The 144179-nt window shown below is 36.4% G+C and overlaps 1 long non-coding RNA gene and 1 pseudogene across 1 annotated transcript; both read right to left on the bottom strand.

The window, feature by feature from the left end:
• Positions 1–471: 471 nt before the first annotated feature.
• LOC144300254 (uncharacterized) lies at positions 472–61116 on the bottom strand. Its single transcript, XR_013366838.1, has 5 exons — positions 60989–61116; positions 20677–20765; positions 11953–12029; positions 4348–4443; positions 472–538 (listed from the first exon to the last, which is right to left on the bottom strand). It is a non-coding gene; the product is annotated as an uncharacterized LOC144300254 (long non-coding RNA).
• Positions 61117–132065: 70949 nt separating this feature from the next.
• Positions 132066–138266, bottom strand: LOC144300273 (ferritin heavy chain pseudogene; annotated as a pseudogene).
• Between the last annotated feature and the right edge of the window lie 5913 nt (positions 138267–144179).

Consider the following 144179-nt stretch of genomic DNA (forward strand, 5'->3'; position numbering starts at 1 on the left):
AAAGTTTATAGAGGCTAAGAAAATTATGCAAAGACATGGGGTAGCAAGTGTAGCATCCAAAGCAAAACAGAAATCAGTACTGGATGCCACAGTGCTGTTGTTGCTATTTCTTTTATGCCAAGGAGCAGTACAATTCCTGCATGCTTCCTAGAGGCATGCTTCCTAGCTTTGCAGGCTAGATGTCTCAATCCGTGGATTCAGGGGCCCATGACAATCTGGAACAGATGTAGGAGACTCAAGTTTTGTGGTCCTGACATGCTTAAAACCCAAAAATATTACATTAAAAAGTGAAATATTGATTTTTTTTAATGGCCAGTGCAGGGACACATTTTTTTTTAAACTAATAACCTTTAAAAGAAAAAATAAAATTAATTATGACTGAAATTGAGTTTCTTGATATTCCTCAGAGCTAGGAAGTAATTACAGAGATTAACATGGAAAGATAACTGAGTTAAATAAGAGAATGCATTTATTTTACATGTCTACTTAATTATATACAGCATTCGTGTTAGATCCTTTACTTGCTTGAAGATCAAACCTATGTGAAATCATATAGACATAACAATATTAATATGGTGATTTGATCATTTTAACACTTGAAATATGTGTATATTTTGTCTTTTCAAAAGGATTTTAAGTTCCTTGTAGTTTAATACTTGTATGGATATGTGCACACGTGAGTGTGTATTGTAAATACTGCCCATTTGTACCTAATACAGCATTCAATCTGTAGCAGTTATATAAAGCATTTTTGTCTCATTAATTGAAAACACAAATTATAATTGATAACATAACAGACTGCCATGCCAAACCAAAATTTACTGTATCACTCATAACTATTTCAGACAGTTTAATGTGGTTTGTTTGCTATATCTTAATTTGAATTAAGGGGGTTCATTTTATTTATTTTTATTCACAGACACAATCTATATCTTGAGATAATCATGCCTGTGTTAATAGAGCCCTGCGTCTTCAGTGGCTATCAGACAATCAAAGATTCAGGGTCAGTGATGGTACACAGGAACCACAGGTCAGATAAAAATATTTGTGTGTGTCATTCAATTGGTTAAAAAGCCAGTTACAACTGTGCTTTATGTGAATGGCAATATGCCATTCCACTTTCAAACTGGGCACATTCAAATATTTTTATTTAATTTTGTAAAAGGTATAATATTGACTTTATGAGATTTTTCATCAAAGAAAATAATGACTTTTTTCCCCTACTTAACTGGTATACATAAATTATCTGCTGAAAAGTAATGACTCTGTCACTGCTAAACCGTCAAATATTATATCTGCCTTTAACTATTCACATTGGTTAAACGGTGAAAATTAGCATTATGGTCATTTATCATTATCATACATAGTTTACTTAATTTTCTTTCTTATGAGTTTAGGCTTGTAGACCTCGAATCATTAGACCAGAGGGTAAGTTAAGCAAATTTCTATTTCCTTTTTCCCACATAACCTACAAAACAGTCTCAAATTTTCTACAACACAGGAGCATATGAAATATAATTGGAAGTGTTTTCTGACAACAACATCTGCTCTCCTTACCACACACACGCTTTTCTTTGCAGAATACTGTTTTAAGGGTACAGAACATTTAGCAGCCTTCAAGAAATGGGAGTATTTCTCCTGTGGCAGTTTCCTTTTCTATCTTGAGAATGTATTCAGGTGTAATATCAACTCTGACCTGACCAGCTAGTGTCAGAATGCACATTCAAATTCACTTCTCATAAGCTCTAGCTCTTTGTGCTAGTTAGTTTTCTTAATTTTCCCAGTCGTTTTTCATTTATTCAAAACATATCATAGTTGTATTGTTTCCATTTGGTCCAAAATGCTCCCAATGCTTCTACTAATGGCCTTAGGTGAGAAGCTAGTCCCTTAGTTCCTTACATGTAGGAATTGGCCCTCAAGTCAATCTGTCTAATGCAAAATGTAAGAAGTCAATAAAATATACTTGAAATGTTTCATGATATTTTAAAGCTTCTTGATGAAAAGAGATTCACAAATAAATGTAACATATGAGATGAGAACACCACTATAATTTGTTTTCATTACTCATAAGTTTACTTATTTCCCTCTGACACTCAGATCATTGAAGTTTTCTGGATAGCAAGTTTCTTTGAAGAAATCGAGGACATCATGCTGGTTATCTTAAAACTGTATTCTATTCCACTTCTATAATAACACCACCAACCAGAAAACCTAGCACTGTCTACAAACACTTCTCAGTGTTTATATTTGGATCTGTGAGCAGACACTGCTATCTTTACTCTGCACAGATGTGGAAAAAAAGGCACACCACAGTGTGACAAATAGTGCCAGGAGGGGCAGGGACAGGAGCAAAGGAGGTGGGTCTCCAGGTCATTTACTCAGTGTTGCCATGCTAAACTTAATGTTAATTTTATTAAGTAACCATAATAAAGAAGGATATTGTGGTTAACTTTAAACCAGCACTCTGAGGGCATTGTATATGGATGCTTCCCCTCCTGAACTGTGGAATGAAAGACAAGGAGGGAAAGGTTGATGAATACGTAAACTGATAGAGTAGAGCATAATAATCAGCAGCACTTTGAATCTAGAGTCGTGCTTCCTATAATGGCTAACATATCGAAATAAGGTAAGAAAAAAAAAAAAAACAAAGAGGGTGTCTATTGCAAAATTGGTTATTGCCAACAGTGTACAATAAACATTTTCTTCAAGTTTTGGTAATTTTTAAGATATGAATGTTTTTTTAAGTTAAATTATTTTTTTGTATTTCAATTGTGATGTTTACATGAGAAATTGTATATATTTTATTATTCATCACAAACTTTCTTAATGGTTGGTCAAATATTACAGTGTCATTTACCAAAAGGACAAATATTACATAGGTGAGTTTATAAAGGGGTATTTTTACTAGTCTCTGCTTCACAGAATATACAGTATTGTTATGGATAATTTGTGAAGAGATAATTATTGGTGAGTTCAAAAAAATAAAAGGTTTAGTTCTTGAATAAAAACAGAGCTATGTTGGAAAGGAATCTCACTGGAAGCAGTGGCTATGGCCTGACCATTGTTACCTCTTCATTCATGGCTAAGGGAGCTAAGCTGTATTCATAAGAGTTAGGACCAAGATTTGAATAACAAGTACCTCAAACAGGGCAAAACATCCTACTCACAGCAACTAAGTTGCCTTTGAAAGAGCCAAAGCTTGAGTTAGAGACAGTTTTCAGAGATAAGGTGGAGAAACTTGGTGTGGTAGGTAATCAGAAGGGAGAATCAAGACTAAAAAGAGATAAATAAAAGACCCAAATGGAACATGAACAAAGGAGGAGGTTGTTGGAAGTGACTGTTGCTATTGATACATCTATGTCTACAGCTCACCTGTGTAGATGGGATGGACTGTTGTGGCACAGTTTATTTTCTGGATCAACTTAGAAAGTTCCTCTGGTTAAGTCAAGATTCTTGGCTAGGTCCTAAGGCTTTTTAGTTGTCTAGGACACCCTATTCTTAGAGCTCTGTGGTGACATAGCCAGCAATATTGCTCAATTTACTCATGCATGCAACTAACAGTGGAAAACCCAGTGACCAAAAGGAATTCACCAGCATCTATTATATAATGATGACTGTATTTTTTATTAGAATAATAAAATAAAATAACAGTAACAGCTAACATTTATGAAATGGTAATTTGTTGCAGACACTGCTAAGAATACATTATACATTATATCCTTTACTTTTCCTAACACTCTTACAAGATTGCTTTTACTGGTATCACTAACCAATACAGGAAATATTATTTAGGTTTGGGAATTTTAAATAAGCTACTCAAGGTCAAAGCGCTGACAGTGGGAGACCCAACTTTTGACACAAGTCTTACAACTCTAACACCTAACACTGTAAGTGGTACTAACAATTTCTTCCTTATAGATGTTGATAATGACCATCATTAGGCAGATTATTGCCACAGTGTTGACCCATAGGAGGCAGAATGAATAGAATGAATTGAATGAATGAAGAACCATTAAATTTGTTTTCCCTTTTCTGGATAGATAATTTCTGTTATCTCTGCTTCTTCCTTACCCTAGTACTTAGAAAAAGCCTTAAAAATACTTCTTTGTTGTCAGACGTGTGTTAATTGTGACATGAGGGGAGTATGCATAGACAGTTGAGGGCTCAGGATAAATTCTCAGCAGTGTGAAATGGAGAGCAAGTATGGAGAGAAAGACTTGATCAAAGAGAAGCCCAAGACCACCATGAAAATAGAGCAGCCTCTGTGGCAGGTCACATCTGACAGGAGAATACCCTTCCCTGGTCTGCTCTAGAGGAAAACTCAAAATTATTTCAGAATAAACTGACCTTGAGTTTGCTGACGTTGGATGCAGATAGGAAACGTGGGTCATCACATTTATAATGAAGGAAGACACTACCAATGACTGAGACATGTGGGGACATCTGTGGACAAAAATATTTACTACTTATCCAGTCTCTTCTCTCAAGGTACAGTGTGTTAAAGTTTTCACAGACTAAAACAAGTAAATCAGATCTTTTCTTGTGTGTAGTTTTAAAAATGTATTGTGTGGGCATATATTAAATTTTGCAGAATTGCATTGATGAGATAATGCTTGAATTTCCATTTATCATCTAAATCCAACTATTTAATTAGGCTTTGATAAATTTTAATTAAATGTTTAACACCAAGGAAAGCTTACAAAATGGCCCAGAATGCTTATTTCTAGTACACAGTGTATGCAATAGATCTGCATATAAACATCTATATAGCTTATTAATATTTAAGGCTACCGTTCTAGCTTCTAGCTACCTTTTAATCAAATGTGGTGTTTCAAATATATCAAATAAAATTAGAACTTTATTAAATGATACTGATATTTGTGTAAGCTATAAAACTCCCCCATTGGAACATAACAATTTATTCTTAGACTTTTTAAATTGAAGAAACAACATTTCTTGTTTTCTTAGAACTATATTAATAAACTATAAGGCACACCTCTGAAAAATTGTGGACTCAGTTCCAAACCACCACAAGAAAGCAAATATCACAACAAAGTCAATGAATTTTTTACTTTACCTGTGTATATAAAAGTTATGTTTATACTATACCGCAGTCTGGTGTGTGTGCAATACTATTATGTCTAAAAAACAATATATATTCCTTAATTTAAAAATACTTTATTGCTAAAAAATCCTAACTGTCTTCTGAGCTCAAGGAATTGTGACCTTTCCTCTGGTGGAGGGACTTGCCTCGATATCTAGGGCTGCTGACTGATCAGGATGGTAGTGGCTAAAGATTGAGGAGGCTATGATGATTTCTTTTTTTCACTTTTATTATTTATTTATTTGTTTGTTTATTTATTTTCTTTCATTAAGAGATAAGTGTTTTCTGGGAGAAGAGAGGACAACTGAGTTATGCAGTTGGTTAAGCACCTGACTCTTGGTTTTGGCTCAGGTTGTGATCCCACCATCATGAGATCAGGCCCTGCATAGGGCTCTGCACTCAGCACAGAGTCTGCTTTAGATTCTGTCTCTCCATCTCCCTCTACCCCTCCTACTCATGCTCTGTCTCTCTCTCTCTCTCTAAAATAAATTTTAAAAAAGAGAGAAAAACTCTTTTTGAAGTTTTAATTTTAATTCTAATTAGCTAACATACAGTGTTATATTAGTGCAGGTATACAATATAGTGATTCAGTACTTCTATATGTCAATGCTCAACCCAACCTTAGTCCCCAACACCTATTTTACCCATCCCCCTACCTCCTCTCCATTAGTAACCATTAGTTTGTTTTGTATAATTTAGAATCTGTTTCTTGGTTTCTCTCACACTTTTCCTTTTGCTCATTTGTTTAGTTTCTTAATTTGCACATATAAGTGAAATCATATGGCATTTGTTTATGACTAACTTATTTCACTTAGTAGTATAATCTTTACCTCCATCCATGTCAACACAAATGGAAAGATTTCATTCTTTTTACAGATGTGTGTGTGTGTGTGTGTATACACATACATATATATATATGTGTGTATGTATATATACTTCTTCTTTATTCATTTATCAATCAATTGCCATGGGCTGCTTCTCTGTCTTGGCTATTTTAAATAATGCTGTCATAAACATAGGGGTGCATGTATCTCTTTGAATTAATATTTTTGTATTCTTTGGGAAAATATGCAGTAGTATGATTAATAGATCTGCAGGGTAGTTCTATTTTTAACTTTTTGAGGAATCACCTGTTTTCCATAGTGGTTGCACCACTTTGCATTGCCACCAATGGCATGAGTGTTCCTTTTTCTCCCTATCTTGCAAGACTTGTTGGTTTTTGTGCTGTTGGTTTTAGACATTCTGACAGGTGTACTTTTGATCTGTACTTCCTTTGTTGGTAAGTGTTGAATATTTTTTCATGTGTCTGTTGGCCATCTGAATATCTTTGGAGAAATGTCTGTGCATGTCTTCTGCCTACTTTTCATTCTTATTTTTTATTTTTATTTTTGTTTCAAGTTTTTTTAAAGATTTTATTTATTTATTCATGAGAGACAGAAAGAGGCAGAGACACAGGCAGAGGGAGAAGCAGGCTTCCTGTAGTAACCTTATGTGGGACTTGATCTCAGGACTCAGGGATCATGACCTGAGCCAAAGGCAGACACTCAACCACTGAACCACCCATGTCTCATTGTTTCAAATTTTTATTTAAATTCTAGTTAGGTAACATACAGTGTAATATTGGTTTCAGGAGTAGAATTTAGTGATTCATCACTTACATATAGAACCCAGTACTCCTCACAAATGCTCTTGTTGATACCATCACTCATTTAGCCCATCATACACTCCTCCCCTCCAGTAAACCCTCAGTTTGTTCTCTATAGTTAATAGTCTCTTATAGTTAGCCTCCATCTCTCTCTCTTTTTCTTCCTTTCCCTATTCATCTGGTTTTAAATTCCACATATGAGTGAAATCATAAGGTATTTGTCCTTCTCTGACTAACTAATTTCCCTTAGCATAATACACTCTAACTCCATCCATGTCATTGCAAATGGCAAGATATTCTTTTTGATGGCTGTTTCATATTCCATTATATATGTGTGTGTGTGTGTGTGTGTGTGTGTGTGTGTGTGTATACATCACTTATTCTTTATCCATTCATCATTCAATTGACATTTGGACTCTTCCCATAATTTGACTATTGCTGAGAATGCTGCTACAAACATTGGGGTGCATGTGTCCTTTTGAATCAGCATATTTGTTTCCTTTGGATAAATTCCTAGTAGTGCACTTGTTGGATCATAGAATAGTTCTATTTTTAACTTTTTGAGGAACCTCCATTCTGTTCTCCAGGGTGGCTGCACCAGTTTGCATTCCCACCAACTGTGTAAGAAGATTCCCCTTCCTCTGCATCCTCATGAACAGCTGTTGCTTCCTGTGTTGATTTTAGCCATCCTGACTGAGGTGGTATCTCATCGTAGTTTTGATTTGAAAAACATTTCTTTAAAGATTTCATTTATTTAGTCATGACAGACACAGAAAGATAAAAGCAGAGACATAGGCAGAGGGAGAAGCAGGCTCCATGCAGGGAGCCTGATGTGGCACTCAATCCCAGGACCCTGGGATCACACCCTGAGCGAAAGGCAGACGCCCAACAGCCTAGCCACTTAGGCATCCTTTGATTTGTATTTTGCTGGTCATGAGTGATGTTGAGCATCTATTCATATGTCTGTAGCCTTTTGTACATCTTCCTTGGAAAAAAAGTCAGTTTTTGTCTTCTGCCCACATCTTAACTGTATTTTTTGTTTAGCGGGTGTTGTATTTGATAAGTTATTTACAGATTTTGGATACCAACCCTTTTTTCTGTAAAATATTTTATTTATTTATTCATGAGAGACACACACACACACAGAGGTAGATACACAGGCAGAGGGAGAAGCAGGCTTCATGCAGGGAGCCTGATGCAGCACTTATCCCAGGACTCTGGGATCATGCCCTCAGCCAAAGGCAGAAGTTCAACCACTGAGCCACTCAGGCATATCAGAATACCAACCCTTTATCAGATGTGTCATTTGCAAATATCTTCTCCCATTCCATAGGTTACCATTTAGGTTTGTTGATTATTTTCTTTGCTGTGCAGAAATTTTTAATATTGATTAAGTCCTAATAGTTCATTTTTGGTTTTATTTTTCTTGCCTCTGGTGACGTGTCTAGTAAAAAGTTACTATGGCCAATGTCAAAGAGGTTTCTGTCTGTGTTCTCCTCTAGGATTTCAATAGTTTCCTATTTCATATTTAGGTGTTGAAACACCCAAAATGGATGAATCCATTTTTAATTTATCTTACTTTTTTAAAGATTTTATTTATTGATTCATAAGAGATTCACACATAGGGAAGCAGAGATATAAGCAGAGGGAGAAGCAGTTTCCCTGCAGAGAGGCCAATGTGGGACTGGATCCAGGACCGTGGGGGTCATGCCCTGAGCCGAAGGCAGATGCTCAACCATTTAGCCACACAGGGTCCCCATTTTGAATTTATTTTAGTGTATGGTGTAAGAAAGTGGGCTAGTCTCATTCTTCTGCATGTGGCTGTCCAGTTTACCCAACAACATTTGTTGAAGAGACTTTTTTTTCCCCATCAGATATTCTTCCCTGCTTTGTCAAGGACCATATAGTTGTGGGGCCATTTCTGTGTTTTCTATTCTGTTTCATTGATTCATGTGTCTGTTTTCGTGCCAGTACCATACTGTGTCCTGATGACTACAGCTTTGTAATATAGCTTGAAGTCTGGAATTGTGATGTTGCCAGGTTTGCTTTTCTTTTTCAATATTACTTTGGCTATTCATCAGAATAAAGGTTGAGTAGTAATTCTTATATCAGACAAAACATATTTTAAACCAAACCATAACAAGAGATGATGAAGGGAACTATATCATAATGAAGGGGTTGGATAACGAAGTCTAACAATTGTAAATATTTATGTTCCCAACTCGGGAGCCCCCAGATATACAAATCAATTAAAAACAAACATAAAGGAACACACTGATAATAATACAATAACAGTAGGGGACTTTAACATCCCACCCACAGCAATGGACAGAATATCTAAGCAGAAAATCAACAAAGAAATAATGACTTTGAATGACACACTAGACCAGATGAACTTCACAGATATATTCAGAACATTCCATCCTAAGGCAGAGAATACACATTCTTTTCAAGAGCACACAGGACATTCTCCAAAATATATCATAAGCTGGGTAACAAATACTCAAAAGTACAAAAATTTTGAAAATACACCATGCATATTTTCAGCCCACAACACTATGTAACTTGAAGTCATCTACAAGAAAAAAATTTGGACAGACCACAAATACATGAGGGTTAAAGAATATCTTACTAAAGAATGAATGGATTAACTAGTAAATTAAAGAAGAAATAAAGAAATACATGGAAACAAATGGAAATGAAACCATGATGGCCCAAAATTTTGGGGAGGCAGCAAATTTTTGGGATTAAACAAAAGTGATCACCTCAAAAAGCAAGAGAAGTCTCAAATTTATACAACCTAACCTTACACCTAAAGGAGCTAGAAACGGAACAGCAAATAAAGCCTAAAGCCTGAAGCCTAAAGCCAGCAGAAGGGAAATTATAAAGATCAGAGCAGAAATAAATGATATAGAAGCAAGCAAAACAACAATAGAACAGATTCAGTGGAACTAGGAGCTGGTTCTTTGAAAGAAGAACATTGATAACCCGCCTTGCCAGACTCCCCAGAATGAAAAGAGAAAAGACTGTTGATGTCAGAGAAATTACTACCAGAGCTCTTTTCTAGGATTTTTATGGTTTCGGGTTTCATATTTTGGTCTTTCATCCATTTTGAATTTATTTTTGGGTATGGTATAAGAAAGTGGTTGAGTTTTCCTCTTTTGCATGTAGGTGTCTAGTTTTCCCAACACCATTTGTAGAAGAGACTGTCCTGTTTTTCCAATGGATATTCTTTCCTGCTTTGTTGAAGATTAGTTGACCATAGAGTTGTGGGTCCATTTTTGGGTTTTCTATTCTGTTTCACTGATCCATGTGTCTATTTTTGTTCCAGTACTATACTGTTTCGATGACTACAGCATTGTAATATACCCTCAAGTTTGGAATTGTGATGTTTCCATCTTTGATTTTCTTTTTCAAGATTGCTTTGGCTAGTGGTCTTTTGTGGTTCTATACTAATTTTAGGATTGTGTCCTCCAGGTCTGTAAAAAATGCTGCTGACATTTTGATAATGTAATATACATTAACTATGTATATTGCTTTAAATACTCTATCAAGCATGACTTATATCTGTTTTGCTTAGATATTGACTATATCCTAATCTTTCATCTGAGATAATTTTTTCTGTCTCTTCATTTTGTCTGCTTCTCTGTGTCTGTTTATCTCTGGTAAGAAAGTCAGCTTATCTTTTGCTCTTGAAAGTGGTGTCTTGATGAAGAAGAGATCCTAGGCCCTGCAATGCAGTATAACCCTGTTCTTCAGACCCTGACACTTCAGGAGAATATCCTACATTTGTTGCTTATTCCCTGCTATTGTGTCTGAGTCACTTTTCCTTTCAGTGCAGTTGTCTGCAGTGACTCTTTGCCTGTTATGGACTGTGCTGTGGTGTTAGTGGGATCCAGACAGGCTAGCTCTAAGGGAACATGCCCACCAGGGAACTTGGGAGCAGACTGGTGGTATTAGCAAAATTTGCATTGGGCCACTAGTCCTATGCCAGATTTCCTGAAATTGTGCAGCTCCTGGGGCTATGCACTGGAGTAACTAGGGGTGCAAGGCTGGGTGTGATGCAGCGGCAGGGTGCTTGCTGATTGGCAACTGCATAGGTTGCATGGAGGCAGCTGTAGACTGAGAGGGAGAGCATGCTGCAAGCACTAACAGATTTGCTATAGTTCAGGGCCAGTCTAACAGCAATTTTCGGAGTGGGTGAGTCCTCGGGAGAATCTGTAGGCTTTACTCATTGCTGGCATGTTAGGTAGCAAGTGTCTGCACAGCACTACTTCCTGCAGGTGGTTCTGTGTTTATGCTGGGAGCAAGGGAGGAAAGTCTCTCCTGCCCAAGATGCTGTGATGCTGTGAAATCTGTATGAAGAGATTTGTCTTCCATTTGTTCCTGGTGTGTAAATTACAGTCTTTATGTTGCCTCCCAGCACAGGCTTCTGTCTCTTTAATGGTAGATACCCAGCTACCACTCACCGTCTGGGCTCACCCAGTGCTGAGTCAACTGACTTTTAAAGTTCCAGGCTCCAAGTCCCACTGCTTTTACAAACTCACAGAATTCAGCCCCTCTGGTTTTTAAAGCTGAATATTAGGGGTATTAGGCTTCCCTGTGAGCATCCTGATGTGAGGGCCCATTTTTCTGCCACTATGTGCATGCAAGTCCCTCCCTTTTATGGGAAGCCTCCTTATGCCTTTCTGACCTTCCCTTTTAATAATTCAGATGAAATTTCTTCTCTGTATTTAGATGTGGAGATTGTTCTTCCAGTCTTTGGATTGCTCTTCAGTTTATTGACTTTGATATAGGTGATATCTAGTTGTAAACATGAGTCCAGGTAAGTTAGGGTACTCCTCCTCCACATTTTCCCAAGGTCCCATGAGATAAGCTGCAATTTATTTTAAGAAGAAGATAAAGAAGTTTGCCACACTAATTGACTCTTCCTTTCACAAATGATTTCTCTGTAGCATGTGATGCTGTTTGATAGCATTTTATCCACAGTAGAACTTCTTTCAAATTGGACTCAATCCTCTCAAACTCTGATGCTACTTCATCAATTAAGTTTATTACAAATTCTTTCTTGTCAATTAAACAATATTCACAGCATGTTCACCAGGAGTAGATTCCACCTCAAGAAACTTTGTTTGATCATCCATAAGAAGTAACTCCTCATCCATTAAAGTTTTATCATGAGATTGCATCAATTCAGTCACACCTTCAGATTCACTTCTAATGCTAGTTCTCTTGCTCTTTCCATCACATCTGCAATTACTGAAGTCTTGAAACTTAAGTCTGTAATAAAAAAAATCAGTATCAAAAAAAAAAACTAGTATCTGCAAAATACAATAAGGTGAAGCACAATAAAATGAGGTATGCTTATACTTCACCAGTGTGCATCCATTTCAACACTTCTATTTAATTCTAGTAATATTTGTTGTTTTTCTATTATTCTTCCAGGGTCATAGTATTGTGGTCATCATAAGTGCTCAGGCAATCACAGAATCAAAGACTTTAATAATGACACGAAGTGTTACCTAGATCAATGTTTGAAGCCCAGTTAATTTTGACCTAAATTGAACACTTAATAATGTGCCTCCTAACAAAGTAATATCTTATGAATTTATCCAACTTATCTTTACTAGGCACATTAAACTGTCAAACTACTTATTTTCTTTCTTGCTTTACAAGCGTAGAAGGATTAAAGAAAATTTAGTCTATTGTTGATAATAGCTGAAACAACAGCTTGAATTAACTGACAGTTATTTAAAATCTAGAAAATTCAGAAGGATAGGTCAAATTACTGAGAAAGTGTGCTAGTTTCTGAATGTTTGTGACTTGCCCCACCTCTCTTCATATCTTGAAGCTCTAATCCCCAATATGATAATGATATGGGAGAGCTTGGCTTTTATCTTATGGAGTTGAAGAATGAATCTTGCAGACAACAGAGAGTGAGCAAAGCAACAGAAGTTTATTAAACAAAGATACAGAGAAAGCTCTCAAAAGTGAGAGGGGTCCTGACAGAGTTGCCACTGAGGGCTTTTATGGTCTCTTTTATAGGAACCTGACCAGAGCACTTGGTAAATTTCTTGTCAATATCAGGGTGGATGTTTAGAACAAACATTGTGGACTTGTAACTATCATAATAACAAACAAGGTGTTTTTGTAAATATAATGGCCCATACAAGGTATTCCCTTCTCTCTGGTTAGTATCTCCTCCAGGGATCCCTGCGTGGCGCAGCGGTTTAGCGCCTGCCTTCTGCCCAGGGTGTGATCCTGGAGTCTGGGAATCAAGTCCCACATCGGGCTCCCTGTGAAGAGCCTGCTTCTCCCTCTGCCTGTGTCTCTGCCTCTCTCTCTCTCTCTCTCTCTCTCTCTCTTTATCTCTCATGAATAAATAAATAAAATCTTTAAAAAAAAAATTTCCCCCATAACATTTTACTGTATCTGGGATTTCTGTGAGACTAGTCAGGTAGGCCTTGAGATTCTTGTGCCATCTTGGTTTGAGTAGGGACTATTCATAATACCTTAATGACATATTTCTATGATCTCTTAGTAGCCATTAAAAGGGGGGATGATGCTACTTAATATTTTGGAGCTAGGGAGACCGGTTTATTCTGTTTGTTTTTACTTTCTGATCTGTGTTTTCTTGAGATGGGCAGAAACCTAACTCTGGGGCCTTTACTCTATCTTTCCCTGTCTAGCCCCATCTGCCCCTAACTCGGTCCTACATCAATAGTAGTTGGAAATTGAGCCATTGGGAAGTCATGAGATTGTAAGGTCCTGAAGGTAGAACTTCTTTGATGATGCTAGTATTCTTATAAGAAGACAAGAGTCAGAATTCACTCTCTCTCTCTCCCTAAACAAGCAGAAAAAAAAGAGGTCATATGAGCCCTCAGAGAGATGGTGGCCACTTACATTCCAGATAAAGAGGCATCTGAGTAAACTCTACCTTGTCGTCACCTTGATGTTGGTCTTCCCGCCTCCAGAACTATGAGAAATAAATGTTTGTTGTTTAAGCCACCCAGTCTATGGTACTCTGTTGTAGCAGGCCAAACTGACAAAGACACAACCTGAACTCAGACACAAAGATAAAAGTGAAAGCTCAGAGTGCTAACTTTGATTCAAAATAGAGAAACACTTGGATCATAAGTTGAACAGAAACTGAAAGTAAATGGAAATAAGATACAAAAAGAACAAGTATAATTCTGAGAAATAAATGAAACAACTTATTCAAATAGACCTTGAAGTGGCTGAGTAGTTAAAGTTAAGATAAAGTAAATAATTTGACTGGATTCAAAGATGTCTCAAGGGACACCTGGGTGGCTCAGCAGTTGAACGCTGCCTTTGGCTCAGGGCATGATCTCGGGGTCCTGGGAAGGAGTCCCGCATTGGGCTCCCCATAGGGAACCTGCTTCTCCCTCTGCCTATGTCTCTGCCTCTCTCTCTCTCTGTGTCTTTCATGAATAAATAAATAAATTCTTAAAAAAAAAGATGTCTCAAAAAACAACAAACAAACAACAACAAGCCAGAAAAATCATGTACTAAATCACTAAATGGAGTGGCCAAGTGAAAAATTTGACTTTTTTATATGGACCTGTAGTCAAATTTGAATTTGTTTTATTAAGTAGAAGATATGGTCATACATATTTTATGATATTTTGGTATTAAATTATTATTTAAAATAGTAAAGATGTATACTGTATATAGATATACATCCAAATGATTATTTTTAGGATTATGTATGGCTTTTACTTTCTGAAAAAATCCGGGGTGATTTAGTACAATAGAAGGATAAATATGAATCCTTTAGAAACAAGTAAAATATACTAATGCACAATCTCAGTTAATTTTTCTTAAATTACATTCACTGTGTTGGTAATAGCTAAAGAAATTTAATAGATTTTATTGGAAACATGTTCAGTACCTATCTTCCAATTCATTAATTTTCTCCCCTGCTGTATTCATTCTGCTATGAAATCCATCCTTTGAGTCCCTTATTATTACATTCTTCATGTTGTAATCTGTCTTTTATAACATGTAAATCACATCTCTTTATAAGTTTGTTCTCAATATCTTTGATAGCTAGGACATTTTTATTATTTACTTTGCATTTTATCTCATTTTTCTTATTCTTTTTTAGTGGGAGCATTTTGCATCAAGCTATTCCAACAGAGCAAGAGACACATGGCCTTCACTGACACTCTCCAGAACACATCCTGGTTTGGTGCTGGCTACTATGCAGGTATTAGTTGAAATTTTAATATTCTTTCAGCTTTAAAATTCAGAGTTTTAGATGAACAGCTATCTTTAGTTCCTTAAAACATTTTAATTCCTTTAAAATACTTCCAATACCAGAATAATTCCAGATCAACACACAGCTTATATATAACATTTTCATGTGATAAAGTCCAATATGAACTGTATGAAAGGTAATCTATGGCTCCACCTTCATGAATGGAATTAGTGCCTTATAAGAGACTCCAGAGAGCTCCCTTGTTTCTTCTGCCTTGTAAGGACACAGCCAAACTATAAATCAGGAAGTAAATTCTCACCAGACACCCAATCTGTGAGGTGGTTCATGCCTTGCCCTTCAACTTCCCAGACTCCAGAAACTGTGAGAAATAAATTTCTATTTTTTATTAGCTACTCAGTGTATAGTATTCTATTATAGCAGTCCAAGATGACAAAGACAGATGCTAACATTTTTTTTTATTTATTCATGAGATACAGGGAGAGAGAGAGAGAGAGAGAGAGAGAGAAGAGGCAGAGACACAGGCAGAGAGAGAAGCAGGATCCATGAAGGGAGCCTGATGTGGGACTAGATCCCGGGTCTCCAGGATCAGGCCGGGCTGAAGGTGGTGCTAAAGCGCTGAGCCACGTGGGCAGCCCAGATGCTAACATTTTTAACAACAATGGAAAACCATGCTTTCTCCCTGAATAGGGCTGGCCCTCCACTGCTTAGTGTTTCTGGTTTCTAGGATCACAAGACCCAAACTTTAGAGTCTGTGCTCAGACTAGACTGGTGAACCACTAGACGCAAGAGTGTTTCTGAGAGAGGAAACCCTCTTCTATGGAAGAAATGTCAGAACAGACTTTGGATTACTCTGTTCATGGCTTATAACAAGACTGAGAAATGGTAAAACTCTGTGGAAAACTTCAGTTGTTCTGTCATTAATTTGGCTAAGATACTGGCCCAATGACTGAATACTTTAAAATAGGCCCTGGGGACAATGAAAGCCCAAGTAACTGTGAGACAAGTTCCTAAGGCATCCACATCATGGAAACATTGCCTGATTCATACTGCACTGGCCCCATGACTAGGAATCAAAAGTGTGCGTCTGGTTGAAGACCATGATTGGTAGGCACATAATTCTCCATTCTAGGTCCAGTCAAGTTAGTCTTAGAAATGTTTTCATGACTTAGCTAATTTCAGTCTAGGCTGATTTACTCCTCCTGCCACTCACATCAGCCCCTTCCCTTGGAAGCCTTGAACCCTAACCCAAACCCACAAAGCTTTGACCTCTTTTCTTTTCTTTTTTTTTTTTTTAAGATTTTATTTATTTATTCATAAGGGACACACAGAGATAGAGGCAGAGACACAGGCAGAGGGAGCAGCAGGCTCCATGCAGGGAGCCCGATGTGGGACTTGATCCTGGGTCTCCAGGATCACACCCTGGGCTGAAGGCTGCGCTAAACCACTGAGCCACCAGGGCTGCCCTGACCTTTTTTCTAGAGAATAAAGAATTTGGCAAATGTCTCATAGGAAATGTCCAGGTCTTCATCTTTGTCTTTCTTCTTTGAGAGATGGTCAAAATCTTTTTTGATTTCTTGTTTCCAGCAGTGACTGTTCCTGGACAAATTAGTGAAAATCTGGATGCTCAACTGCTTAGTTGTGATCAATGTCAGCAAATGTCCTCAGGGAAAAGCAGGGAAGACTGTGATCTCACCTTTCCAGCTTGGTCTCCCTGTAGATTCTTGGCCCTTTAGCATTTATTGATTCAGCAAATCTTGTACATTTGCAAACATGTTTGTGTTTTATTCTACTTTTTGAGTTATCCTTGTTATAATGGTTGGTTTGCCAAAGACTTCTCCCTCCTATCAGTGAAAGTCTTCTGTGTATGTATATTTGTGATATTCTACATCATGAGTTCATAATGACACTTGTAGGTCAAATTTAGGACTAGAGTATTTTCACATAATCTCACTCACCTTCAGTTGACACCTTTCTCATCTCCTCTGCAGAAAATTATCATTCTCAATGATGATAGGATAATTACTAAATTTGCTTTATCCCAAAAAATCATAAATCAAAGAATGAAAACAAACATACCAAAGCTACCACTAACAATATGATTACTGTAAATATTTATTATTATTATTATTATTATTATTATTATTATTATTATTATTATTTTGCAGTTCTATTTGTTCTTAGCATTGATTCCACAAGGATTATGCAGTCAAATACTTCGTCTCATTTTGGATAAGCTGAATTCAAAGTTAAATAAAGACAGATAGGGTGAGTGATTTAATAATCCTATCTATTGCAGCAGGAATTTGAATCTATTTAAAGAAATAGAATGATATCCCCCAATAAATCATTTTGAAATAATTGAATGCCTTATTCATAAAACTATGTTGAAAAAGGTTAAATAGACTACACATACACACACTAAATATACTGAGTAAACTACACACACGAATACAGAAGACACACAGACTTATGCATTGGAGACAAATTAATAAAGCAAAACAAGAGCATAAATACTTCAAAATACTCATAAACTTGTCTTATAGCATTTCAAGTTAATTAGAAGCAATCAAATTAAAATAAGTTGAAAAGTGGGCAAATGTTATGATGAAGCAAGTCAGAACAAAATGGCTCTTAAATAGCTGATGCTATAATTAAAAGTTGCTTGATTTCATTTTTTTATTTTTTATTTTTATTTTTTGCTTGATTTCATTATACACAAGAATATTAGGCATTAAAATTGTAGGGATGCCTGGGTGGCTCAGCAGTTGAGTGTCTGCCTTTGGCTCAGGGCGTGATTCCAGTCTCGGGATCGAGTCCCACATCGTGCTCCTTGTGGGGAGCCTGCTTCTCCTTCTGCCTACGTCTCTTCCTCTCTCTCTGTGTCTCTCATGAATGAATAAATTTTTTAAAAGTCTTTAAAAATAAAATTGTAATGAGCTAACTTTTTCCTTCTATTGTCAACATAAATGAATGCTTTAACAATATTAAGTGCTGGTGATGAGAAAATGGGTACTTTTGCCTTTGATATAAATTGGTATATCACTTTGAAGGATAATTTAGAAGAATGTAGTAACACTGAAACTGGGCATACCCTGTATCTACATATTTATAATTCTTGTGTCTACCCTAGAGAAGCACTAAGGGCACATGAGATAAGGAGCATATATAGTAAAAAATTAGCGGGGATCCCTGGGTGGCGCAGCGGTTTGGCGCCTGCCTTTGGCCCAGGGCGCGATCCTGGAGACCCGGGATCGAATCCCACGTCGGGCTCCCGGTGCATGGAGCCTGCTTCTCCCTCTGCCTCTCTCTCTCTGTGTGTGACTATCATAAGTAAATAAAAAAAATAAAAAAAAAATTAGCTAGTAGGCAAAGAATAAATAAAATGTGGTATGTTGATATGGTAGGGCATTAAATGTACAGAAAAAAAGAAAAAATATGTGTATATTGTTTTTTAAGGTTTTTAAATAGGCAAAAATATAGAATAAAAATACCTAAGTTAATATAGGTACAATTGATTGGTTGATTATTATTGACTTATTTGGTTTGTTAGAGTCCATTTTTGCATCTTTCAATTAAACAGAAAGGTATTTGGCTGTATATACTTAGAAATACAATGCTACTTAAATATGTGATTTGGGTATTAAAAATATAAATAAAAAATATTGTCCTTTCATTAATTTCATCATCTATGCTCAATTTAAAGGAACACTTATATAAGATAACAATAATTCCCTAAAGAATAAAAATTTCTTGTTTGGATTTGTCTTTAAACTCATCCCCTTTTAATGATGAGACTATATCATATGTGAAGGTAACATATATTCTTTTATATGGTCAAGCTTCTCCTCCTATGCCTAATGCCTAGAAGCTTTGTTTAAAAAGGAGGAGGTGAAGGGGCACTTGACTGACCCAGGCAGTTGAGTGTCCAGCTTTTGGTTTTAGCTAGGTTGTAATTTCAGGGTCATGATCTCAGGGTTGTGAGACTGAGCCTTAGGTTGGATTCCATGCTCAACTCAGAGCCTGCTTGAGATTCCTTCTCCCTATCTCTGTGCCTCCTGCTCATGATCTCACGCTCTAAAATAAATAAATAAATAATGAAAAAAAAAGAGAGAAGGTAAAGAGGAAGAGGCAAGGTTTGAAGCAAATTTGGAGTTAAAATCTTGAAATGGTGTAGTTATTAATTACATGGTAAATTATAATAATCAAAACTGATTAAGAGCTGATGGATTCCAGCAACTAACTTTTCAGTGAGCTACTACTCAATAGGAGAAAGGCAATATTTTCCATACATCATTTTAGGGGTGTAGTTATTGAAAAATAGTTGGTATTCATGGTTAAATGCAATAAAATATGATATGCTAATATACCAGTTACATGAATATTATACATTCTTTTTATAGGAACAGCCTATTTGATTTTGGCCTTTTATATACTAATAGCTACTCAATAAATAGTACACTAGATATTTTGCATAGTTTATATTTTTTTTTAATATGCCTCCAAATTAGAAACACATATTTATTTCACAACCAACCCATCATATCCTGAATCAATCTTGCTCACACATCTTGCCACTGTTACATGTGTTCCACTCATTTGTAATCAACGTTTTCCATTTTGAAAATTATGTTTTTGCTTTTGGCCAAAAATAGCCTACTTTTCTGTCTGCCTTCTTTGCCAGGAATCATGGTTTCTTTGAAGAATAGTAGATATCAAATCTTTACTATAAGAGAATATATATTCGGATGAACCAAATGTGTGATGGTGGTAAGCAAACTGTCAACAGAAGAGACGTCAATCATATTGCGTTAGTGACTGGAAGAGAGGCCTTTAACAACAACCACCACAGCTGGTAATTCACACTGATGCTGGGGACTCTGCAATTGTTTAACATGTTCTCAGATCTTAGTGATTCGTTCCTTCCCTTTTTTCACTTTAGTTTTGTATTTCTTAAATAACTTCTATTTATTGGACTACATATTGCCATGACAAATCACATTTTTAATTACAATGAAATTGTATGAAATTCATGAAATTCATGAATTCTATGAAAGCCTCCACTTGTCTTTCTTCTGTGTAACTGTTGCAGGATTTCTTTTCCTTTGGTGCCCAAGGTTCTTGGTCCTGTGGCTTCAAAGAACAAAGAGGTAGACCAGAAGAAGACTGATGGCCAGCAAAGTTTATTGAGTGATAGTATAAAACTCCCAAAGAGGGAGGGGACCTGGAAGGGCTGTATGGGAGTTTCTAAGTCTAAGGGTTTTTATGGGCTTGTTGGTGGGCTATTTAATCTGATTAACCCTCCATAAGCCTGTCAGCCACTCAGGTTTTTGTCATCTACCTACATATGGGAAAGGGTGGAGGACTCCTTCCAAGATGGTGTAAAATCCTTTTAAGGGTGGTTTCCTCTCAGGACAGGGTTCTCCTGTCTCTGCCTGCCTTTCTTCCAAATCTCATCCCCTTACATCCAAATCTCCTGGAACTACCTCCAAAATATTGAATCTCATTTTACTGTCTCCACTGAGCACTATTGAGGAAAAATATTCCTAGAAGTATAAAATATAGCATGTGTGACATGATAAATAAAATCCCCAGACACTTTCTAAAAGATAATAATGAAAGGATGTAAATAGACAAACATTGATTCTCAAGATTTTAGTAAAAAATATTTTCTAGATTTGTCCTTACCTATTTGTGTCTTTTCCTTTTCATATCTAGAGAAGAATGTTCATTTGAAAAAACTGTAAGTAGGATTATTGCTTATTATTTTCTTCTTCCTGTTTCAGAATCATTGAAAACATCATTTTACAAACTTAATTTCAATTTTCCATTCTACAGCTGTATTTCTCAACATATGACTGCATCATACAAAATCTTATTGCATTGTTCCAGATATGAACCTAGTCACTATGAAAATCTAATGAATAAAGCAAATATTCTCCTATTTGTTTGTTTGTTTTGGGGGGGGGAAGAGGATGAAGGAGATGGAGGGAGCGAATCTTAAGCAGGCTCCACATTCGGTGTGGAGCGTGAGATGGTGCTTGATGTCACAACCTTGAGGTCATGATCTGAGCCAAAATCAGGGGTCACAGCCTTATCCTGTCAGCATGGAAAGCATAGATAGCCCTGTGATTTCAGACAAACAAGATACCCCAAAGATGTTCTTAGTAACTAGTTAGAACAGAATTTACACTCTCTAAACTTTTTTTTTTTTTTTTGACAATGGCATACTTCATATCTGGAACTTTGTTAATGAAGATTTTATAAGAACTCATGGGAAAATCGATGGCTTTAACTTATTTCTCTTATTTCTCAGAGTTAGCTGATAATGTCTTCCTTGAAACAGTAGTAGAGTATTGTTCAGAGTGTGCAATAACTCTCAGAATCCAGAAAATTAGGGCAAAAGACAAACATGTATAATCCTAATGGAATTTAATGGCTATAGCAGATATATATGTATTATAATAGAAGAGAACAAATTGTGGATGAAACACTGGAATCCAACAGAGCAAATCAAGGAATTAGTATGAAATTAAAGTGAAAGATCCGGAGTCATCTGGTGACTCCTGTGGCATGGGCCAGGAGTTCAGAAACTAAGTCAGAAGTTCAGGAATTCTGGAAGTCTTATAGAAGAAATTGTCTACTGATGGTTACCATTAAAGAGTTTATGAGTCTTTCCTGAAATAGCTGGTGTAAGCAATCAAATCATTTGCTTAAGCTACACTGAAAAGAAGTGCAATTGAAGACGTTTAATAGCAAGATCAAGTTAATGTAATCAGTAAGGTGTGGTTTTGGTATTTAGTGTCCAGACTGAGTGAGAGTGATAGTTTAGGTCCTCAAATTTATTCCATTATTGTTACTCCATATCAATGTTTCCTCATGTCGATATACCTTTTATTTCAGAGTATAGCAAACTCACTAGTCCTTAAGTTTGATTATTTCATTATACAGAGGATGTTAATTCACTCAGTAATTTTCTCTTTTATCTTGTGCCTGCAGACCTAGAATTTTTATGTGCTTTGCCACACAGGAAGAAGGCCCTAGACTAAGACACATATCAGGCTACATTTTTTTTTTCAAGCTACATTTTTGATGTGAGTCACCTAACGCACATGTAGATGATCTCCACACACTTGTTCCTTCACTGGTTCCTGAATACATTGATCACATGTGAGTTCCCTGTGGTGACTTAGTTTCTGAACTCCTGACTCTTGCAAGTTAGTAATTACAGTATAAATGCAGAATGTATTGTTAGCAATAAAACAATTCAAAAACTGTTCCTAGGGTGGTTTGTTTCTGATTATTTAAATTTGCATAATTTTGCTATTCTAATTCTACACTGACATTCAAAAGTCATTTTAATTTCAGCACATGTTGATTTTTCTCTTTTTCTCTTAACAGCACTGTGTAATGTATTTCTATACTTAAAAAATGCAGAGTATAGTTATTTGCAAATTGAATTGTGATCATGTGTTCATTATAGACAGAACAAGCTGCAGATCAATATCAACCTTACAGAAAGTCCTTGAATAGAATATACCATAAGCTTTTCCAGGTTGTAATGGTTTCATGTCTTTACTGATTCCCAAAGCAACAAACACTGATTTCATCAATATTTTTTTTTTAATATTTATTTATGATAGTCATACACACACACAGGGAGAGAGAGAGAGAGAGAGAGAGAGAGAGAGGCAGAGACACAGGCAGAGGGAGAAGCAGGCTCCCTGCACCGGGAGCCCGACGTGGGATTCGATCCCGGGTCTCCAGGATCGCGCCCTGGGCCAAAGGCAGGCGCCAAACCGCTGCGCCACCCAGGGATCCCTGATTTCATCAATATTTAATGAAAAGTTGGATATTAAGATGTATCAAAAAACAAATGAAACAAAAAGTTAACTCCTCTGTCTTCTGGCCCACATTCCACATACCTTCTAAAATACACCTGATAATAATTTTTTGCCCAAGTGAAGGACTCTCCTGATGGTTTTTTTTTATGGATTCCTATGGTTTCTGGGCAATAGAAGGTACCTAGTAAGGGAAAAGAAAATGAGAAATCACACCTAATTAATATTCTTAACTTTCTTACCACCCTTAGGTTATCAGAATGTAAAAAGGGTGGTAATTTTTTAATGTTAGATAGAAAATTTAATGTAAATTTTAAAGAAGATTGATTTAAAGAATTATAGCCTTTATTTTAGGGACTCAAAATACATCAAGTAGTTTCTACATGCAGTAGATGCCTCAAACCTAACTCACTTACATTTCTATATTTTTTTTAAAATTTCAATTAAAAGTTAAATTATCTCCAATATGCCCAGGTTTCAATATCTTATCTAAACCCCTGCAATGCTATCTATCATAATTAAAGTAGAAAATCATGAAAAATTTTCCTTCACTCATATGTCATGAAACATAACAATGTGCCTAATCGCTTGTCTCTCATGAAACTCAGAAAGGAAAAAGCACTATATTTATAAGATAGTAATTTTTACTGTAGAGTGAATTGTTGGATATATTTATTATTTTTTTAAATACCACTTCAGGTTTCTATGACAGCTAATATGTTATAGTTACCGAACACCAGTCTCTACTGAATTAGCACCAGCCCTTGGTGAACAATTATGATGAAAAATTTTGTCCTGGGGGCACTATGCTGAGTGAAATAAGTCAATCGGAGAAGGACAAACAGTGTATGTTCTCATTCATTTGGGGAATATAAATAATAGTGAAAGGGAATAGAAGGGAAGGGAGAAGAAATGTGTGGGAAATATCAGAAAGGGAGACAGAACATAAAGACTCCTGACTCTGGGAAACGATCTAGGGGTGGTGGAAGGGGAGGAGGCGGGGAGTGAGGGTGAATGGGTGACGGGCACCTAGGGGGGCACTTGACAGGATGAGCACTGGGTGTTATTCTGTATGTTGGCAAATTGAACACCAATAAAAAATAAATTTATTATTAAAAATAAAAAATTAAAATTAAAAAAAAAATTTTGTTCAGGCTATCCATTTTAAATTAATTCATTTGCTTTAAAATTTCCTATGGACTATAAAGCTCATTGTTTACTTTTGTCAGATATTAAATATTTTCAATTATTATGAAATGTCTAGTTTGGAAGAAAGTCTGTATAAATGTTAGAGAATATGTTATGTAGTCTCTAATTCTCATTTAGAATACTTCTGCATTATAGTGTGTGATATTATGAATTTATTATTTAATTGGCCTCAACCTAAGTCCATTTTACTAATAAAAAATTCATAGTATAGAGATGGTTAGCTAGTATTATATCAGAAAGCTCACATTATAGATTATACTGGCAGATAATTTACACTTGTCTATATTTCAATCACCACTAGATGCTTTGCTAGGTAGATTTTCATTGATAAATTCAGCAGTTCATTCACTAACATGATGAGTGTTAGTATGAACTTTCACTGCTGAAGTACATGGCAGGAACTCAAGGTACCACGGATTATCAAAAAGCACCCTCTACTTCTGCATGAAAAAGGATGAAAATCCAGCAGAGAAAATTATGGATACATAACACTGCCTTTTTCAGAAGCCATAGAAAGCACAAAGTAGGAACCTTAATGTCCACAATTTTTAAAAAGACATTTAAGATGTTGAGGAATTCCAGGATGGAATGCAGATGTGAAAATAATCTAACTATAATACAAATATATGAAACTACCTCACCCAAGGTAAGGGGAGTGGGGGATGGGGCTGACCTAAGTAGCATAGGAAATGAGTGTAGTCTATACAATTATAGGCAAGATAAACTACCTATAACCACTTTAGTATAGTTGATAAAGTTGCTTCTGATGAATTGTTATAGTGTTATAGTATAGTGTTATAGTGTTATCATGTAAAGTAATTAGGTAATTGGATGGCAGATGGTGGAAGTCAAGATTTTCATTATTGAAATGGGAAATCCTAGATATGCAAAAGGGAGTCTGGATTGGTCCATGTATCTAAGATTAGAGCTGTGTATGACATAATGAACACCTGTGTATCCAACATAAATATAGATGAATACACATTCAGAAAAGAAAGAAAGAAAGAAAGAAAGAAAGAAAGAAAGAAAGAAAGAAACACAAGTCTGGAAATACACATATATTTTCTTGCTCTTTCAGCTGGAAAGACTAGCAAGCAATGATACCACAGTAGATAAGTCCATCTACTTTATATATCTTGGTTTTTCATATCACTCACCAATAAAGGAAGCCAGGGCCCTTTGAAGAAATGGTTGACTTGAGGTCTGGGACAGAGAACAAGGTAATTGTGGAGTGTTGTAGTGCCAGAAGGTAAGGCAGTAAACAAACAAAGAAAAAAAGATGGATATGTCAAAGGAATATAAGAGCCAATGAAAGAGCTCCCAATGATGAAACTGGAACATCTGAAAAAGAAAGAAAGAAGAAAGAAAGAAAGAAAAAGAAAGAAAGAAAAGAAAGAAAGAAAGAAAGAAAGAAAGAAAGAAAGAAAGAAAGAAAGAAAAGAAAGAAGAAAGAAAGAAAGAAAGAAAGAAAGAAAGAAAGAAAGAAAGAAAGAAAGAAAGAAGAAGGAAGGAAGGAAGGAAGGAAGGAAGGAAGGAAGGAAGGAGAAAGAAGAAAGAAAGAAAGAAAGAAAGAGAAAGAAAAAGAAAAGAATTGAAAACTATGAATTATAACAAAATGTATAAAATAAATATTTGTTGGTTCCTACTGATGTAAATAAGTAATTGAATAAATAAATAGGGACAAAAAGACAAATCTCTTATACAGAAGATTGCCAAGTAATTTTCTCCTTGATCATTAAGGGGATCATAATTCTCCACTCCTGAAGGCGGGCTGCACATAGACACTCCTTTCAAAGAATACAGCATGGACAGAGAAAAGATAAGAGTAATTTACCAGTGGAGAAGCCTGACAAACACTGCCCCAGACAGCTGTTCAAGGTCAGTATCAACAGTGATAAGTCATGTCAATAGAGTGTGCCCTTGATATGATGTGATGAAAATGCCCTTATCTCTGTAATCATCTTAAAACATTATAGTTCCAGTATAATTAGGAGGAAATCATCAGACAAATCCCGTTTGGGGAACATTCTGCAAAATACTTGACCAGTAACCCTCAATACTGTTAAGCTCAACAAGAATATGGAAAGTCTGAGAAAGTGACAGCCTTGAGGAGCCTAAGGAGACATGATGACTAAATGTACTGTGAAATCCTGGATGGGATCCTGGAATATGCCAGTGACATTCCATACTTCATTCTCATTTCCTTAGCTGTTTGCTTATCTTTTTTCATTGATTGTGGCAACTGTGCCACAATGTATATTTTGATGGTAGAAACACAAGAAACCAGATTGGGGTGTGTGAAAACTCTCTGCACTATTTCCACAACTTCTTTGTAAACGCAAAACTATTTTCAAATAAAAAGCTCTTGGGGATCCCTGGATGGCTCAGCGGTTTGGCGCCTGCCTTTGGCCCAGGGCGCGATCCTGGAGTCCCGGGATCGAGTCCCTCATCCGGCTCCCGGCATGGGGCCTGCTTCTCCCTCCCTCCCCTCTGTGTGTGTGTGTGTCTATCATAAATAAAAAAATCTTTAAAAAAAAAAACAAATAAAAAGCTCTTTTAAATGCCTTTACAGTACATCCTTCAATATTGTGCCTGGAATTTGATCTCTGAACTTTCCCATGCTAAGTTTTACCATAGTTCTGACTTTTATTGTCCAATGTCAACTATTACAAGTCATAGAATCCTGCCTTATGGAATTCTGTCCTGTCCACCTCATGTGAATCTTTTTGCAAGTGATGATTGGAACTTGTAAAAGAAAAGAGAAGTTGGGCTTCAATAAACTTATACTGAAGGTTTTATGAATGTCTTGTGTGTGGGACTATTCACATAAACAACCAACAAACTGTTGCATTCAGTCACCGAAATTCTGAGGTTGTTTTTCTGCAGTATCATCTGATAGACCTCAACTGGTCCATTCATTGGATGCATGTTGTCTACAGTAGCAAGAATAACTTTGGGTGGGATGAGAAATCTTAACTCATGTCTATTTTGGAAATTTTATGTTTTTGTAGAACATGCAAGAATATATTTCCAGTAGATATGTAGCCATTCTGGTATGGAATTTAGAGAGAGGTTTATACTGAAGATAAAGGAATCAGGAGTCCTTGAATATATACATTGAAAGAAAAAAAAATCTTCAGGAAAGGCATTTTCTCATCAGAACAAACCAGAGTACAGGGAGCAGTCATATATACAGGAGAGAAAAGAGATATGTGACAATGCTATGTCCCCCTCCTAAAAAGTGACCTCAACATGGACAGCAGGTACTTGGCATCCACACATAGCTGCAGGCCTTTGAATGCATCAGCAGTGTTTATTTGCCAGAATTAGATTGAACTATGGATACAAAACTCTGGCTTTAATTTTCTACTCTATTTTTCAATTTATCCTACCAAAAGAGTCTTGTTTTTTTCATAAAATTTTTTTTCTAAAACAACATTATCACCACAGGTATAAAAAATTAAAGTGAAGAAATAGTGAATTTCTTAGTGAAAGAGAGTAAATCTCTGAAATTCTTCATGAAGCTTCTTGGTGGAGAAATTAACCAGCAACATGGAAGAAGTAGGATGTAGAGTTTTCCCAAAACCTGCTTAATGAGTGCTATTGGTACAGAGCCTGCTGGACTTGTGAGAAATGCATCTCTCAGTTTGAAGTACTTTGTCTTCTATGACAGAATTGACAATTGTTTGAATTTTTAGACAGGTGGCATCTGGGTGGCTCGGTCTGTTAAGTGTCTGCCTTCCACTCTGGTCTTGATCCCATGGTCTTGGGATCTAGCCTTATGGGCTCTCTGCTCCGTGGGGAGTCTGCTTCTCCCCCTCCCTCTCCCTCTGCCTGCTGCTCAGCCTGCTTGTGCTTTTCTCTCTCGGGCTCTGTCTGATGAATAAATTCTTTTTAAAAAAGATTTTTTAGCCAGAAATTTTGTAACTATAGATAAAAATCATAGTTCTGTACATTTTCAAAAATCTGAAATGGGATGAAATCTACATGTAAGTCCTTATATTATACATTTGTAGCACTGTTTTGCTAATAATAATATTCAGCACATTTTTATTTGCTATACCTTTAAAAGTCTAACATCATTTTTATTTATAGATATTTTCATAATTTAGTAAAAGTCAAATATCAGTTTATACTATAATTCACATAAAGTATTTTATATTGTTCCATAAGATCGAAAGGCATTTTTATTTTTCTTGTTTTCAGAATATTATTACTGGCTTTCCCTTAGAGCAGTAAGTGCTGGTGAAATGCTGACATGATACACAAAGTATCTGTATACATGGAAGGCAAACGAAAGGCTCATTTAGTTAAATATATTAACAACTGATTTAGGACATGCACAGAGTATGGGAAGAAAAATAATTTTTCCTCTACTCTAGAAAGTTCTCAGTTGAAATCTTCTGTAATAAAAGACACATTCACAGGAGAAAAAAATACGTATTTATAAAAGCCTCACAAAGTTATGAGACTCAAAATGCAGTGGATGATTGAGACTTATATACCATCCTGAGCTAAGGAAAGAGATAAGGGTCTGGATTTCAAAGTGCGGAAGGCAATTCACAAAGGTGAGAAGAGTGCTAAACAAAGGTTGCAGGTCTTACAGATGAATGAAAAAGTTATCTCTGTTAATAGCTCTCTCCCTTTTTTTTTTTTTTTTTTTGGAGTATCTTTTTTTTTACTTTTTTATTTCTTTAAGATTTATTTATTTATTTGTTCATAGACAGAGAGAGAGAGAGAGAGAGAGAGAGTGAGAGAGAGAGGCAGAGACACAGGCAGAGGGAGAAGCAGGCTCCATGCAGAGAGTCTGACATGAGATTCGATGCTGAGTCTCCAGGATCACGCCCTGGGCTGCAGGCGCTAAACCGCTGCACTACCAGGGCTGCCCGCTCTCTCCTTTTCGAATGCAAATTGTTTATAACTGTAGATTTCTCTTACAAAAAGGTACTTCTGTTTTCAGAGCTTCTCTTGAGTCTGTAGTTTCTTAGAAAAATAATCATCTCAAAATAATTCTTATGCCAAACAGACAAATTTTGGGGTGGCACATTCTGCTCCTCTTTGATGGTATATTCTTCTCTGTTTTTAGAATATCCTTTTCTTGAGTGTTGTAGTTGTATATGGTACAGTTTATCCTATGAAACTTTCATTATTTAATACAATTAAATATTTAAAAAATTTTATACTTTGGATTGCAATCCAATTGATTTCTATTAATTCTGTTTCTATTAATTTCTAGCTATAGGAGGAAATATTTTCTAGAATAATTAAACATATTAAAAATGATTATCAGAGAACAATTTTATGGAAAAATTAGGAAGGATATAAAGCCTAATGAAGAACAGATTTTATTAACATTTTCTTGGCCCCACTCAATGTTTAGGTTATAAGAAAACCACTGATACTTGTTTCTTAAAATAATGTAATTCTTCATGTAATGTAAACTGAATGAATAAAGATAAAACTTCTTTGTGTTTTAATGACTTCAGGCAGAAATCCTTAGAAGTTTTAAAGAATTGATCTCTTGTGATTCTGTTTTTAGAATAGGCTGTCCTTATGGAGAGGTGTCCTATTGATATTCTGCCTGAATATAGCCATCAGGAAAGATGGCCTTCATAGAAATGTACTTAAGTATATTATTAAAAAAAAATCCATAAGTCTCATTTAAATCATTTAACAGAATTAATTTCCTCTTTCTTTCCATAAATCTTTTTACAATTAATTAATTAATTATGTTTTAGACAACTGCTTTGTCAGAAGCACTGAGATTACTTATATCAAAGTCTATATTAGATAAGTAATCAAATATACATTAAATACGTCAGAGTAAATATGTAAATAGAAGAATAATCACTTTGTTGGGCCGGCAGGATCAAGGGGATCGGGAGGCACCAACAAAATGGTAGTGGACCCTCCGCCTTGTCACCCTCGCCTGGGGACTTTCCCGCCACTAGCGCACCGCCCAAGGACGCGTCGTCAAGGGAAAACAGGACCTATGCAGGAAACAGAAACCGAACCTTGCCTAAGCCCTACCCTATATAGACATACGCAGCTCTCACCTAGACTGGCACCACCCTACCCTTCCCTATAGGAGCTGCCAGTGTTATGCCGAGTGCAACTTCCCCAGCCTGTGACTTCCCCATCTCACTCCCTTGCAGGCCGTGGACCTCATCCGAGAGCGCTTTCATTAAAAGCTTGCTTCCACCCACCTATGCCTGGCCTCTCTATTTCATTTCACCACCAACCGGATCAAACCTGACACGCTTAACTATATTTTTGGATGACATAATGGAAGATATAATAGATACAACATTTTAGCTGAGAATTAAATAGTATTAGCATAATTATATATTGAATTTATTTTTTTTATTTTCTTACATATTTCAAAGATTCTAAAGAGTACATGACTATTTGTATAAATATGAAATTGATAAGTCTTTATAAGTCTATGTGGGTTTTTTTTTTTTGCAATTTAATAAGAAATAACTGTTTAGCTTCTACTAGGAGACTTGTTTGCAAAAAAAAGTGTGTATTCTACATTAGGTTATTAATGAGAAAAATAACAGAAGTCAATAGGTGGGAAGACAGGGAACTGGGGGACTTCTGCTTTTAGTGAGCTGTGAACACTGTAGTGGCTTGAGAGATTTTGCATATTTTGAGGTCAATATTGTTGTTAGAACATTTTTTTTTCTTATAACAATCCAAATGTTTTTGCAGTTTCCAAGATTTCATTTAAACATTTGAAATTGTGAAGCTTTTTACTCCCAGTACCTACCAGTAAAATACAATGTTCAAAGGGACACAGGGAGTGTGGGTTTTGTTAGCAGCATGATAGTACAAACACATTTGATCCTGTTTGAGCAGGGGGTACAACAGCATGATTCTGGGTTATCATTGATAGTATAATCCTCAGAATCAGTCAGTAACCAAGGACAGAGAGTTCAGACTATATCACTCCATACCACAACTGGGGAGGAACTATCTGGGCCTCCGAATCTAACTGGTTCAAGTTTAAGAAAAGAAGTCCAATCCCTATTGGGATAGGCATGATGAAAAATAATAATTTTAGAGGCTCATACTCTAAAGCTTCGGTGGGGTTGAGAATTTAGGACTTCATTCTACAAATGACAAGAAAACAGAAAAGTAGGCTAGCTGTTCCTGAGCCTCAAGCACAGACACTTGGATTCCCTAGGTTGCTCTCATGTGGCATAATTTTTTATTCTGATAGGTTAACTTCCATGCTATTAGATAGATAAAAGAATTTGGGCATAAGAGAAAAGAACAGGGAAAATAGTTTATTAATATCTTTGGGATTTCCTGCAAAATGTAGCCCTTTCCCACTGTGACTTGTAAGGAGGATGTGATGATCCAGGATAAAAGTCTAATAGAGTGTGTTTGCCAGTGATTTCTCTCCTCCCAGAATTCCTCCAGCAGCATAGAAGGCATAATAGAAGTCAGATATTCAGGATCCTCAGAGACAAGGCAAATTGCATTTCAATACTGCCTTCAGTATTAGCTAAAGTGCCTTATTAGAAAAATACTCTGTTCAAACCTAACTTAAGATTTAAAAAATATCATGAATCAAGTAAATTTTCTCTAGTATTTGACTTGAATGTTTTCTTAATCAATAGTAAAAAAAAAAAGTAATAGCCATTTCTTGTCATCTTAACATCTATTACCTGAAGTAGTAAGACAGTTTAAATAAGCATGTAAAATTCTTTTGAAACTGTTAGGTTAATCATGGTTGCCTGTGGCTTTATTACCCATAATCTAATCTTATTAACATATAAATTAAAGTTGGCTCTAAATTGCTTTAGCACCAAAACAACTGTTGGGGAGGAGAGAAGAAAGTAATCTCAAGAATCAGAAGTTCTCATCTACTTCCTCTGAACATTGATTGAACTTGACATATAACATAATGCAACCAATATTTTCTTTGTTTCCAGTAAAAGGAAAAGAAAAATAAATGAAACATAAAATCAAAATAGTTTTAGGCAGCCTTTTTCAAAGTTATTGCTTGGAACTCCTTTATGGTTAATGTGGGGAAGCAAGTAGGAAAGAACCAGATGCAGTGCAAATAGGAAAGAACAGTGCCGGCTCAGGCCACCACATTTTTTCCTTCTATTGAATAATCTGTTTTGGAATATTCCATTTGGAAAAAATCTACATCTATTTTTTTAATCTACATCTATCTTAAAATTTTTGCCAATCACTGGTGAAAACCATTATATTGTACCAAATAGAAAGATATTCAGTTTCCTTGGCCAAAAAAGTATAACTGGATCTTTTCTGCTCTCTTTCCAAAAGTGAGGGGATTCTTTTAATGTCTTCAAAATAAATAACTATGACTCACTTTTGAGTTTCAATCTCCCAAATAAACTTATTGAAATGAGCCTTGTAACCTTTTGCAAATTAAGGGGAATTAGTAGTACCTTCTTGTAATTCCTCTTCAGGGAGCAGAAAGGAAGAGTGCTGCAATCATGGGCAAAAAATACATTTCTACAAATTTTTCCCTCTAAATGCAGATGGTCATGAAAATGTCAGTATCAATGCTAATTTCAAATGAAATACATTCCAGATCAGGAATTTTTGCTTCTGGGTAAGAAGTAATAAGGGCAATGTTTCCATAAACACCAAAGAGAAAAGCCAGATAAATTTAAAATAATTTATTTGAAGGTTTGAAAAAGTTTAAAAGTTATGAAGACAAGATAGACTAGATTATAGAAAAACAGGAACAGTTCCAAGATAAGCTGAGGAGACAGCTAGAATCTTAGCTAATGTGCAAGGATCAAGAGTTGGCTCAGGGAAAGGACCATTACTATAGAGAAGACAAGCCATCCAACTTTTTGAGGTTATCTGGCTGGTTGTGAAATTTTGAGGGACCTCTACCAAGCAATGCATTTCACCATAAAACATTACGGCACTGTGAAACTATACAGAGATCTCCACTGCTGGCCTGAAAACTTCCAGGAATCAGAGAGAAGCCTCTTATATTCTCTTGTCAGAAAACAAAGACTTAACACAAGCATGATCCTGAAACAAAATAAGGCAAACCATTAAGGAGTGGTGAATTATACTGAGGACCTATAGTAACTTTTACCAAGAGGAACATAAGAATTCTGGGTATAGCTAGAAGAGGCAAGATGGCTTTCAGCTCTGAGTAAAAGGCATCCCTGTAGGACAGAAAAAGAACAACGATACTGATATCCATCTGGGCCAGAGTGGGAAGCTCAGACACTTAAGGAGGCACACATGAAGCCACTTTCCCACTCAGGACAATTGAAAAACTAAAGGATATGTGAAATAGAAGCTTAAAGAGCTAAATTGAATTTCTCTGAAAGGAAGAAGTTTCCTCTATAGACATTTAAGGCTCACTAGATGAAACTTGACAGACTCTCAACTAAAAGACCTGGAAAGCTGCATTATAGAATCCAGAATTATTGAAGACAGAGTTTTAGCAAAGCTACTAGCATCCCCATCCAACCAAATCAATAACTGGATTGAGGTGACTAGCCCCAAAGGAAGAAGAAGGAGACAGGCATTAGCCACCTGAAGCACCTACAGATACACAGTCTAGCATATAAGAAAAAACAAGTAATAGACGTTAAAAGAAGAAAGACCATGTGATCAATAGTAAGAGAATAAAACAGAAAATAGGAGGAGTCACCACCAATCTGGGTATCTAAGTTAACAAAAACTTTAACTATAATTATATAATTCATATGTTCATGAAAATAAAAGATACAGAATATAGATAAAAGAGTGGAGAACTTAACCATAGAATCTTAATCTGTAGAAAAATCTAGAAGTGAAATAATATATTTGAAATTGATTTTGCTAACAGATGGATTTAATTACATACAGAACCTACCAGAACTTTCTTTCTAAGAAGAATAAACCTACATAGTGGATCCTTTCATAATAACTAATAGAATGAACAGAAAAAATATAATTAAGGAATTAAAACAAAGAGTAACAATAAACACATAGAATGATTAAAAACAAAGAAAAAGATAAAATGTTAACATCAGTAGAGAAAAAAAAATACATTATACACAAAGAAATAATGATACATTTTAGTTGACTTGTCAATAGAAACTGTAAAGGCCAGACAATGGAGTAACATCTTCAAAGCACTGAAGGAAAGAAACTCTGAATTCCATATCCAGGGAAAGTGCACTTCAAAATGCAGGTTAGATAAATACACTTTCTGGTAACCAAATGGAGATATCTTCTCAATGAACCTACATTACAAAAACAAAACAAAAACTAAAAGATGTTTTTAGGGTTGAAGAAAGGAATTTATAGGAAGAAAAAAAAATGCTGGAAATGAGAAAAGATGTTCCCACTTTGTCTAGTTTTCCTAAAAGATACCTGATTACTGAAACCATAAAACAAGAGCATTGTGTGCTCTAGTTATAATATATGCAGAAGTACAGGCATACCTCATTTTATTGCATTTTACTTTCTAGCACTTCACAGATAACTGTGTTTTTTAGAAATTGAAGGTTTGTGGCAGACCTGCATTGAAAGTCTATCAGTACCATTTTTTTCTAACAATATTTGCTTACTTATATGTCTCTGTGTCATATTTAGGTGATTCTCACAATATTTCAAACTTTTTCATTATTATTATATTTGAATTTCTTCAATCTCATGGTAAACCTTTAGTGGAGATCAAGCTATTTATGGATGATGAAAGAAAGTAGTTTCTTGAAATAGAATCTACTTCTACTCTGACTTTTCCTGGTGAAGATTCTGTCAAGATTACTGAAATGACAACAAAGGATTTATAATATTACATAAACTTAGTTGATAAGGCAGCAGCAGAATTTGAAAGAATTGACTCCGGTGTTGAAATAAGTTCTACTATGGGTGAAATGCTGGCAAACAGCATCACATGCTACAGGAAATCATTCATGAAAAAAAGAGCTATTCAATGTGGAAAACTTCACTATTTTCATATTTTGAGAAATTGTTATAGTTACCTTAACCTTCAGCAACCACCACTGGATCAGTCAGCAGCTATCAACATGGAGGCAAGACCCTTCACCAGGAAAAAGATTACAACTGATGTTGATCAATTTGAAGATAGCCTCCCCAGGAACAGGCTGATCTGTGAGCATGCTCTTATGGATTCCACAAAGGGTATAAAACAACTAATTGCTGAGGTTAACAAAATGGACTCCATTGAATCACTCTATTCTTCAGGGATAAAGAAAACAAGTAAAGTGTTATGGAACTCAGAATATACCTTAAGAAAATTAGTGACAACCTTAATACAGTAGCATCTGTGCCAACTTCTGGCTAAAATGGTAAAAATACACCAATGTCAAAGCTAGCATCCTTTGGTTTAAGGAATGGGGAATCATTCATAAAGAGGACAATGCCAGTGGATACTCTGTGATAGCGCGCCACTGCTTGCTGCTACCATTTTGTCCAGCTGCCAGCCTCTTGATCAGCCTGTGTAGAAATTTGCTAAACTGATGGCATTAGACTGTTCCTATAGGCTACGTGGAACCAAACTTGTGCTTTTATGTGTCCAACACTGAAACTTCTCTATCATATGTGAGAATGAAAATGCACAAGTTACACATGTCTCTCTTTTTTTAAGATTTTATTTATTTATTTATTTATTTTTTTAAAGATTTTATTTATTTATTCATGAGAGATACACACAGAGAGAGAGAGAGACAGAGAGAGAATCAGAGACACAGGCAGAGGGAGAAGCAGACTCCATGTGGGGAACCTGATGTGGGACTGGATCCCAGGATCCTGGAATCATATTCTGAGCCAAAGGCAGATGCTCAACCACTGAGCCACTCAGGCATCCCTACACGTGTGTTCTTAAATGTTTTTCAAGTAGGGATAAGTCAACTAAATGTTCATAGTACCTAAATATAATGTCCTGAATCTAAACGTCTGTTTTAAAAGTTTTTAATTGAATTTTATCATTTAAAATTTGTAACATTTGTTAGTTAATATTACTCTTTCCCACTTTAAACAGGTACAGCACTTTTGAAAATCTTTAATGTAGAGATTTTAACTTTCACTGGTAACTAGTACTGTAAATATATTATAATTCTTAGCCATTCCAGGAGGAATATATTTCAGTCTACATTATTCCACTTAGTGATAGCACTGACATTATACAACACAAGATTAGGAATAAGGCATTTTTCTACTTTTACCAATTTTACTTTCAGGTTAAGAGTTTTGACTTTGGACTCAGAAGACTTGGCTTTATATTTCAATAGCTCCTTTTCAAATTTTGTGATTGGAAAATTATATAATCATTCAGAAATTTTGTTACTGATCTATAAAGTGGGAATTTGAATACTTACTACAAAATGTGACCAATAAATGAGCTGATACCTTAAGCGTCAGTGCCCCTGGCAGTAAAGTAAGAGAGAAGGGAATTCTAGAGGACATGCTTGAACGGGCCTGACTTTGTCTTTTACTGTGTGGCCTTAGGAATAACTTAATATCTCATTTTACTATCTGTGAAGCGCTTAAAAAGATAGGACTTACTGATATTTTTGTGAGAATGAACTGAAAAAAAAAATATATATATATATGTAAAATCTTTTTAGATTTCTTGCCAGGCAGCCAGTCTATAAATGCTAGCTATCATTGGACTGCTAGTTAAGTAAAGGCAAGTGTATTTTTGTTTTCTTTATCAGAACATTGTGCAAAGTATCTGTAACATACTATAAAGAATAATAAAAAAGGATAACACAGTAAAAGAAGGCACATTTTTCTTCATTTAACAATGAGAGATATTTTAAATATAAAGTTTAAAATGTGGTAATTAAGTTTCATACTCATCAATCTATAAAATTGCCTGCTATGGAGTTCATCAAGGAGTTGACTAAATATTTTACAATCTAATTTAAGAATATGTAGATAATTTTCTTATTAGTAATTGTGGGACAGGATAACTTGTCAAAAGCAAAAGATGTTACTCAATTGGCTGTTATTCTCATATAATTAGTCATACAGATCTATAGAAATTTCAATACTTTCCTTATTACAAAACTTAGTAAATAACATAAATTTATTTAAATATTTATCTTAATTTAATAATAACCTAGAGGAAGTGAAGCAAAGGTGGCTATCTTCAAAGGGAATTTAGAATGATAATACTCTATTTCTGAATAATTTGTAACTTTGTATGATTAGATTAAAAATAGACTATATAAAGCTATTATTTATTTTTTAAAAATATGTATTATCCTTTTGGAATATTTTTCTAAGCACAGAAACCATAAATATTAAATTGTAGCAGATAGTGATATTAACATTCTAACTAAGGTAATCAGTAAAGATTTGGTTGATGTTAGCAACTATTCATAAAAATCTCTCACATTTTAAAGATTACTTTAGGAAATTATGTTCTTATTTGGAAAAGAAAATATGTTTCAGTGTGAGCCCCTTTGACTTATCCTCATCAGAGCTAATTGAACTTTTTGAATTTGCATGTCCCTTTCCTTCCTTAAAGTTAGGAGGTTTTCAGCCATTATTTTCTCAATTAGGCTCTCTTCCCTTTCTCTTTCTTTTCTCCATCTGCAACTTCTATAATACATAAGTGATTTATTTGCTAATTACCTGTAAGTCCCTCAGGCTCTTCAATTTTCTTCATTCTTTTCCTTTGTAGTCTTCTTGATCAATAATTTCAAATGACTTGTTTTTAAGTTTGCCAATTCTTCTGCTTAATCAAGTCAGCTGTTAAATGCTTCTAGTAAATTTTTCAATTAAGTCACTGTATTTTTTTTAATTTTCATTTGACTCTTTTTATTTTATTTTTACTTTTTTAAAGATTTTATTTATTCATGAGAGATAGATAGAGATAGATAGATAGAGATAGAGATAGAGATAGATAGAGATAGAGATATATGGGGGGGGGGGGCAGAGACACAGGCAGAGGGAGAAGCAGGCTCCATGAAAGGAGCCTGACATGGCACTCGATCCTGGGACCCCAGGATCACACCCTGGGCTGAAGGCAGGTACTAAACCTGCCCAGGGATCCCCTTTTTGACACTTTTTAAAAATGGTTTCTCTATGTTGATATTCTGTTGTTGTTGTTGTTGTTGTTGTTGTTGAGATCTTATTGTTTGAACGATAGTTGCTCTTCTCAGTCTTTACGGATTGGCTTCACACGTAATTACTTTTGTCACTAAGACTAACTAGAGATTCTGAAGTCCTTTCAAACCTTTTCTATGGGCCTACATTCTCTGGGCTTATGCAGTTAACTTCCTACTTAGGGAGTTTTGCCTCTGTTTCCAAGTGCCCATAATTTCTTATTCCCTCTGGTGTCTCTCTGGAGTACTGCAGACTTTTTGGTGCTATACTAAGCTGTCACATTTATCTCTGTTCTCAGTGGGCCCCCACCCGGGTGACCAACTAATACCACTATTCCCTTAGTGCTTGAGTCAGGCAAGGCAGAAACAAGTCCTTCAGGCAGCCCCCTTAAAAGCCAGAAAGTTGGATGCACATTTCACTTTTCTGTTCCCTCGTGGGGTTGGTGGTTTTCTCTCAGTCATGCCATGCTGTTCCAGGGAAGAGGAATGGGCTGTAGCTGGCAAATGCAATAAACTTTCTTATCTGTTTTGATGTGGATTTTGGTTTTGTGTTTGCCTGAGGTGCTGCACATTCTAAACTTATTTTTGGAAATATCATAAAGATAATTCATTCCATATATTGATATTAAGTCGGCTTCTCCATGGAGGTACAAGGAACTGGGCTTCTATATTATCATCTTACTAATGTCACTTTCAGGGCTTGTTGTTGTTTCTGCTGCTGCTGCTTTGTTTTAGAGGAGGAGAAGAAGCAGAGGAAGAGGGGGAGAGAGAATTTTAAGCAGGTTCCACACTCACCATGAAGCCTGACATGGGATTCAATCTCATAACCCTAAGATCATGACCTGAGCCAAAATCAAGAGTCAGACACAACCTACTGAGCTGCCCAGGTGTCCCTAATTGTTTTGTGTTTTAAACATCAACACTTAACCATAAAACAGTGATAAAAGTAATTACAGAAGATAAACATAAACAAAAAGATATTTTGTGCCCATAGATCAGAAAAATTAATATTGTTAGAATACCCATAGTACCCAAAACAATCTAAAATTTTAATGCAATATCTATCAAAACCCCAATGGCATTTTTCACAGAAATAAAAAAGATAATAATTGTAAAATTTGTATGGAATGACAAAAGACCTCAAATGGCCAAAGTAATCTTGAGAAAGAACAAAGATGGAGGAATCATGCTCCCTGATTTCAAACTATACAACAAAACTGCAATAATCAAAACAGTATGGGATTGGCATTAAACACTGCCCAATAAAACATAATTAAGAGCCCCCGAATAAATCCACACATATAGAAACTATTAGCTTATGACAAAGGAGACAATGATATACAATGGAGAAAAAAACAGAGTCTTCAGTAAATGGTGCAGGAAAAAATGAAAAGCCAAATGAAAAAGAATGAAACCAGAGCACTTTCATTGAACATATGCAGAAATTAACTTGAAATAAATAACAGACTTGAATGTAAGACCTAAAACAATGAAACTCCTATAAGGAATTGTAGACAATTCCTATAAGGAATTTTGTAGACAAAATAAATTTATTTTTTATTGGTGTTCAATTTACGAACAAATAGAATAACACCCAGTGCTCACCCTGTCAAGAGCCCCCCTCAGTGCACGTCACACATTCACCCCCACCGCCCGCCCTCCTCCACTTCCATCACCCCTAGTTGGTTTCCCAGAGTTAGGAGTCTTCATGTTCTGTCCCCCTTTCTGATATTTCCCACACATTTCTTCTCCCTTCCCTTATATTCCCTTTCACTATTATTTATATTCCCCAAATGAATGAGAACATACAATGTTTGTCCTTCTCCAATTGACTTACTTCCCTCAGCATAATACCCTCCAGTTCCATCGACGTTGAAGCAAATGGTGGGTATTTGTCGTTTCTAATGGCTGAGGAATATTCCATTGTATACATAGACCACATCTTCTTTATCCATTCATCTGTCGATGGACACCGAGGCTCCTTCCACAGTTTGGCTATTGTGGACATTGCTGCTAGAAACATCGGGGTGCAGGTGTCCCGGTGTTTCATTGCATCTGAATCTTTGGGGTAAATCCCCAGCAGTGCAATTGCTGGGTCATAGGGCAGGTCTATTTTTAACTCTTTGAGGAACCTCCACATGGTTTTCCAGAGTGGCTGCACCAGTTCACATTCCCACCAACAGTGCAAGAGGGTTCCCTTTTCTCCGCATCCTCTCCAACATTTGTGGTTTCCTGCCTTGTTAATTTTCCCCATTCTCACTGGTGTGAGGTGGTATCTCATGGTGGTTTTGATTTGTATTTCCCTGATGGCCAGTGATGCAGAGCATTTTCTCATGTGCGTGTTGGCCATGTCTATGTCTTCCTCTGTGAGATTTCTCTTCCTGTCTTTTGCCCATTTCATGATTGGATTGTTTGTTTCTTTGGTGTTGAGTTTAATAAGTTCTTTATAGATCTTGGAAACTAGCCCTTTATCTGATATGCCATTGGCAAATCTCTTCTCCCATTCTGTAGGTTGTCTTTTAGTTTTGTTGACTGTATCCTTTGCTGTGCAAAAGCTTCTTATCTGGATGAAGTCCCAATAGTTCATTTTTGCTTTTGTTTCTTTTGCCTTCGTGGATGTATCTTGCAAGAAGTTACTGTGGCCGAGTTCAAAAAGGGTGTTGCCTGTGTTCCTCTCTAGGATTTTGATGGAATCTTGTCTCACATTTAGATCTTTCATCCATTTTGAGTTTATCTTTGTGTATGGTGAAAGAGAGTGGTCTAGTTTCATTCTTCTGCATGTGGATGTCCAATTTTCCCAGCACCATTTATTGAAGAGACTGTCTTTCTTCCAGTGGAGTGTCTTTCCTCCTTTATCGAATATTAGTTGACCATAAAGTTGAGGGTCCACTTCTGGGTTCTCTGTTCTGTTCCATTGATCTATGTGTCTGTTGTTGTGCCAGTACCACACTTGTCTTGATGACCACAGCTTTGTAGTACAACCTGAAATCTGGCATTGTGATGCCCCCAGTTATGGTTTTCTTTTTTAAAATGTGGGGTCTTTTCTGAATCCACACAAATCTTAAAATAATTTGTTCTAACTCTCTGAAGAAAGTCCATGGTATTTTGATAGGGATTGCATTAAACGTGTACATTGCCCTGGGTAACATTGACATTTTCACAATATTAATTCTGCCAATCCATGAGCATGGAATATTTTTCCATCTCTTTGTGTCTTCCTCAATTTCTTTCAGAAGTGTTCTATAGTTTTTAAGGTATAGATTCTTTACCTCTTTGGTTAGGTTTATTCCTAGGGATCTTATGCTTTTGGGTGCAATTGTAAATGGGATTGACTCCTTAATTTCTCTTTCTTCAGCCTCATTGTTAGTGTATAGAAATGCCACTGACTACTGGGCATTGATTTTGTATCCTGCCACACTACCAAATTGCTGTATGAGTTCTAGCAATCTTGGGGTGGAGGCTTTTGGGTTTTCTATGTAGAGTATCATGTCATCGGTGAAGAGGGAGAGTTTGACTTCTTCTTTGCCAATTTGAATGTCTTTAATGTCTTTTTGTTGTCTGATTGCTGAGGCTAGGACTTCCAGTACTATGTTGAACAGCAGTGGTGAGAGTGGACATCCCTGTCTTGTTCCTGATCTTAGGGGAAGGCTCCCAGTGCTTCCCCTTTGAGAATGATATTTGCTGTGGGCTTTTCATAGATGGCTTTTAAGATGCTGAGGAATGTTCCCTCTATCCCTACACTCTGAAGAGTTTTGATCAGGAATGGATGCTGTATTTTGTCAAATGCTTTCTCTGCATCTAATGAGAGGATCATATGGTTCTTGGTTTTTCTCTTGCTGATATGATGAATCACATTGATTGTTTTATAAGTGTTGAACCAGCCTTGTGTTCCAGGGCTAAATCCTACTTGGTCGTGGTGAATAATTTTCTTAATGGGCGGTTGGATCCTATTGGCTAGTATCTTGGTGAGAATTTTTGCATCCATGTTCATCAGGGATATTGGTCTGTAATTCTCCTTTTTGGTGGGGTCTTTGTCTGGTTTTGGAATTAAGGTGATGCTGGCATCATAGAACGAATTTGGAAGTACTCCATCTCTTTCTATCTTTCCAAACAGCTTTAGTAGAAAAGGTATGATTTATTCTTTAGACATTTGATAGAATTCCCCTGGGGAGCCATCTGGCCCTGGACTCTTGTGTCTTGGGAGGTTTTTGATGACTGTTTCAATTTCCTCCCTGGTTATTGGCCTGTTCAGGTTTTCTATTTCTTCCAGTTTTAGTTTTGGTAGTTTCTGGCTTTCCAGGAATGCGTCCATTTCTTCTAGATTGCCTAATTTATTGGCGTATAGCTGTTCATAATATGTTTTTAAAATCTTTTGTATTTCCTTGGTGTTGGTAGTGATCTCTCCTTTCTCATTCATGATTTTATTAATTTGAGTCTCCTCTCTCTTCTTTTTAATAAGGTTGGCTAATGGTTTATCTATCTTATTAATTCTTTCAAAGAAGCAACTCCTGGTTCTGTTGATCCGTTTTGCAGTTCTTCTGGTCTCGATTTCATTGAATTCTGCACGAATTTTAATTAATTCTTTTCTTCTGCTGGGCTTGGGGTCCATCTGCTGTTTTTTCTCTAGCTCCTTTATGTGTAAGGTTAGCTTTTGTATTTGAGTTCTTTCCAGTTTTTGAACGGATGCTTGTATTGCGATGTATTTCCCCCTCAGGACTGATTTTGCTGCATCCCAAAGATTTTGAACGGTTGTAACTTCATTCTCATTAGTTTCCATGAATCTTTTTAATTCTTCCTTAAGTTCCTGGTTGACCCTTTCATCATTTAGCAGGATGGTCCTTAACCTCCACGTGTTTGAGGTCCTTCCAAACTTCTTGTTGTGATTTAGTTCTAATGTCAAGGCATTATGGTCTGAGAATATGCAGGGGACGATCCCAATCTTTTGGTATCGGTTCAGACCCGATTTGTGACCCAGTATGTGGTCTATTCTGGAGAAAGTTCCATGCGCACTTGAGAAGAATGTGTATTCAGTTGAGTTTGGATGTAAAGTTCTGTAGATATCTGTGAAATCCATCTGGTCCAGTGTATCATTTAAACCTCTCGTTTCTTTGGAGATGTTGTGCTTAGAGACCTACCGAGGGTAGAAAGAGCTAGATTGAAGTCACCAAGTATAAGTGTATTATTATCTAAGTATTTCTTCACTTCGGTTATTAATTGATTTATATATTTGGCAGCTCCCACATTCGGGGCATATATATTGAGGATTATTAAGTCCTCTTGTTGGTAGATCCTTTAAGTATGAGAGAGTGTCCGTCTTCATCTCTCACTACAGTCTTCGGGGTAAATTTCAGTTTATCTTGTATAAGGATGGCTACCCCTGCTTTCTTTTGAGGACCATTTGAATGGTAAATGGTTCTCCAACCTTTTATTTTCAGGCTGTAGGTGTCCTTCTGTCTAAAATGAGTCTCTTGTAGACAGCAAATAGATGGGTCCTGCTTTTTTATCCAGTCTGACACCCTGTGCCTTTTGATGGGGTCATTAAGCCCGTTCACGTTCAGAGTTACTATTGACAGCTATGAGTTTAGTGTCATCATGATATCTATTCAGTCCTTGTTTTTGTGGATTGTCCCACTGAACTTCTTCTTAAAGGGGAATTTTAAGAGTCCCCCTTAAAATTTCTTGCAGAGCTGGCTTGGAGATCACATATTCTTTCAGTTCCTGCCTGTCTTGGAAGCTCTTTATCTCTCCTTGCATTCTGAATGAGAGCCTTGCTGGATAAAGTATTCTTGGTTGCATGTTCTTCTCATTTAGGACCCTGAATATATCCTGCCAGCCCTTTCTGGCCTGCCAGGTCTCTGTGGAGAGGTCTGCTGTTACCCTAATACTCCTCCCCATAAAAGTCAGGGATTTCTTGTCTCTTGCTGCTTTAAGGATCTTCTCTTTATCTTTGGAATTTGCAAGCTTAACTATTAGATGTCGAGGTGTTGAACGGTTTTTATTGATTTTAGGGGGGGATCTCTCTATTTCCTGGATCTGAATGCCTGTTTCCCTTCCCAGATTCCCTTCCCTTCCCTGCTCCCGCCCCGCAGCCCCCTCCACGGAGCCGCCCCCGAGCCCCCCGAGCTGCTCCGGGTCCCGCCGTGCGCGCTGCAGCCCTTAGGGAGCTCCGCGCATCTCCCGGGGCGCAGGTGTCTGTTACTGTCCCGGGAGCCCGAGGGCATCCCCGCCCTCCCGGGTCCTGCTCCACCTCCCCGCGAGCCCCTTTCCCCCGGGAAGGTCGGTGCAGCTCCTGCTCCTCCGGGACGGGGCTCTCCTGTCCTGGGGACACTCGCCCCGGCCTCAGCCCGGCTCCTCGCGGGGCCCCTCCCCTTGGAGGCCTTTTGTTCCTTTATTTCTTTTTCCCCGTCTTCCTACCTTGACAGAAGCGCAACTCTTCTCACTGTAGCATTCCAGCTGTTCTCTCTTTAAATCTCAGGCCGAATTTATAGATTTTCAGGATGATTTGAAGGTTATCTAGGCAATCTGGTGGGGACAGGTGACTTGGGGACCCTACTCTTCCACCATCTTGCCCCTCCCTCCCTCTGATGAAATATTTAAATGAAGTAGATAATTACTTTTTATTGTAGGATTTCTCATCACAATTATATTATTCCAAGAACTGTCTGATTTAGTGCAAAAGCAAAAAACATAAAACAAAGCAAAGAAAATGAAGATAAAATAAACCCAGTATAAATTTTTAGTGCATTTTCCCCTTGAGTTAATAATATTCCAACTATTTTTAGATACTCTTAACTATAACAGCACTGCTATTGCTCTTTACCTGTAGATATTTTATTGTTAAATTGATCTAGTAAAAGAAAACAAACAAAAAAAAACCTTACATAACTTCTCCATTGTTGTTTCTACATTCAAGGTAACTGAAATTTATTGTGTGTAATTGTATTTTTAGATACGGTGTTACTGTCCTCTGATTTTTAAAGAGATTGTTTTTCAACCCAATTTATTTTTAACATCACTAATTTATATAATGATAAAGAATAAAATCAGGGATTTAATTTGAACAGATTAGATATTACTTCTCCCATCATATCTCTAAGTTGAATGTTCCCTATTTTATTTTATCTTTTGTTTTCATGTGCAATAAACCATCCATACTCCTTCAGAAAAAGAATAATTCAATTATGTAACTTGGAAGGAATCGGCACTTTCAGATCATTGTTTCAATTGAGTTCACATATCTCATACTTTAAACTCAGCGTTAATTAAATAATTTATATATGATTTGAAATCAAATACACAATGGAAGCTTTTGTAATGATCAGAACCACCATATATCTGTCCCTGAGATTCTCTTCCCTGTATATCTTACCTTTCTTAAAGGCAAAAATAAGTAACTTTCTAAAGGAAAGCTCCAGTAACCATTCTCTAATTTAGAAGTTAGGCTGGAGTTAATGGTTTAACTAAAGATGTATGGTCTCCAAGAAAAAAAATTTCAAAAAATTTTATTCTTCTGGATTATTCATTTGTTTAATTTAAACACAAAGGATTGAACACACTTTATTTCAACAAGGTAATGGACACTTATGGATATCATTGTCTATAATTAATAAAAGAGTTTTAGCAAGACATTTCCCTCTTATTCTATAATTTGTCTTTTTACTATAACTTTTATAATATAAATGGGCTTTCCACAAAGTGTGTTTCACTGTTCCTTATTACTGGTGGAATGCAAAATGAAACTGTACCATCAGTGAAAGATAATTTGTCATATTTAATAAAGCTGTATATACATTATATAATATGTAATATATGTAACTTTCATAAAGTTTTAACTTTATATAAACTTTCATACCCATTGGCCCAGCATTCCCACTTCTAAGAAATTAACCAAGGATACTCTGCCCAAAAAAATGAATAAACAAATATATGCATAATACTATTCTAAACAGTACCTTTAAATGACAAAGACCAGAAATAATTCAAATGTCTATCAATATAATACTAGTTTAATAAATTATTATATAGCCATACAATGTAGTACACAATGCTGTAAAAAGTGTAAAAATATCTTTTGGACTATTATGGCAAAATCTCCATGAAGCATTATTAAATTAAAAAATGGATTAAAAATAACCACATAATATGAATATTATTATCTGGAATATCTAAGAAATGAGAAATTTAAACATAAGTATGTATTCATACACATCCACAGGTATATTTTTTCATATTTATTTCAGATGATTTTATTTTAACATTTGACTATGTTGAGCTTCCCATCCAAGTAACTAGGATAGTTTGGAAGGACACGCATGTTTGTGAAGATAAACTGATGATCCTGAATCACATGACTGGGAAGAGTATCAAGCTCTCTTGTAAATTATTTTCCTTTTTTTATTTTTAAATTTTAAATTATTTATTTGTGTATAGTTGACACAAAACATTACATTAGTTTCAAGTATACAACATAATGATTCGACAAGACTATTTGAGAGAAAGAGAGAGAGCGGGAGCAGGGAGAGGGTCAGAGGGAGAAGCAAACTCCCTTCTGAAAAGGGAGCCCAATTTGGGCTTGATCCCAAGACCCTGGGATCATGACCAGAGGTGAAGGCTGATGCTCAACCAACTGAGTGACCCAGGCGCTGCTTAACAAGTTTATTCTTCACAAGTGTAACTACCATCTGTCTTTTAAAATTGTTATTACAATGTCATTGACTATAAGCTGTGCATTTTAGTCCATGGCTTACTCACTCTATAATTAGGAGACTATATATCCCCTCCCCTTCATCCATTTTTCCTGGTCTCCACCCCTTTATCCTCTGACAACCATCAATTTGTTCTCTGCATTTATGGGACTGATTCTTCTTTTTATTTATTCATTTTTTAGACTTCACACATGAGTGAAATCATATGGTATTTGTCCTTCTCAGTCTGACTTATTTCACTTAGCATAATACCTTCTAGGTCCATTTATGTTGTCTCAAAAGGCATAATCACTTTTTATGGCTGCATAATATTCCACTGCATACAGCACATCTTCCTTATCTATTTGTCTATTAATGGTTTTTTAGTTTTTTTCCATATCTTGGTTATTGTAAATAATTCTGCAATAAACATAAGAGTTCCTATATCTTTCCAAATTAGTTTCATTTTCTTTGGATAAATATTCAGTTATATATTTTTTAAATGGTTACTTACACTTCTTTCCATGATAAAATAACTTAGAATTTCCTGGCAATTATAAATGAATTCACAAAATATACAAAACACCTATTTTTATTTATTTATTAATTTAAAAAATGTTTTATTTATTTGAGAGAGATTGAGAGAGAAAGCCTGAGCAGGGGGCCAGACAAAGGAAGAAACAGGCTCTCCACTGAGCATGGAGCCCAGTGCAGGACTCAATTTCAGGACCCTGTTATCATGACCTGAGCTGAGGGCAAATGCTTAACCAATTGAGTTACCCAGGTGCCCCAAAACATCTATTTTTAGGCCTTAAAAATTATAAGCACAGGACTATTTCTCAGAGAAGGGAAATTCATGAGGTAAGAGCTATATATTCTTTGGCTCTCTGCACAGATAACATTTCCTGGAATTGAAACAATGCGTAGACATGGAACACAAGAAGAATGTGATAATCCAACTGTACTGAGGAGAGAGAAAGCATAATAGAGGCTCTGAATTACTTGGATCTGATCCTTAGAGAAGAACTAGAACTGGGGAAAGGAAAGATAGAAACCTCTATGAGCATTCCTCAAGGATCCTTGGCTAAGTCATTTGGTTATATAGGTGCAGCTTCTTGGATTGATGGCAGAATGAAAATGCTAGAGGCACTGCACATGGAAAACATTGGAGTTTCAGACCAGCCAGAATGGGAAGATCTTACTACATATGTAAAGTATTCAAATAAGACAATAGAATGACCACACTTAAGAATAAGAAGCTATAGAGGGGAGGAGCAAGATGGCGGAAGAGTAGGGTCCCCAAATCACCTGTCTCCACCAAACTACCTAGAAAACCTTCAAATTATCCTGAAAATCTATGAATTCGGCCTGAGATTTAAAGAGAGACCAGCTGGAATGCTACAGTGAGAAGAGTTCGCGCTTCTATCAAGGTAGGAAGACGGGGAAAAAGAAATAAAGAAACAAAGGCCTCCAAGGGGGAGGGGCCCCGCGAGGAGCCGGGCTGAGGCCGGGGCGAGTGTCCCCAGGACAGGAGAGCCCCGTCCCGGAGGAGCAGGAGCTGCACCGACCTTCCCGGGGGAAAGGGGCTCGCGGGGAGGTGGAGCAGGACCCAGGAGGGCGGGGATGCCCTCGGGCTCCCGGGGACACTAACAGCACCTGCGCCCCGGGAGAGTGCGCCGAGCTCCCTAAGGGCTGCAGCGCGCACGGCGGGACCCGGAGCAGCTCGGGGGGGCTCGGGGGCGGCTCCGCGGAGGGGGCTGCGCGGCCCCGGGAGCAGCTAGGAGGGGCTCGGGCAGAGGAAGAGGCTCCGTGCGGAGGGGGCTGCGCGGTTCCAGGAGCAGCTCGGAGGGGCTCGGGCGGCGGCTCCACGGAGGGGGCTGCGGGGCGGGAGCGAATCCAACAGCGCAGGCCCGGGAGCACAGGGCGCCGGGACACAGCCCAGGATCCCGCCTCCCCCGGGACAGGCAGAGGCCGGGAGGGCCCAGGACAGCGAGGACGCTCCTGCCCCAGCTGAGCAGATCAGCGGCCCCACCCCGGAGCCTCCAGGCCCTGCAGACAGAGAGCTCCGTGGTGACTGTGGGAGCTGACTCCGGGGCTGCAGAGCTGGCCCCGTCACTGCGGTTGTTCCTCCTGGGGCCTCACGGGGTGAACAACCCCCACTGAGCCCTGCACCAGGCAGGGGCACAGCAGCTCCCCCAACTGCTAAAACCTGAGAATCAGCACAACAGGCCCCTCCCCCAGAACACCAGCTAGACGGACAAGTTCCAGGAGAAGCCAAGGGACTTAAAGAACACAGAATCAGAAGATACTCCCCGGTGGTTCTTTTTTTTTTTTTTTGTTTTTGTTTTTGTTTTGTTTTGCTTTTTGATTTGTTTCCTTCCCCCACCCCCTTTTTTTTCTCCTTTCTTTTTCTTTCTCTTTTTCTTTTTTTTTTTCGTTTTTTTTTCTTTTTCTTCCCTTTTTTTTTCTCTTTCTCTTTTCTTTCCTTCTTTCTCTCCTCTCTTTTTCTCTTTTTCCCAATACAACTTGCTTTTGGCCACTCTGCACTGAGCAAAATGACTAGAAGGAAAACCTCACCTCAAAAGAAAGAATCAGAAACAGTCCTCTCTCCCACAGAGTTACAAAATCTGGATTACAATTCAATGTCAGAAAGCCAATTCAGAAGCACTATTATACAGCTACTGGTGGCTCTAGAAAAAAGTATAAAGGACTCAAGAGACTTCATGACTGCAGAATTTAGAGCTAATCAGGCAGAAATTAAAAACCAATTGAATGAGATGCAATCCAAACTAGAAGTCCTAACGACGAGGGTTAACGAGGTGGAAGAACGAGTGAGTGACCTAGAAGACAAGTTGACAGCAAAGAGGGAAACTGAGGAAAAAAGAGACAAACAATTAAAAGACCATGAAGATAGATTAAGGGAAATAAACGACAGCCTGAGGAAGAAAAACCTACGTTTAATTGGGGTTCCCGAGGGCGCCGAAAGGGACAGAGGGCCAGAATATGTATTTGAACAAATTCTAGCTGAAAACTTTCCTAATCTGGGAAGGGAAACAGGCATTCAGATCCAGGAAATAGAGAGATCCCCCCCTAAAATCAATAAAAACCGTTCAACACCTCGACATTTAATTGTGAAGCTTGCAAATTCCAAAGATAAGGAGAAGATCCTTAAAGCAGCAAGAGACAAGAAATCCCTGACTTTTATGGGGAGGAGTATTAGGGTAACAGCAGACCTATCCACAGAGACCTGGCAGGCCAGAAAGGGCTGGCAGGATATATTCAGGGTCCTAAATGAAAAGAACATGCAACCAAGAATACTTTATCCAGCAAGGCTCTCATTCAAAATGGAAGGAGAGATAAAGAGCTTCCAAGACAGGCAGCAACTAAAAGAATATGTGACCTCCAAACCAGCTCTGCAAGAAATTTTAAGGGGGACTCTTAAAATTCCCCTTTAAGAAGAAGTTCAGTGGAACAGTCCACAAAAACAAAGACTGAATAGATATCATGATGACACTAAACTCATATCTCTCAATAGTAACTCTGAATGTGAACGGGCTTAATGACCCCATCAAAAGGCGCAGGGTTTCAGACTGGATAAAAAAGCAGGACCCATCTATTTGCTGTCTACAAGAGACTCATTTTAGACAGAAGGACACCTACAGCCTGAAAATAAAAGGTTGGAGAACCATTTACCATTCGAATGGTCCTCAAAAGAAAGCAGGGGTAGCCATCCTTATATCAGATAAACTAAAATTTACCCCAAAGACTGTAGTGAGAGATGAAGAGGGACACTATATCATACTTAAAGGATCTATTCAACAAGAGGACTTAACAATCCTCAATATATATGCTCCGAATGTGGGAGCTGCCAAATATATAAATCAATTATTAACCAAAGTGAAGAAATACTTAGATAATAATACACTTATACTTGGTGACTTCAATCTAGCTCTTTCTATACTCGATAGGTCTTCTAAGCAAAACATCTCCAAAGAAACGAGAGCTTTAAATGATACACTGGACCAGATGGATTTCACAGATATCTACAGAACTTTACATCCAAACTCAACTGAATACACATTCTTCTCAAGCGCACATGGAACTTTCTCCAGAATAGACCACATATTGGGTCACAAATCGGGTCTGAACCGATACCAAAAGATTGGGATTGTCCCCTGCATATTCTCGGACCATAATGCCTTGAAATTAGAACTAAATCACAACAAGAAGTTTGGAAGGACCTCAAACACATGGAGGTTAAGGACCATCCTGCTAAAAGATAAAAGGGTCAACCAGGAAATTAAGGAAGAATTAAAAAGATTCATGGAAACTAATGAGAATGAAGATACAACCGTTCAAAATCTTTGGGATGCAGCAAAAGCAGTCCTAAGGGGGAAATACATCGCAATACAAGCATCCATTCAAAAACTGGAAAGAACTCAAATACAAAAGCTAACCTTACACATAAAGGAGCTAGAGAAAAAACAGCAAATAGATCCTACACCCAGGAGAAGAAGGGAGTTAATAAAGATTAGAGCAGAACTCAACGAAATCGAGACCAGAAGAACTGTGGAACAGATCAACAGAACCAGGAGTTGGTTCTTTGAAAGAATTAATAAGATAGATAAACCATTAGCCAGCCTTATTAAAAAGAAGAGAGAGAAGACTCAAATTAATAAAATCATGAATGAGAAAGGAGAGATCACTACCAACACCAAGGAAATACAAACGATTTTAAAAAAATATTATGAACAGCTATACGCCAATAAATTAGGCAATCTAGAAGAAATGGACGCATTCCTGGAAAGCCACAAACTACCAAAACTGGAACAGGAAGAAATAGAAAACCTGAACAGGCCAATAACCAGGGAGGAAATTGAAGCAGTCATCAAAAACCTCCCAAGACACAAGAGTCCAGGGCCAGATGGCTTCCCAGGAGAATTTTATCAAACGTTTAAAGAAGAAATCATACCTATTCTCCTAAAGCTGTTTGGAAAGATAGAAAGAGATGGAGTACTTCCAAATTCGTTCTATGAAGCCAGCATCACCTTAATTCCAAAGCCAGACAAAGACCCCTCCAAAAAGGAGAATTACAGACCAATATCCCTGATGAACATGGATGCAAAAATTCTCAACAAGATACTGGCCAATAGGATCCAACAGTACATTAAGAAAATTATTCACCATGACCAAGTAGGATTTATCCCTGGGACACAAGGCTGGTTCAACACCCGTAAAACAATCAATGTGATTCATCATATCAGCAAGAGAAAAACCAAGAACCATATGATCCTCTCATTGGATGCAGAGAAAGCATTTGACAAAATACAGCATCCATTCCTGATCAAAACTCTTCAGAGTGTAGGGATAGAGGGAACATTCCTCGACATCTTAAAAGCCATCTATGAAAAGCCCACAGCAAATATCATTCTCAAAGGGGAAGCACTGGGAGCCTTTCCCCTAAGATCAGGAACAAGACAGGGATGTCCACTCTCACCACTGCTATTCAACATAGTACTGGAAGTCCTAGCCTCAGCAATCAGACAACAAAAAGACATTAAAGGCATTCAAATTGGCAAAGAAGAAGTCAAACTCTCTCTCTTCGCCGATGACATGATACTCTACATAGAAAACCCAAAAGTCTCCACCCCAAGATTGCTAGAACTCATACAGCAATTCGGTAGCGTGGCAGGATACAAAATCAATGCCCAGAAGTCAGTGGCATTTCTATACACTAACAATGAGACTGAAGAAAGAGAAATTAAGGAGTCAATCCCATTCACAATTGCACCCAAAAGCATAAGATACCTAGGAATAAACCTCACCAAAGATGTAAAGGATCTATACCCTCAAAACTATAGAACACTTCTGAAAGAAATTGAGGAAGACACAAAGAGATGGAAAAATATTCCATGCTCATGGATTGGCAGAATTAATATTGTGAAAATGTCAATGTTACCCAGGGCAATATACACGTTTAATGCAATCCCTATCAAAATACCATGGACTTTCTTCAGAGAGTTAGAACAAATTATTTTAAGATTTGTGTGGAATCAGAAAAGACCCCGAATAGCCAGGGGAATTTTAAAAAAGAAAACCATATCTGGGGGCATCACAATGCCAGATTTCAGGTTGTACTACAAAGCTGTGGTCATCAAGACAGTGTGGTACTGGCACAAAAACAGACACATAGATCAGTGAAACAGAATAGAGAATCCAGAAGTGGACCCTGAACTTTATGGGCAACTAATATTCGATAAAGGAGGAAAGACTATCCATTGGAAGAAAGACAGTCTCTTCAATAAATGGTGCTGGGAAAATTGGACATCCACATGCAGAAGAATGAAACTAGACCACTCTCTTGCACCATACACAAAGATAAACTCAAAATGGATGAAAGATCTAAATGTGAGACAAGATTCCATCAAAATCCTAGAGAAGAACACAGGCAACACCCTTTTTGAACTCGGCCATAGTAACTTCTTGCAAGATACATCCACAAAGGCAAAAGAAACAAAAGCAAAAATGAACTATTGGGACTTCATCAAGATAAGAAGCTTTTGCACAGCAAAGGATACAGTCAACAAAACTCAAAGACAACCTACAGAATGGGAGAAGATATTTGCAAATGACATATCAGATAAAGGGCTAGTTTCCAAGATTTATAAAGAACTTATTAAACTCAACACCAAAGAAACAAACAATCCAATCATGAAATGGGCAAAAGACATGAACAGAAATCTCACAGAGGAAGACATAGACATGGCCAACATGCATATGAGAAAATGCTCAGCATCACTTGCCATCAGGGAAATACAAATCAAAACTACAATGAGATACCACCTCACACCAGTGAGAATGGGGAAAATTAACAAGGCAGGAAACAACAAATGTTGGAGAGGATGCGGAGAAAAGGGAACCCTCTTACACTGTTGGTGGGAATGTGAACTGGTGCAGCCACTCTGGAAAACTGTGTGGAGGTTCCTCAAACAGTTAAAAATATACCTGCCCTACGACCCAGCAATTGCACTGTTGGGGATTTACCCCAAAGATACAAATGCAATGAAACGCCGGGACACCTGCACCCCGATGTTTCTAGCAGCAATGGCCACTATAGCCAAACTGTGGAAGGAGCCTCGGTGTCCAACGAAAGATGAATGGATAAAGAAGATGTGGTTTATGTATACAATGGAATATTACTCAGCTATTAGAAATGACAAATACCCACCATTTGCTTCAACGTGGATGGAACTGGAGGGTATTATGCTGAGTGAAGTAAGTCAGTCGGAGAAGGACAAACATTATATGTTCTCATTCATTTGGGGAATATAAATAATAGTGAAAGGGAAAATAAGGGAAGGGAGAAGAAATGTGTGGGAAATATCAGAAAGGGAGACAGAACGTAAAGACTGCTAACTCTGGGAAACGAACTAGGGGTGGTAGAAGGGGAGGAGGGCGGGGGGTGGGAGTGAATGGGTGACGGGCACTGGGTATTATTCTGTACGTTAGTAAACTGAACACCAATAAAAAAAAAAAAAAAAAAAAAAAAAAAAAAAAGAATAAGAAGCTATATTAAGATAACAGCTATTGAAGGCCCTAAGAAATTCTAAAACCAAGCTTCAATGAGATCATTTTAAACTGTGAGGAATCTTCATACTGTTTTCCAGAGTAGCTGCACCAGTTTGCTTTCCCACCAGCAGTGCACAAGGATTCCCCTTTCTTCAAAACCTCACCATCTGTGGTTTCCTGTAAAAGTTAAAATTGGAACTACCCTATGACCCAGCAATTACACTGCTAGGTATTGACCCAAAAGATTAAAAAATACAGATTCAAAGGGATACATGCACCCTGATGTTTATATTTATAGCAGCATTATCAACAATAGCCAAATTATGGAAAGAGCCCAAAAGTCTGACTGATGAATGGATGAGGAATATAATATAATTATAAAATAAAATAATATAATATAATATAATATAATATAATATAATATACACACATATATATGAAATATGTATATATATAAAAGGAGAATATATATAGTATATGTAACATATATATATATATATAGTATATAGCATATATATGGCTATTACTAAGCCATCAAAAAGAATGAAATCTTGCCACTTGCAATGACATCAGTAGAGCCAGATACTATTATGCTAAGCAAAATAAATCAGTCAGAGAAAGACAAAGACCATATGATTTCACCCACATGTGGAATTTAAGAAAAGCAGTTCAACATAAGGGGAGAAAAAGAGAGAGGCAAATCATAAAAGAAACTCCTAACTATAGTGAACAAATTGAGGGTTGATGGAGGAAAGGTTGATGGGGGGAATGGATTAAATGAGTGATAGGCATTAAGGAGGGCACTTGTGCTAAGCACTGGGTTTTATATGTAAGGGATGAATCACTAAATTCTATAGCTAAAACCAATATTACACTATCTGTTAACTTCCTAGAATTTAATAAAAACTTGAAAAAGAAATTGTGTGTAAATCAAAATTTGTGGGAGATATTCATATAAAAATATGTGACATACAATTTATATCCTAAATAAAAATGTTCAAAATATTTAGAAAACAAATTAAATTAGAATAGTAAAATAAAAATTCCCAATCAAAATGTGCAAAGATGTGAAGAGAAATCTCACAAAAGAAGATATATGAGCAACCAAATACACTTGAAAATATGCTCACCTTCCTCACAGATCAGATAAATGAAAAGTAAACCCCCAATTTAATATCACATCACTTTCACTAGAAAACTAACATTAAAGGTCTGGATAATGAAAAACTTTTTGAGGACTTTGAACTGACCTTATTGAAATAGTTGATTGGAATGCAAAATGTTACCTTTGGAAAAATGTGGCAGTTTTTTTTTGGGAATCATAAGCATACACTATCTTAGGAACTAGTAACTTAGGCATTCTGCTTCCTCAATGGATCTAAAAGCAATGAAAGCATGTGTCCTTAAAAAAGCTTTGGACAGGATTGTTCATAGTATTTTGTTCAGAATCACTCCAAACTAGAAACCACCTGTTGGTCAATATGTGTTACGGACTGGATTGAGTCCCCCAAGTTTTGTTGAATCCCTAATCCCCCATGTGCCTGTATCTGGAGGTAGGGCAAACAAGAAGATAATTAAGGAAATGAGGGTTTTATATGAGGGGGACCTTTTCCAATGTCCTTGATGTCCATTAAGAAGAGACACCAGAGATCTCATTCTCTCTCTGCTTTGTGAGCAAACAATGAGAGGAAGCAACCATCTGTAAGCCAGAAAGAAATCCTACCAGGAACTGACTATGCTAGCACTCTGATCTCAGACTTTGAGGCCCCAGAATTCTGAGAAAATAAACTTCTGCTGTGTAAGTTACCCAGTCTATGGTGTTTTGTTACAGCATCCTGAGCTAATACAAGATGTAAAAAGAAAAATAAACTGTCATAAATAGGCCAGAATATATTTCAATGCATCTATTGGTAATGCATGCATCAACATAGACTAATGTCACTAAAATAATGTTGAGTAAAATAAACCAAACATAAAAGAGTATGTAGAGCATGATTGAGAATGGTGAGGGCTGGTGATTGACAATAAAGGGGAAATTTCTGGGATGATGAAATGCCTATTTGGTTACATGGATAACTTTTTTTTAGCAATACTGGATTTCTATAAAGCTACATATTTTTCATGGCTCAAAGAGAGAATCCTAAATTTTAGAGCAATAGAGGACTTTAGACATAATCTGGCCAGCTTCTTTATTTTAATGAAACAAAAGCAATTATTTCCCATTATTTTTTACTGCCTAAGTAGGATGATTATGAAATTTTCTTAATTGCTGGGTAGTATTGTTTCTTTTTTTATTTGTTTTTACTTTGTTGTTGTCTTTGATAGGATAGCGTATTTTATGGATTTTAATAGTTATCTGTAGGACTGTAAATAAATAAAATAGAATTTCTAGTTACTAAAAAAATCTGAAAATAAGAAAATACAGTCATTTACTGTTGGCAGCATGGCACATGCTCATATATGAGTCTGAATAGATTATATTATTTCCATGACTCATTTCTTCATTCTTTATTTTTTAATCTATTCATTTGAGGAAGAAGGAGAGAACCAGTGAGAACCTGAGCAGAAGGGAGGGGCAGAGGAAGAGGGAGAAGCAGAGTCCCTGTTGAGCAGGGAGTCCAATGTGAGGCTCGATTCCAGGACCCTCATGACCTGAGCTGAAGGCAGATGCTTAACCAACTGAGCCACCCAATCACCCTGGGACTTTTTTCTTTTATTTACTTTTTAAATCATTACCATTTGCAAAATAATAAGGAGAAAAGCAATACCCCCTTAATGTGTTGATTTTGAAAATGAAACGAGATAAAACATTTAAGTCATATCAAATGATACTTGACATATTATAAGCACTTAATAAATAATAATGAATATTTGTGTTTTTGAAGGCCTGTGCCAATTATAATTTTTGAAATTCTCTGAATCATAAAAAATGAGAACGCATTCTTGCATTCAAGTCAAAAACTAAAAAAAAAAAAAAACATAAAACAAAAAAACACTAGTTCAGAGTTATGGAAAAAGTTTGGAGAAAAAAAACAGTGATTTGTTAAGTTTTCTAGAACATTTCAATTATTTTGTATGAGAAAATATTTTGAAACATCTAACATATTAGTAAACCCACAAACAGGTTTTTTCCTCATTCTTTTTTTTAATCACAAAAAAATGAAAGTCATTGTTTACATAATAACATAAATATGACAGCTGCAATAGAAGTGAAAAAAAAAGTTGCTTGAAGATACACACTGGAATTATCTCTAAAAGAAGTTCTCTTAGTTGCATATTAAAAGACCATAAGGTAAAGGGACCCCACCTAGTTCTGCCTCCCCTTCCTCATCCAATTGTTTATGGCTAGTAAGGGGAATAATCTAACAAAAATGTGCTCAGTAGATTAGGGATGAAAAACCAGAAGAAAAAAAAACCTGAAGAGTAAAAAATGATATAAATTATCAAAAATGCTAATTTTGGTATAATATGAAAACTTTAATTTCAAAGTAATTTTAGTATTTGCTTAGATTTAAATTTTAAATTGTCTCCCAACAACATTGGAAACTAAGCATTTATAGATGCTGAATTTCAGAAAAGCTTAACAAATTGCTCTAAATTACCCACTTGGTATTTACAAAGCCAGGGCTAGAATTCTAAGTGACATAAAAAATAGTGATGAATAACAACATAATCATTAAAATATAGATGCATAAACAATCATTACAGCACTGTTAAATATATAGAGATATAAAATCATTGAAATACACATTCACCTCCTAAACAGAGTCAGTTTCATTTACTGTAATATTAGTTTGAAACTTACCTTACTGATTTAGTCAGTATTTTTTTTTTAATTTTTATTTATTTATGATAGTTACAGAGAGAAAGAGAGGCAGAGACACAGGCAGAGGGAGAAGCAGGCTCCATGCACCGGGAGCCTGATGTGGGATTCGATCCTGGGTCTCCAGGATCGCGCCCTGGGCCAAAGGCAGGCGCCAAACCGCTGCGCCACTCAGGGATCCCTGATTTAGTCAGTATTGATGTCCTTTTATTATCTACCTTGATAACAGTTGTTATCTTGTGTAATTATTGTTGAGGTCTACAGTTAATTATTTTTCTATTTACAACTAAAACCCAATAAATATTTCCGAATGGCTTCACAGTTAGGTAATGGCTAAGCTGTTTTTAAGAAAGAGACCTTCTTTCATCATTGATAAAGTTTGCAAATAAATCACCTAGATATATTGATTGATAACTTGTACAGCTCCCATCAGGTGGAATATATTTACTGACAGATTTTCATTTGAGTGAGAAGTCAGTCATGAGGACAGAAGACCATGCCATTTTTATTTATTGCATGTAGAAATGATGGAATAGCAGGTAAATTTGTAATTCATATCTCGAGTGTACTTCTATACATCTTATATTTCCACATCTTGATCCTACTGTTGTGCGTGAGCCCGAGGTAGGAAAAGAATCTATGTTCACTTGTGGAGTGGACTACAAAGCAGCAGATGTGGAGGCATACTAGGGCGGCCTGTGAAAGATCTTGTCAAAGAAGCTCTGTAGTGAGCATGGAGAGAGAACACTAGATTGCATCTAGAGCCCTATGGATGTGCTTAAACCACATTGGGGTATTAATGATACAAAAGTAAAAAAGTGTCTCTTAGGATTTTCATTTTTATTTGTCTTTTCTTTTCTCTTCTTTGTTTCTTTTTTTGTAATTGGCACTAGGTTATGTTACCATTAACTGAGATGAGAAAGACTAATTGTGGGAAAAAATGCAACATCCTGTTTTAGATTTATAAAGTAAGAATTGTCTTTTTTTACTGTTTGGGTGTTATTTTCTCAACACAAAAATCCCTTTCTTTCATAAGGATCCTAAATTGTTGATCAGGTCCCTTCTTCCCTAACAACAGCTCAAATGGTTCCAAGAAGTTATCCTTACTTCTGGCTCCAAGATGTAGCCCAGACACACTCTAGTCAGAAACTCCCATTTCTTGCTACCATTTATTCTTTCATTGTTGGATAGGAGCCCATTTTTAACCAATGAGCATAGAGAAAACTTTGTTTTAAAAGATGTTATTTATATATTTTAGAGAGAGAGAGTGTGTGTGTGTGTGCATGAGCACATGAGGGGTGGAAGGAGCAGAGGGAAAGAATCTCTAAGCAGACTCACTTCTGAGTGTGAAGCCCGTATGTGGGACTTCATCTCATAACCCATGAGATCATGACCTGAGCTGAAAGGAAAAGTCCAATGCTTAACTGACTGAGCCCACCCAGGTGCCCCTCTGGAGAAAACTTTTAGTGAGGGTTTATAGGGAACGATACTTCCTTTCCTGTCTGAGAAAGCTTCCAAAGCTACTCTACATCTCTCTAGATGAAGAAAAGTGTTACCAGAACTACTCATGTTATTTAGTTAAATTTTTTCAGAGAACATTGTTTATACTAAATCTTTGTCATCACATATTAGCAAAGACTAAAGAGCAGTCTTAATGTTTGTCATGTAAATGACCTGTAGATAGTCAATATCAGCAAGTGAGTGTCTACTGAAGCATCTTCCTCTCAGGAATACAAAGCTCTCATTTGTCCAAGAAGCATGACTGCTGGCAGACTGGGAGCCTGTCCAAGAGTAATTGAAATAGGAGAAGATAAAGTCAAGTTCCAAAGACCTTAGCACTTTTCCACTGCTGTCCGAGAGAATAAATGCAGATTTTTCTCCCCAAAGACAAAGTAGAAAGCCAAGGTAATTGCTAGCATTCACCTTGTGACCCTAAGAGGAAGCTAGTCTTAAAATAAGCCGAGTGAGATATGGAAAGAAAGTAGGTTTCTATGTCACTGTTGAACTGCTAAATCAAACCAACCCTGAAGCTGTTTCTAACTCTGATGTGTAGTCCTTTATTGCCTAAGCCGTCTGAAGTTGATGGTTCTGCAAATTATAAGAAAATAAAGCCTAACTGAAGTAGTATACAAAAGAAGATATGATGTATGTAGACCATTGGAGATATATCTATGAAGCCTAGAACCACTGAAGGGAGAAGTATAAGATGATACAGTTACTCACTGTAAACTGACCGCAGTATTGAAGCCCAGACTTGAAAGAGAATACCACGAGATGCACACAGACATGGAAGAGCAGAATGCACTTCTCTGATCAGTGTGTGAAAGTCATTTTGCTGCTTCCAAAGGCTATGCAATCCCTAAGCCCACTGGCAAGCTATCGGGCAGAACAATTAGTTTGGGATTGGAAGTCTTTATAGAAGTGTGGCTGAAAATAAGTCATGGAGACATTCTTAATTCTCCTTTTTATTGGAAAAATTAGAATGCTGGCATTTTTCTTGCCTGAGGGGGTTATTATGATGGTTGCAGACATATTTTTATGCTTATTATTATTATACCTTACTTCAACTAGAAGTGGAACAAGCACTTGATGTTTTATATAATCTGGATGACACGCCCTATTTCTTACACCTTGCCCCTTCTCCTCTACTACGCTTTTAGTCATGATTAAAAGTATCAATTGCTCAACTTAGAATCCGCGATACTTCGCACGTCAGCTTAGCGACCAGGCCCTCTCCTCTCACTTAGCTTCCTGGATTTCCCCGGAGATTTGCCTCCTCGTCTCCACTTCCCTTACCAACGTCCATCTTCTTAAAAGGTGCCATTCGTGGTGCTTTCATTTCCCATCCGACTTTTTGGATGATCACCAGAATTGTGGCATTTCGTGTGATTCTTCGGCCTTAAAGTATTGAAGTCGGGCCGCCGGCTGCAGGCGGGGGGCGGAGGGGAGTCGGGCGGGGCCGGGCGGGGCGGGGCGGAGTCGGGCCGGGGCGGGACGGGGCGGGACGGGGCGGGCCGGGGCCGGGGCCGGGGCCGGGCCGGGGCGGGGCGGGCCGGGGCCGGGCGGGGTGGGGCGGGCCGGGGTCGGGCGGGGCGGGGCGGGCCGGGGTCGGGGCCGGGCGGGGCGGGGCCGGGCCGGGACCGGGCGGGGTGGGGTCGGGCCGGGGCGGGGCGGGCCGGGGCGGGGCAGGGCCGGGGCCGGACCGGGTGGGGCGGGGTGGGGCGGGGCGGGGCCGGCGGGGAGCGCGGGGCTCGGGCAGGAGAAGAGCTTCGCGGGCAAAGCGCTGCGGCTGCAGGTCCGTGTGCGACGGCGCCGGGGCCGAGGGGCTGGAGGAGGAGGCAGCCGAGGCCACGTCGGCCGAGCTCAAGGCGCGCTGCCCCAAGCGCGGTGCCCGTGGGAGCTTAGAAGACCCCGGAGTGTGACCGGCACAGTTGACACACGCTGCTCCAGAGCGGGTGCAGAGCGATGCCGAAACAATCTTGGACGCGAAGAGCCAAGACCCAGATGTCTTGTTGTGGGTAAAGCCGTGCGCCCCGACCCCGCTTCCCGAAAGGGCTGACGTCCCAGCAGAAGAGAAGAAAGCGCAAGACCAGAAAGCCCCAGATGGAGGTCCCGTCTCCTGAGCGACCGCCAACGTGCCGGCCTGCCACGGGGCCCGGCCGAGGTCCAGACCGACATCAGACCTCTCCGGAGCTCCAGAAAATCCCGGCGGCTCTCATCAAGTTGGTAGCCCCGAGCCCAGAGGCCGAGGGACCGTTTGAGGAGGCGGATGGACGCTGGACAAGGAGGAGGATGGGAGAGGAGGAGGCTGCCCGCGGCAGCCCGCGGAGACCGGCTTCCGGGGAGCAGCGCCGCCGGGGCCCCGCTGATGCCGTGTGGGTGCCCAGGCCACGGGGTGGGTGACGGAGCGCGGAGGAGCCGACACGGACTCGCCTCCCCGGGCCAGGGCGCGCCGGGAGGGGACGGGCCGAGGCGGCGCCCGCGGCTGCAGGGACGCGCACCGAGCCCGGGAGCCCAGGGACCAGCTCACGGAGATCTCCGAGAAGGTCCAGAGGCAAAGGGGGCTTCGACCCGGCGCTCGGGCTGTCATTTCCCTGATGGAAATGGGCTTCGATGGGGAGGTGAGCGATGCCCTGAGAGTGAACCACCACCTGCAGACTGCCGCCTGTGGGGGCTGCTGGGAGACCAGAACCCTCCCCCGAGGAGCTGCGCGTCGACCCCAGCTGCCCCCCTTTCAAGCCAGCCCGGGCCTGACCAGCCCGGAAATGTTACCAGCATTTGGACACATGCTTGAACCCCCCTGAGCAGCTCCCAGTGGACGAGCGACCCGGAGGCCGGCGGTCGCGCTGCAGATCTCCAGGATCGTCCAGACCCTGAACCGCACACGGCTGGGGTGGCGGCTGCGCTGTGCTGTCCTAGCACCTGTCCCAGGAGCTGGGGACTGCCCCCGACAAGGCCCTCTTCCTGCCCCCAGCCCATCGCAGAAGAGCATGGAGACCCCTGCGAGCCACGGCAGAGTGGGAGGCAGAGGGGGGCGGAGGGGCCTCGCTCGACCTTGCCCTCTGCTCCACCCTGGGCTGTCGGGGCGCAGAGGCTCTTCCCACGCTTTCATCTTCTGCTTACAAACTTGTATGATGGCACTGTGCATGGCCGCATCCAACCTCTGGAGCCAGAAACAAAATAATATATGTTTTATAGTTCCATTTATATAAAGCACAAAACTAGTAGAATAGAGGTTTAGAAGTTATATTAGTAGGTACTTTCAGGGAAGACAAAGAGTGATTTTTATGATAAATTCTGAATACTGTCATATCCAATATTTTGGCCAGGATACTGTTTTCCTGAGATGATAATTCTTTAGACTTTATGTTTGTATCTTGTGCTCTTTTTTTGTGCATGTTATATATTTTAGGAAAAAAAATATTTTTTAAGATTTTATTTATTTATTCATGAGAGACAGAGAGAGAGAGAGAGGCAGAGACACAGACAGAGGGAGAAGCAGGCTCCATCCAGGAGCCCGACGTGGGTCTAGATCCTGGGTCTCCAGGATCACGCCCTGGGCTGAAGGCGGCGCTAAACCGCTGAGCCACACGGGCTGCCCGAAAAAAAAATTTTTTTGAATGATTTTTAGAATGGTGAAATTATAATTTTTTTCACTTTTTATATTTTTTAAATAAAGAGCTATATTATTTGTAGACTAATTAAATTTAGAGAAAGGCATATAGCATTTATATTCATATGTACCCAACTCTGCACATAATACTTAATGAATATGAAAATATTTCAGAGAAAACATAACCATATCATGGCAGAAATGTAAACTTTTATCTCTCATTTGGGAAATATTATGCACAGCAAACACTATATTTTCCATAATTGCATTGTTTTCTAGGCAAAGAGATAAGGAAAAACACTGTGTGTGTAATGAATACACCAGCAATTTTAAGTACTAAGGCAAGAACTCATATATCATTGTGAGGTCCATGCATGTGAAATATAACAGAAAGGAAGTATTTTGATCAAAACTATTCTAAAAATAAACTGACTCATTGACTTTTATTACAATATGTACTCATGATAACAATATATCATTTATTATTATAAACAAAATGTGGCTCTGTTAAGGAAAACAAAATGACTTAATTTTTTGGCAAACAAGAAGTAGATTAAATAAAACAGGGGCAAATATACAGATTTTTTTTCACTAAAAGAACAGTAGAAAGGCAAAATGAAAATAGGGTTACGCTAGTATAACTTGGAGAAGCCAATGTGGCTAGATAGCAGGATAATATTAAATACAAAAATGTAAAATCATAAAAAGATATGATAATTACAAAAAAGCTAGTACAAATTGCAAATGATTGGTAACATGGACTTTACATCATGGGGCTTCTTAAGAAAGCAAGAGTAAACTAGTGAAGTACAACTCTTGCTGCTCAGTGTAGTTTTGGGAGGGAAATTTCACCCTGCTACTACAGTTCTGGAGTGAATGCCCAGGGGTTTAACAAGGAGTCTTAACCTTGCTGATCAGAACACAAACTTTCCCTAAGATGCGAGAGCTGATGCAATTATTACACTTCCTGTCCCTTTTTTGCTTGCAACATGTTTCACTCTGTGTATGTGAGACTCTGTATTAAGGGTTCTTTATGCAGATTTTTGGGCTTCTTGGTCTGCAGAGTTCCTTCCTCATTACTCTAGCACTTGAATCCCATCCACCTCCTCCTCCCCTGACTCCTCCCCTAACCCTCTTGGGCTCAGAGAAGCATGGCACTTCCCTTGGGGGTCCCCCATTCTCCCATACTGCCCTATGGTCCAGAGCAGCCTCTGAGAGTGAGCCAGCACTGTTGTGGGCTCCCTTCCTTCTTCTTCTTTATAGATCTCAGTCCTGTGTGCCCCTTGTCTGACACATGGAAAAAGTTTTATCATATATTTTGCCCAGTGCTTTGGTTGTTTATAGCAGGAGGAAAAATAATGCCATCATAGCTAGAACCACCTCATTAAAGATGAGAAAATTGAAACTGGAAGTGTCTATTTGGCTTTTTTTTTTTTTTAGAAGTGTTCTTTATTAATGTAACTTTAGGTATGTTATGACAACATGGGTTAAAATTCTCATATCATCTGTATTTGTTGCTTATTTGGTTAATTTTGTTCTGATCAAAGTAAAATAACTAAATTAGTTTTATTAAATTCATGTAGTGTCAGTATATGTTTTTAGTACTTGAACACTATAGGCCTCTACTAATAACTTGGAAACAATTTTGCCCTCTGAAATTTACACTTTAAACATAAAAGAAATACAGTAATTTTGGGGAGAGGTCGTTAAAGAGAGATGATTGAAGATTGACCTTGTGTGCTGCTGGTGGGCATATTGAGGCCCTTCCCCTGTCCTTGAGATGTGATTCTGCTTTGCCTTTCCCACTCTCAGAGGCTGCTCTGGGACAGAACCTTGAGAAGGTATATGATGTTGAAAACATCTGCATTGTGTGTGGTGACTAAAACCAGTGAAGGCTTCTTTATAAACTTTTAAGATGTGGGGGCAGATATGGGGATCTGTTCATCTAGCTGCTACCCAAGACAAGCCACCTGTGTAAAATCTCTGCTTATTATAAGTTCCACCTGCCAACTCGGAGTGGCTGCTTCTTTTTTCAGTCTCTTCCTGACTTGTGCCTATGCCAGTTGGTCTGAGATTATAACAAAAAGCTCCTGAGAGTGTTGCAAACTGAGGGTAATATGTTAGAACTATAGGATAAATTGCTGGCCTGATAATCTTGACTGTATTCTGACTAAGATTATTGAAATTTCCAAAGAAAGAACAAGATATTCTGACAGGGATTGATTATTTGTATAAAAAAATAAAAGAAGAAGAGAAGAAAAGAAAAGAAGAAGAAAAAGTATATCTAATCACAAAGACAAACTTTTCCATTAGTTCTGCATACTTTTTTGGGAAGAGGAAATACCTTGCCAACTTGCTTCTTTCCTGTGGGAAAGACCATACTACCTGTAAACAGTGATGTACCAGATTATTTTACCTGGTAACATGAAATCATCCAGTCTGTAAGTAAAATTTAATTCTAGTTTGCTTTCACAAAACTTTACGATCATGGTTTAGCTTCCTAAACACGTCTGTGCACGAGAACCACACTGGTGCTCTGCCCAGACCACTTGGATTCATTTTAATCATTTTGTATACTCCCAGATCTTCTGTGTGATTTTGCTTCCAACAGTCAGTAGCTGCAACTCGTTCTTTCTGGAAGGCTGCCCAAGGATCATGGGAGCCCTTATTAGTTGTATGAATGGAGAACACAATTGCCTGGGAATTTGCATCTTTACAAGTCTGAGTGATTGATGTGTGCAATGACAGGTGCTCCAGAAGCCTTTTTCCCAGGTGGGGCAATTCTGAGGTTAGGCACACCCCAAATTTCTTTGAGAGACTATCAATAGTCTCCCCATTTCCCTGTACCATTTCTCCCTCCCTGGCTCATTTTTTCTAGGAAACTTTCATAACCACTTATACACAGATTCTTATCTCAGAGTTCATTTCTGAGGATCTCAAGCCAACACATCCTGCTTTTAATGGAAAAAAAAATGTACTATACCATCATGAGAATTTGAGTGCATGCTACAGTAACACACCCTGATGCGAAATCAATAAATAAACATGTGGGTTTATTGTACGAAATTCACAAATTGGTTTAACATTGGCACAAACCTAAAATATTTTCTATAAAGTCAGATTTGTGAGCCTCAAAACAAAAGAAAGGCAATATCCTGAACAATGATACATTCACAAGGGTAACAAATTTCTATGGGTATCTTGGAGAGAATTCCCTGTTCTAAGGACTCTCTAACCCTGTTTGATTCTGTATAAGCCTTTTTTTTTGTTCTTTGATTTTCTACAGTACATTATTCTTTCAATCTACATTCTATTCTATAGACTTTAGTTGAGTGAACTGCTACATTTATGGAAAACTCAATATGATCTATCTGTTCAGTAAGATTAAGGGAAATTATGCCTGTATCATACCCTAAATTGCACTGCATTATACACTAAATAGTGATTTGCACATTATCAAAGTAAATCCCATATGTGTAAATCACCACAAATATCATCATCATCATCATTACCACTATCATCACTATCATCATCACCAACAGTATTGTGATCATAATTGGTCAAATCAAATAATATAGAAATCAGTAAATAAGAAAAACCTAAATATAGCTCATTAGTATTTGTATATATAACTCAGGTTTAATTTGAGCATATTAATACTTAGATTTTTAAAATTATTTCTGGGAAGAATCAAATTCTGATATTTCTAAATTGAGTCTAATATCCAAATTATAATCCCATCAGCTACATAGGGTGGTTCCTATATCTTGGGGCTCATTTCAGTAATTTCTATTAGATGATTTTGGAACATTCCTTCAATTAGTAGACTAGAATACTCAAAAGAATATTTTGAAATCTACCGATTCCCCTTATCATATATTTATAAATGGCTTCTAGTTTCTAATTGCCCATTAGCTTTTATTCTAGTAGAAAATGTGTCTAGCAGAACATTAACTTCCTTTATTCACTCAATAAATACTTATTGAGTATCCATTATGTATCAGACATCACACAATGGACTATGGCAAAACAAAACATAACAAAAATAAAAAAAAATGCAGAACTTGTTCTAAAATAAAAAGTTCAAAAAAAAAATAAAATAAAAAGTTCAATATCTTGTGGAGGATTTAAAAAATGTAAAACCAAAAGGCAATAAGATAAATGCTATGGTAGTGCTAGGGAAAAAATTATTTTCATTTTAACTTTGGTATTACAACTATGTCATCCAATAAGTGTGTTTAGGGAGTCATTAGAAATCCTTCTTCATTGTTCTCATTTTGACAAAGCATTCTGATCACATTGTCACATTCTTCATGTTCCCAGATGTCCTGCCTAACTTTATTGTCCTGATTTTTAAAGATCTCATATTGTTCCTGAAGGAGCCCTAAAGATTCTACATTTTGTGACAGGCTGCAACTAAAGAACAGTAATATAAAGGCAGTAAGATTCATTAATATGCAGATGGTACAAATAAGTTTCACATTTGTAATAAAAGTGTTTAATCCCCCAATTTTTATGTCTTCAAAATCTTTTGAGATAGTTTGCAAAATATATTTGCATTATGTCTAATGCAAATAGTGTACTTGTTTTAGTACAATCAAGCTGGGATTGATTCTTGAAATCAAGCTCCCACAGACTAAGTCGAAAAAGGCTTTGACCCAATTTGGCCCCAGTGGTGATTCTAAGATGAGAACAATTTATCAGAAATAGTAGAGTTGATCTTTATTGATTTTTGTGAGTACCAAGAAAAATATAGTTAATATAGTTTTTCTAGGTATAATAAAAATAATCAGAGTATATTTTGCATTGTTCTAGATTATGTTCAGTAGGAAACTGTGCTAACCATTATTCATTATAATCTCAAGGTCAGAACACCTGGCATACACTTAATCAAAAGCATTACATCAATCTATTGTAATTTAGTCATCAAAGACTACATATCACAATATTTGGTATGCAAGAATATTTTAATAGATTTATGCTATGTTAGCACCTATTGAATATAATTAATAGAAAAGACCTTCAGAATTCAGTGAGTTTGAGCATGATTGAGACTGTAAAATTTTGGTTAACATGTGGGAGGAAGAAAGTGAAAAAAGAGTAAATTGTGGTGAAAGACAGCTGAGTAAGAAGGGGAAAGAGAAAATATTTGTTGCCTGTCTATACTTAGCAGCATTTTGTTGAACAAAAAAGTAATAATGAGTAAAGTAACACTAAATTATAAATGTACATTTGATGAGACATTACAATTTTTTTCAGTTTTCACATTTTAAGGTCTTATCTGTTTAAACTTACATTTTTGAATACCAATATGATTTTATCTTAATAAAATGTATCTAAATACTTGTAGCTCTGGGTAGTGTGTCCTGTTATTATTAGTTATGCCTAGTGAGCCATCCCTAAACACAGTCAATAGAAGAAAGGGGATTGTAAGTTTGAGCACACCCAGGAGGTTTAGTGGAGCATAAACATGGATACTTCTGAAACAATGTCAACAGATGGCAGACAGGAAGTTACAAGCCCTCACTCCCACAGAAAGATCACACAAAAACCAACATACAGATCAACATAGCTTTGTAAGAACTCCAGAGAATAGTTAAGATGCTTCAGCAATCAAGCAAATGCCCAACCAATAAAGAGCCACAATTAAAATGCCAGGAAATTTCATGGCATCTTTGCTTGACCTTTCCCTATCCCATCCCCGGTTGACCATGGTGCAGTGGGGAATATGCTATTCTAGTTCCTCTTTAAAATAGAAGGAAAAAAGTGAAACTTGCAATATTTTGGCTTAACTGGGGGGCAAGTGGCTGCCAAGGAACTGGTTTATGCTTGACTTGGAAAGCTAAGGAGAACAGCATGGGTAGGAGGATATTAGGTAAGAGGCTGCTGAAAGCAGTGGTGAAGCCCATGATTAAAAAAAGCTTCAGAAGGACTGCAGCCCTTTGGGAGACTGGGAGAAGTGGTTAATTTTTAAATTTCCAATTTTCAACAAAGATAACGGCACACAAGGATAAAAGAACAAAGTAAGTCCCTAGAAAGAGTCTAAAAACTACAGATCTATGTATTACTTGACAAAGACTTTTAAAACATATGTCTTGAATAGCTTAATGAGTACAGAGAGACATATAATGAAGAAAATCAGGAAAACAATTCATAAGCAAAGTAAGAATATAAAAAGATGTAGAAATTATAAAAATGAACCAAATAAAAATTCTGGAGCTAAAAAAATACAAATGAATTGAAAAATCCATTAGAGAGTTCTGACAGCAGACTTGAACAGACAAAATTAAAAACCAATGACCTTAATGACAGATCATTTGAAATTATTGAGTCTGGGAACAAAATGAAGAAAATGAAGAAAATGAAGAAAAGTGAACAGAGTCAAAGGGAATTATGGTATGAAATCAAGCAGACAAATGTATATATTATGAGAGAACCAGAAGGAGAAAAGATAGAAAAAGTTACACCAAGCTTATCTAAAGAAATATGACAGATTTAAAGAATACAAAAGTTACACATTTGAGGAAAAAAATTGATATAGAAATATAAGAATCTTAATGATCTCTAAACTGGGAAACCAAAAGAGACCTACACTGAGGCACATTATAATTAAACTATCAAGAGTCAATATGAAGAGAAAACCTTGAGCAGAAATAGAAATATAGTTTGTGATGTATATGGAAACCCTTATAAACATGATTAGTGGATTTCTTAGCATAAACCTTAGAAGTCAGCCATTGATAGGTATAGAAAGGATGAGATCTTCAAGTACTGAAAGAAAGAAAAAAAAACAAAAACAAAAACGCGGGGATCCCTGGGTGGCGCAGCGGTTTGGCGCCTGCCTTTGGCCCAGGGCGCGATCCTGGAGACCCGGAATCGAGTCCCACGTCGGGCTCCCGGTGCATGGAGCCTGCTTCTCTCTCTGCCTGTGTCTCTGCCTCTCTCTCTCTTTCTCTCTGTGTGTGACTATCATAAATAAATAAAAAAATAAAATAAAATCTTAAAAAAAAGAAAAAAGAAAAAAAAGGAAAAAAAAACTTCAACCAAGTACTCTATATCTGGCAAAACTGTTCCTCAAAAATGTGGAAGAACTTAGGACATTCTCAAACAAAACCCAAAGTTCATTATTACTATACCTGCTCTACCAGAAGTGCTAAAGGAATTCTTAAAATTAAAATGAAAAGGTAACCAAGGGTAACTTGGAGCAATTAGAAAATAAGAAACTCTCAGATAAAAGTAGCTATATGTAAAAAAGATTACTTATTTTTGGTTTATTTTTTCTCTTTTAATTCTTTTATAAAATTTAAAAGATAAAAAATATAAAATAACTGTACATTTATTTTAAGTGGTATGCAATATATAAAAACATGTTTTGTGACATTAATAACAAAAAATGGGAGGGGGGATATGTGAAGTAGGTTTTATAAGTGATTGAAGCTAAATTGTTATCAGATCAAAATTGTGTTACAACATTGGTAAGATTTATGGAGTCCTCCCTGTAAACACAAAGGAACATCCATAAAATATACAAAGAAAGGAAATGAAGAAAGAATCAAAACGTGTCACTACAAAAATATCGACTAAACAGAAAAGAGGTCAACAAGCAAGGAAGTAAGGGACAAAAAGGTAGATACCTACAGAAAACAATAGAATGGCAAAAGTAAGCTCTTCTCTACTAGTAATTATATTAAATGAAAAGGATTAAACTCCTCAGTCAAAAGAAATTACAAAATGGATTAAAAAATAGGATTCAACTACATTGTTTCACTTTAGACCTGAGGACATATGTAAGTAAAAGTGAAATGATAGAAAAATATATTTCCATGCAAATAACAAGCAAAAGAGGACAGTAACGCTATCCTAATATAATACAAAATAAGGTTTTAGTTTAAAATTGTTACAAGAGGGCAGCCTCGGCGGCCCAGCAATTTAGCACCGCCTTCAGCCCAGGGCATGATCCTGGAGACCCGGGATCGAGTCCCGCATTGGACTCCCTGCATGGAGCCTCCTTCTCCCTCTGCCTGTGTCTCTGCCTCTCTTTCCCTGTCTCTCTTTGCACCTCTCATGAATTAAAAAAAAAAAAATTTAAAAAATTGTTACAAGAGAAAGAATATTATATAATGATAAAAATTCAAATGAACAAAATATAAAAATGTAAATATATAAGCATCAGAGCTCCTAAATATGTGAAACATAAACAGTATCAAAGGGAAAAATAGATTTAAAATAATACTAGGAAACTTTAATATCTCACTTTCAATAATGGAACTAGACAAATCAATAAAGTAACAGAAGACTTAAAAACACTATAGACCAATTGGACTAACAGACATATACAGAACATTCTAAGCAACAATATATAACTCATTTTTCTCAAGCATATACAAAATATTCTTTAGGACAGATCAAATATTAGCCTACAAAGTAAGTCATGGTAAATTTAAAAAGATTAAAATCATACAAAGTGTCTTTTATGATCACAATAGAAACTAGAAATAAATAGCAGAAGGAAAACTAAAAAATCCACAAAGATGTGGAAATTAAACCACATACACTTAAGCAACCAATGAGTCAAAGAAAAATTACATGGGAAATTAGAAAAATCTTAAGAAAAATGAAAACAAACAAAAAGATTTAAAATCAGAATTCCATCTTTATAACTCAAGAAATCAGAAAAAGAGCAAACTAAACTCAAAGCTAATAGATGGAAGGAAATAATAAAGATTAGAGTAGAGATAAAAATACAGCAGTGAAAAACGATAGAGAACATAAATGAAACCAAATATTTGTTTTTTGAAAGCTTAATAAAATTAGCGAATATTTAGCTAGGTTGACTAAGAAAAAAGAGAAGACTCAATTAAAAGCATAAATGAAAGAGAAAATAGTATAACCAATTTTATAGAATTAAAAATAATTATAAGAGAGTATCAGGAAAAATTCTATACCAACAAATTAGAAAACCTACATGAAATGAATAAATTCCTAGAAACATACAACCCACCAAACTGAAGTGTTAAAAAAAATGATCTGTACAGATCTATAACAGGTAAGGTAAAGTAATTGAATGTATAATAATAAAAATTAAAAAAAAGAAAGAAAAGTCCAGAACCAGATGGCTTCACTGACAAATGCTATCAAATATATAAAGAAAAATTAACATCAATATTCAAAACCTTCAATAACATTTAAGAGAAAAAAGCACTTACAAACTCATTCTAAGAGGCCAGCATTTTCCTGATACTAAAGACAAAACATTTTAAGAAAACTATAGCTCAATGTCCCATATGAATACTGATGAAAAAATCTTCAAGAAAATACTAGCAAGTAGAACTGAACAACACATTAAAAAATTATACACCATGATCAAGTGGGTTTGTTCCTGGAATTCATGAATAGTTCAACATATAAAAGTTAATAAATATAATATACCATATTAACATAATAAAGAAGAAAAACAACATAATTATCTCAATTGATGCAAAAGAAAGATTTGGCAACATTCAATACCCTTTTATAATAAGAACATTCAATTAACCAAGAAGATTTTATTTATTTATTCATGAGAGACACACACACATAGAGGCAGAGACACAGGCAGAGGGAGAAGCAGGCTCCCTGTGGGGATCCTGATGCAGGACTCAATCCCAGGACCCTGGGATCACGACCTGAGACAAGAGCAGATGCTCAACCACTGAGCCATCTAGGTGCCCCAAGAAAAAACTTAATTTACAATAGCATAAAAAGGAATAAGATAATTAGGAATAAGCTTAACCGAAGAGGCAAAAGACTTGTACAGGCAAAATTGCAAAAAGTTTTTGAAAGAAATTTAAAAAGACACAAAGACATCTTGTGTATATGAATAAGTAGACTTTATATCATTAAAACATAAATACTATGCAAAGTGACTTATAGATTCAATGCAATCCTTATCAAAATCTCAGGCTGTTTTTGCAGGACAAGAAAATTTCTTCCTAAAACATATGAAATCTCAAGTGCCTCTAAATAGCTAAAGCAATCTTGAAAAACCAAAAGCAAATTTAAAGGTCTCATATTTTCTTATTTCAAAATTTATTACAAAACTACAATAATCAAAACAGTGTGATACTTGCTTAAAAGAGAAACACATAGACTAGAATAGAATCCATAGCCAGAAATAAGGTTTCACATACATCGTTAAGTAATTTTTTACAAGGATGCAAAACCATTCAATGAGGAGAGAATAGTATTTTCACCAAATAAACATTGTGAAAACCGAATATTCTTATGTAATGGAATGAGGGTGGACCTTCACCTTGCCCCATATACAAAATTTAACTCAAGATGAGTAAACTACCTCAACATAAAAGCTAAAAGTATAAAACTTTTAGCAGAAAACGAAGGTAAAAAATCTTTGTTACATTGGACTTGCAGAATTTCTTGAATTTGACACCAAAAGTAGAGGCAACAAAAGAATAGATAAATTGGACTATATTAAAATTAGAAACGTCTGTGCATCAAAGAACAGTCAACAGAGTGATAAAACAGTTAATGGAATTGGAGTAAGAATTTGTAAATCATTCATATACAGAATATAAAAAGAAGCATATTTCAACTACAACAACCAAAAGTAAGTAACCAATTAAAAACAAAGTACTTGAATGGCGCTTTTCTGCCCCTGGATGCCACCGGGTAAGCATCATTAAAGTCTCCCCTCCCACCACTGTCATGTCTAAGTCAGAGTCTCCCAAAGAGCCTGAGCAGCTGTGGAAGCTTTTCATTAGAGGTTTGAGCTTTGAAACAACCGATGAGAGTCTGAGGAGCCATTTTGAGCAATGGGGGACGCTTACGGGCTGTGTGGTAATGAGAGACCCCAACACCAAGCGCTCCAGAGGCTTTGGGTTTGTCATGTATGCCACCGTGGAGGAAGTAGATGCAGCCATGAATGCGAGGCCAAACAAGGTGAATGGAAGAGTTCTGGAACCAAAAAGGTTTGTCTCAAGAGAAGATTCTCAAAGACCTGCTGCCTACTTAACTGTGAAAAAGATTTTTGTTGGTGGCATTAAAGAAGACACTGAAGAACATGAAGAACATCATCTATGAGATTATTTTGAACAGTATGGGAAATTTGAAGTGATTGAGATCATGACTGACCAAGGCAGTGGCAAAAAGAGAGGTTTTGCTTTTGTGACATTTGATAACCATGACTCTGTAGACAAGATTGTCATTCAAAAATACCATACTGTGAATGGCCACAGCTGTGAAGTAGGGAAAGCCCTACTGAAGCAAGAGATGGCTAGTGCTTCGTTCAGCCAAAGAGGCCAAAGTGGTTCTGGAAACTTTGGTGGTGGTCGTGGAGGTGGTTTTGGTGGGAATGACAACTTTGATCATGACAACCACTGGTCACCTCAGTGGTTGAGGTGGCTTTGGTGGCAGTCGAAGTGGTGGTGGATACGGTGGCAATGGGGATGGCTATAATGGATTTGGCAATGATGGAAGCAACTTTGGAGGTGGCGTAAGCTATAACGATTTTGGCAATTACAACAATCAATCCTCAAATTTTGGACCCACGAAAGGAGGAAATTTTGGAGGCAGAAACTCTGGCCCCTATGGTGGTGGAGGCCAATATTTTGCCAAACCACGAAACCAAGGTGGCTATGGTGGTTCCAGCAACAGCAGCTGCTATGGCAGTAGCAGAAGGTATTAATTACTGCCAGAAAACAAAGCTTAGCAGGAGAAGAGAGCCAGAGAAGTGACAGGGAAGTTACAGGTTACAACAGATTTGTGAACTCAGCCAAGCACAATGGTGGCAGGGTGTAGCTGCTACAAAGAAGACATGTTTTAGGGCAGCCTGGGTGGCTCAGCGCTTTAGTGCTGCCTTCAGCCCAGGGCCTGATCCTGGAGACCTGGGATTGAGTCCCAGGTCAGGCTCCCTGCATAGAGCCTGCTTCTCCCTCTGCCTGTGTCTCTGCCCACCCCCCTCTCTGTATCTCATGAATAAATAAATAAAATCTTTTAAAACAAGACATGTTTTAGACAATACTCATGTGTATGGGCAAAAAAACCTTGAGGACTGTATTTGTGACTAATTGTATAACAGGTTACTTTAGTTTCTGTTCTGTGGAAAGTGTAAAGCATTCCAACAAAGGGTTTTAATGTAGATTTTTTGTTTTGCACCCATGTTGTTGATTGCTAAATGTAATAGTCTGATCATGATGCTGAATAAATATGTCTTTAAAAAAAAAGAACTTGAATGGCTATTTCTAAAGAAAAATGGTACGGATGTTATTGAAAACAGTGGGACATTCCACAAAAGATGAAAAACAGAATCACCATATGACCCAGCCATTTGACTCATGGGTATATATCCACAAATATTGCAATCTGGATCTCTAACACATACTTGCACTCCATGTTTACACAGCATCATTCATAATAACCAAAGGTGGAAGCAACCAAAGGTACAAGCAACATGGCATTGTACATTGATAGATGATTAGATAAAATGTGTTATAAACATAAAATGGAGTATTTTTCAGCCTAAAGGCAGGTGTAAATTCTGTCACATGCTGTGACATAGATGGTGGTTGGGGCTAGAAGAGGGGGGAAAGAGAAGTTGTTTAATGGGTACAGAGTTTAAGCCATAAAGATAAAAAGTTCTAGAGATTGGGTCTATAACATGAGTGTACTTAACACTACTGAACCATACACTTAAAAATTACTACTATGTCAAATTTTATGTTAAGTATAGCTTACCACAATTAAAAATTTGAAAATAGGATTTTCTAATATATAATTTCAAAGATACAGTTGAATAACTTGAATAATCTTACACGATTATTGAGTGCTTTTTTAAAGTTAGTCATCTTTCAGAATAAAAACGTTAATAAAATTCATACATTTTGCTTGATTTAAAAAATTCTTAAGATAATAAAGTAGAAATAACTTATGTATGGTAAAGCATCACTTTAGATTTTAAATGTTACACTGATTTATTAATGACTTCTACAGCTTCTCATAAATGAATAAAGCTTATAGCAAAAAATTTTAAAATTTAAATTTATGTATCAGTAAAGTTTTATTGTGTGTATATATATATTATACATATATATATACACACACTGCAGTTTATGTGTATAAGTGTATGTGTATATTGCAATTTATAGTATAATGATTTCTTTGAAGCATACATGATTTTACCTATAAACACATAATTCAAGGCAAATAGATTTAAGGAACTAATATTGATTACAGCTATTGTGTGTTAATAGGGATTTACAGAAATCCCATTATTTCAATTACTGTGCATAATGGTATTTTCTTTGCATTATTTCAATTGACTTGTAGGTTTGAAGTATTCTTTATTCCATCAAGTTTTCTAGTCAAGTGAAATAAGCAAACAATCACTAGAAGAGGGAATATTCGGATACATTAAAAAAGTGACAATATATTTGCAAAGCAATCACTCCTATTTTTTTTGTGAACTATTATAGGCTTATTTATTCACTGACATAAAATCTCTTCATGGCAGTTACATCAATATGGAAGATATTTGTTATAATTTATTCTCATAATTTCTTAATACTTGAGCAAAATTATAAGTTATTCTCAGAAAGATAAAAAATTAATTCAGATGAAAGTAAAGGCATAGCATAATTCTAATCATGGCAGTAATTTTTTTTATTATATTCACATCGAGTTCATGCCAATTCCCTTCATACAGATATAATCTGGGTTACTTTTCAGTTTAGTTTACTAAACTGCAATAGATTTATTTTATGGCAATTAATTTTGTAAAGTCAGTTGTTCAGTTACAATTTTGTGTATAAATTGAATTTTCTTACTTTTGTCTTTTCTAAAACTTTTGTTTTTGAGAGAGAGAGAGAGAGTGAGAGAGAGTACACACATGTGCACATGAACAAGCAAGGATGGACAGGCACGGGGAATGGGGAGATGGAGAGGGAGAGAGAATCTTAAGTAGGCTCCATGCCATCCCAAAACCCAAAGCAGGGCTTGATCTTATGACTTTGAGATCATGACCTGAGCTGAAATCAAGAGTTGGACATTTAATGAACTAAGCCTCCCAGGCACTCCTTCTAAAACTTTTCTTGTCTTTTCTGAACCTTCAACTTATAAAATCATGTTATTTTTGCAATCATTGAAGTCATACTTAAGAGAAGCCTAGTGATGTGTATTAACAGTGATTGTGTTGTTAATTAAAATATATTGAGTGTTTATATATGTCAGGCCTGATTAAAGATTTACTATTTTACAAAATAATAAACTAAGACAAAGAGACCTTAGTTACTTATAACTTTCTTAAAAGACCCAGCTAGTAATTAACATGGCTGGTTTCAAACCCAGGTCTGTTTGACGTCAAGTGGAAGCATCAGCCAATTTGGTATACTTAGATAGGAGTTGTGAACCATTGGAAACTGAGACAAGGCCACTTGACCAATACAACATAATACCACTAGGAAGTTGAGGTGGATTTTAGATTTTAGATTTTTTTAGATTTTAGATTTTAGATTTTAGATCCAGGCCTTTTTAACTTTGAAATATACTCCAGATCCTATCATCAAGTTATCTTCTCAACTGCCAAGTGTATCAATGGCCTTCTATGATTGCTGGTTCCTGACTACATCTCCACATCCACAATCCTTTCTCCTGGAGGCAATACTAATCATAAGAATATATAATTGCATATAGTAGACCTGAGGTAGCTTATTGGCAAATACATTTGAAAATAACAAAAGGGTTTGAGGAGAGCAATGAGAAAATGGTAAAGAAGGAGGGGAAGATAACAAATCAAAGTATAATTTTTCTGTTTTCTCCTATAAATTAAGGCACAATGTATAATGTAATGGCCACTTCAGCAGTTGGATTTTCAGAGCACCTGTGTCAACAGTTGCCTATTCTTCCAGGTACTTCATTAACAACATTTTGTATTAATTCCTTTGTCAAACTACAAATCTCTGACTTTAGTTATTCTTGGCTTGCTAGGACTGAATGAAGGAAAATTGGTGTATAGGTCTGGGTTTTCCTAGAGTGGTTATGGAGACAAGGAGTAAAATTGTAGGGTACCTATAATAATAGTTGTGCTAATGAGGAGGGAAAGGTTGAAAAAAACAAATTGGATTTACTCTAAATAGAAATTTAGAGTACTCCCAGTCTAAGAACTTGACATTTATATAGATTTTTTGTGTGCCTACTTCCCTCGGGCCAATAGAATCAATAAAATGAGATTACTTGGTGTATCTTTGGCTTATATTTCTCACATGCTACTGAGATGTAGTAAGACTAGAAACCAGAAATCATACTTTCATGATACTTTGTGTAGCTAAGCTATAGTATGTTTGTTTTACTTTCTTGCATGTTTTCTTTTGCTGTAAAGCAGAGGCTTATAAATTTGTCCTATAAAAGGTGAGGCATAAATATTTTAAGCTTTTCAGGTAACAAAGACTTCTGTTGTTATATATTATTTTTTAGAAAAACCTGGGTTTTAGAAAAACCCAGGACTTTCATTCTTGCTGGGTAATAATAAGATTCCAGCCTCACAGCTTCAACGGAGACTGCATGGGTCATGTGAGTGGACTTTCACTCCAATCTGATAGTGTGAGAAACTCTTTCTTGTCCCTGCAGGGTAATGTCAAAGAAGGCCCAGTGGAGAGCCAGGACTTTTACCTCAACCCAGGTGTGAAGTCACACTCTCTCCACCATAGTGCCAGTGGAGGCCACATGACTACAAGTATCAAGAGATACTTTTAGCAAAGGATAACATCAGTGAAAGCGTGTCAGAAAACTTGAACTTTTATCTCAGACCATCATATAAAAGTTTACCCATGAGTATCAACAAAAACCTATGGGGGAGCCTGACTTCTACTTTCTCCTGAAATCAACAAGGCAACACTCACCTTCTCCATCACAGAAGTGTCAGACAAAGTCAAATATAATGGGTTTAAATAAGCTCTAACGTCTCATAACATAGTACCCCAAATGCCCAGGTACTTATCAAAAACCACTTGTCATATCAGAAACCAGCAAAAAATTTCAGTTTGAATAAGAAAAGATAATCAACATATGTTGACACAAAGATGATATACTGATGATGAAATTTCTAGTCCATGACTTCAAATCAGCCATCAAAAAAAGTTTCAATGAGCAATTATGAACATGCTTGAAACAAATGGGAAAATAATCCTAGCAAAGAAATAGGAAGTCACAGTGAAGAAATGGAAGGTAAAAAGACAACCAAATGAAAATTTTATAACTAAAAAAACATTATAATAAATTTAGAAAAACCCTCAATGAATAGACTCAACGGCAAAATGGGAAGGACAGAGAAGAGTATCACTGAATTTGAAGATAGAATTCTAGAATTATCAGAGAGAAAATAGACTGAAAAAAAATTTTTTTAAAAAGAACACAACTGTGGGGTCCTATTGAACTATTACAAAAGATCTAATATTTGCGGGATCCCTGGGTGGCGCAGCGGTTTGGCGCCTGCCTTTGGCCCAGGGCGCGATCCTGGAGACCCGGGATCGAATCCCACATCGGGCTCCCAGTGCATGGAGCCTGCTTCTCCCTCTGCCTGAGTCTCTGCCCCTCTCTCTCTCTCTCTCTCTGTGACTATCATAAATAAATAAAAATTAAAAAAAAAAAGATCTAATATTTGCATCATCAAAATTCCAAAAAGGAAAGTGAGAAAGTGAGTAGAACTGAACAAACATTACAGAAAATAATGGCTGAACAATTTGCAAGTTGGCAAAAGCCAAAAGTCCATAAATTCAGGCAGCTAAACAAAATACAAACATACCCAAAGAAACATATACCAAGAAATATTATGCATTTCTTAATGCTGGATACAGAAAACCTTGAAAGCACAACTCCATTAATAGGAAAAACAATTCAAATATTAGTGGATTCTCATCAGCAATTACAAAGGCCAAAAATGAGTCTGACATGATCCATGTACTAAAGGAAAAGACCTGTCAACACAGAATTTGTACCCCGTGAGAATACCCTCCAGGAATGATGGGAAAATCAAGATAATAGTGTGAGGTGAACTGACACTAAGAGAATTTGTCATGATAAAACCTATCCTGTAGGGGCAGCTGGGTGGGTGGCTCAGTGGTTGAGCATCTGCCTTAGGTTCAGGTCATGATCCTGGAGTTCTGGGATTGAGTCCCAAGTTGGGCTTTCTGCAGGGAGCCCGCTTCTCCCTCTGCCTATGTCTCTGCCTCTCTCTGTGTGTCTTTCATGAATAAATAAATAAAATCTTAAAAAAAAAAAAAAACTATGTTGTAAGAATGACGTAGAGGAAGTTCTCCAAAGGGAAAATTAATTATAAAATAAAGAATCCTGAAATATTAAGAAGGAAGAAAGAACAATGGAAAGAGTGAATATATGGATAAATACAATAAACTTTTCTCAATTTCAGTTCTATTTATGAAAAAAAGTAGATGTCTTTTCACACTATTAGAGGAGATAAAATGAAAAATAGTGACAATACAAAATGCTTTTTAAAATGCAGAGAAGGGGCATCTGGGTGGCTCAGTCAGTTGACTCTTGATTTAGTCTCAGGTCATGATGAGGGTTGTGAGATCAAGCCTCCCATCAGGCTCTGTGATCAGCAGATAGTCTGCTTCTCTCCCTCTCTCTCCCTCTGCCCTTCCCCTGCTCCATCTCTCTTTCTCTCAAATAAATAATCAATCAATCAATCAATCAATCAATCTTTTACAAAAGTATAACATGTAGCCAAAATTAATCACTTATATGTTTGTGATGGGAATATAAAATTGTACAGCCACTTCAGAAATAGTTGGGCAGTGCCTTTTAAAAAACTACACATGCAATTGTTATATGACCCAGTAATTATACTCTAGGGCATTTATCCCAGGAAAATAAATACATGCACATAGAAAAATATTATTATGAATTTTCATAGCTTTATTTATAATAGTCCCAAACCAGAAACAACCATAATGTCCTACACTGCAATATTACACTCAGCAATAAAAAGAAACAAATTTAGAGTCAAGAATTCAAATAATAAGTATTGATGAGAAGGTAGAAAAATCAGAATCTTCATATACTTTAACACTGCTGGGAGTATTAAAGATGAGCAAAGTGAGACACTAGTGTTCTCAGACTCTTCTGGTGAGTCTTAACCCAATGTAATGGTATTTGGAGATGGAGGCTTTCGGAGGTAGTCAGATTTAGCTCCTTATAGGATAGCGCCCCCATGACAAAATTAATACCCTTGCCATAAAAGGAAGAGATCAGAGCCCTCTCTATTTGCTGTGTGAGCATACAACAAGAAGACGGCCACCTGCAGACTAAAGTCTTTATCAGACACAGAATATGTGGGTACCTGGATCTTGGACTTTCTAGCTTCCAGAACCATGAGAAGTGAATGTCTATTGTTTAAGCCACATACTCCATGGTATTTTGTATGACAACCCAAATTGTCTAAGACACTAGTTAAAATATTAAGGACAGATTATTAATATGCTGATTATTATACGAATTAATTCCTAATTAAATACTAATTATTAATTAAATACTAATTAATATACTATTGCGATAGGGAAAAGGGTTCAGGATGAGCTCAATTCAACTGATTTGTATAGAAGTGACTGAATGGAAGGAAAGTTGGGGGAATAGCATGGTTTGAGTAGAATTTGGGAAAGTAAAAAAATTACAAAAAGCATGACAGAGGTGGGGGAGGTTGTTTCATGCGAAAACCATACAGATTTGCTAAGCGGCTCTTATTAAACTGAGGATCCTACCCTCTCACACTGTGGAAAGCAGGGACCCTTCAGGCGCTGCCTGGAGCAAAGTAAATCCTTTTGGCAGCCACAGTTTTCTCAGGCACTTTAATGGAGGCTGGGATCAACAAGCAAGGCAATCTTGAGCGGTTCGAAACTACATTAGTGTTTGTTCAAATATCTATAGACAAAGGTTGAGGTCTAGTTCAGAAGAGGGTTCAGAGGAGCCTGGCTAGAGTCTGGTCAAGGGAGAAACTTTGTGAGTAGGAATGTGAAATGTTGTATCTGCCAATTTCTCAAATAGCAAAACACAGGACTCCCATATGACTCAACAATTCTATTCTCAGGCATATAAATATACCCTGGAGAAATAAAAATATATGTCTACAAAAACTTGCACACAAATGTTTATAGTAAAATTATTCATAATAGTTAAGTGGAAATAACTCATATAGCTATTAACTGATGGATAAACAAAATGTAGTGAGCACATACAATGAAATATTATTCAGCCATGAAAGGAAAGAATATAATAGACACTTAAAACTTAAATGTTTTTTTAAAAGAGATTTACTTTATCTATCTAATCTATCTATCTATCTATCTATCTATCTATCTATCTATCTATCTATCATAGATATCATAGATCTATCTATCTATCATCTATCTATCTATCATCTATTATTTGAGAGAGAGAGCAAGCATCTATGCATGCATAAACTGGAAGGGTAGAGAGAGAGGGAGAGAGAATCTGAAGCAGACTTTGTGCTGAGTGAAGAGCTGATGTGGGGCTTGATCTCAAGACCTTGAGATCTTGACCTGAGCTGAAACCAAGAATTGGATGCTCAACTAAGGGCACCACCCAGGAGTCCCTTAAATTTCTTTTAAAAATAAGCCAAATCGTAACAATGTCCTGTGAAATTCATTCTATACTTAGGTGTAAAATAATTAACATAAAGACATGAATACCAGAGCAAAAAATGGAAAGAAAAAACCAGAAAAGTGGTAGCATACTGCTATAGGTTCTTATACTATATGTCAAATGGTATATCATTTAAAATCAGACTGTGATAAATTAGATATATATTATAAATCCTAATGCAATAATTATAGCCATTAAAAATTTATAGCTAATAAGTCAATGAAATGAAATAAATTAAAATCTTGAAAATGAGGAGTACCTGTGTAACTCATTTAGTTAAGCATCTGACTCTTGATTTTGGCTCAGATCATGATGTCAGGGTTGTGAGAGTGAGGCTGACATTGAGCCATTGGGTATGGAGCCTGTTTACAGTTCTCTCTCTTTCTCTGCCTCTGCCCTTCCCCCACCTCCAACATGCTCTCTCTCTCTTTCTTAAAAAAAAAATAATGAAAATGAAATCCTGAAGATTATGCGATTTATCCAAAAAGAAGGAAGACATGGACAAAGAACAAAATAGGTAAAGAGATGTGTGATATGTTTCTCCTTGCTTTCCTTTGCAAGTGTAAGTTCATTTTGAGTATAAGTTAAACTCCATGCTTAGGTTATCACTCTAAATGATTTAGCCTTAGTCATTTCCCTGACCTCAAAAATCCCCCTTTGCCCCTCACTCCTCCCTCAAGGCATACTGGCCTCTTTACTCTTCTTCCAATAGCAGGATCATCCCATCTCAGGCCCTTTGCATTGCTATTTGACCTGCACTGAACAGTTTCCTCAGATATTTGCACATTTCTCTCCCTCATTGCACCTTCTCAGAAGCATTTTTTGTGACACTTACTCTAAAATGCACCATCCCATGTCCCCATCCCCTTTCCTTTGTTTACATGTCTTCAAATCACCTGAAGTATCTGATAATATATTATACTTGTATTTATTTATTTTTAGTGTTCACCTTCCATAAACTTTTTCTATTGCTGAGAAAATACTGATTTTTAATCTAATTCAATTTTAAAATTATTTCAACTAAAGGTACAGTTATTTTTTTAAAGAAAACATAAAAGTAAATTTTATTTTCAAATTTACTTTGGGCAGTGGTGCCTGGGTAGTTCATTCAGTTAAGCACCTGACTCTTGGTTTTAGATCAGGTCATGATCTCAGGATCACGAGATAAAGCCCCAGATTGGGCTCCATGCTCAGTGCAGAACAGGTTTGTCCTTCTCCTTCTACTCCTCCTCCTGCCTCCCCTCATGCTCTCGCTGTTTAACATAAATAAATAAAATCTTGCAAAAAAACAAACGTTTACTTTGGGCAATACTATTGTAGTCCCAGAAAACATGAATTATGACTGAATAAAAGCTATAAACCTCAATGTGCTAATATATTTTCAGACATTCAGTTAACAAATATTGCAAGGTATTCATATAGGTGGTGTCCAATTATAAACAACCTGAGTACCTTGTTCAGGAAATTACACTAGTGTTGGTTTTCAGAGTGAAACAATGAAAGTTTGTAAAGAAAAAATTATAGAAGCCCATAGAATAAAAAAAGAAATGAGGTCAAATGAAATTAATGGCCCAAACAAGAGATTAAAACAAAATAAAAATAAGGACAGGAGCATGGGCAGCAGAGATAGAACAGATTTGGAAATCATTAGGAAAGAGCTAGTGTTAAGGCCTATGTTGTTCAGTGGCTAAGCTTCTTAGACTTGCTGGAGCCTGGGCCTCCACATTAAATTTTCATATGTGAAAAGGGAATAATAAAGATGAACTAGATCAATGTGCTAATTTAAATTACTGAGTCCTTAGTGGTTTAATGTTCAATGGCTTGCCATAAAATTTTTTTAAGGATTTTATTTATTTATTCATAAGAGACACAGAGAGAGAGAGAGTCAGAGACACAGGCAGAGAGAGAGAAGTAGGCTCTATGCAGGAAGCCCGATGTGGGACTTGATCCTGGGACCCCGGGATCATGCCCTGAAACAAAGGCAGACAATCAACCACTGAGCCACCCAGGCATCCCCCAAAATATATATTTTTTAAATGCCGATTCTTAGTACTTGCTGCTATTTGGGTAAGGAGATTACAGAAGACAAGTAAGACCATAACAGTGAACATTGTAGATTCCAGAAAACCCAATAAATAATTCTATAGACAGATACAGAATCAATTGTGAGACAGGAAATTGAGCAAGCAGAAATTAAAGCAACATCTTTATTAATGAAATAACTATAGATAAACATCTACTTACCTAATTAAAGACTTAAAGACAGTGTTGCATACATGTCCCTCAGAGGAAGTGTCTGCCAGGAAAGCCTATAATGTGAAGGAACAGATATTTTCTCTTTCTGTCTCTTTTCTTCCATCCCCCATCCTTTCCTCCTTCCTATTTCCTTTGTTTATTTACTTCCTAGAGACAGAAGTATTCAAACAGAAAGTAGAAAGGGATTGTGTTGTGCATATTGATGCTTCTATCATACCAGTCAGATAATTCACCAATATTTCTATGGACAAGAATGCTTGACAGACTAGATAAAGGCCTGAGTGTTCTTCTAATACAGGATTCATTCATGTGGAGGGAAAGAACCTAACTGAGGAATAGGTGTGTTTTTCTGTCACTATGCCACAGAGGACTACAAGAAAACATTGTAGAAGCAACACAAAGGTGATTAAAGATTGTGTTGGTAGCTAACTAATGTTCTGTAGTTTACACTCCCCATTATGATGTGAAATATAGACAGAATGATTGAAAATAATAATGTTAATACAGATATAAACAGAGAGATGCCATTATAGGTATGAAACAAGAAATAGATTCAGGTAGGAAGGATATAGGTAATTGCCATTTATCACCCCTTTGCATATTCCAACCATAGCAATACAGGGACTTCTAAAATAAGTCCAGATATTAACTTATTATTATTGGGGAGATAGCAAGTGAGTGATGACCACAGAAGTATATTTTAAGTTACTGAATAAACAGGAAAGCATTCTATGAACAAAATGTTTCAGGGGGAAAACACTAAAAATTATAACGAAGAGAAAAAAGGTGAAAATGAAAAAATCAAGACTAAATCTTTATTATAAAATAATTGGGATACTCACTAAATATTTAACTAATAACAAAATCATTATAAAATACTTACATAACTGAAATTTATTTTTTTCATAACTGAAATTTAATACATGTTTATTAAATCCCGATATTCATGTACAAGAGGACTGGCAATGCTGACAATAGGAATTTTGCTTTATCTCCAACTTGCTTTTTGTTAAAAAATATTTTTATCTTAGAATAGTTTATATTTATATTATATAGACTAGCTCCTATTTGTGCAAAAGTTAAAAAGTCTGTAGAATTTCCATTTTACTCCTATTCAGTTTCCCCAATTTTTCAAAACTAAGAAACTGATGTGGGTGCACAACCATTTCCTAAACTCTAGAATTTTTCACACTTCCTTAGCTTCTACCTAATATCCTGTTTCTGTTCCAGGATTGCATCCAGGGCCCTACACTACTCATAGTCATCATGTCTCCTTAGGTGCCTCTTGGCTGTGACAGTTTCTCAGACTTTCCTAGTTTTTGATGACCGAAGAATTTTGAGAAGTCTTGGTCATGTATTTTGTAGAAATACTCCTGTTTGTGGTGTTTTTCTCACATTCAAACTGGGATATACCTTTTATGTTAAGTACTAAAAGGTAAACAGTCATTTCCATCATATCACGTCAAGAGTACATCTCTCAAAATGATTTATCATGGTTGTTGTTACTCTTGACCATATGCTGATGGATATTTGCTAGGGTTCCATGCCTTGGTTACTCTTATCTCCTTTTCAGACTATCTTTTCACACTCTGGATGAAGTCACAAGTGCAGCCTGTGCTTATGGGAATTACGCTGCCCCTTCTTGAGGGGAGAATCTACATAAATTATTTGGAATTCTGCAGAGCGTTTTGTCCCTTCTCTCCTATTTTGTCATTCATTTAACCAGTTATTTCTATCAAGATACCATACACTGAGTGGTTTAACAACAAAAATATGTTTCTTACAGTCACTGCTGCTAGGAAGTCCAAGATCATGGTCTGGAAAGATTCAGTTCCCTGGTGAGGACTCTCTTACTGACTTAATACAGTGCAACTTCTCTCTGTGTCTTCACCCAGCAGAGAGAGATGGAGGAAAAATAAACTCTTCTAGGAGAGCACTAATTCTTTCTTTGGGACCCCATCTAAACTTGATTATTTCCCAAGGGCCCCATCATCAAAAACTATCACACTGGGCATTAGAACTTCAATATATACATTTTACAGAAACACAGTTCAGTCTGTAGCAGTATGGTTATAATCTATTACTGTATTATTTGCTTTTCTTATTCTTTAATTAATTATTCCAGCTTCGGCTATTGGAAGTGCTTTCAGTTGACCCCTGTGTCCCTTTGGCATATCCTGTAGTTTTGGGTTTTGATCACTTCCCTAATTTCTGACCCTACAAACTGCTCCAGTCTTACTTGTACATCTCCTGCCCTGATGCTAGAATCAGTCATTTTTCGATTTTCATGTTTTTCATTTTTGTTTTACTCGTGCTCCATAAGAAAATTATTTGGTACTAGCCAATAGGATCCAACAGTACATTAAAAAATTATTCACCATGACCAAGTAGGATTTATCCCCGGGACACAAGGCTGGTTCAACACTCGTAAAACAATCAATGTGATTCATCATATCAGCAAGAGAAAAACCAAGAACCATATGATCCTCTCATTAGATGCAGAGAAAACATTTGACAAAATACAGCATCATTCCTGATCAAAACTCTTCAGAGTGTAGGGATAGAGGGAACATTCCTCAACATCTTAAAAGCCATCTACGAAAAGCCCACAGCAAATATCATTCTCAATGGGGAAGCACTGGGAGCCTTTCCCCTAAGATCAGGAACACAACAGGGATGTCCACTCTCTCCGCTGCTATTCAACATAGTACTGGAAGTCCTAGCCTCAGCAATCAGACAACAAAAAGACATTAAAGGCATTCAAATTGGCAAAGAAGAAGTCAAACTCTCCCTCTTCGCCGATGACATGATACTCTACATAGAAAACCCAAAAGGCTCCACCCCAAGATTGCTAGAACTCATACAGCAATTTGGCAGTGTGGCAGGATACAAAATCAATGCCCAGAAATCAATGGCATTTTTATACACTAACAATGAGACTGAAGAAAGAGAAATTAAGGAGTCAATCCCATTTACAATTGCACCCAAAAGCATAAGATACCTAGGAATAAACCTCACCAAAGAGGTAAAGGATCTATACCCTAAAAACTATAGAACACTTCTGAAAGAAATTGAGGAAGACACAAAGAGATGGAAAAATATTCCATGCTCATGGATTGGCAGAATTAATATTGTGAAAATGTCAATGTTACCCAGGGCAATGTACATGTTTAATGCAATTCCTATCAAGATACCATGGACTTTCTTCAGAGAGTTAGAACAAATTATTTTAAGATTTGTGTGGAATCAGAAAAGACCCCAAATAGCCAGGGGAATTTTAAAAAAGAAAACCATAACTGGGGGCATCACAATGCCAGATTTCAGGTTGTACTACAAAGCTGTGGTCATCAAGACAGTGTGGTACTGGCACAAAAACAGACACATAGATCAGTGGAACAGAATAGAGAACCCAGAAGTGGACCCTGAACTCTATGGTCAACTAATATTCGATAAAGGAGGAAAGACTATCCATTGGAAGAAAGACAGTCTCTTCAATAAATGGTGCTGAGAAAACTGGACATCCACATGAAGAAGAATGAAACTAGACCACTCTCTTTCACCATACACAAAGACAAACTCAAAATGGATGAAAGATCTAAATGTGAGACAAGATTCCATCCAAATCCTAGAGGAGAACACAGGCAACTCCCTTTTTGAACTCGGCCACAGTAACTTCTTGCAAGATACATCCATGAAGGCAAAAGAAACAAAAGCAAAAATGAACTATTGGGACTTCATCCAGATAAGAAGCTTTGCACAGCAAAGGATACAGTCAACAAAACTCAAAGACAACCTACAGAATGGGAGAAGATATTTGCAATGACATATCAGATAAAGGGCTAGTTTCCAAGATCTATAAAGAACTTATTAAACTCCACAGCAAAGAAACAAACAATCCAATCATGAAATGGGCAAAAGACATGAAGAGAAATCTTACAGAGGAAGACATAGACATGGCCAACATGCACATGAGAAAATGCTCCACATCACTTGCCATCGGGGAAATACAAATCCAAACCACAATGAGATACCACCTCACACCAGTGAGAATGGGGAAAATTAACAAGGCAGGAAACCACAAATGTTGGAGAGGATGCAGAGAAAAGGGAACCCTCTTACACTGTTGGTGGGAATGTGAATTGGTGCAGCCACTCTGGAAAACTGTGTGGAGATTCCTCAAAGAGTCAAAAATAGACCTGCCCTATGACCCAGCAATTGTACTGCAGGGGATTTACCCCAAAGATGCAGATGCAATGAAACTCAGGGACACCTGCACCCCGATGTTTATAGCAGCAATGTCCACAATTGCCAAACTGTGGAAGGAGCCTCGGTGTCCATCAGAAGATGGATGGATAAAGAAGATGTGGTCTATGTATACAATGGAATATTCCTCAGCCATTAGAAATGACAAATACCCACCATTTGCTTCAACGTGGATGGAACTGGAGGGTATTATGCTGAGGGAAGTAAGTCAATCGGAGAAGGACAAACAATGTATGTTCTCATTCATTTGGAGAATATAAACAATAGTGAAAGGGAAATATAAGGAAAGGGAGAAGAAATGTGTGGGAAATATCAGAAAGGGAGACAGAACATGAAGACTCCTAACTCTGGGAAACGAACTAGGGGTGGTGGAAGGGGAGGAGGGCGGGGGGGTGGGGGTGAATGGGTGACGGGCACTGAGGGGGGCACTTGATGGGATGAGCACTGGATGTTATTCTGTATGTTGGTAAATTGAACACCAATAAAAAAATAAATTTATTATAAAATAAATAAATAAATACATAAATAAAAAGAAAAAAGAAAATTATTTAGAATTACATAATTATATAGTAGAATTATTATTCTAGAAGCTATATTTTAAACAACTAACATAATAAAGTTGAAAAAAATACAATTTAATTTCAAAAAGTCATTAGTCTAGAATTTGAATTATACCTGAGAATTCATCCTAAACATTTCCTTAAGATCTTCTGTTTTAATCCAGAGCACATATCTCAGATCTTCAAATCCTAGTTCTAGTTTTATCAAATTAATTTACTTATTCCATGACATCTCACCATGCTTGCTTATTTCATTCTCTTAGGAACTTCTTAGGAAGACATTTTAGCCATCCTGTGATTTACACTCAGCATATTTGAGCTTAAGTATTGAAACCCCTCAAATTTGTGAGATTTTATTTGATTTATAAAGCATTTGGGGTAAAAGTATACACATAGAGATTATTTCAATCAAGTTCATATTATAAATGATATAACTACACACAGGAAATAAACCCATATTTCCAAAATATCCAAATTGATATTGATTTTTCTTATCCTTTGACCCTAGTAGTTCTATCTTTATTTTCAGTCACTTTGGTCTTATCATTGAGTTCAAATGATTTAAAAATGGGACACCTGAGCGACTCAGTGGTTGAGAGCCTGCCTTTGCTCAGGGTGTGATCCCGGGGTCCTGTGGTTGAGCCCCACCCCCATTGGGCTCCCTGCGAGGAGACTGCTTCACCCTCTGTCTGTGTCTCTGCCTTTCTTTCTCTGTATCTCATGAATATGTAAATAAAATCTTTAAAAAAATGATTTTAAAACTATTTTCAATTCATTTTTTTTCCTTTTTCTCAAGATAAATGTTAAAACATTAAGGTTAGTTGCTCCATGATCTATTTGCCATAGAGATCATTTCTAAGATTAAACACCTGAGCAAATTTTCTTTTAGTTATCTTTCCAAGCACACTTAAAATTTTCTATTGAGAAATCGTATGAATTTTTTTTTTCCTTAAAAATCTCAGCCCTTGGGGATCCCTGGGTGGCTCAGCGGTTTGGTGCCTGCCTTTGGCCCAGGGTGCAATCCTGGAGTCCCGGGATCGAGTCCTGCATCGGGCTCCGGGCAGGGAGCCTGCTTCTCCCTCTGCCTGTGTCTCTGCCTCTCTCTCTCTCTCTCTCTCTCTCTCTCTGTCTATCATGAATAAATAAATAAATCTTTTAAAAAGATCTCAGCCCCAAATATAAAAGGTAATGGAATAAAATTATAGTGTTACATCTCTACAAAGATTAAGGTGGTATCCATTAAAATATTAAAAGCACTATTTTCAGAAGAGTTATTGAAATAATAGTTCATTACTTTCATTTAGATAACATTTCTGTTCTAGTATTTTTTAATAATACAAAGTAAAAAGTTTTATGACATTTATGTCTAATGAAGGAAAATGTAATTTTAATTGGTTAAAAATTATTGAATTTGCTCATGTGATTTTTATTTCATTTTTAAAAGTACCTTTAAATTAAAACATATACTATCTCCCAAAACATATGAGATAAACATTTCTTAGAGCAAAGGAAAATATCATCAGATTTGCAGTGAAACCACTTCTGTCTTTAATAACATGAGTATAAAACTTACGCATTTTACTACAGCAAGAGTGTCAGAGTGTAACAAGTTTCATCTGTCCATCTCATGCAGTAAATCAAGCCATGAAAAGAGAAGGCCCTTGGGACACAGCTTGGGAATTACAGTCTCTGGTTTCCAGAGGGAGTTAGGCCAGCTGAGAGGATGCAGAATGGAGGCTGGAGGAAGAAGGTCACTTCCACTAACGTTCTCTATTCTGAGAAATTGTATTGTAGAGAGAAAATAATGACATATTTTATGTCCCTTAATAAGACAGAAGTGAAGCAAGCATAGAAAAGTTAACTTAGGCAAGCTGAACCTTTTTATTTATATAATGCCACTTACATGGGAACTCATTGCCTGTCTTCATTTATTTTCACATAGTTTTTCTACCCTTGCATTACCATTTCTGTTTTTAATATCAAAACCCTCAAAGCAGTTATTAAGGAGTTAAAGTCATGTAGTTTGTCATTGAATTACAACACTTACTGCCTTGCATTTCATTTCTTGGTCTCTTTCCCATTCTTAATATCCCAGTTGTATGCAGCAGAGCTCATTAAAATCATTATATTTTATTGCATATACATCTATTTGTAAAAGAAAAGTAACTGAATGTAAGCCTAACTGGTTTATGATTTTTTACCACATTTTACCACATTGACAGATGACTGATTAATTTTTCTAGTATTTTCATCAATATTTTTTTCATCTGTATAAATAAAAAGGCAAGTTTCTTGAAGTCAAGAACCATATCCTTGATTTCTTGTGGCTATTGTAGTACCAGGATAGAAATTTCTAAGGTCACAAATTGAATTTTGCATATTAAATGAATGTACTGTTGTCAGCTCCCTGTAAATCCTGGCTATGGGAAGTACTGACTCAGTCTCCCAGAGTTACCACCCAACAAGTGTCATTAATACTTCAAAATACTTCCTTTCCAAAAGGTCTAATGAATAATTAAATGAATTAAAAATAAGGAAATCTTAATAAAGTATGGATTTTAGTTAATAATAACATATTAATATCAGTTTATTAACTATAACAAATGTGCCATATTAATAGAAGATGTTAATACTGAGGGAAATTGAGTGTGGAATATATGGGAATCTCTGTACTACCTTCTCAATTTTTCTGCAAACTTACAATAATTTACCTAAAAATAAATTATATTAAAGAGCTCGATATATGTTAAAGAATAAAACAAAAGACATCCCCCCATTCTACTGGATTAGCTGTGCCACAGTAATAAAGAAGATGGTAAAACCAGTGAATTCCATCAGCATGTGTTCATGCTGCATTTCATTTGGTATAAAATCAGTCGATATTCAGAATAAATCTAGTATGAATTATCATAACACTGAATAAGGTATTAGGTAAATTCACAGTAGAGGGTTTTGGCAGAAACACTTATTAGGGAAAGAAAGCAGTCACATCTAGTATGTGAATGCCTATTCACCATCTAGCCCCCCGGCCAAAAGCCCCGTTCTTTTCATGATGAAAAGTGTCCAATGTAATCAACCTGCCAAATGACTGGATTATCTCCTTAGATAACAGTGCCATTGAAGGGCTGCGGTCTTGCTCTTGGTAAGCTAAGCAATAATCAGTAGTGGTGATCAGATTGGCCTTTGTGAATGGAAATCTATACTGCTGTGCCTATTTGTAACTCCCATCTCTGTTGCCGGGTACGATATTCTCTAATAAGACCATTAGGCAAGTTTAAGAGCAGCTGAGAGAAGTAGGTGCCTGGTATCCAGTTAACATTTCATCTTATCTACCTGACCATCAAGATATTTTATACTGACAGTGCTCTTTAATAAGCATTTACATAAATCACAAATATTTTCACCCTCTGTGCCCATTTGGAAAGGTTCATTTGTACCTTTTCCCAAGATCTGTTTTTCACCAATTTTCTAATTATATGGCCTCAAAGTCCCTGATCACTGAGCCAGACATTTATTCATTGTTCGTGAATTAGTATGGATCCATATGGCTATCTCTCTTTAGGTAAAAAGAATGATCCATTGCCCTGTTCAAAATTCTACACACTGTATTAGGTTGGGAGTACAATTTCTCCTCATCACTGTCCTTCAGTATGATACCTGAATGAGACTCTAGTCCTACAGCTGTCTGCTATTGAGTGGTGCCAGAATATTGTGGTAAACAATCCAAAAAACACAAGAAAATGTAGTATTTCTTAGTTCATGGCTCACAAAAATATTTGATACAGGTTGTAAGAAGGAAACATGTCCCTGGAATGGGTGTCCAGAGGAATATGAATCATTTATTTATGAAAATGACTTCTGCTCAATCTTGGTCATAACCTTTACTTAATGATGAACTGCTTAGTGAGTTGGAAAACATGCAATTTATATGGACAGCTAAGGTTGCATGCAACCATCGTAAGTGCCCATCTTCAAGCATCTGGCCTCTATCAGGCCCAGGAATAAAGCAGAAGTTGTTTCTCACCTGAGAATACTTGACTGAAGAGTAGAGCATAGTTTTCTTCAATCTTAAACAAATCAAGTAATTCATTCTAACAAAACCAGAAATATAAGAAATATTGCAAAAAAAAAAAAAAACCCAACCAGTTTTCTCAGAATGAAAGATTCATGACTGATATTAGTTGTAGAACGAAGGAATACAAAATTTGGTGAAGACAATTATCCGAATTTAAGGTTTACAGCTTTAGATAGGAAAAAAAATAACTGAATGCCATATAGAAATGATATGTTAAAAAGATATTCCTTTTTCCACCCAATAAATATTTACTGAAATTATACGATTTTCCATGCACTGTGAAAATACAAAGGTGATCAAAATAAGGGATATCTTCCCAGCCCTCAGAGAGCTTTTAATTGAGAAAGATAAGAATAATAAAAAAATAAGCATCTAGACACATGTAGGTGAAACATTATGACAGATAAAAATACTAAAACCTAAATAGATTGTAGCAATCAATAAAATTAAAAATTCCACAAAATATTTATGTCAAAATATTTATAATAGTATTATTATGACTGTGTACCAATATTAATATTAACAAAGATAATTTAGGTTTTCAAATTCATCATTTTCTGGTGTTTGTGAGTCTTTGTAAATTACATTAATCATTGTTCTAGATACTATGGCTACAAAATGAATTGCCAAAATATTGGTGTAAAACAATCACTTATTATTACAGATTCTGGGGTCAGGAATTTGGCACAACAGGGATTATTTGTTTCCTTTCACCAATATGTGCGTCCTCAGCTGAGAGTCTCTGTCAAGAGATTGGAACCAGTTGAATATTTAGTCACTTATATATTGGGTGGTTATTCTGATTGGCAGCTGAGTTGTTCTCTAGAGCATTCTCAGACACTTGTATTTAGCTATTCCTTATAGTCTGAGCTTTCTCAGAACATGAGTTCCTTTGGCTACGTTCCAAAGGTAAGTACCCCAGACTGAACTTTTTTTCCCCACTCTTTTTTTTTTGTTTTTTGTAAATTTATTTTTTATTGGTTTTCAATTTGCCAACATATAGAATAACACCCAGTGCTCATTCCATCAAGTGTCCCCCTCAGCGCCCGTCACCCAGTCACCTTCCCACCTCCCCTTCCCCCACCCCTAGTTCATTTCCCAGAGTTAGGAGTCTCTCATGTTCTGTCTCCCTTTCTGATATTTCCCACTCATTTTTTCTCCTTTCCCCTTTATTCCCTGTCACTATTTTTTTATATTCCCCAAATTAATGAGACCATATAATGTTTGTCCTTCTCCGATTGACTTATTTCACTCAGCATAATACCCTCCAGTTCCATCCACGTCGAAGCAAATGGTTTTTTGCCCCACTCTAAAAAAGAACAAAATCTTGCCATGTGCAACAACATGGATGGACCTGGAGGCTATTATGTTAAGTGAAATAAATCAAAGACAAATACAATATGATTTCATTTAAATGTGAAATCTAAAAAACAAAACAAATGAGTAAACCAAACCACAATCATACATACAGAGAACAAAATAGTGGTTGCTAAACGGGGGCAGGATTGGAGAATGGGAAAAAGTTACAGAAAACAATAAATCCTAGCGACATAATGTATAACATGGTGAATACTGTCAATAATATTGTAGAGCATATTTGGAAATTGTCTAGAGTGTAAATCCTAAAAGTTAACTTTGTATGCTGATGGATGTAACTAGACTTAGTTTGTTGATTATTTCACAATATATACAAATAGCAAATCATTATGTTGCACACTTGAAACCAATAAAGGGAATATAAGGGAAGGGAGAAGAAATGTGTGGGAAATATCAGAAAGGGAGACAGAACATAAAGACTCCTAACTCTGGGAAATGAACTAGGGGTGGTGGAAGGGGAGGAGGGTTGGGGGGTGGGGGTGAATGGGTGACGGGCACTGAGGGGGGCACTTGACGGGATGAGCACTGTGTGTTATTCTGTATGTTGGCAAATTGAACACCAATTAAAAATAAATTTATTATAAAAAAGAAATCAATATAGTGTTATATATCAATTAGACCTCAATAAAATATTTTTAAAAAGAAAAATGTATTAGAAACCATATGCATAGACAAGACAATTGCTATGTTATGAATAATCAATTTCTTTATTATTTTGAAAATAGGTCTAGTCTTTAACTACTATTTCCTGAGGAGAGTTCAATTTTTTTTTCTGCTGTTTGAAATGAATGGAGTTTTAAGAATGAATGTCATGATAATTTTTTTCAACCCTGAGCTAGATGCTCTCCATTCCCTGAGAACTGACAAACTATTACAAAGAAAAGGAATTTGTCCTTATTTGAAAAGTATTTTGGTAAAGCAAAATTCTTTGAAAAGGCAAGTGGACCAAAATAACTTAGGTTGAAACCAGATAATATAATGATAGACATTTTCTTTCTGCTTTGAGACTTTGTTCTAATAATACATTGTTATCCTTCCCAATTGAACAATAACATTGTTGATTGCAATAATTTTATGTGTGGAGTGTTTGTGGAAAGACCAGTGTGTGATGATCATTTCATTATGCACTGTGCATGTTTGAAAATAAATCTATGATTTTCAAACTCATCCATTGGTTGCTGTTTTAGCTTTTTTTTTTTCATTTTTTCATCTTAAACTCATAATCTGACTGAAACATTAGTTCAAAGGGACTTATCTCCAGCTATTTCTAAAGGCAGCAAACCTACCCCAGAGCTCTGCTGTCAGTAGCATCACAGATGACAGACTTCCTGAGGTGGCTTCCATGGATGCTGCTGTTGTCTTCATGTGCCACCAATAAAGACTCTGGGCATGTACACTGTTGTCTTCATTCTTTATCCACATTGAGTCAAAAATATTTGTAATGTATTTGTAATGGACATATATTCAGTCCAGTGTAGGTGTGTATTACTAGCACTTACTGCTGACTCAGACATCTCTTCTACTGTTTAGAGAATTTAAAAATAAGGTACAAAGAAACTTCAGCAGAAAGAGCAAAGTAAGGACCTCCAACAATCCTCTCCTTCATGAAGGCAAATAATACTGTAAAAACTGCTGAGGTCAACTTTTTTAGAACTCAGAAATTTTACAAAAGTCACAACAATCTGAAGAGTGTTTATTCAAGAAAAATGATTGTAACTCAGTAAGAACAGCCAGCTTTGTGGCATTTTAACCTGCCTTATTGTTGTTCCTTTCTCCCCAGCTCCGCAGTAGTCTGGAAATCTAACAGGCCTGCAATCATAGTGAAAATCCATAGCCTAGGAGTAAATTGAGCAGATAGATAAATATAGCACTCCCCAAAGTATCACTTCTTGAGATTTTTTATTATTCAACTTGTCCCACAAGTTCCTGGAAGCCCCCGCTCGCAGGGCATGTGTTATTTGATCTGATTCAGAGCTCACTCAGTGCAGTCTTTTTCCTGAGGACACTTGTCAAAAAAAAAATTAATTGCATTGCTTGAAGCAGAAATTACAGTTTAGGCAAACAGGAAGCTGACCAAAATTCTTAAAAAGAAAAAATGGAAAATAAGATATTCATAAGGACTTTTGAAAATATCAACTGTATTACCTGGAATCAGGAAGACTACACACATATACAGGATACATATCTGTACAGGATTGGGCATATATCCAAGAAAGACCTAAGGAAGCTCTTAACTCTCACATCTAACTGAGCTTGAGGCTCTGTATAAGAAGGATGTGATGTTAGTGTTGTAGAGCACCTGCATGAGCATTGAGGCATACCCCTTGTGCATACAGATTGCCTCCATAAGGACTTGGAGACTGATTTATTTCAGCTATTCAAGAAATTCCTAATCAATCATTCACTGACTTTGAAAATAACTGAACAAAGACTCAGTGGACACACACAATAGAATATAGACTTACTTTTCAATAAGGTCACTAAATAAACAACCAGCACTGACAAAAACAACAATGGCAAGTGCCATATTGTTGGTATTGTTGTAGCTATTATTGTGGGGCTGGGTTAACATTCAGAGCTGAGAATTATTATTTAAAATTCTCAGTTACACATAAAAATTATTAGTCATGCAAAAAGAAAAAAAAAAGTGTGATTCTTATACAAAAAAAAAAAAAAAAAAGACAGCAGAGGTTGCCTGTGCTCTAGAGGGACTAGATATCAGATTTATCAGGTAGCTACTATAATTATGTTCAAAGAACTTCTTGATGAGTTATAGTGACAATATTTCATCAAAAGGTAATATTGGTAAAGAGAAAGAAATTGTGCGTGTGTGTGTGGGAGGAACCAAAGAGAATTCTGGAGAAGTAAAATAAATAAAATAAAAAGTTCACTAGAGGGGCTCATAGATTGGAGCTGGAAAGAACCAGCAAGTTTAAAGAGATCAATAGAGATTATGCAACCTGAAGGACAGAGAAGAAAAATAATGAAGAAAAATGAGCAAAGCTTCAGAAATGTGGGGTGACATTAAGTTTGCCTTTATAACTTTAAATATCTGTAATAAAAAAGGAGAAATTTCAAATCAATAACCTTACTTTCCACCTTGGGAATGTGCATAAAGCAGAGTATGCTAAACACAAAGCTAGCTAAAGAAAGAAAATAGTAAATAATAAATCTGAAATAAGTGAAATAGAGAACAGTAAAACAATGAAAAACTCAAAATATCAAAAGTTGATTAGTTGAAAAATCAGCAATATTGACAATAGACCGGACAAGAGAAGAGAGAAAATCCAAATGAATAAAATCAGGAAAGAATGAGGGGACATTATTAGTGGTGAAGAGTTGGGCTCCTGGTTAAAAACCTACACATGATCCTGCAGCTCTCAGGCCTAATGACAAGCAATTACAAAGGCTGTATGTGGGAAGCCTCATGGGGAAAGCTGTCTCCCGCAACCAAGGCATAGCACTATAGATCCCTTCTTGCCTTCTATGTGCTTTAGCTAGTCTAATAATTAAACTGGCATGAGACAGATAAACAGGAAAGAAATAATTTTAATTTTGTACATGCAGGGGGTCCATAAAAATAAATAAGTGACCAAAGTAGGAAGATTGTATGTCTTCTAAGACAAGGAAACTATATATTTATGAAAAATTGACAAAGCAGAGAAGTTTAAGCTTGGGGTATTGAAAAAGTGAAGAAATAAGATTTGCCTTCTTGGACCTAAATACTCTATCTCTGGTGATAAAGATGCCTTGTAGCAATTATTCAAGAAAAAGTAGTAAAAGATATCTACTTTAGAGGAAGAATTAATTCTATTTGCCAGTGACCACTCATCTATAAAGAAAATTCTAATGAATTCACACACACACACACACACACACACACACACAGAACCAATTAAGAAATGAGTTCATTAACTTTTCAAGCTAAAAGATTAATATACACAAATCATTTGTATTTCTACACATTAGCATTAAGTATCTCAATTATGGAAAAAATGAAAACATACTATTTACAAGAGCATTAAGAAGAATAAAAAAGCACTTAAAAAAATTTTTTTTAAGATTTATTTATTTATTTATGATAGTCACAGAGAGAGAGAGAGGCAGAGACACAGGCAGAGGGAGAAGCAGGCTCCATGCCGGGAGCCTGACGTGGGACTTGATCCCAGGACTCCAGGATCGCGCCCTGGGCCAAAGGCAGGCGCCAAACCACTGAGCCACCCGAGGATCCCCACTTAAAATGTTTTTAACAGATAATTGCAATACTTGTACACTGAAAACTATAGGACTTTGCTGGAAGAAATCAAAGAGATAAGTATATAAAAAGAAATTCCATGTTCATGAATCAGAAAACTTTATTACTTAAAATTCCAGTAATTCCCTCATTGATCTAGAGATTCATTTCAGTCCCTATAGAAATCTCAGATAATTTTTCATTTTCAGAAATTTGACAAGCTCATCCTGACATTCGTGTGGAGATGTAAGGGAACCAGAATACTCGATACAGTCTTGAAAAGGAACAAATTTTGAGGACTAATACTTCATGATTTTAAAAATTACTACAATAATACAGTAATTGAGCCAGTGTTGTAATAATGTAAGTATAGGCAAATAGTTCATTGGAATAGAATTGAGATTCCAGAAATGAATCTTATACTTACGGTCAATTGACTTGACAAAGACGCCATAATAAGTCAATGGTAAATATGAGTCTTCTCAACAAATGTACTGAGAAAATTAGATATCGACACACAAGTAATGAAGTTGTATACCTTTCTCTCACCAAATACAAAACTTAACTTAGGTTTTACTTAATTGATTTACAGATTTTATATTCTTTATTTAGGTCCATTTTTTCATGGACCTAAATGTAAGAGCTAAAACTATTAAACTCCTAGAAGAAAATGTACAGATAAATCTTTCTGACCTTGAATTTGGTGATGAATCTTAGGCATAATACTAAAAGCACAGGCAAAAAGAAAACAAATAGATAATTTGGACAGCATTAAATTTGTGTGTGTCTGTACTTTAAAGTACATCATCAAAAAAGTGAAAAGACAAGCTAAAGAATAGGAGAAAATATTTATAAACCGTATATAATAGCAAGTTTGATCTAGGATGTATAAAGATCTCTTACAACTTAATGATAAAAGAATAAAATCCTAGGGCATCTGAGTGGCTCAGAGGTTCAGTGTCTGTCTGCTTTTGGCTCAGGGTGTGATCCCAGGTCCTGGGATCGAGTCCCACATAGGGCTCCTTGTAAGGAGCCTGCTTCTCTCTCTGTCTATATTTCTGCCTCTCCCTATGTGTCTCTCATGAATAAATTTAAAAAATCTTTAAAAAAGAACAATCCTAAATAAAAACAATGGGTTTGAATAGACACTTCTTGAAATAAGATATATAAATGTCAGATGAGCAACTGAAGTGTATTTCATACCAAAAAGAGATACAATTTGCACCAAGTAAAATAGATAAAATACAAAATATGGTCAGTAACAAATATTGATGAATCTGTGGAATAATTGGAAGCAATTACCTAATGGTAAGATTTATTTAAATGATGCAGCTACTTTGAAAAACAATTTTTTTTCCTCAAAATGTTAAAAATAAGAGTTATGACCTAGAAGTTTTGTTCCTATGTATGTACCCAAGAGAATTGAATGCACGTGCTCATTTAAAAACTTGTACATGAATATTTATAGCAGCAGCATTCATAATAGCCAAAAAGGAAAAACAACCCAAATGTTCATAAGCAGATGAATAGGTAAATAGAATATGATATATTCATATATTGAAATATTTTTCAGCCATTGAAAAAGGATAAATACTGATACATGCTACATAGTGGATGCATCTTGAAGATATAATGATAAGTAAAAAAAGCAAATCACAAAGATGGTGTGGTCCATATATTTGAAAAGTCCAGAAAATAGAGACTGAAAGTAGATGAATTGTTGCCTAGTTGGCATGTTTCCTTGTTCTCTACTTTGTTTTAACATGTGAGCTATCAATTACATAGTAATTATGAGTAATAACTACCGATCCTCTTATAGGAATAGTAATATTAGAATACAGATGATGACAGAGACTTTTAAAGTACTTTAAGCATGAATTCATTATATCTTCATACTGCGGTATGAATTAGACACTGTTATCCCAAATCTGCAAATGAGGAAAGAGTACAAAATTGTTGGCTGTTTCCCAAGGTCACAAAGGTAGTAAATAACAAATTGAGGTTGATAATGAGGAAGTTTCATTCTAGGATCCTTTCCTTATATATTTCTTGAGAGTTTAATTTCATTCTTATATCCTAAACAATTTTTACATGCTGCTAATACTAACTTCTTTCCACTAGATCCGTAAGGAAATGAAAATCACTAGACATTCTATCATTAATGAGTAGATTTTTCCTAACAAAAATGAAATCCTTGAATTCTTTGTTTTCTACATCAAAAGTATCTATATTTTTTCAATCTCATACGTAACTATCAAACTTATAATTTTGTGTATAGTTATGAATTTATTGTAGTTATCCTAACAGAGGGAATGCAAATTAGAAAGGCAATAAATATCAAAAAAATACTTCTGATGTAAGAAAAATCTGCATCACCAAATATTTGACGAGCTATGCTTTTACTTATGAGCAGCTCACATTATTCAGATGCTTAAGCATAAAATTTCTTTCTAAATGACTACATATAATTTCTATTCCAGTCTTCTGTTTCAAGTCTTCTGTTTCCAGTCTTTTTTTTCAGGAATTTTTTTTAATAGGTTCCATGCCCAGCATGGAGCCCAACATGGTGCTTGAATTCAGGGCCTTGACATCAAGACCTGAGCTGAGATCAAGAGTCAGACACTTAACTGGCTGAACCACCCAGGAGTTAATTCTTTTCTATTCCTCCCTCCATCCATTGCTCAAATCGCAGATTAATTCTCATTTTGTTCTCTAGTAAATTGTTTTTTTTATTACTCTACCATCATAGACATTCATTTTAAGACCATCTTTTAAGATCATAATAGACATTCATTATTTTATTTCTACCACACATCAATCACTAATCCAGAATCTGTGGTTGTAAATTTAGAACTTGTTATGATTGGTTTTATGTGTTAACTTGGCTAGACTCTGGTATCCAGTTGTTTAATCAAACACTAATCCAGCTGCTGCCTTGGAGATATGTTGTAGATGTTGCTAATATCCATAATCAATAGACATTAAATAAAAGAGATCATCCTCCATAATGTGGTGCACCTTCTCCAATCAGTTGAAAGGTCTTGAAAGCAAACACTGAAGTTTCTCAGAGAAGAAGATATTCTACTTCATGACTGCACTATTAATCCTGCCTGAGTTTCCAACCTGACCTATGAATTTCCAACTTGCAAGCCCCATGTGAGCCAATTCCTTGCCATAAATCTTGCATACATATGTACATCTGTCTCATAAAGGTCTGTTCTCCAGAAAGCCCTGATTAAGATGCTAATCTTTTTGCTTCACTTCATTTCATTCTACACATTTCAGAAATCAGGAAAATATTTTCATAAATGCAACTCTTGGTTAGCATTGCCTACATAATCTACTTGAAGAGCTCTATTGTTTTAATTTTCTTTTAAAATAACCCTTCCCTGGAAATAATTTTTCACATTTATAAGATATCGTAGATGACATCTTAGCCAAAGTCTTGTTAGATTGAATTTTACTACAAGTCTTAAAATACCTTGGGCTCCATCCATATAGTACAATAAACTACCATCAAGACACAGTTAATGTTAACCTGTAGGTATTCTCTGTTGTCTGGGCTTGAAACCACATCAGCATAAACTCAAAATTCAAATACTAGCATGTTAGACCATATTTTCTTATATAAAGATAATAATATTCCAATGCTTATTGTATATTTGGTTTTAATGTTACTTCTTTTTTTTTTACTTCAAATCATCACAGCCATCATTTATTGTATTTAGTAACATACAAGAATGGTGTAATAAGAGTGATTAACATAAAGTCAGGTTGCCTCATTTCAATCTTGGTTTATCCGTTTATTAGCTTTGTAACATTTCGGAACTTTCTGAAATGTTCTTGACCTTGTGATTTTGTTTTGTTTTCTAATTTGCAAAATATGGTTTTGCTGTGGATGTTAGTTTGCAAATCATGTAGAATAGTACCTGGTCCAAAATAATTTCTCTGTAGATATTACTTACACTCATTATTCCATTGCTTTTCCTTGAAATATGTTCTTTTTCTGTCACATAATCTTAACTTTAGTTGGTATGATTAGTGAAATTATCACTAAGAAATGGTACACTAAAACTTCAAACCTATAGATTAAAATATTGTTGTGAACTCCTAAGTCTCTTCAGATTTCTACAATCTTAAATTCAAACAAAAATACATTATTGTACATTATACTCTTGTGTATATGCTGTAGGCAATATATCTTTTTCAATACAGACATAGCCTGTCAATTGATGTTATCCAAGCTGTTGTGTTAATTCTCACTGAACCAATGGTATAATAAAGCAAAATGTCAAGTGCCCGGAAGAAGCAGAGTTAGGGAACAAAAATATGAGTACAAGATCATGATTAGCAATTATGTCATTATAATTGTACCTGATTTATGAAAATGCTCATGTGAAATACTGGTCTTTGAGAGAAATATGTATTTCCAAATAGTATAGCAAATTATAAAATTATGTAGTTTTTTCTATGATTAAATTATTGAGAAGATTTAACAGGGTTTGAGCAGCATGTAAGAGAAGCAGTTAATAAATTACAACAAAATGCAAAATCAGAAAAGTTTGTTATTTCCCCTAGAAAAGGAGAACTTCTCCATATTTGAGATCATAAATTGACAGTTTGTCTTTTACCTTCAATTCTCATATCATCTTTTGTTTTCCATCTTCGCATTTCTTTGTTTCATGCAACAAAGCTCATGCATTTAACCCTTATTAAGACCACAGTTAGAGAGGGGGTCAGGGCATGACAGGAATGTTATCACTCAACGTAGGCCTAAAATATTAATTTCATTTTTTCAACTTCAACCCAAAATATATAAACTACAAAACAAAATAGTTGTACATGGCTGTACTCATTTCTCTTCACTAAAGATGTTTTTTTAACAAATATTGAACACCTGCCAAGTAGTGGCTATAATTCTATTCAAATTATTACATTGGTTAGTCTGGGCATTCTGTCTTTCCATATAAACTTTAGAATTAGTTTGTAGATATCCACAGAGTAATTTTGTGAAATTTTAATTGGGATTGCATTGAATCTTTAAAGTTGAGAATAACTGGTATCTTTAAAATATTGATACTTCTGATTTAAAAAGTAGAATATCTTTCTTATTACATCATCCAGGACTTCTTTCATCAAATTTTTAGTTTTATCATATATATATTGAATACATTTTGTTAGATTTACATATAAGCATTTTTGGGGGATACTAATATAAGTTGTGTATGGGTTTAGTTTTAAAATTCCAATTGCTCTTTGCTGGTGTACATGAAATTGATTGATTAACTTTGTATATTAACCTTGAATCTGGCAATCCCACTTAGTAATTTCAAGAGTTTTTTAAATCTTTGGGATTTTCTACATAGGCATGATATCATATGAACAGATTAAATTGTGTATCTTTTTTTTTTAATTTTTATTTATTTATGATAGTTACAGAGAGAGAGAGGGAGGCAGAGACACAGGTAGAGGGAGAAGCACCGGGAGCCCGATGTGGGATTCGATCCTGGGTCTCCAGGATCGCGCCCTGGGCCAAAGGCAGGCGCCAAACCACTGCGCCACCCAGGGATCCCCTAAATTGTGTATCTTTTTTCGCAATCTCCAAACCTATTTCATTTTCTTGTCTTATTGAATTATCTTGGAGTTACAGTACAACGTTGAATAGGAGTGGTAAGAGGGAACATACTTGTCAGGTTCCCTATCTCACACAGAATTATCTTATTTTCACCATTAAGTATGCCGTACTTTTTTATTTTTTATTTTATTTTTTGTATATTTTTATTTTTATTTTTATTTTTTGTATATTTATATATAGATTTTGTATATTTTATTTTATTTTTATTATTGTATATTATTTATTGTATATTTTTATTTTTTGTATATTTTGTATATTTTATTTTGTATATTTTATATTTTATTTTTTGTATATTTTATATTTTATAATCAGGTACAATTATAATGACATAATTGCTAATCATGATCTTGTACTCATATTTTTGTTCCCTAACTCTGCTTCTTCCAGGCACTTGACATTTTGCTTTATTATACCATTGGTTCAGTGAGCCGTACTTTTTTATTTTTTATTTTATTTCTTGTATATTTTATTTTATTGTATATTTTGTATATTTTTATTTTATTTTTTGTATATTTTTATTGTATATTTTATTTATTGTATATTATATATTGTATATTTTGTATATTTTATATATATTATTTTTTGTATATTTGTATATTTTATATTTTTTATTTTATTTTTTGTATATTTTTATATGATTTACCAACATATAGCATAACACCCAGTGCTCATCCCATCAAGTGGCCCCTCAGTGCCCGTCACCCAGTCACACCACCCGACAGCCCACCTCCCTTTCCACAACCCCTTGTTCGTTTCCCAGAGTTAGGAGTCTCTCATGTTCTGTCACACACACTGATATTTCCCACTCATTTTCTCTCCTTTCCCCTTTATTCTATTTCACTATTTTTTTATATTCCCCAAATGAATGAGACCATATAATGTTTGTCTTTCTCCGATTGGCTTACTTCACAGGCATAATAACCTCCAGTTCTATACATATTGAAGCAAATGGTGGGTATTTGTCGTTTGTAATGGCTGACTAATATTCCATTGGATACATAGACCACATCTTCTTTATCCATCCATCTTCTGATGAACACTGAGGCTCCTTCCACAGTTTGGCTATTGTGGACATTGCTGCTATAAACATTGGGATGCAGGTGTCCTGCTGTTTCACTGCATCTGTATCTTTGGAGTAAATCCCCAGCAGTGCAATTGCTGGGTCATAGGGCAGATCTATTTTTGACTCTTTGAGGAACCTCCACACAGTTTTCCAGAGTGGCTGTACCAGTTCACATTCCCACCAACAGTGTAAGAAGGTTCCCCCATTCTCCACATCCTCTCCAACATTTGCTTCTTGTCTTGTTAATTTTCACCATTCTGACTGGTGTGAGGTGGTATCTCATTGTGGTTTTGATTTGTATTTCCCTGATGGCCAGTGATGTGGAGCATTTTCTCATGTGCGTGTTGGCCATGTCTATGTCTTCCTTTGTGAAATTTCTATTCATGTCTTTTGCCCATTTCATGATTGGATTGTTTGTTTCTTTGCTGTTAAGTTTAATAAGTTCTTTATAGATCTTGGATAAGAGCCCTTTATCTGATAGGTCATTTGCAAATATCTTTTCCCATTCTGTAGGTTGTCTTTTAGTTTTGTTGATGTTTCTTTTACTGGGCAGAAGCTTTTTATCTTGATGAAGTCCCAATAGTTCATTTTTGCTTTTGTTTCTCTTGCCTTCATAGATGTATCTTGCAAGAAGTTGCTGTGGTCAAGTTCAAAAAGGGTGTTGCCTGTGTTCTTCTCTAGGATTTGGATGGAATCTTGTCTCACATTTAGATCTTTCATCCATTTTGAGTTTATCTTTGTGTATGGTGAAAGAGAGTGGTGTAGTTTCATTCTTCTGCATGTGGATGTCCAATTTTCCCACACCATTTATTGAAAAGACTGTCCTTTTTCCAATGGATAGTCTTTCCTGCTTTGTTGAATAGTAGTTGAACATAGAGCTGAAGGCCCATTTCTGGGTTCTCTATTCGTTCCATTGATCTATGTGTCCGTTTCTGTGCCAGGACCACACTGTCTTGATGACCACAGCTTTGTAGTGCACCTTGAAATCTGGTATTGTGATGCCCCCGGCTCTGGTTTTCTTTTTCAATATTCCCCTGGGATCTTTTCTGATTCCACACAAATCTTAAGATGACTTATTCTGTCTGAAGAAAGTCCATGGTATTTTGATAGGGATTGCATTAAAAGTGTAAATTGCCCTGGGTAGCCATGGCTAGTTTATATAGTTTGTTTTTTTCACAATATTAATTCTTCCAATCCATAAGCATGGAATATTTTTCCATCTCTTTGTATCTTCCTCAATTTCTTTCAGAAGTGTTCTATAGTTTTTAGGGTATAGATCCTTTACCTCTTTGGTTAGGTTTATCCCTAGGCATCTTATGCTTTGGGGTGCAATTGTAAATGAGATTGGCTTCCTAATTTCTCCTTCTTCAGTCTCTTTGTTAGTGTATAGAAATGCCACTGATTTCTGGGCATTGATTTTGTATCCTACCATGTTACCAAATTGCTGTATGAGTTCTAGGAATATTGGGGTGGAGTCTTTTGCGTTGTCTATGTAGAGTATCATGTCATCTACGAAGAGGGAGAGTTTGACTTCTTCTTTGCCAATTTGAATGAATGCCTTTTATTTCTTTTTTGTTGCCTGATTGCTGAGGCTAGGACTTCCAATACTATGTTGAATAGCAGCGGAGAGAGTGGACATCCCTGTCATGTTCCTGAGCTTAGGGGAAAGGCTCCCAGTGTTTCTCCATTGGGAATGATATTTGCTGTGGGCTTTTCATAGATGGCTTTTAAGATGCTGAGGAATGTTCCCTCTAACCCTACACTCTGAAGAGTTTTGATCAGGAATGGATGCTGTATTTTGTCAAATGCTTTCTCTGCATCTATTGAGAGGATCATATGGTTCTTGTGTTTTCTCTTGTTGATATGCTCTATCACGTTGATTGTTTTATGAGTGTTGAACCAGCCTTGCATCCTGGGAATAAATCCCACTTGATCATGGTGTTGGATCTTATTGGCTAGTAACTTCTTGAGAATTTTTGCATCTGTGTTCATCAGGGATATTGGCCTATAATTCTCCTTTTTGGTGGGGTCTTTGTCTGGTTTTGGAATTAAGGTGATGCTGGCCTCATAAAAGAAGTTTGGACGTAGTCCGTCCTTTTCTGTATTTCAGGATAGCTTTAATAGAATAGGTATAGTTTCTTCTTTAAATGTTTGATAGAATTCCCCTGGGAAGCCATCTGGCCCTGGAGTTTTGTGTCTTGGGAGATTTTAATGAATGCTTCAATTTCCTCCCTGGTTATTGGCCTGTTCAGGTTTTTTATTTCTTCCTGTTCCAGTTTTGGTAGTTTGTGGTTTTCCAGAAATGTGTCCATTTATTCTAGATTGTCTAATTTATTGGCATATAGCTGCTATTAATATGTTTTTAAAATCATTTGTATTTCCTTGGTATTGGTTGTGATCTTTCCTTTTTCATTCATGATTTTATTAATTTGAGTATTTTCTCTTTTGTTTTTAATAAGGCTGGCTAATGGCTTATCTATCTTATTAATTTTCAAAGAAGCAACTCCTGGTTTTGTTGTTCTGTTCTACAGTTCTTCTGGTCTCGATTTCATTGAGTCTGCTCGAATTTTTATTAACTCTCTTCTGCTGGGTGTAGGTTTTATTTGCTGTTCTTTCTCCAGTTCCTTTAGGTGCAAGGTTAGCTTGTAAGTTTGAGTTTTTCCCAGTTTTTTGAGGGATGCTTGTATTGCGATGTATTTCCCTCTCAGGACTGCTTTTGCTGTATCCCAAATCTTTTGAATGGTTGTATCTTCATTCTTATAGTTTCCATGAATCTTTTTTAATTCTTCTCTAATTTCCTGGTTGACCCTTTCATCTTTTAGCAGGATGGTCTTTACCCTCCACGTGTTCGAATTTCTTCCAAATTTCTTCTTGTGATTGAGTTCAAGTTTCAAAGCATTATGGTCTGAAAATATGCAGGGAAAATTCCAATCTTTTGGTATCAGTTAAGACCTGATTTGTGACCCAGTATGTAGTCTATTCTGGAGAAAGTTCCATGTGCCCCTGAGAAGAATGTGTATTCATTGCGTTTGGATGTAAAGTTCTGTAAATATCTGTGAACTCCATCTGGTCAGTGTATCACTTAAAGCTCTTGTTTCTTTGGAGATGTTGTGCTTAGAAGCCCTGTCATTTGCAGAAAGTGCCATGTCAAGTCTCCCAGTAGTAGTGTATTATCATCTAAGTATGTCTTAACTTTGGTTATTAATTGATTGATATACTTGGCAGCTCCCACATTAGGGGCATAAATAGTCATGATTGTTAGGTCTTCTTGTTGGATAATAGATCCTTTAAGTATGATATAGTTTCCTTCTTTATCTCTTTGGGATACACCTTAATTTATCTGATATGAGGATGGCTACCCCTGCTTTCTTTTGAGGACCATTTGAATGGTAAATGGTTCTCCAACCTTTCATTTTCAGGCTGTTGGTGTCCTTAGGTCTAAAATGAGTCTCAGGAATCCCTGGTTGGCTCAGCGGTTTAGTGCCTGCCTTTGGCCCAGGGTGCGATCCTGGAGACCCAGGATCGAGTCCCGCATGGGGCTCCTGGCATGGAGCCTGCTTCTCCCTCTGCCTCTCTCTCTCTTTCTCTCTCTGTGTGTGTGTCTTTCATGAATAAATAAATAAAATCTTTGTAAAAAAATAAAATAAAATGAGTCTCTTGTAGACAGTAAATAGATGGGTGTTGCTTTTTTATCCAGTCTGAAACCCTGTCTTTTGATGGGATCATTTAGCCCATTCATGTTCAGAGTTACTATTGAAAGATATGAATGTAGTGTCATCATAATATCTACTCAGTCCCTGTTTTGGTGTATTGTTTCTTTGGGCATCTTTTTTCTTTTACAGAGTCTTCCTTAATATTTCTTGCAGAGCTTGTTTGGTGGCCTATCTTGGAAGCTCTTTCTGCCTATCTTGGAAGCTCTTTATCTTTCCTATTCTGAATGAGAGCCTTGCTGGACAAAGTATTCTTGGCTGCATGTTCTTCTCATTTAGGACCCTGAATATATCCTGCCAGCCCTTCCTGGCCTGCCAGGTCTCTGTGGAGAGGTTTGCTGTTAATCTAATACTTTTCCCCATATAAGTTAGGGGTCTCTTGTCTCGTGCTGCTTTAAGGATTTTCTTTTTATATATGGAATGTGCAAGTTTCACTATTAAATGTTGAGGTGCTGAATGTTTTTCATTGATGTTAGGGGATACCTCTCTGTCTCCTGGATCTGAATGCCTGTTTGCCTCACCAAATTAGGGAAGTTCTCAGCTATGCTTTGTTCAAATATGTTTTCTGGCCCTGTGCCTCTTGTCACCCTCTGGAACCCCAATTAAAGGTAGATTTTTCCTTCTGAGGCTGTCATTTATTTCCCTTAACCTTTCCTCATGGTCTTTTAATTGTTTTTTCTATTTTTTTCCTCAGCTTCCTTCCTTGCCATCAACTTGTCTTCTATGTTACTTACTCTTTCTTCTACCTAATTAACCTTTGTCATTAGGATCTTCAGTTTGAATTGCATCTGATTTAATTGATTTTTAATTTTGGCCTGATTCGATCTAAATTCTGCAGTCATGAAGTCTCTCAATTCCTTTTGCTTTTTTCCAGAGACAAACTGTGCTTTATAACTGTGCTTCTGAATTGGCTTTCTGACATCAAATTGCAATCCAAATTCTGTAACTCTGTGGGAGAGAGTGTTGTTTCTTATTCTTTCTTTTGTGAAGAGTTCTTCCTTCTAGTCATTTTGCTCAGTGCAGAGTGGCCGTATGAGTGGGCTGCGTCAAGAATATCAACCACGACCTAAGAACATTTCACTTTAGATGATTTTGCCAATGTCAGAGACCAGAAATTGAAAACAAAGATCAGAACAAAATAAAACAAAAGGACCACTAAATTGAAAAAAACAATTTTAAATCCAAGTAGTAAAAAATAAAAGGCCAGGAATCCTAAAGAAGAGAAAAAAAGAAAAAAGAAAAAAAGGAGAAGAAAAAAAGTGGGGGGACTGGGAGATAGTGCTGGTGAAGTTGTAGTCTACCTGAGGGGTTGTAGAGGGTGAGCCTCTTGTTTCTGAGTATATTAAGTTCTGTATGTTAAAAGATGCTCAGTCTCAAATTTATATAAACCAGAAATACTTGTAGAGGGCCCCAACATTGACCACTAAAACATAGATAAAAGAGGGGGACAGAATGGGAATGAGGAACCTCACAGAATGAACCAGCATGGTATATCACTTGGTTCTGTGTGCATGCTGGTCATGTTTTAGGCGATATCAACTTCCACCATTGTAGAACAAAATGAGGCAGAGAAAACAAAAAACACAAAACAAATATATCTTGTATATCTCCCAAAATTAAGTTGAGTATGTTGAAGGGAATCTAGAAGTGGAAAATATATCTAGAACCTGTTATTGTAGAAATATGAAAGTCAAAAAGGAAGAATCTTAAAAGTGAAGAGGTGGTATAATATTGTAGTTACTGTGGGAAAAGAGAAAAAAAAATAGGAAATTTACAGTCTGATATATAACTGCATTGTACTGAAAAAAAAAAAAAACGAGGGGTACCCTCTGATTCTATATACTGTAAATCCCTTGACTTCCCAAGGAGCTTTCTGTCGCTGTTCGGTGGAGAACTTGCTCTTCCCTGTCCTTCCAGCTGGTCTCCTGGGGAAGGGGCCTGCTGTGCTGATTCTCAGGTGTGTGCACCTGGGGGAGCTGTCCCCCCCCCGGGTACTAGGCTTAGTGGGAGCTGTTTATCCTGTGAGGCCCCTGTTCCCTGGTGGCCCCACTCTGTCTCAGGCACAGAAAGTATTAGATTTTCCCCCGGAGGAAAAACAACACTGGCAGAGGCCAGGTCCCCAGCCCTGGAGTCAGCTCCTACAGTAACTACCGCAGTCTCCCAGGCTGCACTGGCCTGGATGCTCCCGGTAGGGGGCGCCGAGTGGCAGGAGCATCCTCCCTGTCCTGTGCCCTCCCTGCCTCGCCCGTCCCGGGGGGACCGCAGGATCCTGGGCTGTGTCCCCTGGGGCCCTGGGCTGCTCCAGAGGCACTGCCGGGCGCTGCTCTAGCCCTTTGCGGAGACGGGCCCACTGTCCGCGGTGTGCTCCACATCCCCACCCCCTCACCCCCCCACACCCCCACCCCCCGCACCTCCTCTGTTAGTGACTCCAGGAAACTGGAGGCTCCACCGCCGCTCCTGCCGTTCTGCCTGAGTGCCCTGCTGAGCACCTTTCCCTCCGGGAAGAATCCGGTGTGGATTTCTATGGTTCCCGCTTCTCTGGGGCTGGGCTGTCCTGTCCCCAGGGCCACCCGGCCTTAGCCTGGTTCCTTGTGGGGCCCCTCCCCCTACTTGATTCTTTTTTAATTTTTTTTTCCGCCTTCCTACCTTGTTAGAAGTGAAAACTCTTCTCTCTGTAGCTTCCCAGCTGTTCTCTCTTTAAATCTCAGGTTGAATTTGTAGGTTTTCAGGATGATTTGAAAGTTATCTAGGTAAGTTGGTGGGGCCAGGTGAGCTGAGGCCCCTACTCCTCTGCCATCTTGCCCCGCCCTCATGATGTACTTTTTTTTTATGATGTACTTTTTAAAAACCATTAGGTATGCTGTTTATAGAGGTTCTTCTGTCAAATAGAGAAATTAGATTCCTCTCTTTCCTAGTTGGAAAGCTGTTGAGCTGAGTGATAAGTTGTTTTTTTTATTTTATTTTATTTATTTATGAGGGGGGGTGGGGTGCAGAGGGAGAAGCAGGCTCCATGCAGGGAGCCCGTCGTGGGACTAGATCCCGGGCCTCTAGGATCACACCCTGGGCCCAAGGTGGCACTAAACCGCTGAGCCACCCAGGCTGCCCTGAGTGATAAATTTTAAGGAGAAAAGTAAAGCAAGAGGGAAAACTTTAACAAAAATTAAAACGAACAAAAAACAAAACTAGTGTCTTTAGGAAATCTTCTCTGAGAAGTAAAATTTGAAACTCAGATGAAAGGAGTGAAAATGCTACATCAAGATATGGTAGATTATTCCAAAGAAAAGGAACTGAACATATAAAAATCCTCACATGTAATGAATTTAATTGGGTATTGAGAAAATTTTATTTAATCTTTTTTCATTTATCTCCTTTGCTAATTCATTTTCTTTGAGATGAAATCTTCTTTGGATTTGGTGCTTCTCTTTTTTTAAAAGATTGATTTGCTGCATCCAAAGGAGAAATTCTTCTTTTCTTGTGGTACATGCAGGGCCTTAGTATTTTTGTTAAACTCTGGTGGTGGAGTAAGAGGATTGGATTTGCAGCTGGCTCAGGGTGTCAAGAGAGGAATGTCTCAGATATGCTCCTCAAAATAAGTAGGGCACTATCCTGCTTCTCTTATTTAACCAAAATAAAACAAATAACACTAAAACATGTAGAACTCTTTGTGATTAGAACTTCAATTTCAAGAATGTTCTTTGTCACTCAAACTCAAAGATTAAAAATTCCTTTTTTTTTTGAGATTTGTATTAGTTTCTTATTGCTGCTGTAAAAAATACTGCAAATTAAGTGGCCTAAAGCACTGCTATATATATATATATATATATATATATATATATATATATATATATATATTGCTATTTTACATTTTTGGAGGTCAGAAGTCTGAAATAGATTTTATGAAAGTAAAACTACTCAAGGTGTAGGCACAACTAAATTCTTTTTGCAGACTGAGGGAAAATATATTCTTTGCCCTTTCCAGTTTCCAGAGGCTACTTGAATTTATGATCATATTGATACAACCTATGGTTTTGTCATCACCTCTCTTCTGACTCTCCTGCCTTTCTCAATCACTAGAAGAACCCATAATTATACTGGGCCATATGGAAAATCCAGGATAAACTCTTTATCCTTATGCCTACCACAAGACTTGACAAACTTTCCAATTTGTTCCTTCATTTATTAGCTGACCAACTGTGCCTAGCTAACTCATTCTCATGCTCTCTGCTACTTCATGTATTATTTCCAGACTTTACTTAATGTGAACTTATTTTTATGTCCTTTTTTTCCCACCTGCTTTATTGGGTCCATTAATTCTTCACTGCTCAGATCTTTCTAGTTTTAAAATGGTGAAATAAATGAACTTTTTATTTTTATATGTAGTCATTTATTCCAATAGAACTTTGAAAGAGAAAGGTGCTAAAAATGTGTATATCATAAACCATCTTGAGTAGGAAGATAGTACATTTGACATGGTAAAAAAAGAGCTTTATTGAAAAAACTTCTCAATTATCTTGAATATGATACGGAAAAGATTTCAGAGAGATTAGGTAAAGGTGTTATTTCAGAACTTTAAATGGATTTACCTTTGATTATAAGTATTTCTGAAAATCAATCTCCTGCTAGATAATATGTACAACTTTTGTTCTTATAACTTAAGATGACTTTAAATGAATGCTATGGATTTCCATATAACATTTGCTGTATCTGATTTTGAAATTAACATAGAAAAAGCATTATTCAGGGATATATTGTTGTAGTCTCTGATGCATCAGCATTTCACATGCATACCCACACAGACATCCTTCAGAAAGCTCTATCATTTATATAAAGTTCATGGATAATCTTTCACTTTTACTGTCTTTAGAATTCAGTATCTTTAAGTGAAGCCTATAACTCTATGTGGCATGGACCAGTCTATTTCTATGAAATATTTTGTTTGTTTATTAATTTAAACAACTGCCACTAACTGACAGGAGCTATTTTTCAAAAACACTATTGCTTTGTGTCTTTGCCCTTGTGTCTCAAAATAGCAAAATAACAAATAATCAAGGAATTCCCAACACCGTATCAATATCTTTGCAACACTTTTATATATTACTGCTTGAGAATCTATATATCTATCATAACACTTTTTAAGTGAGATGAATAGAACAGTTATCATCATCAATTCATCCCGTTTTAGTCCTCCATTCTTTTGATAGGAGAATACATATTTACTGTTGAAAACTGCTTCCATTGGGTTTACATGAAAAGAACCCAATTTCCACATTATCTCAGGTATATATGTATGATCCAACCCTTGCCAACCAAATGATCCCATAGTGCTAGATTCCAAAATTGTTTTGACAATCATTAGAAAACCTAATTAGAAATTGAGGGGAAAAAATAATTTAAAAAAATTTAAAAAAAGAAAAAAGAAAGAAATTGAGGGGAATGTCTAAGACTTCTGTGGGTTTGGAAGGCAATATAAACCTATAGGAGTGATTGCCTTCTTTTTGTCTCATATGATAGATTTTTTGATAATAAATCCAGGACTAAGTAGTGAAGAGAGAAGATACAATGGAGACACAGATTTCTGGTTTTATCATTTGAAACCCTAAATCTGTCTCTTCATGAAAATTCACAACTTGAATCTCCTGATTTAATGATTTAATAAATGCCCTTTTGTGTGTGAGAGCTAGTTTGAAGATGAATTTCTTTCACTTGCATCTGAAATAGAATTTTCTAATAGAATTGATAGTTGTAATTGTGGTTACAAGCTTGACACTAAAATTGAGATTCAATTGAGCTGAAATGTCATGGATGGCAGTAAGAATTCCCTCCCCCTGGCTATGAGTTGGACATAATTTTAAGTGATGGCAAAGCAACTGGTAAAACTGTTGTCTAGTAGCTCTTATGACTGAGATAATGTGCAAATGTAGCCGACAATTTTAATCCTAGATTGAAATTTCAATTTTATATTTAGATTCCAGACTATAGATTTGGATTTCAATTCTAGATTTATATCCTAGATTGATTTTAGATCCGAGCTAATTCTAGCTTGGAAAGGACGAATGAACTACCCTCAATAATCTGTGAAACAGAAGAGGGATTATTAAAATGAAAGCAAAGGAGATTAATGTGCCTACAGGAGCAGTACAACAAGGCATAATTTTAAAAGACTAAAACCCTTAGGGTTTGGATCAATGGCTACACTTTTTAATAGCAATTTTTAATAGAACATACAACTATGAATACGGAATTTTTGAGCTCTCAAATATTTTTTTCTATATTTCTCAGGTCTTAAGTATAAAATGCATCAAACACAATTGTTTGTTGTGGAAATTGCATAAGAAATATTTGTAACTTCTGAATTATAAAATATATCTCTTCTATATTATAAAATATATCTCCCTTCCAGATAATTAAATCTTCTTTCTCTTCCTTTTTAAAATATTTTTTAAGACTATTTATTTGAGAGAGTGAGCAAGACAGAGCACAAATGGGAGGAGGAGCAGAGTAAGAGGGAGAAACAGATTCCTCGCTCAGCAGGGAGCCTGATGTGGAGCTCAGTTTTTGTCATAGAACTGAATGCATTGAATGGTTTACTCAACAGCCATTCACTATATGATGGAAATCAGAAACCCATCACATAGTTCTGATTTCTTAACTGATTTCCATCAAGACAAATAAGCTGAATTCTGTTTCCAAAGCAGCTATAAACAACTAACTGTAGACATTAAGCATGTCTAGAGCTTCCTAGGTAGCCTTTTTCTTTTCCCCTGGGCTAAAGGAGGGAGAAGTGTAAAAAGTACCAGTCTCTTTTGAATTTATCTGTCTCCTGCTTTTGATAACAGTTACAGAGAAATGAGGCCTGCAACTTTAACAGCTAACGTGATGCAAGAAAGCAACAAACTAGAGAATGAAAGGCAACCTTCCCAGGATAGTGGAATAGTAGAACAGAGAACCTGAATGTCTTTGAACCTACTCAAGCCACTTAATGAAGCCATGACTTTTATTTAACATCTTGCTATTAAGTAATTAATGGTCTTGTGACCACGTGTCTTTTTATTTCAATAAAAGAAACTATAATTCATCTGTCCCCTCATTTAAATTTTTTTCTTATTCTGACAAAACACATTATTATTATTTACAAGCAAATAGACATTTAAAGAATATATGCAAGTATATTATTCTTCCTGCACCTGATTTTTAGATATTGAAAATTGGAAAGTTGAAAATTAAAACCTAGATATAATTTTGGTCTTTTTTTCCATCCCTATGGTATATCTCCTATTCTCTGGAAAATCATTTAAGTTTATTATCTCCGGTTGCATTCCACCCCTCCCAATGAATAATTAGTTCCCCCAACATGTTTCATCTTGATGAGGGGCACCATTTAAAATATCAGGCTAAATCAGAAAATACATAAATACAGAATATAATGTTTTAGCAATTTGTAATCTTCCTAAAGTAAAAAATCAATAATATAGATGCACTTGATACCTCAAGATTTACTTTAGGAGTTATTTTGATGCATGCATTTGTGATTCAAAATAGTCCTTTTTTTTCATAATAAACAGAAAGGAGGCATTCAATGTATATTTCTTCTAAGGGCTTGTCTTCTGCCTAGTATTTTTATGTGATGCATAACATTATGAATCATATTTCCACTGTTTATTTTAATCTCATCCTTTCTGAAATCAACATAGGAGTTTTGGTTTGATGATGCCAATTTATCCAACTTTTATATAGTAGAATATTTGGGGATACTATATTAAGCCCATAAAATTATATATACATGTTTTGGAAAGTCATAACATTTTCTGGAAATCTAAGGAAATTCTGGAAAGTATAAGAAATATAATAAAAATATAAGTAAGTTTTTATGCAAATAAATACCTTTATTGAAAACAATTGCACTCTAAATGTGCATATATTTATATTTATTTATATTAAATTATTACTAGCAACTTGAATAGTTTACTATGATTCTTTTAAAATATATAGGATCTAGAACATTGAAACTCTATAACCATGTCTGTCAGGCCTTTCCCATTTTGACAGGTCAATTTATTTATTTATTTATTTTTTTTTTTAAGATTTTATTTATTTATTCATGAGAGATACAGAGAGAGAGAGAGAGAGGCAGAGACACAGGCAGAGGGAGAAACAGGCTCCATGCACTGGGAGCCCGATGTGGGATTCGATCCCAGGTCCCCAGGATCGCACCCTGGGCTAAAGGCAGGCGCCAAACCGCTGCGCCACCCAGGGATCCCTGACAGGTCAATTTAAATAACTTATATGAAAGCATTTTGAAAAATGTAGACCAGTTTTTCCTATTTTTTAAAAGTACAGCAGGCAAGAGAAAATTTCTCTATTTCACTACTCTTATGTTTTACTGGAAGTTATCATTTTGTTTAACAAACATTTATTGAGCACATACAATGATCAAAAAAGGCATTTTCCTAACAACATTGTAGTCAACTATACTTCAATAATAAAAATTTAAAAATAATAAAGTTAAACGTACACTCAAAAACAGGCATTACCCCTTGCGGGATATAAAAAGATAATATTTCTCTGCATATTTTATATGGAGATATCATGGCATAGTGAAAGGAGAGAAGACTTTGGAACCAGACAGAACTGGGTTGACATTTGCTAGCTGCTTGACCTGAGGAAGGGGGAATGGGTGCTTAAACTTCCTCGGCCATTTTTTTTCATTTATAAAATGAGACTAATGCCTATCTCACAGTGCTCTGATGAAGTTTCCTTGTTTTTCTTTTTGGTTTTTTGTTTGTTTGTTTGTTTGTTTGTTTTAGAGAGAGAGTGCATACAAATGAGAGAGGTGACAGGTGGAGAAGGGGCAAGAGGAAGAGAAAGAGAGAATTTTAAGCAGGCTTCACACCAAGTCGGGAGCCTGAAATGGGGCTCAATCTCACCACCCTGAGATTATGACCTGAGCCCCGATCAAGAGTGGGATGCTTAACAGACTGAGCCACCCAAGTGGCTCCGAGGAGTTTTAAATGAGGCTTGCACACAAAAAGCCCAATATAATGTTTTGTATAATTGCCTCCAAAATGTGATTTAAAAAAAAAATGACTGTCTTTTTTCCATGAAAGATAAAAATCTACCTCCTTGGAGACACTGTTTGTGGAAGAATAGTGTTGGGAAGGTGTGGGAAAGTGAGCAGCAAGGCGGGACAGCTTGTAGTTTGATCTGATTCCTTGAGAAATTCTCACATCCCTGCTCAGGGAAGCCTTCGCTGACAATAATAACTTGTCAGACTTTGTTGTACACCTACTACTTACCAAGCATTATGCTAAACAGTTTACATTCATTAATTTAATTAACACTGAGTTGAGAACTATTAATAATCCCAATTGGTGAGTCAGTGGAGATAGAGAGAAATTCAGTAACTGGAACAATATTACACAATTGTACCCAGGCAATCCAGCTCAAAGCTTGTCTGTCTTTTTACTTATTTTATTGTTTTATTTTTAACATTTGCTTTTAAGACATTTTTTCTGGTTACAAAATTTTCATTATACAAACATTTTTTCTTTCATTTAAAATTAAAAGAGTTATTTTCCAGCTTTAGTGAGATGTAATTGACATGTAATATTGTGTAAGCTTAAGGTGTACAAAGTATTGACAAAATTATATACTGCAAATATTATCACCATATATGAGCTAAAACTTTCATTATGACACAATTAGCATTTTTTGTGGTGAAAGTATTTAAGATCTAATCTCTTAGCAATTTTCAAGTATATATTATAGTATTATTAACCATAATCACAATGTTCTACATTTAGATACCAGCACATACTCATTTTATAATTGGAAATTTGTACTCTGAACCAGCATCTTCCCATTTCCCTTCACCCCCGAAACCTTGGTAACTTCCATTCTACCTCGTGTTTCTAGCAGTTTGTTTTGTTTTTGTTTTTTTTTAGATTCCATTCCACATAGTAGTGATATTATATTGTATTTGTCTTTCTTTATCTGACCATATTACACTTAGCATAATGTCCTTGCAGTCTGTCCATGTTGTCGCAAATGCATAATTACCTGATTTTAATAGCTAATATTCCACGTATATATGTCTACCACTTCTTTATGCATTCATCTGCATATCTAGCTACTACAAAGAATGCTATGACAAACAAGGCAGTGCAGATAACTCTTCAAGACTGTTTCCATTTTCCTTGGATAAATACCCAGCAGTGGTTACTGGATCATATGGTAGTTCTACTTTTAATTTCTTAAGAAAACTCCGTACTAGTTTCATAGTAGCCATTCACAATCCCCAAAACAGTGCACAAGTGTTCCCTTTTCATTATATCCTTGTCAACACCTATTACTTGTCTTTTTAATGATAGTCATTTTACTGGGTGTAAGGTGATATCCTCTTGTGATTTTGATTTGTATTTCCTTGATGCTTAATAATAATAAATACCCTTTCATATATCTTGGTCCATTTTATGTCTCCTTAGGAAAAATGTCTATTCTGTTCTTCTACTCAGTTTTTAATTGGATTGTTTGTTTTTCTATTGAGTTATATGAGTCATTTATATATTTTGGATATTAAGTCCTTATCAGATATAAGATGTGAAAATATTTTCTCCTATTTTAGTAGGTTGCCTTTTCATTTTGTGAATGATTACCTTTGCTGTGCAGAGGTTTTTTTTAGTTTAATGTAGTCCAAAATGTTTATTTTATTTTATTTTATTTTATTTTATTTTATTTTATTTTAATTTGCTTTTGGTGTCAAACCCAAGCAATCATTGTCAAAACCTGTATTATTCTAAGAGTTTTATGGTTTTAAGTCTTATGTTCAAGACATTAATCCACTTTGAGTTGATTTCTGTGTATAGTATAGGATAAGGATTTAGCGGCTGTTGATTTTTTTTTATTTTATTTTATTTTTTTTTTGCGTGTCGCTCTCTTGTTATCCCAACACCATTTAAGAACAGACCATCCTTTTCTCATTGTAATATTCATGGTTTTCTTGGCTCTCTGTTCTGTTCCATTGATCTGTTTCCCTTTATGCCATTACCATACTATTTTGATTACCATAGCTTTGTAATGTAATTTCAAATCAAGAAACATGATGCCTCCAACTTTGTTTATCCTCAAGCACACGTTGGATCTCCAGGATCTTTTGTGGTTCTATAATAATTTTAAGATTTTTTTCTGTACCTGTGAAAAATTCCATTGAAATTTTGATAGAGATTGCACAGAATCTATAGATTACTTTGGGTAATATGGACACTTTAACAATATTAATTCTTCCAGTCCATAGGAATGGGATATCTTTCCATTTATTTGTGTCATCTTCAATGTCTTTCATCAGTGTCTTACAGTTTTCCATGCATAGGTCTTTCATCTTCTTGCTTAAATATATTCCAAAGTATTTTATTCACTTTTGATGCAATCATAAATAGCATTGTTTTCTTGAATTCTCTTTCTGATTGGGCATTGTTAGTGTATTGCAGTACAACTGATTTTTGTATATTAATTTTGTAGTATGCAATTTACTGACTTTGCTGATTTGTTCTAAGTTTTGGGTGGTCTTTATGATTTTCTTTATAATACCATGTCATCTTCAGATAAAGACAATTTTACTTCTTCTTTTCCAATTGGATGACTTATTTATTTTTCTTGTCTAATTCTTCTGGCTAGGACTTTCAGCAACTACTATGTTGAATAAAAGTAGAGGAAATGCACATCCTTGTTTTCTTCCCAATCTTTCAAGATTTAAGGAAAAAAATTCAAGCTTTCATTGAATATGATGCTAGCTGTGGGTTGCCATATACGGATTTATGTCGAGGTAAAATTCCCTTTGAGAGTTTTTATCATGAAAATACATTGATTTTTGTCAAATGCTTTTTCCTGCATCTATTGAGATTATTATATGACTGTTATCCTCCATTTTGTCAATGCAATTTATCCCATTGATTTACAGATGATGAAACATTTTTGTATCCCTGTAATAAATTCTACTTGATAATGGTGTATGATTTTCCTAATGTATTATTGAATTTGGCTTGCTAATATTTTATTGAGAATGTTTAAGTCTATGTTCAGCAGGGATATTGGCCGGTAGTAAAATTATCTTGTGTCCTTGTCTGTTTTTAATATCAAGGTAATGTTAGCCTTATAAAATGAGTCTCCTCTCCCTCTTCTTCTATTGGAAGCCCTTCCTTCTATTTTTTTGTAAGACATTGGGAAAGACTGATATTAAGTTTTATTAAATATTTGGTAGATGAATTCTACTATCATCTTCTAGTGAAGATGGATGGTTTGAGACTTTTGTTTTTTGGGAAGTTTTTAATTACTTATTCAACCCCCCTATTAGTAATTAGTCTGTTCGGATTTTCTATTTCTTCATGTTCAACATGCATGTTTCTATGAATTTATCCATTTGTTTTTAGGTTGTGCTGTTTTTTTGCCATGTGATTATTCATAGGGATCTCTTATGATTCTTTGTATTTTTGTGCAATGCTGCCTCTTTCATTTCTGATTTTATTTTAGTACTCTACATTTTTTCTTCTTTAGTCTAACTAATAGCTGCTAAGTCTTAAGCCCCTGGGTTAAAGCTAATTGCAAGCAAAAATTAGCTAAAAGGACTGCTGAGGACTGCTAAAATTAGCTAAAATTAGCTGAGAACTGCTCCCTCAGTTAGGGATGCCCAATCCTGGAGAATATTTCACAGGTACTTGACAAAAACATTTTTTTTTTCTTTTTTGCTGCTGTTGGATGGAATGTTCTATAAATTTCTATTAACTTTACTTGGTCATGCATGTAGATTATGTCCAATATTTTCTTATGGATTTTCTGTCTTCCTAATCTATCCTTTTGAAAGTGTGATATTGAAATATCTTAGTATTATTGTATTGCTGCCTATTTCTCTTTTTATGTTTGTTTATATATTTGATTGCCCCATGCTTAGTGCATAAATATTTACTAATGTTATACACTCTTGATGAATTGATCACTTTATCTTCTTTGTCTCTTACTATGGTCTTTCACTTAAGGCCTATTTTGGCTGATATAAATATAGCTACTCCTACTTTCTCTTGGTTTCCACTTATATGGACTATCTTTTTCCATCCCATTATTTTCAGTTTATATGTATTCTTAAAGCTGAAATGAGTCTCATGTAGGTAGAATACAGTTGAGTCTTATTTTTTAATTCATTCAACCACTCTATGTCTTTTGATTAGAGAATTTATTCAATTACATGTAAAGTAATGTTTGATAAATCTGAACTTCCTATTGCCATTTTGTTAATTGGTTTTTGGTTATTTTTAATCATTTTTCTTTTCATTTCTTCTTCCTTTCCTTTGTTATTTAATGATTTTCTGTGGCAGTATGTTTAGAGTCCCTTCTCTCTTTTTTTGAGTGGATCTACTATAGTTTTCTGCTTTGTGGTTTCCATTAAGATTGTATAAAACATCTTATATTGGTAACAGTCTATTTTAAGCTTAATTTCAAACACATTGAAAGCTTAATTGATAAAAGCTTAATTTCGAACACATTGAAAGCTCTACTTTTTTACCTTCTCCAACCACATTTCATGTTTTCTGTATCAAAATTTACTTTTTTGTACATTGTGTTTCCACACAGAGCCAAGTGATCTGGGGAATCCAGCCCTGTGTGGCAGATACAAAGCTGGTGTGTGAACATGTGTCCTGGCTCCTTGCAAGGAAATACTGGCAATGTAGAATGGCTTAGAAAGGATGGACAAGAGAAGTGCCCACTGGCTTGCCTAGTTTCTGGAGAGGATCACAGTTAGTTTTTGTTTCAATGTCAGTATTTTCTCCTTTATGCAACGTGCAGAATTTGCTCAGCTAGGTTCTGGGTTTCTTTAGGAGGGAATTGCCCCCTGTGCATCTGTTCATGTGTGCTTGTGTAGGGAAAAAGGTTTAGGAACTTACTACATAATTATCTTTAAAACCCTCTCAAAGCTTTCACTCTTACCTACTATGTTTACATGAGAATGTGTGTGTGTGTGTTTGTGTGTTGGTGTGAACTCCAAGTAACAAAGATTATCAGCTATTGCTTTACTTAGCACTCATTTTTCTTTTCCTTTCTGCAATACTGATAACCTAAAAAAAAGAAGAAAATTAAATAGAGTAACACAGAAAAGAACAAAGGCTTCAAATATATTCAACTGAAAACAAAGATATGATAACTAAAGGGAGTTGTTTAAGTTGCAAAGAATTTGTACTCCTGAAGAAAAAAAAAAATGGATCTGAAAAATATTTATATATATGATTCAAGAAAATTCTCTTGAAATAAACTTGCAATTTTATTTTTTTTATTTTTAAATATTTTATTTATTTTTTCATGAGAGATGCAGAGAGAGGCAGAGACATAGATACAGAAGCAGATTTCCTGTGGGGGCCCAAATTGGGACTCAATCCCAGGACCCATGAATCATGACCTGAGCCAAAGGCAGATGCTCAAGCACTGAGCCACCCAGGTGCCCCTAAACTTGCAATTTTATTATTTTATTTTTTAAGATTTTATTTATTTATTCATGAGAGACACAGAGGGAAAGACAGAGATATAGGCAGAAGCTGGATCCTTGTGGGAAGCCTGATGCGAAACTCCATCCCTGGACTCCAGGACCATGACCCGAGCCAAAGGCAGACATTCAACCACTGAGCCACCCAGGCACTCCAAACTTGCAATTTTAAATCAATAACCACATCCTGGTAACACATGACTTTCGGAATAATGAAAAATACTACTCACCAAGGCAAAAACAATAGTCAGTCATTAATAAGATAAAATTGAGCTTAGCTTTTAATTTCTTTATAACAACATCCAAGCTAAAAAGTAGAGGAAGGATCCCTCTGATGCTTGTGGAAATATGTGTAATTCCATAATGTAACATCCTTTTCTGAGTATTCTCCTTGGAGATGACAGAGGGTGGTATCTGCTTTGCATAAACACCCAGTGGAAGGAGATCTGGCTTAGGCTATGACATCAGTAGTGACATGCTAATGGTTCACACAGGCCTATTTGATTTAAAAATTTTCTCTTTTGCTATATCATCTTTTAAGAGTCACTTTTCTGCTCCTTCTTGTCTACCATCCTCCTCCTTCCCATCTTTAACTGCTGTCCAATACCACCTTAGCTCCAGGTTTATCGCCATCCTTTCTGCACAATGGTTCTCTTCCTCCTCCCTCTTGCTCATGATCTCTTTTCTCTTCTGGCATGCCTTCTTGTCAGTCTCTCATTCCAAGTTTCCTCTCTACCATTCCCATTAGCTGACATATCTCTTTCTTCTTCTGACTCTTTAGTACTTTTCTTTCCTCAGCTCCTTTGTTGGGATCTGGGGCATGGGTGACTAAGATTGTTTGACTTTGCACCAAGGGATCCAAAGCCATGCATTGAGAAAAGTGTAAAGATCTGATGGCTCAGGCTAAAAATATACACTAATCAGTGTAGAGATTTCAATAGAATGTAAAGGGAAGAGATTCAAGAAAGTATGAATCAAAGGGCAGTGTAACGGAAAGAAATAATAAATAATGGCATTGGTTTAAAGAGATATTCTGAGAATAAATGTTTACATTGTTGAAACAGTAGTCTTTGATTATTTTGAAATTATTTTTGGCTGAGTGGTCTGTATTTTAATTTAATATAAACCCTAGCAATGGGTGTAACCTAATGATTAATATACTTACAAAAATCACAGTTTAGAAGCTATCATCTAGAATTCTTTAGATATAAAATGTGTGTTCCGATATCTCTTGTGATAAAATAATTACCTTCTATATGATTCTAAAATGCGTTTTAAATCTGACTGTCCAAAGTTTGGACTTATGGTGAAGTAGCATACACAAAAAAGACTGGAATATATTTTGCTATCTGATAATCTTGAACCCTTATAATGAAACAGAAATTTTTATTTTGGGAAATATATATAGTAGCAGTCAGAGAACCAGAATTACATAGCCTTTAAATAATTTCACCAAACTGAAGAGGTTTACAAAACGTTTTACTAAAATTGCTAATAGAGAATTTGTTTTTTATTCTTTGTGGATGACCAGTCTTCTAATAAATTGAGTGACATTTTTGATGCTTAAAAGAGGTTAATGCCTAGAACTCATTAAAAAATATGCTTGATAGACTCATCTAAAAATTTAAATATGATAGTATTAATTTGGGTAAACAGAAAAAGTAAGTGATCTAATGTCCCAGGACAAAGCAGGGCCCAGTAGCTCAGAACATCAAGGTCAGGCTTAAGGGCCAGACCTGACGGACATGTAGACTCACCAGGAGCAGAATATTACCAAGCAGATTGCAGAATCAGTTTATTGATCTTCCACCGACCAGAGGTCTATTTTGGGCCTAGGCCCCCAGTTGCTTTATACTTGAATTTAAATAAACCAAGGCCTCTACTAGAGTACATTTTTTAGCCAAGAATTATATACTTCAGTGAATTCTTCTCAGCCTAGTATTTAACATTAAATCCTTTTAGTCCTTCCCTTGCAATGTGTTATTTCAGGAACTTATTATTTCTCTTTGCTCATTACTATAGGCATCCTTGAAAAGGAATTCAAAATGTCACAGTTTATAAGTTCCTAAACCAGGTTATATATATTAGAAATAATACCATAGTTTTATTTGATAAAACCATGATGAACATATCCTATCTTATGTTTCTCATTTTACAGTGCTATTAATATTTCTAATATTTATGTTCCTTTTTCTTATGCTTTCTTCATATGCTGGTTCATTGGAATTTATTATACTTCTCCAAAAAGTATTATAAAAAAACATTTTATTCCCAATATTTTAGTCTTTATGGAAAATAATTTCTTCCTTTCATTTTTAGAATGATTGCCAAGGGTTCTTATTGCTTTCTAAACTATTTGTAAAAGGATCCTTTCCCTCAGTAGCTGACGATTCTCATGTAAGAGGAAGTCTTTTTTTTTTTTTTTTTTTGAAAGAGTGTGTGCAAATAGGGGAGGAGGAAAGGGTGAGGAAGAGAGAATCTTAAACAGGCTCCATGCTCAGCCAGGAGCCTGATGCAAGGCTTGATCTCATGACCCTGAGATCATGACCTGAACAGACGCCTAACTGACTGAGCTACCCAGGTGCCCCCACTCTTTATTTTAAATGAAATGAGTGACATCAGTAAGATGGCACATAGAAATTCCAAGTACTTGTCCCCTTCCAGACACAATAATGTGAACAATTATCCAATACAAAAATAACTTCATAAGACCTAAATATTCCAGATGAGGGATTGCAACATCTGAGGAGAGCATAGAAATAAAAAGAGATACAAGAGGGTAGGAAAAAAAAATTCACCTTACCCATCACCCCTCCTCAAGATTGGACAGCCAAGTGTATCAGACATCTTCCCCACATGGGAAAGGAAAGAGAAGTAAACACCTGAATTTACCACAGCACCAGTACCAGGTCCACATCAATACCAACCTGGCCTTCACAGACCTCCAGACTGGCTCCAGGGAACTCAGCTCCCAGCTTGCCCTGGCATCGTAACAATTCCCACAGTATCAGGCTCCAGACAGACTCCCCAGCTCCAAATTCCTGATCTACACCAATACCAGCTGAGCCCCAGGAGTTTCAGGCTCTAAGTGGGCTTCTGCTGATGTAGGTTTCCCACCTGCCTCAGGGACACACTGGTCCCAATGTGATGATGTTTTCTCATTGGCTGACTTCCTGGGGAAGAAGCCGTGTACACCCTTCCTTGTTGGAGTCCCTCATGATGGTTCTTGACTATTCTTCTCTGTTGAAGATTCTTCTCTGGGGGTCTGCAATTGACAATTCATTCTGTAATTGTCATAGGTGGTATGTTTCCCCTTTCTGGTCTCCCCTCTATCCCTTCATTCCATTTTACCAAGGTTTTTCTTTATTAATTTTCACAAAATATAAATAAATTGTCAAGTTCATAGACCAAAGGCAATGACTAAAAGACAGAAAATCACAAGGGCTATAGAACATTTCCTCTCTCCCTACCCTCACCACATTACTAAAGCCTATTTACATCAGTTCTTCTTACCCAGTATACCATATCTGGCTATCAAGAAAAATTCTAAGGCATACCAAAAGTCACAAAACACATTTTTTTTTATTTTTTACAAAACACAATTTTTTTATTTTTATTTTTTTATTTTTTACAAAACACAATTTGAAGAGACAAAGCAAGCATCAGCACCAGAAATGGCAGGAATGTTGAAATTATAAAGTACGGAATTAAAACAACTATGATTAGTATGCAAAGGTCTCTAATGAGTAAAGTAGATGGCATGCAACAATATATGCACAATGTAAGCAGAGATATTAAAATCATAAGAAACAACCACAAAGAAATGTGAGAAATCAAAGCAATGTAACAAAAATGGAGTGCCTTTGGTGAGCTTATTAGTAGACTGGACATGGCTGAGAAAAGAACCTTTGACCTTGAGGATATCCTAAAAGAAACTTTCAAAACTGAAAATGAAAAAGAATAAAGACTGAATAAAGTAGAAAAGACTATCCAAGGACTGAAGGACAGCTACAAATGTTGGACTACGTGAATTATGGGAATGGTAAAAGGAGAAGAGGAAAAAAAAATAGAAAACAGAAAAAAGAAGCACTAATGATTGAGACTTTCCCCCAAATTGTTGTCAGACATCAAACCACAGTTACAGAAAGCTCAGAGAACACCAAGCAGAATGAATGCCAAGGAAGGAAGGAAGGAAGGAAGGAAGGAAGGAAGGAAGGAAGGAAGGAAAAAAAGAAAGAAAGAAAGAAAAAGAAAGAAAGAAGAAAGAAAGAAAGAAAGAAAGAAAGAAGAAAGAAAGAAAGAAAGAAAGAAAAGAAGAAGAAGAAGAAGAAGAAGAAGAAGAAGAAAAGAAAGAAAGAAAGAAAGAAAGAAAGAAAGAAAGAAAGAAAGAAAGAAAGAAAGAAAGAAAGAAAGAAAGAAGAAAGAAAGAAAAGGAAGGAAGGAAGGAAGGAAGGAAGGAAGGAAGGAAGGAAGGAAGGAAGGAAGGAAGAAAGAAAGAAAGAAAAAGAAAGAAAGAAAGAAAGAAAGAAAGAAAGAAAGAAAGAAAGAAAGAAGAAAGAAAGAAAGGAAAGAAAGAAAGAAAGAAAGAAAGAAAGAAAGAAAGAAAGAAAGAAAGAAAGAAAGAAAAAGAAAGAAAGAAATTTCAGCAGGTCATATCATTTTAAAATTATACAAAACTGGAACACTTGAGTGGGTCAGTTGGTTAAGTGTCTGACTTTTGATTTCAGCTCTCAGGTCATGGTCTTAGGGTTGTGAGATCTAGCCCTGTGTGGGGCTCTGCACTGAGTAGGAAACTGCTTGGGATTCTCTCCCTCTCCCTCTTCCCCTCCCCACCCAGAAAAAAATAAAGAAAGAAAAAAAACTATAAGAAATCAAAGATAAAGAAAAGAATTCTAAAGAAGTTACAGGGGAAAAAACACATTACCTATTGAGGAATATAGTTAAAAATTACATCCACTTTCTTCTCAGAAACCATGCAAGAGGAGAATGGAGTGAAATATTTAAAATATTGAGAGGAAAAGATAACTCACTAGAATTCTGTACCCTGAGAAATTATCCTTCATTAATGAAGTAGAAATACTTTCTCAGACAAACAAATATTAAGGGAATTTGTTGGCAGTAGACTTGTTTTGCCAGAAATGTTAAAGGAAGTTCTTCAGAGAGAAGATAAATAATAACATTAGAAACTCAGATAAAAAATGGAAGAAGAACATCAAAAAGGAATAAGAGTAAGTAAAATAAAAACTCATATTTCTTTATTCTTAATTGATCTAACAGATTAGATTTTGCTTAAAATAATGTGAACAATATGTTCATTTATGGATGCTTATATCATATATATAGAGAGACTGTATGTTTTTGTATATACACTTATGGATGCTTATACATAGGTGAAAGTAGGACAGCAATGAAACAGTAATTAAAAGGACAGAAGGACAGAATTAGGATTATTTTGTTATAAGGCACTCATACCACCCATGAAGTGGTGAGTGTTTTTTCAAAGTGACTTAGATTAGTTGTAAATGTATATTGCAAACCCTGGGGCAATCACTGCTGATATGCTAAAAGGGAGAGAAAATAGAATCATATAAAATGTTCAATTAAAATCACAAAAGGCATAAAAAGAATGGAAGACGAAATACGAACAATGAATAAGGGCAAAATTTAGAAAACCATAACAAATATGGTAAATATTAATCCAAGTATATCAATACTCACTTTGAACATCAGTCATCTAAAAGTGCCAATTAAGAGACAAATTGTCAGAGTGGATCAAAAAACATAGCTCAACTATGTGTTGCTTACAAGAACCCATTATAAATATAAAGATACACATATTAAAGGTAAATAGATGGAAAATAAACCATGCTAACAGTAAATGACAGAAAGAGGAACATATTACTTTCAGACACAGTAGACATCGAAGCAAAGAAAGTTACTGGGGAAAAAGAAAGATATTAGGAAATAATAAAGAGTTAATCTTCCAAATATATATTTACAAATAAAGCTGTTTTTAAAAATAAACTGTGATCTGGGGAAAGACTTGCAAAGATTCTAAAAAAATCCACATGTTGCAGATAAAAAAAAAAAATCATAAAGTTGCATTCCCAGAATGCCATGTCCAGGTCTTTCTAGGTCACTGTACTTTTAAGTAGAATATTAAAACATTTGTACTATCGATATACCACTCTCATTTTTACTAAGATAATTTTAGTTTTTGTTCTTAGGTCAATATTGTTAACAATTATTAAGTTAATATTTATGCAGTACCTGTTCCCCAGTTAACTGTCCGCTCCGTGAGGGTAGAACCTTGTCTGTCTTTGTAAGTGCTGTAACCTGATCACCTGTCAGTATCTGGGTCATATTTGTTACTCAGGATATATTTGCAGGAATGATGTAATGGAAATATGACAATTATATGGTTGGCAAATACAATACAAATCACTTTAAAAAGAGGAAAGCAATGATAATAAGCTCAGGTATTATTGTGAAGTCAAAATATATTAAGTCAAAATAACCTTACACTCTAAAGGAGCTAGAAAATTAACAGGGAATAAAGCTGAAAGCCAGCAAAAGGGAAATAATAAAGATTAAAGCAGAAATAAACGATATTGAAACGAAAACACTAGTAGAACAAGTCCACTAAACTAAGAACTGGTTCTACAAAAGAATTAATAAAATGGATAACCCCCCCTAATCTGACTTATTATAAAGAAAAGAGAAAGGTCCCAAATAAATAAAATCATGAATGAAAGCGAAAGATCACACCAACACCACAGAACACAAACTATTATAGGAGAATATTAGGAAAATTATATGCCAACAAATAGGGTAATCTGGAAGAAATAGACAAATTCCTAGAAAGAAACTCAACAGCACTCAACAGTACTCAACAGCAGCAGGTCATCTTTGTCAGCACTTTCAGGTTCTGAGGTCCCTGCCATTGGGCCCATGCAAGCACCTCCCTCAGGTTTCATGTCTAATAGTTCATCTGAGCATGCATTATGTATAGAGCTTTTGTCTAAGGCAGATAAAATGCTTTTTCCATCTTCAGTCTTAAAACTAGAAGATTCCTTGTGCTGGTTTTCATCCTCTAATGAAATTAACTGACTCGGCTCCTCCATGGTGGCCTCTGCACTTTCCTGCTGGGTGATCTTCTTCCTTTCTTCTTTCTCAATCAGTTTTTTCATAGGGTCTTGTAAGCTCTTTAATGTAGTGAATTCATATGGTTGGTAACCTTTGAAGCTCTCGTGGATGGCTGCCATAGTGTGAGAAGTTTTCTCCCAAAAATGAAGCAGAGTGGTCTGGTATGTTGCTAGCATATGAGACAACAGATTGCATCGGCTTGCTCCAAGAAGATCCACTTTTTGACACACATCCATCTTTTTTTTTGGGGGGGGGTACCAAATTACTTTATTTGAAGGAATGATACAAACGAAAGAAGTAGATGTTTCGGTACAACTTATAGAAAAGGTAAAGGTAACCCCAACATGCATGCACTGCCTCGGTGACCAGGGAAGTCACCTTGTGGCTATGGGAAGACAGCCTAAGGCTTAGCTCTCACTATCACTGTTTCCCAGGGCGTGCTTGTCAAAGAGATACTCTGCCATCCCAGATTCGGGAGCCCCCATCTTGCGCAGGTTGGTTACATGGTCACCCAATTCTTTGATGGATTTCACCTGCTCGTTCAGGCAATGAGTCTCAATGAAGTCACACAAGTGGGGGTCATTTTTATCAGTGGCTGGTTTGTGCAGTTCCAGTAGTGACTGATTCATGCTCTTTTCCAAGTGTAATGCACACTCCATTGCATTCAGCCCATTCTCCCAATCATCACGGTCTGGTTTCTTAATATCCTGAAGGAAGATTTGACCGCTTCATGGTTCTGCAGCTTCATCAGTTTCTCAGCATGTTCCCTCTCCTCATGAGATTGGTGGAGAAAATATTTGGCAAAGTTCTTCAAAGCCACATCATCACGATCAAAGTAATAAGACATGGACAAGTAGACGTAAGACGCATAGAGCTCCAGGTTTATCCCCTGGAGGGCAGCAGCTGCCCCTTCCGAACAGCCTTGGCTGTGCTGAGTCAGCCCAGCCTGCAGTTCATTCTGGCCGCTGGTGTGGCCCTGGTTGCCAGCCTCCTGGCTTGGTACTACATGTGAAGGAACCACGTTGGCACCCTCTTCCCAAGTGACCACTGGCCTGCCCCTGCCTCTACCGGTGACTGAACTACCACCTCAGGTGACTTTTTTTTTAAATGCTGGGTTTGAGAAAACAAGCAACCAATAAAAGCCAGATGCTAAAGCCTCTGCCTGTAGCATCCTCTGTGGGCTTGATGCTGAGCTGGCTGCAAACCCACCATTCCTGCAGCCTTGAGGCCTTGGCTCGAGCAACCAGTGCAACTCAGCAGGCCAGCCTGGGCCTCTGGAACCAGCTCTGCTCCTGGGGCGTCCACACTGCTCACCCTGAGGCTCCTTCCCTCACTCTTCTCCTGTGTTGGCATTTAGGTGGGAACCTTTCCTCTGATGGGCATAGTGCAGCCGGCAAGCCCAGGCTGCTATAGCTCTGTGGAAGGGAGGGGGCCTCTCCTGGGGGAGGAGAAGGGGTGGCTTGCACCGTCCTGAACCAACCAGTCCTCATCCCTCTCAAGCAGAAACCCTGGAGAGGGGGTTTATTTAGCCATGGCCCATCGCCTGCCTCCCTTGACCTGTATTAATGCTACAGCACTCAATAAAGTGGACTCTGAAAGAAAAAAAAAAAAAAAAGATCTTACTACCAAAACTGAAACATGAACTACCAAAACTAAAACAGGAAGACATGAAAAATTTGAAAAGACCCATAACTAGAAAAAAAATTGAAACAGTAATTAAAAATCTCCCGACAAACAAAATTCCAGAATCAGATAGCTTCTTCAGGGAATTATATTAGACATCAAAGAAGAGTTAATACCTATTCTTCTCAAGCTTTTCCAAAAGAAAGAAATGGAAAAAAACCATCCAAACTCATCTTATGAGGCCAGCATTTCCTTGATTCTAAAACAAGACAAACATACCATAGAAAGGATAATTACAAGTCCATATCTCTGAGTGCAAAAAGATACTAGATTCTCAACAAGATACTAGAAAAATGAATCAAACAGCATGTTAAAGGAATTATTTACCATGACCACATGCCATTTATTCCTGGGCTACAAGGCTGATTCAATTTGTAAATCAATCAATGTGATACACCACATTAATAAAAGAAAGGATAAGAACCATATGATCCTCTCAATAGATGCAAAGAAAAAAAAAGCACTTGACAAAATACCTCATCCATCTTGATAAAAAACACCCAATAAAGTAGCAATAGATAGAATACACTTCAACATCAGAAAGGCCATATATGAAAGACCCACAGGTAACATCATCCTCAATGGGGAAAAACAGAGACTTTCATCTACAGCAAGAAACAACACAAGGATGTCTGCCCTCATCATTACTCTTTAACATAGTACTGGAAGTCTAAGCCTCAGAAATCAGACAGAAAAAGAAATAAAAGGCATCCAAATCATCAAGGAAAAAGTAAAACTTTCAATATTTGTAGACAACATGATTCTCTATGCAGAAAACTGCACTAAAAATTGCTAGAACTAATACATGAATTCAGCAAAGTCACAGGATATAAAATCGACATGCAGAAATCTTTTGCATTTCTATACACCCACAATGAAGCAGCAGAAAGCAAAATCAAGGAATTGATCCTATTTACAATTGCACCAAAACCCATAAGATACCTAGGAATAAACATAACCAAAGAGATGAAAGACCCATACTCTGGAAATCTATGGAAAATTTATGAAAGAAACTGAAGACGCAAAAGAATGGGAAAGCATTCCATGATCATGGATTGGAAGAATAAACATTGTTAAAATGTCCCAAAGCAATCTACACATTTAGTGCAATCCCCATCAAAATACCTCAAGCATTTTGCACAAAGCTAGAATAATCCTAAAATTTGTATGGAACCACAAAAGACTCTAGATAGCCAAAACACCCTTGAAAAAGAAAAACAAAACTGGAGTCAACATAATTCTAAACTTCAAACTCTATTACAAAGCTAGAGTGATCAAGACAGTATGGTACTGGCACAAAATAGGCACATAGATCAATGGAATGGAGTAGATAACCCAGAAATGGACCCATGACTATATGGTCAACTAATATTTGACAAAGAAGGAAAGAATATCCAATGAGAAAAAGTCTCTTCAACAAATGGTGCTGGGAAAACTGGAAAACAACATGCAAGAGAATGAAACTGGGCCACTTTCTTATACCATACACAAAAATAAAGTCAAAATGGATGAAAGACCTAAAGACAGGAAACTAAAAATCTAGAGGAGAACACAGACAGAAATTTCTTTGAACTCCGCCACAGCAACTTCTTACTAGACAAGTCTCATAAGGCAAGGAAAACAAAAGCAAAAATGAACTATTGGGACTTCATCAAGATAAAAAGCTTCTGGGGGATCCCTGGGTGGCTCAGCGGTTTAGCGCCTGCCTTTGGCCCAGGGTCCGATTTTGGAGTCCCGGGATCGAGTCCCACATGGGGCTCCCGGCATGGAGCCTGCTTCTCCCTCCTCCTGTGTCTCTGCCTCTCTCTCTCTATGTCTATCATAAATAAATAAATAAATCTTAAAAAATAAGCTTCTGCACAGTGAAGGAAAAAATCAACAAAACTAAAAGGCAGCCTATAGAATGAAAGAAGATATTTGCAAATGAAATGTCTGGTAAAAGGTTAGTTTCCAAAATCTATTAGGAGTTTTTCAAGCTCAACACTCAATAAACAATGCAGATGGGAAACCAGCACAAGACATGAAGAGAAATTTTCTGAAGAAGACATCAAAATGGCTAAGAGATACATGAAAAGATGTTCAACATCATTCATCATCAGGGAAATGCAAATCAAAACCAGGATGAAATATCACCTCACCCATCAGAATGGCTGAAATTAACAACACAAGAAACAATAGGTGTTGGCGAGGATGTGGAGAAAGGGGAACCCTCTCCCACCCTTGGTGGAATGAAAACTGGTGCAGCCACTCTGGAGTATAGTATGGAGGTTCCTCAAAAAGTGAAAAATAGAAGTATACTCTGACCCAGCATTGCACTACTAGGTACTTATCAAAGGGTGCAAAAATAGAGTTTCAAAAGGGTGCATGTACCTTGATGTTCATAGCAGCATTATCAACAGTAGCAAAATTATGGAGAGTCCAAATGTCCATGACTGATAAATAGAAAAAGAGGTGGGAAGGAAATGGAGTATTACTCAGCCATCCAAAATAATGATATCTTGCCATTTGTAATGATGTGGATGGAGCTAGGATGTAGAATGGTAAGCAAAATGTGTCAGAGAAAATTAAATACCATATGATTTTACACATATGTGAAATTTAAGAAATAAAACAGATGAATATATGGTGGGAAGAGAGAAGGAAACAAACAATAAGAGAATTTTTTAAAAAGATTTTATTTATTGAGACAGAAAGAGAACGAGAGAGAGAGGCAGAGACATAGGTAGAGGGAGAAGCAGGCTCCAAGCAGGAAGCCTGATGCGGGACTCGATCCCAGGACTCCGGGATCACTCCTTGAACTGAGGGCAGGCACTCAAACTCTGAGCCACCCAGGCATCCCAAGAGACTCTTAATGATGGATAACAAACTCAGTGTTGATGGAGGGGGGTGAGTGGGAGATGGGCTAGATGGGTGATGGGTATTAAAGAGGACAGTTGTTATGATGAGCAATGGGTGTTGTATGTAATTGATGAATCACTAAATTCTCCTGAAATCAACATTGCACTATATGTTAACTAACTACAATTTAAATAAAAATTTGAAAAAAGTTAACTAAAACTTTTTTAAAGAAGTGAGGGAAAAAAACAAAAATTATCCTAATATTAATGAAATTCATACTTTTACAGAATAGCTGAATTAACAAAATTGAAGTTTATACCATATTTTTCAGATGTTAAGTTTGTTAAACTTGTCTTAAGCCAAGATTTGTCTAGGAAAGAAATTTATATTTTCCTGAAAAATTTTCCATTCAGGGAATGGAGGAGGAAAAAAATCTAGTGTGTTGCTATATCATCTGAAAATTGTCTACTCAGTGACAAAAATAACAGAAGATAAAGACATTTTGACTAAGCATAAATACTGAGCATATGTTTATAATTTTCTTTGATCTTTGCAATTAAATATAATATTTAGAATTAGAGAGTTTCAACTTATTTAATATTTACTCTTTTGAGTTCCTTACATTACCTCATCAAGATAACTAGTTAATAGATAAATGTATATAAATATATTATTCATGTCATCCTTTTGAGTTTTCTGAATGATAATAAAACTAACTTTTATTATGTACCAGAAAAAAATGAGGTTAATTAGATTAAGACCTATAGTTTACTAGTGTTTTAGTCGGGTAGATTGTTTAAGCCTGATGGAATCCTACATAATTTTAATAGTATAGATACGCAGTTTGAAATCCATTGCTGTAAGTTTATAGTGAGAATGATAACATATTAGTACCTATCAGCAGAATCAAACACACATGAACGCATGCACACACACCCCTACCCCCAACGCCTCCTTGTTCAGGAAACTGATAAGAAGCTTTAAATAAAGAGTTTAGAAGATGATATTGGGCATTGCTAAAGAATTTTGATCAAAATGTAAGGGAAGAGTATAATAAAGCAGAATCTCCTTTTTAAAGGTTTAAATGGTAACTTGCGACACACCTATGTCACCTTAGCCATTGACAACTTCCTTGAGATCATCTATACAGGAAAAGTTTTAGTAAAATGATATCATTGCCTTCTAACAACCAACAGTTGTTGGTTCTAAATTTTGTAACCCACAACCTTTTAGGTCAATATTTCTGAGGAAATCTTCAAAACATTAATAAGCCTAACTCATTTTAATAAATGAGTTAATTTAAAAATAAATGAGTTAAAAAATTAATAAATTAATTTTATACCATTTGAAGAAATGAAGAGTACCTATCACAAGTCACAAGTTTTCTTTTCCACATGGTAACTAGCAGATAAAGTTTTCCTGTGATGTGTTAATATGAATTATTTCTAGAGGAAGGGAAAGAAAAGTTAACATATATATCAGTGTTTCCACCTTGAATTAAGAGAACAAAATCTCTTAGTTGCAGTGAGACAAAAGATAAAGAAAAGAAATTAAATAAAATTTATAAAATGTAAATAAAATATTCCTAAGAGGAGAGGATCTATATGGAGCAAAGTCTAATGTTAATTGTGGAACACAGAGGCAAGTGTTAATATATGGAATGAAGTTCTAAGATAACAGCAACCAGTTCAAAAGCATTCCTCAAAGGTTGGGCCTCTTAATTGAAGACAGAGAGCCTTTAAATTCTTTTGAAACTATTTATTTAATGCTGTGAAAAATATTTAAAAAGAAGGATTTTTTTATCAGCAATTTCAGAACATTACCCGAAGGACACTGATAAAATGTTGATACAATTTTCATCAATATGAAGTTGCATATGAGGGCATAAGAGCTGCATTTCAGCTGGGAAATTGGAGCTTTCTTCATGTACATGAGGCTTAGGGGTGTGAGAGCATGGGATTTATGACACTATTCTCAATGTTAGGAAAGGGACTGTTGACAGAAGTTGTTTTGTGAACCATATGAGCCTTAACTCTATATTTTTTGACTCTATCTTGTTTTTAGGAGTCATAAGCTATTTTTATCAGTACAGACCATGGCAATAAATTCCAGACCTAAAGTTAGGAAATTTCCATAATTTTGCCAAGGTCTCAGTGATGCTGGGTACTTATGACAGTTACTGTGTGTCCCTAGGGAAGTCTCAGTGACCTGAAAATCATGTAGTTTTCAGTTAGGTGATGCACAGCTGAGGACAGCAGGGGACTTGGAAATGTATGGGGTTGGTTTAAATATAATCAGATAAAGCAGTGGATTTGGGGAGCAGCAATTTTGGAAGAAAAGAAAAACTTCCCCAATGAATTCAGATTAAACAAAAATTGCCAAAGAGGAAAGGAATAATTGTATAATAAAGGTTTATACAAGATAGCTCAATTGCTAAAAGTTATAGGTTTTGATATTTGGAATCTCTGCTAGAAACATAAAAGAATTTTAATACTGCATTTGGAGTGAGATAGAATCCTAAGAGTTGCAAGGAGAGGAAATCATATTTTTTTATAGTCTCATTTTAGAATACATGTTGGGTACTTGGGCAAAGATAAAGTATATTTGAAGGTATAAATAAGTTTTCCTATTTATGTTTGCTGAATTTAGTTTCAGTCTCTAAAATGCTAAGGTTCATTCTATATGAACTGCAAGCTGTTTTTCTTAAAAGTTTCATATTAATACAATTAAATAACAGCCAAATGATCTTTATCTTCAAAGCTTAAATTTCAAATAGGCTCATAGTAAAATCTTGCTTTCATAAAATTTCATATGTGTTTTCATATGACAAGGAACCTAAGAAGAATTGTGGTTAGGTGACGGGAATAAACTTTCTAATGAATAGGGTTTGCAACACTGAAATAATAGTAAGAAATCTTACATCAGTAATTTAAATGTAAGTTTCAACATTAATAAGATGTACAAACAAGTAAGATAACTTAGAAGTCAGCCTTCTACGGCTAACTTTAGAAGATGATTAGACTGCCACTGTATTCATATGAAGGTGACTAGTTGATTATTGTCTTCAGTTCCCTAAAAATCCCTTATCAAGTCCCTTTCTGCCTTGTCAATATGTGAAAACATCACTGCAATTAAGCCATAATTAAGGAAATCATGGGTCACTTGGTCTTTTGTAACATGCATTGTGGGTTCAGTATAATGACCTCTCTTTTCCGTCATTCAGAATCTGTTTATGTCAACACTTCAGTCTGTTTCTGCGAGGGAGATTATATCACTATCTCACAATCATCCAAATTTTGAGCTGATCTTAAAAAATTAAAATTTTAATAAGAATAAGTTTTAATGAGTTGGAATTACAATGGCTTTATAGCAACTGTTTTGCATATCAAAGTCATTCAATGAGTAGGTGTTCCAGCAAAAAAGAGAGACAAAATACCAACGTCATCTTTCTAAAGGTAGTCATTCTTTGGTATTTTGCTCAGGCCTTAAAACCAAAAGTTGATTTCAAGATATCCTCTCCTTTAATAAAAGCCAAAGAGACATATTTATTCTGATTCTAAACTTCTAAAACCTCTTTTACTATATACAAGATCATCTTTTTGTCCCACTTATACTTTTTTGTTCCTTTTGCCCATTCTCCTGTGGAGAACAAAATGGAGTCTCTCATGTCAAGCAGGGGCCTGTGTCAAGCAGTTAAAGGTACTACAGCTAGGAGATAGCACCAGGACCACTGTCAGCTGACGCTCACAACTGATTGATAACAAGCAGAACCAGAAGAGATCCAAAAGGGCCCAAGACCAATTAAATCCCTTTAAAAAGGGAAGGATTTGGGCAGCAAACTGTCAGACTCTTCCGACTTGACCTCTCTATGTCTGACCACTTCAAAAAGGCAACTGCCACTAAAGGCTTTGCCTGATTGATCTCTGAACAGAACTGGGGTCTGTCACTGCTTGAACATAATAAGCAGTAAATGCCAAGAACCCATGTGGACCAGATTGAGGTCTTATCTCAACTGTGTGCCCACAGACCGACTTCACATTTGGTTCATTAACTTCCTACACCCTTCTGTTATCTTATTTGTTGTGTAATTTGTCTTATGTCCCACTCTGTGGGCTATATAAGAAGCCAAGTTTAATCACACGGTGAAATGTCATTGAGTTTGGAATCCTGAACATGCCTTATAAATGTGATTAACTTTGCTTTTTGATTGAATAAAGCTGACATTGTGGAAAGACACAACTCATGTGTGTGCCTTCATAGCACGCTCATGACACTCATAAACTTCCCCAAAACAATTTTATCCAGGTTTTTCACCCAGTATATAGTCACGTTAGACAATGTTCCCTTTTCATTCTTCCAGTCAGAAGGCAGATACTGTATAGTGAAAGAAAAGAATTATTAAATATGAGATTTGAATAAAGGAAATAGGCTATTAGAGGTAAAGACAATTCTAGGGAATATGAAGTAGCTGCTACACGAAGCAGTAATGACCCATGTATGGAGGCAGAACACTCTAAGGATGACAGCTCTGAAGGAAGGACCACAGGAATGAAATCCAGGCCTCACTGGAGAAGGTACTGCTGGTGTCCACAGGAGGGGCAGGAAGTTTGGTTGCGGAGTTTGCTATCTGGGATGCCAGGGAAGACACCCCAGGGAAGACCCACATCTCAAAACATCTGTGAGGACTCCTGGAGGATTATGGAGAGAGTTTCCCCACAAGGAGGTGCTGCACTATGGATACTTCTGAGAAAACCCTATCCAGGTTCTGGCAGAAAATGCCCATGAGGAGGGGTCAAGTGCTAGTGGCCATCAGGTGCTCCAAGAGCCATCAACAGGAGCACACAAGAACCTGGCAGAGACCCCTTCCCCTCCACTGTCACTTCAGTGCAGACTTACTACTAAAATAGCTTAACCCTGAGCAGTGTTACAGGAGGAATTCCTACGGGGTCCAGCTCCATAATTATACACTAGGTAATGGCAGGTAGATCTAGAGCTGAGAGGTGATAAATGAGTATCTTTCACATTTTACCTCCTTGGCTTCCAAGTGCACCTGTGTACACGCTTGAATTTCTTTCTTTTTTTTCTTTTTATAGATTTCATTTATTTATTCATGAGAGACAGAGAGAGAGAGAGGCAGAGACATAGGCAGAGGGAGAAGCAGGCTCCATGCAGGAAGCCCGATGCAGGACTCGATCCTCGGATTCCAGGATCACGCCCTGAGCTGAAAGCAGAAGCTCAACCTCTGAGCCACCCAGGCATCCCTCGAATTTCTATACAGCAATAAGACAGTGATCTTTCCACCTAATAAGATATAGTTATCCTTACTCCAAATCAAGAAGTTCTTTCATTTCCCCTTTAATTAGGGCAAGGATAGTCTCAACAGCCATTATCTGTTATCTGTATTCTGATTCTTGAGTTATTCATTTCACTGATGTGATGGGACACAGTGGCAAGTGCTCCATTGTATAGCAAAAGGAGGAATGTGATCATTTCTACAAAGAATTGTTGCCCAACTTGGGTTTTCTCTTGATAGGGAGATGCTAATAACAAATAACCAATAGTGCCATGAGGGAAATGAACAAAGTAGGAGACAGACATGGAGTGAATTTTTTTTTTAGAAATTTATTTTTTATTGATGTTCAATTTGCCAACATATAGAATAACACCCAGTGCTCATCCCATCAAGTGCCCATTTCAGTGCCCGTCACCCAGTCACCCCCACCCCCGCCCACCTCCCCATCCACCACCCCTAGTTCATTTCCCAGAGTTAGGAGTCTTTCATGTTCTGTCTCCCTTTCTGATATTTCCCGCTAATTTTTTTCTTACTTGGAGTGAAATTATTTTATACTGCTCTGTTTACACCAGGTAGTCAGGGGAGGACTTTCTAAGGGGCTGAGCCTGAAAAGATGACAAAGAGCCAGCCATTGAGAATGGTCCAGAGAGGAGTATTCTCAGAAAAAGAAAAACTAAACTACATAAAAGTTCAAGGATGGAACATGGTCAGCAGAATTACAAAATAAAAAGAGATTGACAATTTGCCATAGGAGTTATGAGAAACAAAAGTGAGTTTGGAGAGATAGATAGGTATAGGATCATGTAGCATATGAATTTTATCTTTCCAATGTATGAACCAACAGATATCTTGAATATTTAAAAACTTATTCTCTCTTATTTTCTCTGCATATATAAAAAAGTGAAAACTGATTTGTTCCATGATGTCTATTAAATCTGCTTTTGTGTGTTTGCATTCTGTGATTATATGATGAATTCTTTGCAAAATTACAACCCAATTTTTAGTAGTATCTAGAAAAGACATCCTCACATAAAAACTCAAATTTACTTACAAACTTTAATTTTATCATCTATAATTAGAATTAGAAATCATTCTAGCAGCATAAATAATCCCAAAGCACTGGGTACTTTGAATTATTTTTAATGTTGCCAAATTACAAAATGAGCCCCCTACATGATGTAACACCACCACGTGCTAAAGAAAAGTTATTGGGATCCCTGGGTGGCGCAGCGGTTTGGCGCCTGCCTTTGGCCTGGGGCGTGATCCTGGAGACCCGGGATCGAATCCCACGTCGGGCTCCCGGTGCATGGAGCCTGCTTCTCCCTCTGCCTGTGTCTCGGCCTCTCTCTCTCTCTCTCTCTCTCTCGCTCTCGCTCTCTGTGACTATCATAAATAAATAAAAATTTGAAAAAAGAAAAGTTATTATGTTAAGCTAAAGTATATGCAATTCTTCAATACTTTAGTTATGGTTGTTAAAGTGATCACATAAGAAAACATTTGTTATCAAAGGGAAGGAAATGTAAATGGGAAATACATTATAAAAGACAAGTGCAACAAGTCAATGCTAGTGCCCCAAACACTATAATTCCTATAGAAACTAAGTATTTATTAAAGAAATTGTGAGGAAGTTCAAGTATGAGTTTTTTTTTTTCAGAAGAAATGAAACAAAAGACTAAATAAAGAAAGCAAAACACTCATCTTTTATATCTGTTGCACTCTAGCTTCATCAGCATAAGCCTTAAGTTATATTTTTCACTGTTTTTTTTTTCTAATAAAGGAGTAATCTTAGACTACTTTGTTATGGGGAAAATTATTATTAAGGAAAAACATTAATTTAGTAATTCTGTAAATAGAATAAAAGAGACATTTAACATAAAATGTGAATGAATATATGGGGTGCCTGGGTGGCTCAGTTAAGCATGTGCCTTTGGTTCAGGTCATGGTCCTGGGATGCTGGAATCGAACCCTTCATTGGGCTTCCAGCTCAGCAGGTTGTCTGCTTCTCCTTCTTCCTCTACTCCTCCCCCCCCCCACTCATGCTCTGTCTCTCAAACAAATAAAATATTTAATAAATGTAAATATATCAATATAATGCAGGTAATTTACATGACATAAAACTTACATAAAGTACATCTTATTAATAGTAGCAGTACAATCCAGGACAAGAAAAACACTTGAAAGAAGATTTTGGACATATAGACAAAAATATAAACAAAGCACAAAGCAAGCAGCAGAAGAATAAATAGGATAATGGCAAAATAATACCCTTTACTTGGCTTGTCATGGTCATTGATGTGAGTCATTGCTAAATTAAATGCATTTAAATCTAGCTCTAATTGCCACGTTACCACAATAACATGGCTACAAGACAATTAGTTGTTGTTGTTGTTGTTTTACCCCCAAGGAATGTGTAAATTCATTGTTTTTGTTGATTTTCATTTTGTTTTGATTCTCAGTAAGTTACAATGTGTTAATTCATTTGAAAATAAAGAGTGGGTGAGCAAATGGCAAATTATTCCTTAAATTAGGTATTGTAATCTAATTTCAGTTTA

The sequence above is a fragment of the Canis aureus genome, chromosome 28 (genome assembly GCF_053574225.1).
Source record: "Canis aureus isolate CA01 chromosome 28, VMU_Caureus_v.1.0, whole genome shotgun sequence".
Lineage (NCBI taxonomy): Eukaryota > Metazoa > Chordata > Mammalia > Carnivora > Canidae > Canis > Canis aureus.